The sequence below is a fragment of the Megalops cyprinoides genome, chromosome 1 (genome assembly GCF_013368585.1).
Source record: "Megalops cyprinoides isolate fMegCyp1 chromosome 1, fMegCyp1.pri, whole genome shotgun sequence".
Taxonomy (NCBI): Eukaryota; Metazoa; Chordata; class Actinopteri; order Elopiformes; family Megalopidae; genus Megalops; species Megalops cyprinoides.
The window spans coordinates 31,455,089-31,597,182 of NC_050583.1; the positions used below are offsets into that span (position 1 = coordinate 31,455,089).

Below are 142,094 nucleotides of genomic sequence, written 5' to 3' on the forward strand. Positions count from 1 at the left end.
AAAACCTGTGACGTACCATACAGTTCCTTGCACAACAAATCATATGGTCATTTAAATTGCAGTGCGATGTCATACACTGATTTATCAATAGTCTACAGATGTGTACATTTTACAAATCCACACATCAAAACAGAAAGTTGGTTAATGAACATAATCTACAAATCCACACATCAAAACAGAAAGGTGGTTAATGAACATAATCATGGAACGTCGGAACTGGAGAAATCGAGACAATCAAACACGACTGCAGGATTGAATGCGCAATCATCAGTTTCGAAAGTTTGGTAGATACTAACCAGCAAGTTCAAACTCCACCCATGTAGGCTACGTCAGATAGAAACCTTTTCAGGTGTCATTTCAGTTTCAGTGCGTTTGATGATTGCTTTCCCTGCCACTAGCCTACAGTGCCTTGTCCTCCGTTTGCTGTCGCCTTTTGTTTTATGCGTCTGGAGCTGTTTTGGTTGTTGTTAGACGCCACTGTCGGACCTCACAAATTGGATGTCCGCGACGCTCCTCAACTTTGAAAACTTGTTTTTTCGTTCGCTTTGTCGCCGGTAAACACCTCTCCTGGAAAGGATGGCTGCGGTGAAAGCACTGCAGCAGTGGTGTAAAATTCAGTGTGATGGATATCGAGATGTGGCTATCACCAATATGACAACGTCCTTCAGAGACGGACTGGCTTTCTGTGCGCTTATCCACAAGCACAGACCGGACCTCATGTAAGGGATTCGCCTCTACAGTGTCTAGCCCACAGATGCATGCCGTTGGAAGGTGTTAACGTAGCTAGCGAGCTAACTGGTTTTAGTAGCACAATGTTTCAAATTTATATACCACCAGTTATGCGTCAAACTCGTATAGCATTGGTTAATGTCGGGAAAAAAAGAACAACAAATATGGTGTTCCACGGCATTTTATATGGGTGAATGCTGCCGCACGGTTGCTTGAAGTTATGTGTTATACAGCTGGCGTAGCTATCTGGTTAGCTACATACTAACGGACAGCTAATTGGTTAACTAGCTGCTTGCGGCCAAAAGAACAAGCTAGCTGCCAATTTAAAACTTGTCGATACATGTAGTTGCAGTAGACCACTGCTTGGAACCAACGTGATTACTTTTCTTAAAAAAAAAAAAAGAAAAAGAAAAAGAATTGCTCCAGTTAATGTGCAGCAGTGAACTTGTGCTTTAGTTAAGCATTCGTGTGGTGTTGTAGCCTTGTGTTTCATACAGTTTGAAAGGGATCGTGTGGGGGCAGTGGTTTGTTGGGACAGTAGTCTCTGGAGTTGTGTTGTGCAGTTGTTGGGGAACCGGTTTGCTCATTATTATTGGCATAACACTAGTGAAGATGAAATTAGATTTCCGATTAGAAAAATTTGGATTAGAAATGTCTGCTGTTCGTTTACTAATTTGAGTTTAGGTGCCAAGTTGCACTGCCAGAACAAAGTTCATTATTTGGGCAAGTATTCGAAGTATAAATCCCTCAAGCTGTTACACATTAAGTGCAGTGGAACAACTTCGCTTCTATTCAGTAAACAGTTTGCTCTTTAGATTGGCAGAAAGAACTATCCAAAAGATTTTTTTCTGTATCCAAAAGAATATGGTGACCTTAAAAGAATGGAAATTTGGTTGGATGAAGGATAAATTTGGTTTCAACAGTGGCCCTGTAAAAGGCATGTAAACACATTGACTTAATTTGAGAACAGGTCACTATTTATGTGATTGTTTAGTCTGATAGCTTTTGTGACGTCTTGCATTTTAGTCAGAATTTACAGTAAATGTACAGTGTACTTTAATTTCGGGAAATTCTGAAGGAGTGCAGTTTAAGACCTTTCCCAAAAGTGGTTATATTGACTCAGACCTGTGTGTAATTGGTTCTAATTGGCAACAGATGTGTGTTGTAGGCGTTACAGCTGTCAGCCCCTGAGATGCCAAGTCATTCAGATAGGCCCTCATTAAGACGAGTGTCTAAAGGAATCTCGCGTCCATGACAATGTAGTGTAGTATCGCAGCGGTCCCCGCTAAAGCTTCAAGGGGCGTGATGTTTTGTTTCCATATTTTAGGCTAATTGCTTGGATTCGGTGGGAACCTCAACATCTTATTGTCAACAGCAGGAAAGCGCTCAGCATTGATTAGGAAAGGTGATGATGAGAGGTGAAGTCCACAGTTGGAGCATTTGGGTTACATTCACATAGTTTTGGATTTCCAATCATCACGTTAATTAGGCGCATACAATATATGACGTAAAATGTGATTGTACCGATAAAACATTGCGGGTTTGCTCAGGGGGTTTCCTGGAGAAGGCCAAGGATGATTTACTGTTTTCTTCGTCATTCCATTCACTTCCTGCTTGATTTAACTTGAAACGGTCCAGCTGCTTGGATACACAATAAATGATTTACTTCTAAGCACACAGCATTCCCACTGACATACTTTGTCTATGGAAAGGAAGTAGAAAATAGTCAAAATAGAATTAGAATATTGTCAGAACACAATGTATAATAATTTGATTGTTCAGAATTCTTTGTTGTCTAAAGCAGAAAAGCAAGATGGGGATTCAGAGCTAGGTGATTTGGTCCACTGAAAAACTGTTCTATATTTCACGTAAGTTTATCAGTTTGACAGTTTGATAAGGTGAGTTGGTATGACTGAAATTCTGGTATAAATCACACTAGATAATACAAGGTGTTGATAGTTATGGGCCTTCTTTTTGGTTGTATTTTGTCATTCTTTGTGATTGTTAACTGAGTGTTACATATCTTACAGCTGTACAATTATGGCCGCAAATGGCTCATTGGTTCTCTACTTGTTGCTGAGAGAAATTTGAAGAAAGTATACTAATTTCTCACAATTTAGCAGATATCATAAGTTTGAGTTGTTTAGGTCACAGTATAGGCCTGTTTGTGAAAAGCCTGATAGCTCTTCCTTTAATGATGTGTCAGTTACAGTCATGTATACAGACAAAAAATGCCAAAATGTTCCTTGATGCACATGGCGCTCACTGGTTAGGCTTAGGCTTGGACTATTACCATTTCACAAAAAGAACCCTGACCATGGTGATGAGGGATGGAATGAGGGACCTCAACATTACCACAAGCCAAGGTATAGATGGCATAACTTAAAATCTTTCAACCTGATGTTAAATTTCCTTTTTTCTGCTTTTTCCCCCAGAGACTATGACTCCCTCAGTAAGGAAAATGTCTACCATAACAACGAGTTGGTAAGAAAGATACACTGTTTTGAAATCTTACAAAATGAAGTGACAGTAACAACTCAAGTTATTTTATAACCATTTTCCTTAACGGGATGTGTATGTATTTATTTTGCTCCATTTTGGTTTCTTTCTAACTTTGAGCAGCACAGACATCACACATTATTGTTACATATCAGAACTTTCAAAGGTCACAGTAGGTCACAGTATGTCACAGTATCAGTGGTCCCACAGCAGTAGCAGTCCCACAACAATGGCATTGTTTTAAATTACGAAATAGTATGCTGTACACTACAAAATCATCTATATATTTTTACACAGTTTACAAGGTGAATACATGGAAAAAACTGGTATTTCCAAATACAAACTAGAGGTGCTTCCTTAAATATAGCTGTGTGGGTGGCATTTAGACATGATTTGTCATATTGAACACCAGGAAGCTGTTGACGTATTTGAAGACAAACCAAATGGTTGAGTTTATTTATAGATTCTATAAGCAGTATTGCATTCTGGGTAGGTTTTTACACAGAGTTTAAGCCAGTGGAAGTTAAATTCCTCATAGGCAAATGACTTGTCCATTGAAAAGTAGTTGACATAGGCCTATTCCTGTTGTTGATGGAAATGGGTAAAATAGTATAAACCCTATTGCCATTTCTATATCCTGTCTAAAATTTAATCTATTTTTGCGTGTACAGTTTAGGGAAATTTTGACCTTCATCAGTAATCCTATAAATTGAAGTTTCTTGTTCAGAATAGAAAATAACATAATGTTAAGTTGCCTTGGTTTGATTAAGCAATAGGCCTAGATAATCCATAAAATACAGTTTGCTTGATAGCCTTGTTTTGTTGCTGGAAAGGCCCAATACTTTCTGTCGCTATTTTTAAGTATGGTATGTGTCATCATATTTCATTATATTATTCTATAATTTTAAACATGAACAATGTCACTTCTGATAGTGATGAAATCCTCTTTTGTGGTACTTTCTGTTTTTGGGTGCATGAAAGAAGCCTAATCCTGGTGTTCAGCTATACGGCATCATTTGGTATCCCTCTGAACAAAGTTTTTAGCTGAAAATGCACACTGTTCCTTATACTGCCAGGCTGTTGCTGGCATTGTTGAAATAAATATGTAATTTATTATATTTAAAGCTGCTCAGCTATGTGATTTAACATTTTTTAAATCATTTATAGTTTTTAGCATTAATTTTTCACCCAGCTCATCAATCACCCAGCTCATACTCCCTTCTTTGAGCTTTGATTACACAGTGTGAGAACTTGCCCTTGGTATGTAGCTTTTGGCATGTGGCCTTATGGAAATATCTAACTTTTTAGGTAGGGTTTTGTACATATGTATATACTCTACTCTCAGATCAGCTTTGTGTGCTCAGCGTTTTGCACTCATAAGTGACATTTCCACAACACTCATTGTGTGGAACCAACAAGTGTCTGATCAGTTGGATACAACCTGATACAACTCAACAGCGCACAAATCGCACCAGAAATGACCAAATCTCATTATCCTGAACAACACCCATGCTTGTGTACAGGGTCCCTTTTTCACTGTCAGGAAATAAACATGCATTTTATAATGGTAAATTTTGTTGTTACTAACCCTTACTTTTAGTATCTCAACCTTTATAGCTGAGTACTTCTGTCTGCTTGGTTTTGTTTGAGACTAATTTTCAATGAAACAGTAATGAGGAATGTGAAGACATTTGGAATACTTTGTAAGTTTCATTTTCATAAATTATGTTCTCTGTTAATTGCAAACATATTGGAGAATGTTTTATGTACTGGAGTTTATAATGGGTGGAACTGCTTGGGGGTTTCCCAGATAACACATGGAGCTGAAATGACGAAGCTGGTTGTTGTTTGACCATTTCAAAACCGAAGCACAAGTTGGCCTGACGTCAGTAAACAGTTCTCCTAGGAGTCAGATGAATGTGATAACGGGTTGCAGCATGTGGTGTCTGCGAGTTTTGTAATCCTCAAGATGTGTTTGCTTCTTTGGAAATAACCTATACATGTACTGAACTGGCAGCACTCCTTGTTGCCCTCTATGAAATTAATGTCATGGTTTATTGCCTACCTGTATTTCCTGTTCATGTCAGTACAGGGCAAAGCTGAACTTGAACAGCGTTAAAGCTGTTCCACAGTCCCAGACCTGTGAAGCAGCTTCAGCATGAAGCAGACCTTTAAACTGCAATTGGTCATTGGATACTGCTGAAACAGTAGCAGCTCTCAAATTTTTTTGGCATCATAGCACCATTGGTTCCTGTTGTAGGTTTTACATTCCTTGTCTTTACTGGGGTTATAGAGTTCAAAATGTCAATCGCACACGCAGGAAATAGAGGAAATGCTGCAAGTGGATGTGCATCAGTACCATGAGCAGTTCTGTTTTTTTATTATTTTTTTTTTTTTAAGTAAGGTTTTTCTGTTTTCTACTATTGCTGCATAGGGGAGAGCCAGTTGAAAGAGGAACCCATAGCATGATAATGTTAGAAGTATCATCATAATTGTTATTGTTGTAGACAATCATACACAGACTCACAAGTGCATTCAAAATCACTGAATTAAAATGGAAGAGTAGTCATAATGAGTAGTCATTTAACAGCTGATTTACAAACCTTAATACCTTAACATGCCATTTAAACATTTAATTAGTGTCTTAATTAGGGCTGCATTAATTGTTTAAAACTGGTTTGTTGAGCATTGAGCTCTATGTTGAGCATTGAAAATGATGAAAAACACTTTCTCCGCTGACATTATCCGAGCATTATTAAACATGCAAAACGTAAAATTCTATCTGTCTGTCTATATCCACACACACACACACACACACACACACACACACACACACACACACATACATACACACACATTGACAAAATGTTAACATGGTTCTGAGAATATACGGCAAAATCAAATTACTACTTGACTTGGCTTAAAACTGGCTGGAATGTAATTTACTTTATTCCCCAAAAATATCATATCAGTGATATCACTTGCTTTTGTCATATCACTTGCTTTTGAGAAATAAGTTGCTCATGTAGGAAGCCAGCAACTACTACTACTTTGTAAAGTTATGTCTATGAAATACACTGGCTAGTTAGCAAATCCAACAATTTGATAATTTCAGTCTCTCTTCTTACCTTATGTAGACTCTACCTAAGCAGAGTTAAGCCAATTATGGATCCATTTCATAAAAGCGATATGGTGCTCAAACCTGTGGTACATCATGAATATCAAATCAACTAGATTTGATATCTGAATTAAAATGCCTAAAAATAAATGTATGCGTATATATGTGTATAATATTCACATTGAAAAATACAATATACAAAGAAAGTGAAAACATTTATATATTTTTGGGTTTGACATATGAAAATGGTGTCATGTAAATAGCTGAAAAGTATAACGGAATATTCTATCACACTGTTGTGCCTCACTGCTTATTGGACACAGTTTTCACACAATGGAAGAAAAGCTATGAAATGGTAAAGGAAATGTTGGTATTCATAGTTGTAATATAAAGTCAGTACACATTTTTGGCATCATCTGACTTGCCTAGTAGCAATGAAATTGTGTTTTGGCTGAAGAGTTAATAATCTTCATTGTCCCAGCTCTTTGTTGAAAGTTACAACACACTCTTTGGGTCAACTCTTAGGTATGAATTTAAAGACGTCTGCCCATTGTCAAGAGTTACACTGGGACGTTATATGAGTATTGACCCTAGCCTCTATTCTGTGACATGAACACCATCCACACTTTATGGTCAGTTAGTTTGCTTTGTCATTACGGTTTTTTGTTGGAATGTAAGATTATACATTGAGTGCTGTTACACTATATTTATGTAGGTTTAAAAAGTAATAATCATAGATTTAGACCCATTGTGTAAGCAGTTACACTCAACAGGCTGCCTAGACAAGGGTGCTCCTTTTATTGCATAATAACTGTATAATTTTATACATTTAAAGTGTCTTTTATAGTCCCAACCTCCCGACAAGGATGACTACCACCCACTCTGGTCAGAAACTGCTACTCTGCTAGTGATATCCTTAAACGCATATTTAACCATGAGCTTATAATAATAGGTGTTGGCTGCCTTTAGTTCAGCTGATCAGGTTTTTTTTTTTTCCAGAAGCATTGCTGTGTGAGAGAGGTTGTTTGTTGGCAGGCCTCATAGCCACACACAGTACTTCCACTTCACAGCAGCTTAGTGAATGTAGTCTTTTGCAGATGCCAGACAGGGGTGAGACAACCAGATTGATTGAATGGGCCAAGTTCTACTGTCCCTTCCTCCTTTGAAGACAGGAAATATTTTATTACACGTGGAAACTGACTGACTCAGTTTCCTCTGGCTAGTGTCCTTATTTGCTTCCTAACAGCTTTGCTGTTGCAATGAAGCTGTTGTAATTGACATTTCATGATATGCTAAAGTGCCTTACGAGTAGACACAAAATGGAAGAAGCAGCACAGCCACCAAGTCTGTGGCCAGCAGCCATGCCAACCTGTAGTTTTCCTTTGCTAGATTGCTGAAAGCAAGTGGGGCTTTGGTCAGTACTTGGATGGGAGACCACTGAAGAAAACCATTTTGCTGCTGGAAATGATATTGTTATGACTTACCGAGTAGTCTTATCTCCTGATGAAACGACCAATGGCAGGGACCCTGTGCTGTAGGAGATGACATCTTTTGCATGAGATGTTAACTCAAAGGTTCAGACTCAAAGTGGGCATTCTGGAGACAAACACTGGAGATATTGTTTCTGAGGTTATGAATGTTGTTAAACTACTCTGTACTGTAATTAGGTAACATTGTTTTATTTTTAAGGGTTTTCACAGCAACCAGTACAGCTTGCTTGTAGGGCATGGTGGAATTTCTAAAAGATGGCTTGTATGCTAAGAACCTCGCTTCAGGTGCTCTTGTAGTGCAGGGGCTTAGAGGTGAGAAGCAGTGACAGAAAGGAGTAGCATATCAGGTTGTACTGTTTAGGGCCCATACTCAACTAAACTGGACACTTAAGTTTCCTTTTAAAGAAATCATTGTGCAGTTTTCTTGTCCTGATTTTTAAGGTGCTGACCAAAAATGTTGTATCCTGTTTTCATTTCTGAATTCTCTGATGTTGTCAAAGAATGATTTTGGAAGTCCTCACAGAGTCAATATATGCCAGGTTTCTACTGACCTGCTGTTCCCCTAAACACATTTTAAAAATACATTTTTTATGTACTGTATTTCATTGTGGTACACATTGTAATATACACAAAATTGTCCATTGGTTCATGCAGTAGTTCAGCAGAGCAGTTTAGAGCCAGCATTGGAACTGTAATGTAAATGTAGTGCGCACCATTCATGCTTGCCAGTTTGTTGGTCCCGATTAACATCTGTGATTCTACCCTTCAATGTCACAGTTGTTACCTCTCTGTGTTATTTATAACTACAGGTACCATTATTCCCTTTTTATCTTAAGTATTTATATATTAAGGATGTATACTGTGGGGAAGTATTGTTAAAAACATTTCCTGCTTAGTACTGTGAAAAGAAACAAACTGTCTCTTGTCATTTGGCATAACTTTGGATCAGGACACTTGGCTTACGGATGGGGGAAATGCTACATTGAATTATTAGTCTTTATTTGCTGTACGTGTATTCATAATTTATCATATGAGTATAACTGGGAAAATATGACTTATGATTTATTATCTTATTGTGATTTCTTTTGATTTACTACAAAAGTGATTTTTCCATTAAAATGGATTGTTCCTTGCAGTGAGGACCTGGAATTCTGAATCTGTTTATAGTTTTAATTTATGCATTCATTAGTTTCTTTGTTAGTTTGTTCCATTATAAAGTTATAAAGGCTGGGCTGGCATGTGTAGATAGTTGTTTCACTTGGGTTACACCAATACATACATTCCTGTTCTTTTGCTGCAAAATCCACCTCATCAGCCATCCCTATCAGAAACATATTGGCTAACCACAGCTATTAAATTTGACATAAGTTGGACTGGTGCTAAGGTAAGACAGATAGCTACTTGCTAAAATATCACAGCCAGAAGGTGTCTCTAAGAATTCTAACTCATACCTAGGAGTGTGGTCCTTCTCTTGACTAAGACCTCCCACCCACCGTACGTCAGATCTGTATACAAGAAAGAAGCACCATCCACTGCTGTGTTTTTGTTTTAGTTCCTCGAAATTAGGAACGGAAACGAAATAAGTGTCAGAATTTCCTCCTTGATCTTAAGATGTGAGCACATTCACACAATAGCCAGTGACCTCACTCATATATTTAAAAACATGTGTGGTTGTTGGCAGCACAAAAAAGTTGACAGTGTTCTCAGCTCAACAGGACTTAGAGTTAGACTTGCAAAGCCATAATTGGGCGCATTAGAACATCACACACAACTAAAATAGGTCAGTTGAAATTTCAGCTATACTGTGTAAAAATTTCAAAGGAAGTGCTCCTGCCTCTTTGACATTTTTGTTAGGTTTCAGCCAGTGGTCTCTGGTACCCAGCATTTCCCTTCTGTAACCATAACACTACAGTGCTTGCAAAATTATACAACTCTTGATGTAGTTGAGATCCAGTGTTTTAGTAATATGGACTCCCTCTTCCTCATCCGCCGTCAAAGATTCACACACAACTGCCTGGTTAAATGTAAGCAGCTTTTTCAGGCACATCACAAAACTGTTATCACCTTTCTTTGTCTTCCTCCATGGCCAGTGAAACCAAGGAAATGTGCTGTTCATTACCTAATCACTTGAGATCATTCAGGCTTTCTGAGTGTGAGGCCATTTTCAGTTTGTTTTTCTAATCTATTTCGGGAAACCATTCATTTTGTGATCTGTGGATGCCGTTAATTAGGCAGCTGCTGCTGAACTCCATGGAAAAAGCCAGTAAGTCACAAAAATGTCACGCAAGGCATTCTGACTTTCCTCACTTTTATATGGTTGAAGTCTGATGTTCCGTTTTATTTTTGACAAAATGTTCTGGAAATTACATGCACTAATTTGTCCGTGAGGACAATTTGACATGAAACAACTGGAATATGTAGCCTAAGACCTGTCATTTCAGAACGGGTTTCATTTCTGGAAGGCTTTTGAAACATGGCATCACAAGGGAGAAAAGTCAAGTGTGAATAACATTAAAAATAAATATCCATCCTGCTGAATGGTATTATATGTATGTGGTTGTATATTTTTAAACATGCCTTTTTCTTCCTTGTACATGAAAGAATGTGATAAAGGTCCATCCCTTTGCTCTATGGGGAGTGAGCGAGCTGATATTCACCCCAGCGGCTGGTGTTTGTGTTGCAGGCATTTCGTGTTGCGGAAGAACACCTGGGTATTCCTGCACTCCTGGACGCTGATGACATGGTGGCTCTGAGAGTTCCAGACCGCCTCAGCATCCTCACCTATGTGTCCCAGTATTACAACTACTTCCACGGTCGCTCTCCCAGTAAGCACGCCGCTGTTTACCGTCAGTGTGACCACAGCCATGATGATCTTCATAAGCCACTGACAGAGTCTGTATGTGGGACCCGCGTTTACAGCCGGTTTGGGCTTTAAACACCCTATGTTGTTAATCTCCTTTGGGTTTACCTTATGTGGTTTTGTTCAGTTGTTGATGAATGGGCAGAAACTGTAAACCCAGAGAAATTAAGTGCAGGAATTGAGCCTTGGTTTTTACACTGCATTTGAGGGTGCATAATGGTCCCACTTTCATACACGTTTCACACACTTTTGCCTCCGTTAGGGATTTTAGACTGTGGTCATACTAAACACAAGTGCAAAAGTGCTGCATCCACTCAGCCTAATTGCACTGTTAACGTCAATCATGCTTCGCTTTAAATACCCCAGGGAAAGCTTCTATAGACCTTTACAAGAATCTATTCATTAGGAAAGGACTTGCTGAGCCAGGTCTTCCAGGAGCCTACAGCTGGCCGGCCGAAAGCTTTTAAACTTGATCAATAATTTTGTTTGAAAAGCTTTTCTTCTGAGAAGAAAAGCAACCCAAAGTTGTTTATTAATGAGCACAGACTGTTTTGGATCCCTTTTAATAAAAACAGTTGTCAGAATTTTATGGCCAGCATGTGTTACCCTTTGCTACCAGCCAAGCTGGTAGTTTAAAGCAGCATTTTGGCCTGAGTAATGTTGTGAGGCAGTGCCATGATGCCACACTATGTTAAACTGAACACAGGTGCAAAGGTAAATAGAAGTGATGGGTGGTCTCTGAATAAATAGTACATTTTTTTTTGGGGGGGGGGGGGGTTCCATGTTGACAAGGTCTCTGATGTTCATGTTACCTGAGTCATTGATCAGGAGAGCTCACAGTCTACTCTCTACTACTCTACTCTACTCTCACACTCTACTACTGATGAGCTGAGACTGAATTTTACCAGACAAGTCTCCACAGCGCAGGGCTCAGATGACAAAAAGAGGGATGTCCTTCAGCAGCAAATGACAGTCCATCTGCATTATCAATGACAGGCGAATGCACAATTTCCAATGTTTTATTTGTTTTGTTGTTTGCATGTGCCCTTTCAAACTCAATCTGTTGATTGTTAATGATCAGTTAATGCACACAAGCCTGTCTTGGGTCAAATGGGAGAAAATCTGTGACTATCGGTATGTTTTTTTTTTTTTTTTTTTTTTCCTCAAAACTCCCAATCTAGAAGTGATTTCTCACAGCTATCACTTTCTCAATCAGTTGGGGGCATGGCTGGCATCAAGAGACCAGCAGAGAACTCTACAGAAGAGCCATCTGGGAAGAAGAATCAGCCTGTTATCGCTAAACCATTCCCCTTCAAACCCACCCCTGAGAACCACCCGCCCCCAACTACCTCTGTCACCACCCCCTCAAGACCATCGCCCAAACCAGCCAGAGCTGCCAATCAGGTATGGGCCCTCATCCCTGCCGGTGTTTATGTACACAAACATTGTTCATGTCTGATCTCAAACTCAGCAGGACATGAACTTTAGGCAAATATTACCAAGATTAGGTTTTTTCCATACAAAAAAGTGCAACTTTTCTCACACTGCAGTGTCACCGTGGTAAAGTTGGTGTCAGTAATTTGATCTCTGTACCGCCCTAATTGGGAGTGGAGAGCAAACTCCATTAGCCAAGTTAAATTGGCTGTGCTCTCAGGTTACACATTGTCTTCCTCCTTGAAATGCCCCAGTTCAGCACACCTGTCTGAACAGGCAGTGCCGCAGTGCAATCTGGGTCCCCACCCTCACCCATTCAGCCAGGTATTCCTGTCCAGTCACATTGTGGACATGCCTCCCGTTCATGCAAGAACACCTCTTGCTGTTCTCACAGTGACAACACATTTGAAAATAATTACCCTTTTAAGGGTGTACATGAATTTAAGTACTGCTTATGACATTGGTTGTTCCAACATCACTGGTAGTATTTTGTTTGTTGAAAGTCTTGATTTAAAGTTAATATTTAATCATCTCTCATCAGTGTATTATCAGAATGGTGTTTACACATAAAAGGAAATGGACTACTGTTGTTTACTTAATGTTCACTACCGTATTTTGAACAGTGCTGGTCTGCAATATTGTATTTTTAGAGTTTTTTTTAATGATTTTAACCATTCAGAATTGCATTGAATGGACTGACTACTTGTGTTTAGGAGTTTTAGACGGAGGAGTTATCTGCATCTCCAGCAACAGTTAAACAATAGTCTCATCATGCTTGGGAGTATTTGGGCTCTGTCCATAAATCAAAGAAATGGTTATATGTAAGCTCATCCTTTCTGTTTCACAGCAGTTCCTGTTAGGTTGCTGACTCACTCCAGCACATGATAGCTTGTCACTGACTGGCTTTACTGTATGTCCAGCACATAAGCCTCCAGATGTATCCCCCAGCTGTTCATTTATCCGGGCAGAATCTCTGTATCGTCTGGCAGGATGGACTTTGTATGGAGCTAAGGAGGGTTTTTCACACTTTCCCCCCCAAAGGATAGAAGATAACTGGTCAAACAGCTCTGCTCAGCCAGCACTGAATCGCTCCTTCTGATGCCAGAGGACATACTTTCATTGTTTCCACAGCACTGCTGGGTGTGACACAGGCCTCCATTGTGGCATTGTGTGGAAAAATACAGCTGTATTAAACAATACTAATAGGCAGGCAAATGTCAGGAAGAAATTGTCAGGGTGCAGTTCAGGCAGCACTAAACAATGCACTGCTGTGTTCGGAGTGTGAACTCAAAATGAGAGGGGCATATTAGTTGGAAATGTCTCCTAAATGCCACAATGTTTTATTCACATACCAATATGAAAGAATGTATTTCAGCTGTTGAGCCTGCCCTTGTAGTTTGCAATCAGTCTGTGTAATTTACTGCTTTAATTTTGCAGAGTGTTTAACTGTACTGAGCCTCCGTTCACAGCGACGCTTTGTGCTGGTATTGATTTTTCTCTGCAAACTTGGCAGATAGCCTTTGAGCACCCTCTAGTGTAGAAGGCCTTGATTATTCCAGGGTTTTGAGAATATTCACTTTTGTATTGTTATTTGTCAGTTTATACATTAATATGCTGTTTCACAAATTTTTGAAATTGTGAAGTATATGTTTTTAATGGTTGGCCTTAGTCAAAACTGCTGGAACCATAACTGAGTGATCCCTGTTTTTCTTCCTCAGAAGAAGGGTTTGACTGAGAGCTCTAACAAAACGGGTACACTGAGCAGCACCTGTTCAGTTTGTAGAAATCATGTGCACCTTGTCCAGCGCCACCTGGTGGATGGGAAGCTATATCATAGGAATTGCTTCAAGTAAGACTTTATTTGTGAGATTTTTTTTATTTATAAAGTTGTTTGAAATCACACTGAATATGGATAATATGAATAATAACATATTTTTTCCACATTTCTGATAGGTGTAGTGAATGCTCAAATATCCTCCTCTCTGGAACGTACAAACCTGGGCCGACGCCAGGAACCTTCATCTGCACCACTCACCAGGGCACTCAGATCGGGGGGAAAACCCCATCTAGTGCAAGTGTTCAAAAGAACGGACCGGTCACAGCTAAACTGGGACCCACCTGGCTGGTGACCAAGAATAACAGCAGCTCAACCCCCCGCCCAACCTCTGCACTGTCCTCCCCAGCCGTCACCAACAGGACGCCCAGCAGCCCGACCCCTGCTGCCAAATCTTTGACCCCCTCAGCTCAAAAGAACCAAGCGGCACGCCAGAGGTTCTTCGAGTCAACTCCGTCTGCACAAGACAACCCACCCAACAACAGGTGGTCTGTGGCCACCCCTGAGACCACTGGCAAGGGTAGGGTGCTGCTGAAGGTGGAAGAAGACAAGGACAAAGCTAAGTCTGTGATTACCAAGAAATTGACAGAGGCAAACAGCAACAACAACAACACCGTGTATCATTCAGGACTCAACAGGCCAACAGACAACAGGTGAATTTGCAAAATGAATATTATCCTTGTTATATGAATGAAGTCACATGCCAGGATAACATGCAGTCTTTTGGAGCCCAGTGACACTGTTGGAATAAGTACTGGTGCGTAGGGGGGGCAGTGCAGTAGGGGTTCAGTAAAAGAAGTCTCTACTGCATTGTTACTGGCCAAAAATCCAGCAATCTTGCAATAACAAAGTGGACTAAAATTGCCGTAACACTAATCCACCACAACCACAATACAAAGACACAGTTAAGTGCTCAGCGGTCTATAAAAAATAAATTTGCGTTTATTAGTTACAGAAGTAGAGGGTTTTCCTAATCTAACGATGTAAGTTTATTTTAAACATAAGAATCTCCAAAACGCAGGTCGCAAAGCCTCGCCAGACAGACAGTGTAGCAGTTTGAGTTCACGCTGAAATTGGTCCACTCCTCGAAGTCCAACGACAGGTGTCTCTTGATGTTTCGCCGCACAAAGTTACTAACTACTGAACTGCCAGTTACAGCCTGCGTGTAGACTTTAGCTTAACAGAGTCAGTGAATGTCTTTTCCAAAAGTAAGTGAGCTTATTAAAATTTAACAGAGTCACGTAGTTTTCTGTAATATATAAATCATCAGTCTCTAGGGAATATGTGCCGATGTAGATTATCAGTTTTATAGACTGGCATCTTTTAACTTTTGCTGCTCGGCGACGGTCCATGGCGTCCTCAAATGCTGCATCTTCTAAACACGTTGTCAGGCCATGATTGTAATCCAACTTGTTTTTTCACGACGGTTGTCGGTGCATCCAGCTGTTCTGCATCTTCTAATATGTCTCCTGGCAACGAGATTGGCGTTCTAAATTCCAGCTGCAAAAGAAAACGGAACACACAGCAGCGCCAAAACAGAACGCAGCGGCAGGGAAAATACAAAAGTAAACAGAGGCACGTAACATGCATGAAACCATGGGCTTGAGCTATATCCCCTTCTCAGAAAGATGGGTTTTGCTTTATGTGGTGTAATGAAGTCTATGAAACTCTGCTTTAGTATTCTTTTGGTGGGAAGTAGCAGGACTTGTCGAATCTCAAGTTTTACAAGCTTGCATTTCACTTCATGAAAAATGAACTTCCTCATAGCTCAGTAGAGGTTTACACATAGACTTATACCAGGAATATACAGTACATGCTGACTTGTATTTGCACTGAGGGTAAAGTTCTGGGAGAAAACACAATGTAGAAAGATTTTAAATTACTTCCACTCATGCAGTAATGTACATATTTTCACATTATATACATTACATTATATATCTTAAAGGGACAGTGCTTGGGGTGAGTCCCAGTGTGGGTTTACACTACACAACCCAGGGGGCAGTAGATTACTGCATGTGATAAGCTATCATCATAGCCCTGCAGGTAATGAATATTGCCTCATAGAGGGTCTGATGGAAAAGGAACGTCTCACTGGAAGCAACACTGACCTCATGTGGTAGAAAACAGGGGCTTCTCATTTTGCGCACCTCTGTGAAGCCTTGCAGACAACATTCTGCTGAACTGAATGACAGCTTTTGAGTTTGACTGTAGTCCTAAATGCTGACCTGTCTACTCGTTTGCATGATAATTTTACAAAGTGTAGGGATGAAGGGGCTCGATCTCATTGGTTCTGAAAAAGAGATGGCAAAGGACAATACAGAGGGTCTCATTCCCTTCATGTTGGTTTTGGTTGATACATCAAATAATGTTTGGCCATGCCAGCCTCCATCCTAGAGTAAATATCCTAGCAATGCAAAATGTTGGTTTTGGAACAGTCTTTACCAATTTGGAAAGGCAAAATGATTGTAAATAAGAGACTGCAATGAGCATATATTTGAAGAGGCAAAAGGGTGTGTTGGACAATTGAAACCTTATTTTGTAAATGTATATCGAAATATAAGTATTGCATATGGTACTGCATGTAGATTTGTTGGCATACTTGGTTATAAAAGCCGGAATATTTTTAAAAACTTGTGGTGGTTGTAAGCTGTGGTTTCATACTGAGAGTGAGCTGCCTAAAGATGTGGTTTAGAGAGGGAGAGTGAGATGTGTGAAGATGGAGAGAGATGAAAGGTAGCTGAGGCTTGCTCATTTCTTGCTGCTTGGATGTGAACATAGTCACTGCATAACTTCCTCAGCACTTCAGGGACCCGGGCTGTTTTGAGCTGTAATCTGGTAAGCCCTTTTAATACCAGGCATCACAGACCAGATTTAGGAGGGATTTCTTACCAAATCTTAATTAGTAACTTTGTTTGTGAATGAACAATCAAGGGTTACTCTAAACCTAAGTGCAGTGTTCCTTCTTATCTCTCTCCTTTAATGTGCAAAGCAGCCTGTTGGTAGTGATATTATTGTCCACCCCCACTCTGCATCTGTTCATTGCCTGCTGCTGGGAATGAATGTGCAGGTTGCTCTCTTTTAGGTGTTATATTAGCTTACCTTTATTTCGTTTATTTTTTTTTTTTTTTTAATTAACGGTTTCTGAAATGGCTTGCAGGCTGAAGTTTTATTTCGTCTGGGGGTTTGTGTTTTGGAAATTTGACAAAAGCCGGTGTCATGTCAGCAGTTTTTGCCAAAATACCAATAAACAAATGAAAAAAGGGATTTATTTGTAACTCAGCTTTGAGAGATTCAAGGAAAAGCATTGAAAATCTCTATTTAAAGACTGACAAATTACACAGGAATTCCCGAGGTCTGATGTTGGTTTTTATTAGGTTCATATCTGGGTGTTTGGACACTTGCTGCTTTGGCAGCTTCATTCTAAGCTGTTTGTTGCTGATGTCTGACTTGTGTACGTAATTGGAAAATTTGCTGCAGGTATGGGAATAAACCTGCTGAAGCCCCCAGCTGGGAGAGGGATCAGAAGAGCCCTGGCCTGGGAGGACTGAAGCCGGTCGAACCCTCGCCTCGTGTCAACACAGCAACAGCCACCACAGGGCCACTCTGGATGAAGACCAATAGCAAGGAGGCTCCTAGACCACAGAGTACCTTCTCCTCAAACATCAAAGGTAAGATTTATATTTGCAGATTCCTGAAGGTAATCAGAGCTAAGGTGATGACCAAGATAACTGCAGTAAACTGCAGCAAAGCAACTGAATGGTTAACCTTTACGCAAGTGTAGGGATCATGTTCTTTTGTAATGTGTATAATCATAATTTTCTGGTAAGCAAAAGCCTGTGTTTCCCCCAAATTTACTCTTATATTTTTCTTATGCAACAGATCTCAATAGCTCGGAGTCTCCAGCAGATTGGCGCTCTAAACTGAAGCCTGTTTCTAAGGGACCAAAGTAAGTAGTTTTCATTCATATTTCTGACACTTCTAACTCACTTTAGGGTAAGAGGGCATGGTCACATGGGTGAAAACGAAAAGACGACAGCAACTTCAGGTCTAGAGAGCTCACAGTCAGGCCTTGTGTGCCTTCATCCTCCAGCCGGTTGTGCCCTCCCGCTTCGCCCATCTCTGTAATGATTGACTGGCTGAGAGTTCAGCCACTGTCCCTCTCCCCGATCCATACAAGACCCACGGAGTGCCGCATCTGAGCCTACCCCTAATGCAACACCAAACCAGTACATTGAGTTCCCCCGATGACCTTTGTCCTGTAGCTCCGTTTTGAACCCCCCTAAATTCCAGAGGTGAGAGAGCGGTGTGACGCTGTTGTCCATTCAGGGGTCCTGCTGCAGCTGAAGACGGGCCATTATCTCCTGACGTTGTGCCTCTGTTTTCTCCTGCAGGACCACAGAGTCTAAAGAACCTTCATTCACCATAGAGACAAAGAAGATTTTGGCCCCCTCAAAGCCCACACCCAGCGGCCCTGCCCCCACTCAGCCCCAGAAGCCCACTGGGCTCTCCATCAGCACCCCTCCCACCACACTCGGCAATCAAAGAGCACTGTCTCCCAAGCCCTCGCACAATGGGTCTGAAAGTTGTGGTAAGGCCTCACTCTCCTCGGTGCCTCTATCACCACCACAGTAGTTCTATTGCTCTTTGGTGATAAGGCAGCATGGCATGAAAGCTTTCATATAACCTTTTCTTTCATGCGCTGCACTACAGCTTAGCAGCAAATGAGCTCCAACAGGGTATGTAAATGATGGGCGATGCCAGTGAGCGCTGTTGTTTATTTATTGCCGCCTGTGGCCTGGTAGAAACCTCGCTGCAAGAGCATAAAAGCTCCTCTTAAAGGGAACTGGCTTTTCACAGCTCTGACAGTGTGCACTCAGTAGAAGCTGATTTGGAGGTGTTGTTTCAGTGGAATGTTGGCAAGGCAGTCTCTCTGTCTCTCTGGTGACAGACAGGCAGACAGACAGCTACTAAAGCAAACCAATGTTACATATATAACATTACTGTACTGGCATTTTGGAGACACTCTTATCCTGAGAGAAATAGGTACTTAGGTTACAGTTTTACATGTTACCCATCTAAACAGCTGGATATTTACTGAGGCAATTGTAGGTCAGGTACCTTGCCCAAGGGTACAACAGCAGTGGCCCAGTGGGGAATCGCAGTGGCAACCTTTTGGTTACAAGCCCTGTTCGTTACCACTACACCACACTGCTGCCTACCTGTCTGTATTTCCATACCATTGAAGTGTATGGTCCACACATTGTATGGCATTACCCAACTGAACTTTGCATAAAAGCTTTATCACCCTCTTTCAAAAATCAGTGCCTTAAATTCTGTTCTGAAAGGTAATGATCTATCTTGGTCACCTAGACCAGTTATAGACGCCTTGTATTATCCAGTCTGGTTTCCTGGAAGTGAGACCTTTTTTAATTGAGCCTGAATGTGGAACTTTATGAATGATGCAATAAAGGCAGCGATCGGTTTTTCCATTAGAACTAATTTATTCATCTGTCTTTTTAAGGCTTTAAAAATGGGAAGGGTTCATCATCCACGAATGCCTCCCAGCCTGAAGTGAAGTCACCCAAGGTAAGTTTTTAACATATTAATTATACTGCAGTGTGCTACATGACTAGCTGATGTGTGTGTATATGAGGGGGGTGGGTAAAATTGGCAGGAGCTTATTTAGAGCGGTGTAGATAAAGCAGCCTGGGGACAATATTATCTTTAGATAAAATGCACAGGAGACAAAACCTTGAAAGAATTAATTAAATTGGCGTCAACAAGATGTACAGTTCTCCATGAAGTGTCTTTTTTTCCCCATGACTGGTACTTTACCTTCCTGCAGGGTTTTTACATATTATGGTAATACATCTGAAAAATTAATTTACAGGCCACAAGTTGCAAATTTGTCATCTATGGTTCTGTTGGAAAAAAGCACAAAACTGAGCATATCAAAGGCAAATGTGTAATTCCATCAGAAGGAAAAGCTGGCTTTTCAAAGAAGAGGAAGGATGTTTTCATTATCATTATTATTATTTATTTACTTTGTATTTATACAGTTAAACTGAAATGTGTGTTTGTGGTCAAGTCCAAAAACTCCCAATGAAATGCAGTAGGATAGGCCATTATGTATATATAGTATACCTTAATTAAAATATAATTTTTTTTTTTAGACCAAGCCAGACTACATCCCTAAGGAAGACATCCTGAAAGAACTGAAGGATATTGAGAACAATCTGAATGATTTAGAGAAGAAAGGGATAGAGATGGAGAAACAGCTTCGTCTCTGTGAGCAAGGTAAGAGGTTGGGGAAAAAAAAAACACATGGCCACCCCCTTTCTAACCCCCCCAATGCGCACACACACACACACACACACACACACACACACACACACACACACACACACCCCTTCACTTTCCTCCCCATCTCCACAGCCAGCTCCTTGATTGCTGACTGACTGGAGCTGACAATAAGACAAGGGGCGCCCTTCGTCCAGGGAGAGAGATTTGCATTAGGGGATGCGTTTTACACAGGCGCTGTCACACTTTAATATCGACATATATACACAGCATTCAGCCGGGTGATTACTGTGTTGTGCTTTGGATCTCAAGCAATACATTACCACACGGGCTGGGACACCAGGAAATGAGTTGAGACCTCGGAGGACGGTGGGATGTGGATAGGCTGACCTGATCATCAAGTAAAAATGTCCTCAGCGTTTTGAGTTTTAGAAGCTGACAGACATTAGGGAGACTGTCCTCAGGGTGATATCTGAATAACCTCGACACAAACACAAAACGCAGGAAGAGACCTGAAGGACAGAGTCAATTCTGATTGTGGAATATTCTGTTCCAAAAGACATTTTATGGTTTGTTACTCCAAAGTGGGTTTAAATCAGCGCTAAGTGTGTGCCAAAAGCTCTAGGTCCGGGAGATCAACCAACCTTACAATGTATGCATTTTCAAAATATATGCCACCTGCACTTCCGGGAAGACTACATGTCAAGTTTTTTTTTTATTTTTTTTTTTTTTATCTTTCCCCCATCATTGATTATTCTAATGACTGATTATTCTAATAGATGCATATATCGTGTCATAAACTCACAGTTTGTAAAAGTAAACATTTCTGTATTGTTTACACTGTATTGCTTAGGTATCTGCTTACAGGTATTGCTTACACCATACATTTAGACTTCTGATGAGGAGGGTTGTGGGCTAGGATCCAAGGGTCAAATATGGCAACAGCATCTCAACCAGGATGTCATATTTTGCTTAAACAAGAGAACTCCTACAGCTAACTGCCCTCCACTGCTGTCCTTGGCTCCCTTCTTGAATAATGCTATTATTTTGATGACACTTCAAAATATGTTCAGTTTCTTCACTCCCTGATGATCAATGGTTGAACATCCAACACAGATTTCTCATAGAAGTTGCCACTGAACCTGACAAACTGTCGGTCAGAGGTGCAGTAATGAGTGCTGGACCCGCCCACTCATTGACACTATGCATCTGATAATCTCCCAGCTCTTGTGCATGCCATGTCTCTTGTAATCTCTGCCTGTCTCCAGGAAGAGGAGAATTCACTGGGAGCAGAGAACATCCAGACAAGTTGAAAATTATTAGTGATGAAACTGCTGGTTCGTAAACACAAGGGAATTATTTTTCTGCATTTCATTAAAATTCCCTGTGCATATAATGCAAGATTCTGCGTTAATGCGACCACCGGTTATGAAGACGATCAAGATTAAATTGGCACTGTGGGACTTTGGCAATTGGTGCAGAGCATTTTGGGAATGCTACAGTAGTTTGAGGACAGATGTAATTTGTAGGACATTTGATTCCCCCTGAGATCATTTATTTCCCAGGCTGGTAAAGTTGGTAAAGCTGTACAGTCTATGGTCAGTCCATGGATTTGATGTACTGTATTATTTCAGCCCTTGACAAATTAAATGAGTGGCCCCAGTTTGTATGTGTGTGTGTGCGTATACATATGTATGTGTGCGTGTGTGCGCCTGTCTCGGTGGCCTGGGCGCTGTGCTCCCCTGCCGAACCAAGGGAGACAAGGGGGGCCCCATCTGGGGCTTAGATTGGGGTTCCAGTGTAGCCTGAAGGGGTGTGACCCAAAAACTGTTCAATTTCCAACAGCCAGAGCCAAATGAGCCGAGTGGTGAGCGAGGCACAAAGAGTCGCCCCTGTTCCCTTCCTGATAGCCTCTCCTCTCTGCGGGATTGAGGTAAAGGATGGAAATAGAGTGGCCGGCCGCAGAGCAGGAGGAGGAGGAGGAGGAGGAAGTGTGATTGCCCTGCCTGCTATGACCTTGAAAGGAGCCCGGTGTCGGCATGCAGGCGATATTATCTAGGCGCCCAGACTCGCCGCTCCAGTCACCTGTCCAATTGATAACAGGCGCACAAATTTAATAAAGGCCTCATGGTATTCGCGCCTCAGTCCCAGCCCTGCCTACTCCGTTATTAAAGGCATTGAGTGTGTGCGCTGACCAGGAGAAATGTTCAATTAAAATCTCACTGCTACATTAGTTTGCATGCTTTCCTGGTAGGATTTATATGAAAGTGAAACTATTAAAGAATTGAAGTTTCTCAATTTTCTCCACCATGATAACGTTCGTAATGGCGTTCTTTATATTAAAGAAATGAGGTTATAAAGTTTTTATGTAGTTAATGCCTTCCTGCGGAACAAACCCTTGAAACTTCCTTATCGTCTGTGTTTAAGCGATATGACCTTTTTTTTTTTTTTTTTTTTGGCGGTGACACGCCCCACAGTCTACATTGACTTTGTCTTTGTTTTGCAGAGGGGGCAGAGGACACCTCAGTGGACGAGTTGATGGTGGACTGGTTCAACCTGATCCGACAAAAGCAGGTTTACATGAGGAGGGAGTCTGAGCTGGTCTACATGTAAGATACTGCATTATTTATTAAGTATTTTTTTAATCAAAACAGGAGCGAATCCTCTGTTTGCTTTGTACTCACCAGCAGGCATTGCTGTTCACTCAAGGTTTATACCCGTGACAGAAGATGATTCATGAAAATCAGCACTGCATATGGGTGTAATCGCAGTCTGGATAGTTATATGCAGTTGTGGTTTGTTTCTTCAGTGCAAAGACCCAAGATTTAGAGGAGCAGCAGCCAGGTGTGGAAGAAGAGCTGCGGAGATTGATAGAAAAGCCAGGTGATCCGACAAAGCGCTGTCTCTGACAGAGGATCCTCACCAGCACTTCACTGTTCCACGGCTCACCGGACACTACAGTGCAGCACATCACATCTGTTTGCTTAGCCCACCGCTTGTTACTGTGTGACTTATGTAACATGCATTCATATATAGTTATTAGGCATGACACTTTACATTACATTGTTGTCATTTAGCAGACGTTCTTATCCAGAGAAACTCACAGATTACAATTTTTACATGTTACCCATTTATACAGCTGGATATTTGCTGAGGCAATTGTGGGTTAAGTACCTTGCCCAGGGTAAAGCAGCAGTGCCCTAATGGGGAATCGAACCGGCAGTCATTTTTGTTACAAGCCTTGCTCCTTACCAGTATGCTACCCTGCCGCCTGAAAGATTGAAATATGAGACAAAATATCATTTTTCCAAATTTTGCACATTATAAAATGACAAAGTGTTTCATGGCCATGAAAACATACCTCAAAATGTAATTACCACATGACTTAAGTTAAAACTGGCTGGAATGTAATTTACATCTTTTTTTCCAAAAATACCATATCAATGGAACTTTTACTTGCTTTACTTGTTCTGTCCATCAGTACTCAGCAGTACTATGACCAAAAGTACTTTGGAAAATAATTGCGTTACACTGTTCCTGTTGGTCTGTGTAGGTTCTACTTTGTGATAGTATTCACTGATGTACCACAAGTAAATGGAATTATCATACATTGTTTTAATATCATTGCATAATGACAAACAAATATTGTAAAGGATTCATTCCACATCACTAAGAGGTAAGTTAGCTTAAAGAAGACTGAAACGTTTACCATCTCTTTTGAAAAGCAGATAGTTCTTGTAGTAAGCCAACAGCTGAACTCTGTTTCCTGTGAAATATTAATGTGAAAGAAACAAATGTCCTAAAATCCAGCTTGTTAGCCAGATCTTTCACTGGCTAGCTAGAGCATTCAGCAGCACCAATTACACAATGTTAGGAAAGTATCGTAACAAGCTAGGCACTACTTTCATTGGCAGCTTTGTGTAGTCAAATCAACTTGCTAATATCCTATTGTGCATAGCTGAATAGCTAATTTTGGATCTGTTTTATAAAAGCGATATGGCACTCAAACCTGTGGTACATTGTGAATACGGTTCTAAGGTTGATACCTGAAGAATCATCTCACGCCTAATAGACACATGTGTAACCTGTCTGAACAGCTGGATATTTCCTTAAGTGTTTCAGTCCCCTGTTTAAGGTGCAGTCATGGCCTGCTTTGGATTCAGTACATTGGGATGGTAGTACATTCAGTATATTGGGATGGTGTTTAAACAGTTTTTAAAGCTATCAGCCCAGTCTCAAGTTGTTTTTTTTCCGTTTATCTCAGAGCACCTTAAGACTGCTGCAGACAAGAAACGGGAGGAGGAGCTGATGGAGAAGCTGGTGGAGATCGTCAATGATAGAAACGCCATTGTGGAAGGGCTGGATGAGGACAGACTGAGGTTAGGCTTGGTTGTGTCAGCTTGCTTAACTTTGTCCCTCTGTCTCTGCATTGCTGTCCTCCTGTCTTTGTATACCAGCCTGTGTCTGCCCCTGGGTCCATCTGCATCTGTGAGCACTTCACTGCATTACAGTTGCCATTTTGTTATTCAGAGAAGGAAAAGTGCTACTTTGTGTGGCATTTCCTTGATAAATGCAATATTTACTGCCACGCTTAAGGTAAATGAGAATATATAAATATATCTGTAGTAAGTATCTGTCTGATTTATTCTTATTTGTTGGAAAGGGAATGTCAGTATATCTCAGCTGTTTATTCAGATTGGACTTACATGTGTGTGTTTGTTAGGTGAATGAAAAGGAAAAAAGAATTACATTAAATTACAATGCCAGTAAACATTAAAAACTTGTGGTGTTTATGGAAAGTAAAAAAAAAAATCTATAGAAGCATATATAGATGCTTTATGTTTTGTTTGTCTTGATATGTTCTAGGGAAGAGGAGGAAGACCAGCAGTTGAATCAATTGATGCAGAACTTGGGTGAGTCTATGAATGATCTATTAAGATTACAAAGCACATAGTCTCAGGTATCAGAAAACACAGCAAGAGCTAATTTACATTTGGAACTAAATAATTGCATTTTAACTTTAGCAGAATCTCATTCGGTTACCACTTACATCCATCCGTTAACTCTGATGCTTGCATATAATGAGTATATGTTTATCCAGCTACTTTCCGATGATTCAAAAGAGTAAATGTGTATTACAGAGAAGTTATGAATTCCATTTTGTACTAATGACCCATAATGGACCCTGGATGGAGTAGCCCATATCTAATGATTTACCTTTTTTCTTTTCCTTTTTTTAAATCAAAATGCATATTGGGAAAATGCATGCTTGCCATTATGTATAATTGATCAACTTAAGTTAACCTTTTTTATAATGTAGTCAAATGTTGCACTCATTTGCAATTCATGATTGAAAACGGCAAACTATGAAATGCAAAAATTCTATTAAAATTCATAGTGAAATTCATAGTTTTAGTTAGCACTGCTCTACTGGGAGACCTTTGGTCATTTAAAAAATGTCTGTATTTACTTAGCAAAGGCATAACATGCCGCTCATTTTGATTAGTTTTAGTTGTTTGTTCAGTAGTCAGTGCTGGCCATTTCAGGGCACATATGTAACACATTCTCATAATACATACAGTCTGTCCTTATGCATGAGTGATTGCTGTTGAGAGCTGGGCTTCAACACATTATCAGGGTCGAACATATGATGTGCAACTATGTTTAATAAAAGCTGGTGGAAGCAGTGTCTTTGGTATATTCATCATTTTCCTGGCAAAGCAGTCAATGCATAGCTTCCTTCCTCAGTAGCCAGGGTTATGCATTCCTCAGAGTAGAGGTCATGACATGAGATGTGGCTGTCCTTGCAGGCAAGCAGAACAAGCCCATGCTGCTGTCACAAAAGGTCTTGTGCTTTGGCTATTCCCCCCGCCTCTGCCTTTGTTAGCTGGCTTTGTGTGCTGTAGCTCTAAAGCTCCAGAGCTTTGAGACCTTGCATCCACTGTCCTCTGTGGTCTCTTCTCTAACTCCCCCTGCAGTCCTATGGGAAATGTTTCGCTTTGGTGTACAGTCCCCGGCCTCTGTCCATAATCTAGTGATCTTGCTCTGATTTAGCGCTTCTGAGGATGAAGTGGCATTATTAACCTATCACAGACCAGAATGCTCAACCCCTACTTCAGATAGGTGCTTGTGGTTGCATGTCTGTACATGTGTTCCTATGAAGCATTTATGGCCTTGCTGAATTGTGCTTTAAGGACAAGAAACATTCTTCCTTTGTCATTACATTCGTATATTTGCAATTTTTTTTCTTTCTATTTTTTAAACAGATATAAAGAAAGACAAAAACAAGAAAAAGTCTAACATTAAAAAGTTGTTTGGGTGGAAGAGTAAGAAGGAGGTCGTGGAGGACTGATCATTGAGGGAACTGGATGTACTGGGAATGTCCTGCAGGCCGTCGTCTCTCTCATTTCGTCTCTTTGTTTCAACACTCCGTTGCGGCCCTGAGTGCTCCTTCACACTTCAGAAGCAAAAAGGCAGGACGTAATCGACCAGAGCTTTGCTGATGTTCCAGCAAAGGGGGGGGGCCCCATATTGGTGACATCCATGATGTGCTCTCTGGAACGGCATATGTTGGGTCCCCCTAGCTTGCGACGTGAATCCGCTGCCCAATGCACAAACAAACGAATTACTGGCTAATTACCCACAACAGTGTCACTGTGAGCTGCGATTCCATATGATTCGGGCGTCTGTGGTAATCTCAGCGCTTTAAGATTAAAAGGGATTTTCGAATATCAAACAGACACCGCTTCTAATTCTGTCGCCTCAGTGAGTCGTCGTGCGCTCATTCTGCTCACCGTTTCCGATGATTCATTGCACTCCTCAGTTCTCCAGATTAAACATGTTTACAATCTTAGCAAAATGGAACGCTGGCAGTGGGTCAAACGGCACTTTTTAATGCACATAATCTTGTTTTTGAGTGGTTTTGTATCCGTTTAATTCTTTTCTTATAATTGGCACTTCATGCCAGGGCCTAGTTTTGTGTGGTCTGAGATGAACTCTGAAAATCATAATTTGTCGGCAATAAAAGGTGTCTTTGGTCTTTATTGTTGATTGACACTGGATAGAGTCTTGTGTTGTTGTCAGCTTTGTTTTCTTTTCAATGTGGATCAACAGTAACTGTCTGCAATCCAGCAGCACAGGAGCACACATTGTATGTCACCATATACTTTGTAAAGGAGCTAGGATGTCATAGTATTTTTTCTAGTTTTTATTGCAAAAAGTAGTCCAGATTAAGCAATGACAGTGGAAAAGAAGGAATGTTCCATGTTGTCTTGATTCATATTGGATCTGAAAGAAATAAGCAATTGAATGATAAGGGCCCTCAAACTGGGAAATTTAATGTTTGATGTGAATGGCTGTATTTTAATGAGAATAACTTTCCAGAGCAGAGTAAATCAGTGAAGCTGAATAGAAAAACAGTCCAAATTGCTTTCCCTGTGTGTTGGTTTGACAAGGAAATGGTAGTAGGATTACTAGCGCCATTTAATCAGAAGGTGGCAGTGTGGGGTTAATTGTAGAGGAACCTGACAGCCCAGACTAAATTGGCCACAGTTCTGTCATTTAATTGTTTCACTAGTTTTGTATGTGATGCAAATCCCAGCTCTGTAGATGCAAGACCATTAATCAGTTTGTTAAAGGCGCATTAAATCTAGACTGTAATGATCTATTTATATTGCTCATTTTCATTAAATTTTTTTCTGCTATTATGTTCCAAGTTAGGCGGGAAGTTGTGACATTGTGTGAACTGCAGTGCAGGCATTGTCATTGTAAAGTATCATTTTCAGGATTAGGAGACAACGATAAGAATAAAGGCAACAAAAATAATACTCTGATCTGTGGTGAATGAATCTACTGTTTCTAAGATCGTTTTATGCATAAGGATTTTACACAGGTATTTCACACTTTTAGTCTGAATGTTTTAGAATTGTCATCAGAAAGGAATTCAAAAGGAATGTACATGTATGTGTGTGTTTGTGTTTTACTTGTTTACTGTCAAATAAAACCTTTAATACAAAACTACCTTTTTCGGGGGTGTAAATGTGCAGCTATTTCCCTGACTCAATAAGGTGTGTGTCTCTTATTCCCAAATTATTTGATTTTCATGTTGGCCTCCTTGTAAATTTGAAATGAATAAAGGGAGATGAATGTGAACGCTGGCATATTGTGAGGCTTCGTACTTGTCATGTAAGAACACTTTTTGCTTATCATTCCAAAAACTGCATTGTTTTAAAACCGCTGTTTATATTTGGTTTCTTTTTCAATTGGTTCAACAGAAAATCAGGCGATCACACTTTTTCCAAGGAAACATGTTAATCTCATGGTTCTGCAAGGGTTTTCCTCTCTGCACTGTAGATATTTATTTAAAAGAGGAAATTCTGTAGAAGTTTGACTTTGTGCAGGTGTCAGGGCTGCCTTTTTGTCCACTGATGCATTTCTTTGTTAGAGGCGGATTTGTTAAAGTGAAAAACAGATCTATTCTCCAAGTTGTCTGTGGCCAGCAGGGGGCAGCAGCGGTTGTTTGCGATTCACAAAGTCCAAATGGCTTCTCACCAGGTCTTGGATACGCGCTCAATCACAGCACTGGCACACGTTTAACTGTCTGTGTCAGTTAGTGTTTAACAAATTAATAGGCCTATATCAGGTGAGTTGAAGGTTTGCAGCCCAAAAAAGTCTGTTAACCTTCATTCAGGTCCCATGCAAGTCGGATATTCGACTCGTATGGAAAAATCGGCTCTTTATGTATTGATGGGTTATTCGTTATGCATTGATGGGCCATCATCATTCCCTTTTGGAAGTACTCAGGCTTTCATCAGTCTGATGTCTTAATTCATGTGAGAGCTTGATAGAAAAAAGGATTTTGCTCCCAATTAGTCTGTTTTTTTCTGACTGTCCTGCCTGCCCAAAAACACTTTTCTTCCCAGCGTCTCCTTTGCATTTCTGTTGTCTCGTTTGCTCTGCCATCTTTATAGCTGGTGAGAGGAGCTGGCTGCCAGGTGAAGGTGGGGGGCTGGGTACGCGAGGGCTGAACGTGGCGTGCGGTATGAGTGACAATCAAAGCTGAATATGGGTGATATAAGAGTTAATTAAAGCTTTGCGTTCCATCTTCTGCAAATGCTTGTGCTTCTGCAATTAGGAATCAAAGGCGAGGGTTTAATGTCAGGGGGTGTCTAATACATGGTTTTAACAGGAGTAGGACCTGATTTGTGAAGCTCCTGACGACAAATAGGCATTACAACAGCCTCGACTTAGAGGGGCATTAATATTCATAAGTAAAACAATTCCTCCAGTGAATGTCTGATGCTGGAAATTAAAACCATCGCGGTGAGTGCTTGTGTCCAGGCAGCATTCTTCCTACTAAAGACCATTACTGGGGAAAACATTTTTATTTTTTTTATTTTTTTGAAGGGTAAATGAAGCTATCTGTCACAAAACCTGCATAAATGAATGCACGGAAAACTTGTTTTGGATTAAACACATTTCAAGAGGGAGGGCATAATTGCTGCTGCTGAGGCACAATGGAGCATTTCTCCAATGCTGTGTCTGTTTGTAAAGCAATGAAAATGCCCCAGTCCAGTACGTCAGTGTAGAGCAACAACAAGACACTGAAGTTACCGTCAAAAGTAATCATTTTGCTCATACTTTGCCAACAATACAGCGATTGTGTTACACATGCAGCTTGCCAAATCGCCATAAAACTGACACCATACAAAGACAAAGGAACACCAGCGTAGTATCCTAATATTTTCAGAGGGCTTAAAAATAGTCTGGTAAACATTGGTCTGTGGTCGTCGAAACTCAAAGGCTGGGTGAAAAGGCCCATTTTGAGGGGCTGTTTGTGAGTTTTCCTCTGTCACTTCCCTCACTGTGAGTCTCACACTCAGTGCCATTCTCCTTGTAGTCTCTGCAGCCAGTTACTATAATTATGATCCCAGAGGTAATTTCATCAGGATCATTAGCACTGTCGAGTAAACAAGAGACTTGCTTTTAATTATTGGCCATCCAGGCAGAAGAGCCAGCACTTTCATCATCGAGATCATCATAATATTTGTACAAAAGAAGAGGCGTGCTCTACGCGGGCAGATTCTGGGACAAAGACACTGAGAGGAAGACGCCTTTGTTGCTTTAATTATGCATTTCATCCTAAACGACAGCCACATTTAAAAAGCATATTCTGAGATTGTGTGTGATACCAGTTCAAGGTCACAGGATGCACATTTTGATCTCATCTTTTAGATTTGGGTTGCATCCTTGTCAGTATTACCAGTCTAGCAGATATTTTATTTCATTCAGATGTGGTAAGTGTCAGTAATTCAGTCACACATATTGTGTCTCTGTTTTCTTTGTTTTAGTTTGTAATCTGGGCATGAAATTTGATTCTCATCACTGTGCAGTGGCTTGAATTGTGTTTGAAATATCATTGCTCACTTTCGGTGTTGAATTCATTTTTACAGAAATAATCCACTCTATCTGTTATCATTCACAGTCGCAGAATAGTTCAGAAAGCCACCAGTAAATATGATTTTCATGAAGAAAAATGTGTGTATAAGCTATCAGTAGTCTGTAAAATGGCAAAGTGCATGACTGTGAGTCTTGACAAGTACTGGTTTCATCTGCTTCAGATGCATAATTTCACTTCCCTAAGCAATTCTAATGTTGCTGTGTATTTAGTGTGATGGCAGGATCCAGCCCAAGTTACTGCCCCACCCCATTGTGAGTTCTTTAATTTTATAGGGATACTAGGGTCGATTTGTGTACTACATGTACTGGCCTTGGAAACTCTCTCTGCCCTTATCCCTTTTTCTGGCATTATGGATCAGTAAAAATCCCCCACAATACAAATTACCGAGTTTCAACCACAAATTGCAATTCTAACAAATGCTAATGTCTTATTCTAACCACACCAAGGACTGGCTCAGTGGATTACTTGTGTTACCTCTGATTTGCATTGACACAAAACCCATATAAGATGATATCCATAACAATCCATTAAACATGCAGAATAGTGTGCTCTCTAATACATACCCGCTATTTATGCTCCTCTCTTTAGCAGATATGCTCTATTTTTGTAATTGTGCTTGCGGATGGAAAGGAAGTGGTAGGAAACTGCGGGCTTCCATTGGCAATAACCACTGTTTTGATTTAATCGTAGTGATATTTGAAAGATTTGCTCACCAAGTTGTGCAACACGATAAGAACTCATGCCATCAACGATCTAGTATGGAAGAAGAATTCTATCGACTGTGCCTCCATTCTGTTCCCTCTCTTACCATTGTGGTGTAGACCTCTGTGCACCCAGCACAGAAGAGCTCCTAAACATTTTGAGGCTGCGAAGCAGAAACCTCAGCAATCTCCTGCGCCTCTGAAGGATCTGATGACAGGCCTTTTCATTGCGCCAGTATCAAAATGTGCAACCTGACAACACAGCATTGTCAAAACCTGCAGCGAAAAAGTGCTCAGCACCTATCAGGCCATATTGTTAATGTACAATGGCAGTGGTGACATCTTACTAATGGGGGGGGGGGGGGGGGATTTTTTCTCAGCACCAGAATTTGTGTATTTCCTCTTGCCACTGAACTGGATCTATTTTGGGTGGCACACATGATTTTGATCTTTAATGCCTCTCATTTGTGGTGCCTGAGGCGAAGGTGCCAAAAGACAGATGACATGCCCGTCACATTCATTCTGTTCTTCCATCTGTGATCCATCGTTCATGCTGCAGTTGGAAATTCCATAACCAGATTCTGAATTATGTGTGTTTTTTTCTGGTGAAACTCTCACTAGTTTTAGGTATTAAATCCTCTGTAAAAATGTTCCACACAGCCCATAAATTGAAACTGCAGTGGATCTCTGCGTTTGCACGATGTTTGCATCTCCATAAGTGCATTATATGATGCTGAACAATTAACGAGTTTATCTGTGTTTACAGTAGACCTAAGGCCTTGTGAGACCCGATAATGCACAGAGTCATGCTGAAACGTGTGTTTTCAGAAACCATTGTTGGTTAATATTCACATTCCTCGCACCTTGAAGCTATGATAAGAATATTAACCTCATCAATTTCAGGTAGCTTTTAATGCTTGAACATCTTCTTTAAAAACCCACATATTTGCAAGAGTCTCGGATATGGCATTTATGTGACATTTTAAGCCTTTTAACAGAATCCTGAAAGGGATTCCGAACTTACTGTGGAGGAAAATAATTTTGTCTTTCTTGTCAGAGGGATTAGAGGCACTAAAATCAATAATAAAAACAACAACAAAGTTGTCAGAGTAATAACAAATGGTGAAGATGATGGTGATAATTGCTGGCATTATTACTGTAATAATAAAAGAATGTATGTGAATCAGAAGCAGTAGATTCAGCTTTTCTGTACCTCCATATAGAATGGGTGAAATGGCAGTCTTAAGAGTATGTTCCTGATGGGTTTTAGTGGGAGATGAAGTTCAAGTAGAGGTGCTGTGGAAGAAACAGCCTTGTAGGTAGAATAAACCCCTCTTTGTGACAGTGAAGGAAACTGGAAAAGACATCAAAGTTGCTAACTCCTGAAGTGACCTGGCGATGTGGCCCATATCCACCAAATGCATGTGGTTTCATGAACCCAGAGAACTTTAATAGAATCTGGTCTTGAGCAAAATGCCAGGGATGCAGCGTGTAGTGGCGGACGCCTTTCTCCCTTGTACCAGTGTCAATATTATTTGGGTGGTTGAGACAGGATATTCCTGGTGCTTTTAAGTCTTTGTGTTTCTTTAAGTGTTTGTGGAGTGCAGTTTAAAATGGCAAGAGTGTTGCTTTAGATTCCCTGCCTTTGAGATCAATTGAATATTCCAATTGAATGTTTTAATGGGTTGCTGTACTTTGAGGGGTTTTGCTGCCAGTGGGGCTCATTGTGTCTGTAATCGTCACACGACTGCGGCAGATCCATTCAGGGCTTTCTGGGGCAGGCTGCTTTGATGCACCTTGTTGTCTTATCTTCAGCCCCAAGAGGTTAATGAAGTGGTGGCACTTTATGTAGCATAAAAAAACTGTGCTGATTGACAGACCAGACCGGCGAGTCTTGCAGATGAAAAGAAAAAAAAAATCTGAGCTCCACTTGAGTTGCAATTCTGGCAAATTAGATGGACAGTGAGACAGAGCGGCGTCTCCTCCCGCACCATTGTAGGATGCAAGAGGAGTGTCTAATCACATCTCTGGGCTCGTTTTAAATGGCGGACGCGCTTGACTCTTGCGCAGTTACATTGATATTCAGGTCCTTGTCGTCAGGTGATCTGTCATGTGATCTGTCAGCACCTCTTCAAACAGCCATTGTGGTGGGCTTGCCAAGTACCACTTCACTGGAAACGTAGACATCTTACTGTACCCCCATGCTATGCTTTCAGTGTGTGAGGCGACGTTGTTGCGCCTCCATGGCTACAGGGCATGTGGAGAACGTAGCCTCGCAGACTCCCCTTGCTGGTGGGAGGTGACGCCACAGGCCTATCCGTAGTGATGCGGTGTGCCTAGATGTACCAACCACCTCATCACCTTCACCTTTCTGTTCCCAGTGTAGGATTTCTGCCATTTTACTGTTGATCAGTGTGTTCCTCACACATTATGGAGATCACGGAGGCCATACTGCTGAGACACTGAAAGCATTCCAGGCCAAGATTGTTTACAAGTATGGGTGAAAAAAATGTCCATTAACCGCCAAGACTGGTCATGCATCTCTGTGGTAATTATTTAAGAGGTGCTCAGCAATGCCTAAAACAGTAGTTCTTGCATGCAACTTAAATAAAAGCCAAATTCCAGACCGCAGTAGGTTAGTAATATGGTTATAATATCAGGTAATGCCTGTTAATGCTTCGTAGCCTACAGCACTTGGTTTTTAATATTACAATGTTCCTTTGCATTTATAACAATAAAAATGTTTAATAGGTAAACAGGAATCAGGGAAATAAATCTAGAGGGTATACATCCCTATGAATTAGCATATAAATGAGTTCATATGATACAAATGGTGCTCGATTGCCTATAGCTGTATGTGCAGAGGACTAGATCTCATACTCCTTACAGTGTATGATACCAAAACATGCCAGGAGAAAATGAAAATTAATTTATTGCATCCATATTTTCACTTAATTATTCACCATTTGGACATTTAACCTTTATTTACAGATGTTTATGAAATCTTTGTTTTTGTTGGCGCTTCTGTTTGTTACTTTATCAGTTTAAGCATTTTCTCTGAAACTGACAGTTCATTTTAATTAACCTCAGAAATACAACTTAATTGTTTCAGACAAATTGTAAATCCAGTTTGGGGGAAATATGTGAACGATGTTTTCAAAATGCAATTAAAATGGACTCCAATCTCCAGTTTGTAGTTTGTAGTTAGTTTCCTTTATCTCATAGTCCAAACCCTAGTGAAGGAATGCAGCATCTTTGTTTGAAATACTGACTGTAAAGAGTATAGGAAAGACAAATGCTATATATATATATATATATATATATATATATATATATATATATATATATATAAAATATATATATTGGCAATGAGAGAGACTATTATGAAAATTAACCCTTGATCTATATAATGCATGATTAATCACATTATGGCAGAAAAGGACAGTTTTGGAATCAGACCCACTGCATTTTGTGGCGATACAGTTTACAGGTATGGAATATGGAGGCAATGTTATGCTTGTATGTACTAAACTGTAATGTGTTGCTTTTGTTTTTGTAGGTGTGAGGCCACTGTAATTTATGGTTCCAAGATCAGCAATCAGTCATGATCAAAGCTGCTGTTTATGAGTAACTAAACAAATATTTGCTAATAAGTAACATAAAGACATTTTGATTAAACTTCAACCTATAGAAATTCCTCAGACATTGACCGTCTTTCGCTACATCTCACCCTGATGACTGAAATGCAATAAATACCACGTTTCAGCAGCTGGGGCTATTTGGAACATAGTACTGTGTTAATACGCGACAAGAAGCAGCTTATCGAATTGGGTCAGCTAATTAAGCAATTAGCTTATTTTAGCTCTGTTGTGAGACTGTATTACATTTGGGGCATTGTGAGTATTGATGCCAAAATTCTAAAGCGTAGTTCTCAGCGTATAGTCAGTGCAGCTGAACTCTCTCTTTTTCCTCTTGGGATGATATTTAGAGCCATTCTTCTTCATAAAGTAGGCACTGACATTGTGAACGCGTATCTGCGCTTCCTAACGCTCACATTTCTCATGCAAATCCCTGGGATTGAATAGTTTATTTATTGTGCGTTTTCATATTCAGATTTCCAAAGACGGTGCAGTTGAAGTGTTTGCTTTCTACATTTTTAGCTGTGTTAACACACATGAAATCCTGGGCAGATTAGAGTTTTGATAGTATTAAACTCGTGATGAGCGATCGGGGACCTGAATGCACTTCCTCACTCCGTGTTGTGCTGGTTAAATGGTTGTGACTCCAGTTAAGTCTTCCACTGTAGCTAAGCAACTTACACATCATGCAACACAGCTGACAATGGAGGGGTGGAATTGCTCAAGATGACGGCTGGATGCAGGTCTTCCAGTAATATCTGTCATTCACCAGTTGTGTCAGAGCTTGCTGATCAATATAGGAAAGCCTGCTTAATTCAGTGGCCTCAGTGGAGTCATTGCAAGGGAAATAGAGGGCTGATTTCTGTCCTTCATTATTTAACCTCGGTCTATAATTTGCTGCTTTGTTATAAGTGACTGGTTAGCATGAGACACCACATTCTCCGCAGTCTCTATATTGCTTCAGATTGATTCTAATTGGATATGGTTGGTTGCTAAACATCCCTTTTCTAGATGCCTGACATACCAATGCCTTTAAGTGATGTTGTTTTGGTGGGAAAAAATAATTATGTTGATGACCTATTTGCCTAATGATTTTGATTTATAATACATTTGAATATCCTACAATGAATTTGTGCATTTTTTGTTAGGCAGTTGAAATGGGAGTAACATTTCAAACAAGCTATTGATGCAAAGCACAGAGTGAGTTTATTCGTTTTTCTAAAACATTTAATTTCAGGCTGAAGAATACAACAAACAGCTTATCAAAGGTTTTTGGTTAATTACTATAGTCTCAGAATGATGCGTCTTATTTGTGCTGTGGTAAGAGTGTTATTTTACTGTTTGGATGTAACTGAATTAGGAGTTGTACACAATACAATTCTAACACATATCCAATTCAATTAATGGATAATTGAATTGGTTGCAGGCAAGTGTAAATATTTATGGACTGTGAGTGGAAGTTATGCAATTAAATTAAGAAATGCTCTATTTTTTCTTCTTTTTTGTTAGTTAAGCGAATGTCTTACATTTGGGGGTCTTTAATTATATGGTTAGGGGGAATACATAGGCTGACATAAAGAAATATTTTCTTTAATGAAGAAAGATCCATAGGAAGATGGACGTGAAATGAAACAAGAGATACATGGTGTTTACTTGAGTGGATCCTTGCCTGTAATCTCTTTCTTAATTTGTTTGTGCAAAGAAGTGTATGTACAAAGTGCAGAATGGAGCTGTGGTAATGGTCCATTTTCAAGAACATGGAGATGCCTGATGTTCAAGAACATCCCTGATGGAAATGGCCATTGCATCCTGAGATTGAATCTGATCTGTATGATGGAAATCGTATCACCCAGTGTTAAGTCCGACTCGGCTGTTTACGATTGATCACTTGGGAAGTGTTGTTTACAAAATGTGTTCAACACAAATAGCACACATAGTAAGTACTAGTTGGAATTTCCACACTTTCCCAGAGGTGTGTTCTGGTATTTTGACATTTCTCTTCCACTGTTCAGACTGGCATACCTATTTATTATCAGACTTTACGTTTTGACATGGCAAATCTGGACAAATATTCCATTAAATCTGAATGTCAAAAGGTTCATTATCTATGGTGGTGATGCTCTGGGACTTAGAAAAGAACCAAAATGAGTGATGGAAAGGAAAACGGCAATTTTCCTCTGCACAGATCATTAAAAGCTATACCACGTTACACAACCTGTTAATTATGAAAGGGCTTAACTCTTTATCTGGGGGGATTTGGGCTGCTTTGTCATCGCCTGCCCATCTCCCTATGACTGCTAACCACCGGCTCTTAAAAGGCTCGTTTCCTTTTCATTTGGTGGTTCAAAACAATCCGCATGGTGGGGGGAACAGGAAAAAAGCAAGGTGACCCGAAGTGATTTGATGATATTGCAGGATTCGCTTTAAAATCAGTGTGATTTACATTAATATCAGTTATTTTCAGTACAATAATGTCAGTGATTTACAGTAAGGGTGCCTTGCCTGCCTCTCTCCTGTCCCCAGACTTCCACATTTCCACTGACACTCCGCTTCACCAAGCAAAGGCCCAGTACTCCGTGCTGGGGGGAGCCAATTGCTACTCACGTTGTAACTGTTTTTTCACTCATCTGTTGCTATGAATATTAACAGCTATGATTCCTCACTCTGACATCTGTGCCCATATCCCTGCTCGCAGTATCTCATGCGGAGGGGTGATAACTCAAAATGTGGAAAGGATGCAGCCAAACCCAACATGGCTTTATTATATTTTCAGATCTGTTTATGCCTTTTATGTCAATGGTGCGTTTTACTTTTTAATGCGTTTTAATTGAGCTGTGTGGCTGGAAAACAGGGCTCCTTTCAGGGGACACGTCTAAAACCAGGAGACTGTGACCTAAATTGGACAGAAACGTGTGTAGTTGGCCATTGGCTCATGCTCAGGTGTAATATATTATCCAAGCCATTGCTCTTATGTGACATTTATTGCTCGCTATGTAATAATCTCCTATTTAAATATATGTTGAGGCTTTCGCCACACGAGTATGGTAATGTCCCAAATATGATCCACTTACTCCTAAATGCAGAGCAGAGTTGAATGGGGCTGACTTTCCTTTCCATAAAGCATTGATTTGACATGGTGAAACGCGCTTGACTGATGGACAGATCTCACTTAAATGGACGGCTGGAAAGTATGTCTGCAGCGTAAGAAAATAAGCATGCAGCATTTCTATGTTTATGTATCAGAAGGATAGCTCTCGCATTAGTGCTAGGCCCAGAACCTTTCTTCTCGCTGGCTGTGTGCTGAGGAGAAGCTAACCTGATTTCCTGGCTCCTTTGAAAACACTGATGAAGACAGATAGACTGAGGGCGAGTAGATTAAACAGTTAATAAGGGTATATTACAGTTCTGTGTTGGTCTTGGGAAGAATTGACACCCTTTCAAAGTACATTAGGCCTAATCAGATTTCTCACTGTTCTGTTGCAAATTGAATGATATAATATTCCTCATTTTCAAAATTAAAAACCCCAAACCTTTTAGTTTTGCCTTTCAAATGCCCATGTAAAACTTCATCAGGGGTCCTAATAGAATTATTTTTCAATATCATTCCTTTCCCCCTACAATTATTTACAAGATCCGACTTCCTTGAAGGAAGGGTGATTCAATTTTCAAGAGGATACATCAAGCACTTAAGGATTTTGCACGGATTGATTGATTATTTTTTATCATGTTATCTTGCCTGGAGTAGTTTGATAGGGCTGCTCTCTCCCTACCACTCTATCTCTTATTTCACATAATTTTGTCCCTCTGAGCTTTTATGCAGCCTCGTTCCTCTTAATGTGCGTGTTAGACACAGATAGGGATAGATAGCCTTGTCCATGCACACAGACAAATTAGGGAGCAAGAATTCCAATTAAGAAATTCAGGCCTTTCTGCTCGCTCTCTCTCTGAAACATAGTAACCTTTAATGGTATATATAACTTTTGATATTCTGAAGTGTTTCGGGCTGCTCTGTGGCTCTGCACTCCTGTGTAATCAGTGAATAATCATGAGAGAATCTTATCGAGCAAGGACTCGGACTAAATGACCAGTAGTCATGCAGTCTCCTCTATCTCACTTTACAGGGCTAATCCTCCTTAGGTTTGAGGAAATGCATTGAAGTGGTGAGTTCTCTGTGTATAAATAAAAGGAATACAAAGCAAACTGAATTGAAAATAAATTAAACATGATTGAATTGAGACCAAGCGAGCCTATGGCGCGTACAGCAGTTTGTAAGGAGATTCACAACTCTACCCACTAATTGTAGTGTTCTGCACTGTTCCGATCCTGCAAGGGTTAAAAGGCACCAGCTGCTACATCTTGATCCTGGGTAAATGTCATTTAGACAAGAGGTGAATGCCGGTCAAGATCTCCCTCCAAATATAAATTTAATCACATCGCCCTGGCCTCACATTATCCTCACCCTAATTATTGCTTGGCCAGGACTGAAGTGTGATCTGCCCCACTTCAGCCCCGGCAGCGCCCCCTGGCACCCCGTACACATGTGACACCCTATTCTTCCACCGTGTGTCTATTTTAACAACAAAAAAGCATGCAGTAACAATAGCTACAAGCAGTGAGACAAAGATTATCAACATGCTTTCGGTCTCATCGAGCACCATTATTCCTGAATCAGACTGACAAAGAAGGCTCCTGTGTCCTGGAGCATTTTAATTTTAGAAGTCAGTGGAATCATGAGGCTGAGATGCTAGATTCTGTAATGAGGCTGTTTATGGGTCACTGAACAGACAAACTTTTATGAAGTCCCAGCTCTAGCCTAAATGACTATAGATAAATAAGTTATAACTTTAGGTAAAATTTATCACATGCATTTAATATATAAACTCTGCAGTTTTATTTGTTCATAGTTACTGTAGTATTGACAATAAAAATAATTTAGCCTTTTATTTTCAACAGTCCCTGATCAATCAAGATGGTTAGGTGTGAAACGAGTATGGTTAGAGAGTAGTGCAATGACCATAAATTCACCATATGAAGGAATTTTGTATGATGTGGTCCTTTGAGAGAGGAGAAAAGGTCTTTGAGCATTCATATGTTAAAAGTGTCTTGATCCAGAATTGTTGTGTGGGATATCATACGTTTAGTGTCGTGCCAAAACACATGGACGCACATTTGCCCAGGCAGAGCTTCAGCTATCATGTACCTAAATATATAAGAATGTACTCTAATCTCGAATTGAGGTTGATCTAAATCTAAAATTTCTGAAATATGCCATCACTTTAAGTATTAAAATGTGAATGTTCACTTGTGTTTGCTAGCACATGTGTGAGGCGCCATAATATTTTAAATACTGCACAACAGTTCTCAATGCCAGATGACAGAATGGGGTAAAAGGATAGTTCACATACATGAGCAATTACAAACACCAAACTAGGTTGCAAATGGAGGTTAGGTAAAATTATGGCGAATTAAATACTTGCTTTTGATCATGAGGTTTCCATCCCCTTATCAATAACGTGTTTGTATAAATCACACTTTGTTGTCCTTCTGCGCTGTACACTGTACTGTGATTGTGTTTATAGTTAGACAGCTCATTATCTATATGAAACGATGAAACTATACTAGACATCTCTTGACTGTAACATTGTAGAAAGGTGGACTGGAGGTCAGCCGTTGAGTGAAGACTTCAGAGAACTCACTGAAGTCTTCCCTCACTGAAGGAAGTCATGATCTTGTGCAGCAGCTAAAATAACTGTATGGAGAGAAACTGATGTACATTGGAGAGTTGTATTTGTTTAATTGATTGCTACTGCTTGATATAATGAACAATAAAAAATATTTAATGAAATATTGAAAACAGTACATATAAGCATACAAGTATATATACAGTATATGTGTGTGTGTGTATTTATCTGTCTTCATATCTTTCACTCTTCCTCTACATAGGATGGTGAGCAGCTAAGAAGACTGAGTGTCTAGCCTGGCAAAAATAGTGACATGCTGTGATATCAGGGTGTATAGATTCCCTTCTTTGTTGATACAGATAGTCAGCTATGCCCCCCATATATGCCTCCACCCTAGCTAACCCCCCCCCCCCCACACACACACACACACACACATACACAAGTTGTTTTTTATGCTGTAGTACCGTCAAAATCAAGGATTTTTCTATTTTGTTTGGTCAGAGTGCATCTTGGGGCTAGAAGTAAGAATGGACTGCTGTGTGTGGAACGATTGTCATTATCTCATATTTTAAGAAAATCTATACTGTTTCGATTTAATTGCATTCAAATTACAGAGATCCTTTGAGTACATTTACATTTACACATGCATATATACATATTTTTATATATATATATATATATATATATATATATATACATATATATGGTCAATAGATGGTGCTGTTTAGACTTCCACTCACTGAATAATGCATTGGATTAAGAGGTTATGTATTTGTGCCTTAGATTGCAGTTTTAGATCTTATGAATTCTTATTTTTTTGAGGTAGAGTGTGCCTACACACAGAGTGTGGGTCCAGATGTCATCACGCACGAGCGAGTGTGCCACAGAGGCCTGCACTGGGACACGGTGTGGTGGGGTATTGCCTAAACGAGTCTCTCAGTTCATGCGCTGGTTATTAAGCAGCTCCCTCAGACTGTTCCCCAACACCCAGCTCCCTGGCACTGTGGTCACATGACCTGTCACCTGACAGAGCGTTATGACTCAGCCAGCAGCTGCCAGGCCCCAAAAATAATGACAAAAACAATTAGCAATCCAAGCAGTAGCCTCTCCTTAATTATCTCCTCTGAGTTTAATTAACTAGCTAAATTATCAGCAGTAATGTAGGCATTAATTATGTCAAATTACAGTGTAAAAATCACGAAGTGTAGAAAATGTCAATTCAGCTCTGTTCACCTGCCGGGCTTAGAGGGGTCTGTGACAGATGAGAGTTTATTACAGTAAAATGTATGTATTGTATGAATAAATGGAATGATTTACAAATCAACTGAAATGTAAGACAGACATCAATAATATCCAGAGCTGTGCTGCTTATTGTCAGCGTATTTTAGTGTTTTATTATTCTAGCATTGTTGTTTTTGAAAGCCTTTTGGGAGTTGTGCAGTGAAGTTGTGTGCTTTTTTCCTTCGTTTTTTGGCACCACCACTAAGATGCTAAGGTGCGATGCTCCCAAACCAGATGGACTCAAATGCTGAATTATTAAATTATGAATATTAATACAAATCAGACACGAAAGAGGTAATAATTTTGCTGCCCTACAGAAATAATTAACATAATTTTGATAAATTACATGATAGCAGAATCTCAAAATTGAGGTAGATTTATCTTAATTAATATCTTGGACCTGCTTGGAGAAAGGTAAATGGTTCCGCTGGGGCCGGAGCAGAGCTGTCTCTGTGTTTCAGCCCTTTTTCATGGTTTAGCGCACAGCGGCAGCCTGAGCAAAGTGCAGGCGCTCTCCTGATACGCAATTAACTCACTTCAGACACCTCATCAGCCAGCACACAAAAACCCACACCCGCATCACACGTACTCGCACGCACTCCCGCATCCAAAAAACAGCCCAGTAGAAAAAAAAACCCACACAGTATGAGGTGCTCAGGGACATCTCTGTATATGATGGTAGGAGATGCTTGTGTGACTGCTCTTAATGTCTGCGGTCCATTAGAATCAGTGCACTTGAAGCAGTGCAGCAAGCAGGGGTCAAAGGAGTGAACACACCAAAAACTGTCTAAAGTGTTTTAGTAAATATACAAATTCAGAGTTTCTCTATGGGCAGTTCTCCCTGAAACTGATTTTTTTCATGTTCCATAAAATAGAAAACAATAACTTATTTTTATGGTGTAAGAATTTTAACTTGTTTTATAAAGGTACACAAAGGTAGCTAATACAATAGCAAACATTAATTCATTCTACCTGGAACAAAATCTAATAGTGTTAACCAGTGAAATTAAAACACAGAGACAATAGAGTCCAAATAAATTAATTTATCGGCTTCTTTTAATTAATTCATTTGGAGTCCTGCTGTGTTGCATGATTATGCTAAAGTGTTTAATTACAAATTTAGATGTGATGATGCTCTTTAATTACTCTGGCCTAAGAATATATTAGTAACTTCTCTCCCATGATTCCAGGTTCTGTGCTGAAACAGGAGACATACATTAGTGAATGTACTTTAAAAATATTAGATTATGAGCTGTCAGGGTTCTGGCGGATATCCAGTCCTCAATCCTCAGTAAATCCCTGTTAACCTCGAAGCCGCTCTCCACAGCAAAATTTAATACACAACTAACAAACAACGTGAAATTTACATATTAATTAGTGCAGGGCAATCTGGAGTGAATTCAAATGACTGGTCCCCTCGTTTACTCTGGGCTTTTAGAGTTCCACTCACTTCCTTTCACATTTGTGGCTGCTGTTGTGCAGATTTTAAACTCAACCGAGAGAGGGAAAAAAATGTTTTAACCTTTACCACTGATAGCCTTATCCATTTGCGTTGCTGCCAAGAAGAAACAAACCAATACATTTAGTGTCTTCACCTTGAGTGAATACGTTTGTTTTCTGACCGCGCATTTAATATTCTGACTATCTGAATACAGTGAAATATGGATCATTTGTAACAATAATGGCCATAAAGGCTGCTGGTAGCGTGTGTACATTTTCTTGAGATCTCATAATAGGGCAGACAGTGAGGATTTATAAGCTGTTTTAGAAATATGGCCAAAGTGTGACAATTATACATTGTTGTCTAATTCTAAAATATTGTCGCAGATATAATTAACTGTTTGTGTATTTCATTGCAATTGAAATAAAAAAAAAACGCTGACAGCTTAAAGACCTACATCTCTCTTAAATGTAAATGAAACCTGATCTTTCACATATTTTGGTAGCTAAAAACCTTATTTTGAAAAGAAGCACAATTTAATTACAATCAGTCTGTTGTACAAAATGTTTAATGCGCTAATACTTGTGCTGAGAGTAGTATTTAGGACACTGGCTTCTGGACCCAAAGTTTGTTTTTTGAATGCTTGGTACGGTCCTGCTGACCTGCGCAAGGTGCATTAACTCAGTTGCACTGCTAAAAAGCTCAGCTGTAACTTGGGGGAACTTTTTTGTGCATTAATGCAGACAGATTTTTGAAAGTTGTGAGTGAAGCTGGTGATCCAGCGGATTATCTTTCGCAATAAGGATCAGAGAAGAATGACTGAATGGTGGAGTGCTGAAAGCCGTCAACAACCAATTTTATTTCTGTCTTCTATTTAACAGGATTATAGGACAATGCAGATTTTATACAATTGTTTGAAGAAGACTAGCACTTAGCTGTTTGTTATAGGGGTCTGGCATGGCTGAAATTGCTGCCGTTCCCTTGCTGCGTGGGATACCTGTTGTTGGATACCTCTGTGTAGTTTGTTCTGATTACCTTCCAAGGCCACCTGGCTTGAGTGCTGAAAACAATCATTTTGGAAGAGGCTGAAGGTTATCAATTTCCTTATTTCTGAAAACTGTGCACAAATTATTCTGGAATCCACCCCTATGCAGGAATATGGGGTATTGCCATATGCTATTCTTTCCTTCAGCAGTATTCTTTATTTTCTCAAAACAGAATGTCTTTTTATAGGTACCAGAGGGAAAAGCACAAAGGTTTGCAGTTGAGGATTTTGTCTATTGCTTTGCAGCCAAAAAGTAGGATAAAGTAATTAAGAAGCAATAAACAGCTAACTATTTAGCAAGGGATTTGGTGGGAAAAAATCAGGCTTTTGTTACGTTATATTGGGGATATATTTATAATTTTAAGGGATGAATATGTATTAAATTTGATGATGCTTGCCTCACATTGTTTCCTAAAATTGTCTTTCACGTAAAGCCCATTTACAACAATTGCCTTATTTATCTGAACATTCTCTTTCACGATGGTTTCAAGCTTTGCATGAATCTGTATTGTCCATTGTTATGTTCGTACCTTGAATAAACATCTGTTTTCAGGACCCTTTCTTGTTTTGTGCTAATGACTATGATGCATTCCATAGTTTGAAGTTAAGAATGTATTTTATGCATATTGCATGTAGTTGTCAGACAGGAATGTATAATGTAGCATGCTAGCTCTCATCTGGTAGCTACAAAATGCACACAATTTTACAAAATTATCTCTCATTTGAAAGCAGCATTGTTTTAGACAAAGGCTTATTTTGAAAGACTTAAATGCTTGGCACTCAAGAAGCCCATTTCCAAGCTTCGTGAAATCAGCCTAGTTTTAACTGACGTCATCACCCTCAACAGGGCCCTGAACAGGGCATTTATTTATTTTAAATGGTAAACTGATTCCTAAAACAACACATACACACATATATAAACAGAGAGGGAAAGAATATATATTGAGAGAGAGAGAGTGTGTGTGTGTGTATGTGTTTTACAGCGTGTTTAACATCTATAACCAGAGGTATGAGAAGCTCCATCAATGGTCCAGAAGCAAAAGTCTCTAATTAGAATGCTGCTCAGTTAGTTAGCAGGTAATTTACCTTCAGGGGGAAAAGTTACCTCATTCTAATTAGTGTATTTGAAAACCTAATTTAGTCAAACACTTAAGATGTTTTTTTCTCTTCCTAGCAAAGGAAAAGTGCCGCAGAGTATTTTGAGGGCTGATCTCTCTCTCTCTCCTCTGCCATGTGTCCCACTGACTTTGATGTTCAAAATCCAGGTGAATTCGGAAGCGTGCCACAAGATGGCTTTCCTTACTGGGACATGTAGCCTGCTCTTGTGAAGAGTAACTGTATCTCAACGCAATAGTAGATCTGGGTTGAAAAGTGCGAGGAGATTTGGTGAGGAAGGAGAGTTTGTGGTTCCTCAGTTAAATGTTCCTAGCAGGTAATGCTGTTCCTGACAGATGGTGTTTGTGAGTGATGCTTGTTCCCAGCTGAGTTGTGCCCCGGGAAACACTAACAGAGCCTGTCTCTGCAGAAAATCCCATCCAACTTGATGGCATATGCTCTGCTGTGGCCTACACCTGTCGGAGGATCGGGTTTACACAAGGATCCCCCAGTGCCACCTCTAACAGTGGTGTTAATCACAGCTCACTCAAACACTTTTTTAACTAGTAAATAACTGAATACAAAACAACGGGTGGGCCGCCACCTGGACCCGGTGGCTTGCCTCCCTCCCCCCTCTTCTTGTAAAATTGTGAGTTAGTCTCAGCCTTGGTGGGAGTCATATGTGAGGTACACAAGCCTCACGGAACTCTGTGCAATCATACCATTTCAAAATCACATTCCCTCTCAGGTTTGCTTTTTTTTTTTAAACAATTAGCGGTTGAAAGTGTCAGCTCTTATTACAACCGTCTCACTTGATTAAATATATGGGTCACCTGCCAAATGAGAGGAGTGGAGTAGACTCTTTGAAACCATAACTATACGAGTGGCCTTTTTCCTTTGTTCTCTGAAGGCTAGGCGAGGGCCGCGTGAATCAGAGGCGGGTTTTCAAGATTGCCGAGCATTCAGATGAGCGCAGGCCTGATTAGTTTTTCTGCTGTCTTCAGCCATGCTGCGCCGGTTTATTTGAGGGGGCCGGGGTGTGCTTTTTTTGGCTCTTGGATGGGCCGCGCATATTGTAAAAAAAAAATAATTAGATGTGTTTGTTGCCTGCCTGGCCTTGGCTAAAGGGGAGGTGGAATAACCGCGAGCCCCTCCTGTGAACAGACTCTGCAAATGCCCACTTCTGAGCAGGCGCCAGGCTCACAGTTGGGACAAAGGATTTGCCAGCCTCCCCGGCAGCAGCAGAAGGCGATGGCTGCCCCGGCGCCACAGACGGAGAGACGCGCGGCAGCCTGTGATCAAGATCAGGGAATGAAGCGCAAATCATGGCTGCTCCGGATTAAAGGCCAAATCGGGGAGCTACACATGAATTCACTATCTTCTGCTGCAGAAGGTCAAATTAGCCCCAGAACCAGCACCTCGCTGGAACGCCGGGCAGTTCCTCTCGCGGGGAGCTTAGAAGTCGGTGGCACATCATCAGGTGATTCATGCGTGGCGCCTCGTGGAGCGTCTCACATTATTTAGCGCTAATGAAAGAATAAATAACCGTTTACGCAGCGCTTTGTGTGAATAATGGAAGCTTAATTGCAATGTGTAAAATTGGGAGGAAAAAATAATGAAAGTGTGAATTACATTTCAGAGAGGCACAAAAGATCGCTCTGAAACGGAATCGAAATTTCGCGAGCGTTTACGTCGCACATTTTGCCGCTCTCTCTTTGTGTCTGCCGCAGTGTTTACTGGCCAAGTCTTCCTTTGCTCTACAGCTCTTGCCCTTTCTTTTATTGCTTTTGTCCACTTGATGATGTCCATTTGATTCCATCTCAGAAGCCTTTTTTCCTATTTTCTGCCCTTTAGATATTTTTTTAAAGGCCCAAATTTTAGGCCTTGCTCCCTTAGTGTCCTCTTTTTGTTGTACATGGTGCTGCCCCTATTCTCCTCACTCCAAAGATTCCTCTTTCCCTCCATCTATGGAGCTCCTGGTTGCTAAGGTGGGGTTTGGCATGATGAATGTGTATGCAACAATGCACAATTGTTCAGTGAGTTCTTACCTTAGAGTCCACCATGGGTTGGGAGTGGGGATTAATTAGAGTGTTTTAGTGCAATGAATTACTGAGGTAGCACAAGTAGTGTCCCTGCAGTGGATTGCTTTGACAGGTGCCCGATGCTGCTCTGCCTTTATCTTCCCCTACATATGACTGATTTCAGTTGGGAATATTTTTTTTATTCATTTGAATTTTAAAGAGCTGTTTGTTTTCTTTCCAAAATTATCATGAACTTTCAATATGCTACCATTTCCCCCTTTTTATTCACTCAGACGCTTCTGAATAGTTTTGCAACGGACTATAAACAATAGCTTTTTATAGTTGGGGAGTAATGTGCAAAGCTGAATACTGTCAACAGTCTCTAGTGTGGTCAGGGAACATTGCGGAGGCCGCCAAATGAGATCCTCTGGTGAAATATGAAGGGAAAGCCCAACTGCCCAGAACTGTCTAGAAAAACTGGATGCAGGCAAGGAATAGGGTGGCGACACAGATATGTTGCCTGTGACTCAGTCATCCAAGATGTTGGCAAATCAATTAGCTATGAAACCCTAAGTTAAAACAGTTGGATCTGGCTGCCCTTTGCAAAAATCTCCAAACAGTTTCCAGCTGGACAGATGAAGCCCAGGGAAGAAAAGGCTGGAGCTTTCCTCTGTCTCAGCAGATCTTGGCCCTCCGGTGTCCCTGAAGGCCATTAGGTACAAATGTTTCTTTTTTTCAAAAAAACAGAACGTAGCCTACCTTCATGCTGTAAGAACCATTACTTAATGGTGCAGGATTTTCTGAGCGGAGAGAGCGCCTGTAATTAAGCAGTTAATTGCAATGTAGTTCTTGATTAGCTTTGGGGGATGGGAATGTTCGAGCAGCCTGAGATGTTGTGTACACTTCAGAATCATTTACAGAAATTGAAGCTAATTTCGCTGTCTGTGCCTATTACTGCATTAATTTAATTTGGGTTGCTTTTAGCTCATTAACACATCTAATTAATTCGTTGACATCACTATTAAGATGTCTCTTTGAAATTGGCGTCTCTGGATAATCAGGATGGAAGAGGCTGACAGATCAAGCGAGAAGCTGACTGGAAAAATAAAAACTCAACTAATGAATTTTCCGTCAGTGGCAAAGCGCAGTGTCAATCTGCTGGAGGAAAGCGAGCGGGCTGTTTACTGTCTTTATTTGTAATTTACTGGCAGTGCATCGCTGGGGTTAGCGATAGGGTTTGGGGCCGGGGAGGGAAATTGGAAATTAAAAATATGTGCATTGTTGTAAATTTGATTAAGGCCACATTAGCAGGGGTTTGTCAATCAGGGAACAGGTGCCGCACACAGCTGAAGAGCGCGCCTCGCTCGCTGTGCGCTCGGATTTGTCACATTAATGAGCACAGTTTAGTGACTGCGGGGAAGTGGGCCTCGGCGAGCGGCTGGCACCGTGTCGGCCGCCGTGTCTTCATTCTGCCCGTCGACTGTGTGACTTTGACTGACTTTCACAACCAGCCCCCGTTCTTAACGGTCTGCGGGGCCCAATCTCATACTCTTACCCCCACGTACCCCTCCTGCTTTCTGGAAATCGACTCTGGTGAATTGACGCATTCCAAAACGTCCAACACCCCGAGGATGGGTGTCGATATCAGGTTGCTTAACAGTCTTTTGGACATTTTGAACATTCTTAAAATTCACTTATGACGTTTCCGTCAAAAAGAACACATAACGTCTGCAGGTGGGCCAAAAAAGACTCTATCCTCCAGTTAGGAGATCACAGCTCTTGAAGTCTGACATAATTTGGAAACCAGTAGCTTTCCTGACAGTATCTTTATATCTGCATTTTTCCTCCATGACACAATGCCAAATGCACATTGCATTTACAACCAGTAGGTTATTTACTATACTAATGTATTTTCATGGACCACTAAGAAATTACTAAAAGAATTAATCTGAGCTTTCTCAACAAATGGTTCATTACTGGATGTATAAAATTCAGGATGTTTTGTGACAGTAATAAAGCCAAACTGATCACATACAGCACCATTTTGACCACCTTGGTTTTGGAGAGTTACATTCAATTTTCAGGTTTCAGACAAAAGAAAGCTGAAACATTTCATGTTTGTAAGTAACCAATCTAAAATTATTTAAATGGGTACAAACAAGTAACACAAGATTGTATCTGTAGATGAAAGGGTCACAACCACTGTAATACTGGGCCAGTGGGTGCAAAATTCCAAGAAATCATGCTAGCAATTAGTAAAGAATCCCCTTATTTGCATGAATGACCTTGAATCGTGTAGACGTACATCTATTTTTCGTTACTTGTTTACATTTGCCTTGGCAACCATTCTGACAACCATTGTGAAGATTGCCTGAAAAGCTAGTTAAACACTGATATGTGACCTCTTTAGTGGGATCACATCCAGACTAAAGAGTTCAAGAATCTATGGCATTCTAATACTGTAGATTACGTAATTAAGATGGGTAGAGTTGACAGTATGAAAACTGAACTTGTCCCCCTCCTGACCTGCCATACACAAAGCAATTACAAATTGTATAACTGGAGGTCAGCAAGAAGAAAAATATCCAACAAAATACACAAAACAAGCAGCAGAAAAGACAAAATATCACTAAACATACAATACAATCAGCTACACAGATGCTACAGCTTGAGTTTAACCAGTGCCAACAAATGTGCAAATTGAAAAGTCAGCACCCATAAATGTGATATTTACATTAGGATTCGCAGATTCTGTTTGTCATGCTGCTCTAGGTACATGCAGAGTTATTTTGAATAAATAATGTTTTTCTCCTTTTGCGTTTCTGAACTCTGATCATAGATTTTGATGTTACTGTCTGTTATGAGCTGACTTTCTTTGAATGACAGCGACTTCCTTGCCCATTTTGTTCCAACACTATAACCTAGTTGTTGTGATTTTTTTATCATGTTGTACCCTATTTTATTAACATGTCAGAATGCTCACTGGAGGTAAAACACAGCTGGATTATTTTGAATTAAAATGTATAATATTCAATCAATACCAAGTTTTTTGTTTGCAAAGAATCACAAGACAACACAGAAGAAGAGATAATTCCTACATAATTAGTGTTCAGACAACGACCTTTGATTTCTTTTGATATGTGGGTGCTCAAAGGAACAGAGATATGTGCAAGTATTTAAGTATATTCTGTATTGACTAAGTTTTATTCTTTAGTATAAATGTAAAATGTTTATAGCACCTCTCAATGAATGGGACATAACAGACACTTCTGCCTGTAACTCTGCTTAGTATGCCACTGCGCCTTAGAGCTGGGAAACAACTGCTACTTTGTGTTCATGAACAACTAGAACTGATTTCCTAAACGTGTGAGCTTTTACTCGGTCCTTCCAATAGGCCCAACAGATCAAGACATAAACACCATGGAAAGGAACGGCTTCACTTATTTGACAAATAAATCAATGCTCACATCCATTGTCTTTTTCCATGAGGCATGTTTTGTTTTGGCATCCTCTGGTATGGAAAGCAAAAAAGGCTTCTGTTTAGCACTTCGTTAAACACTTACTTTAATAACAGCCACCAGGGAGACTCGCTCTCTGCATCATGTGTAGAAGCTATCAACAGCTGCATCAATTAACCCCTTTCTCCCCAGGGAGCCATTAGAAGGTAGAACACCCTTTAAAATTGCATATGGCTGCAATTAAGCTTGAAATAGTGAAGAGTCGATATGTGGGTTATTTGCGTTCTTCCTTATAGATTTTGGTATATTTCACTCAATCACTAAGTCAAGATGCAAATGCAGAAACAGACATCATGTTTCATGTATTATGGTTTGTTTAAACCGCTTCCCAATGGTTACGATGTTAAATTAACCCCCATCATACAACTCATTGCTGTGTCTGACTTTGTATTGCAGAGGTGATGTGAATAGGTTTAACCTCAAAGAATATATGTTGTAGTAACTGGCAAATTAATTCACCCTTGAAATATTGGTGGAATTTCTTATCAAGCCGTGTACTAGAAGGGGTAACCATAAATGTTTTTGCAATCAATAGCAGCGAGTATTGCCAGTGAAGCCTGTTCAGCAACTACACACCCTGTATAGTCAAGTGATCGAAAGTGGAACAAGAAGTAAGTGTGGAGGAGCAGCAGATGACCATTTTCTTTTGAGCAGTGCTTGGCCACCCATTAAGTGGAGGGGCAACAGAGAGGGACTTGATTTCATTACTGGTTTTCTTACACCTCTACTCAACAGTTGAAAGTTTTGACCAAAGCTGCAGTTGCCACCTTGGCTTGTCTGTCCCGCCGGAGTGACAGCAGATATCCTCAAGGAAGTGGTTCCCACAGCGACGGCATTACAGTCTCAGTCAAGAAATCGCTTGGCACAGATTCAGAGGAGCACAGACTCCATATCCCTCCTTTCAGTCCAGCTGGACTCAAGTGCATTTTGTGGCGCGCGGGACCCTAATGAGAGCTCTTGTAGGTCTGGGGGTGGCTTTGAGAGCCCTGCTCGCAGAGGCTGTTTTCACACAGTCTGCAGTCCAGAGAACAAAACCTCATGGAGGTCTGGGGGAGGGCTCAATCAGGGAGGAGTGTTGTGTGAGTGTTCGATAACACTGACTCACAACAGCCTTGTGAGTGTACAAGACAAGAGTAACTATCACTGACTATACTCTTCGTCTGAACATTATTGAATTAGTAAATGCTAATCTTACCCCACCTACAAGGCCAGGGCAATAATGTAAACATCACTGTTATACTCCTTTTGCTCCTTGTATTTTCATTTTGAAACATTAACATTTTTGACGCTGTGGGTGTGACTGTAGATGGCTATATTTGTCTCATGTAGTAATCTGACTTCTTAAGTAAAACAAGGTGTCACTGGAAAATGAAATGAAACCAGAGTAAAATTACTTGAGGCACAGCATGAGCAAATGGAAGGCTTTCTGTGTGAGAAACATCTTTATTAATGAGCCCAGCAAAAACAGACCACCTGCATTACAACCTGCAGAAACCCAGGAGAGAGACATCCTGGAAACACCAGTCAAGAAGAATTCAAGGCCACCGTTGCTTGAAAAGGGGAAAGAAAAAAATTGATAAAGCTCTGTAAAAATTTGTGTGAATAACAGTCATTTTCTGACATTTCATGCTATAATTCAATCAGGCTGAGTATTTGAGACATAATGTAATTAACGGGAAGTAATTTTTAATTTAACAGCCTCAGAAGTAATTGTGTAACTTATGAATTAAAACTTATGAAACTAGCTCAGAAGTTTCCTCCAAGACCAAATGCAAAATGTATTGTTAATGCAATGAAGGTTGAGAGATTTGTGGGACACATTTAAGCACAAAAGAGCTGAGACTACAATTAATTTGTCTCTTTTTTTTCCTTGCGTGATAGTGTAGTCCCACAGTTCAGCTTCGGTGAAGGGAAACCTGAAATGCTTCAGAGAAAATTGACTAATTGCTTCCTTTCAGGATGGATTTATACAATACCTTAAACATGAACCACAAAGAACATTTGAAAAGAAAGGCTTCATTTATTAAGATAAGTTCTTCCAGAAAAAACTAAGTACTCCATTTGTAGTCCATGTGCAGTCAAAAATATATGAGATATATATTTTTCCCCTCACATTTCATTTCACAGATCAATGTGGCTACGACGATTAAAAACTATAATAATATATACATTTTGTTAATGATCAGTACATGAAAAGTAATTACATGTGAATACTTCTACTTCTTACTTAAAAATCCCCTAGAACAGGGAGGTGTCAGATTCTAAAGGCATATGATTCTTCTAATTCTCACATCCACAGTGTGAATGTTGCCACCAACTTGCTCAAATCTATGTCTTCTTGTGTCAGAGGACGAATCAGTGTGTTGAATCCAGTTACACATATGCATTAATCTTATATTAATGAGGAAGGGTGAGGAGCATGGCAGACATGCAGAATGTCAGTTCATATTTTAGTTATTTTTATAATTGTCCTATATCTTAAGAAGTTATGTTGCACTTCACGCTGCAGCATTTAGAATCAAGTAGAAAAAATAACACAGCATAGGGATGTTGATTTTGTAGTGACACAAAGTGTAATTCAGTCAGTTAGTTCTATGATATTTTAAATTAATATCCATGCATATTTTTGGTTTTCCATGTTTAAGACCAGTGCTAAGCATTTCCCCACTTTAAAAAATGCAATTAAAATTAAGGACTTTTTTCTTTTGAAAGAAAAATAATTAAAACGAATAACAAACGCAACCAATTGTAAACATCCTCCAGTATGCAATATCACAAAGTATGTCCCACAATGTCCAAATGGTGGGCGGGTGTGTTTAACAAATCCCAAAGAGCAAATAAAAAATAATGATATTATTTTGATTAATGAGGATGAGTTGTAGTGTGAGGGTTGCTATATGGTGTAAAGACAAAATGTGAACTTCCCAGTGAATGGCTGATGTAAGCGTTTTAATAATTAACAAGCATTTTTCCTAATCCCCCACAGGTTAGTCTCCGACTCTCCCCCAAGTTGAACAGTTAATCACCTCATCATTAAAAGGCCAAAACATGCATTTAGAAACTCAAACCTCCTTCCAGTCCAAACTCTTGAAATTAAGTCTTTGTCTTCATTTCAATTAAGCCTAATTGGTTGCTGACATGAGACACGTGCCTGAGACATTTGAGAGAAGACAAGGGGGTTCAGACTTACTTCTTTATTTCACTTTTCATTACAGCATTACTCTTCTTACTTCCTCTGTTTACTTATTAGCACTAATCCAATTAAGTCAATAAGGGCCCTTCGAACTGCTTAAGAACTATGCTACTTTCAAGGGAGGGAGTGGTTATTAATTTCCTGCTTACTTCAGTTCGCTTCTCTCATGCAACTTGTTTTGAGCAAGTTTAATGTCATTCCCCACATTAAGAATGTCATTTGAGTCAGTAAATGAACACTGCAGGGGCCTGGTTTCATACACAGCTCTTGCTCAAATGCACAGAGGGAACCCATGGTTACCGGCTTTATCCAGGTGGGATCATCTTTGCTCTGTGTTGCCTTGGCACCAGCACAAGGGGCATGTTGATGGTGGGTGAAAGTAAAACAAAACAACAACAGGTACACCCTTTTCGTAAAGCAGTATACAAGCAGAGAGTTACTCATCCACCTCCCAAAATGCTGGTCTCTGAATAATTGAATGAAGGCAGTCAGTGATTTGTTAGGAACGTCCGCTTTAATGAGGATGTTGTTGTGACCTCTCGGCCTCACAATCTCCAGAGGCCTGCCCTGGCCCCTGTGACACAAGATGTGAACTTTGACCTCTGAGGCACCCGCTTGAGCTAAGTGTCATAGGAGTTTTGATTACTCTAGTTACCGTGGTTTCAGTGTGTGGTTTATTTCTGTTGTAAGATTTTTAAATAGAATATAGATGAAATTTAAAATTGTGGTGAGAAGAATGTTCTCAGCACTCTACTTTAAAAAATGTCCCATTAGAAAATTGTAGACTGGCCACTTGGGCTGGAATGGGGACAGTGGAATAGCTGAGATTGTTCATTTTCCACTCGGCTCTCTGTGCCACTTAAAACAAGGCCTAAAAGCCCTGCCAAATGCAAATGATGGTGAGACCATAACATACCTCCATCTCATCTCTTCTCTGCTCCAAATCATCTGTCACCAAATTCATCCACCCTGTGGTGTATTGGCTCAACAGAGAGGGCCAGCATATGTGCATTTAGACTGTTTGTCTACCTCTAATTAGTTGCTGATCAATATGGCAATTGATTTTACAATATACACAGAGCTTAGGAGCACTGTCATACTTCAGACGTCATAAAGAGGGCAATCTCATCTGGCCATTAGAAACTCTAGAATATCACTCATTGTTTACCACAGGCTTTGTTTATCCCACATTTCCCCTATGGTGTGATTAAACAGCGTGGCCACTAATTTGAACAATTTCATTGCAAATGCGTGTTTGAAACATAACCCCATGTGCACGTGTGCAATTCTCTTCACTCATCTTTTCCCTTCTTAAAGGAAATCTCATGAGCTTCCCAAGTGACCGGAAAGCAGCTGTGTGGCATGACTTAGGACTCGAAGGACAAGATAAGCTGTACCGTCGCCTCTGATAGTGATTTTTAAATGATTAGTTTCATTTCTGAAGAGCGTGTCTGTGCTCATCGACTCAAATGACCAAAGGGTTTATGTTCCGCTCCCCATGCACTCCAGCTGAATAATAGAGAACGAGACTGGTGAAAATAGTCCCATTTTCTCTCCTCCGCCCTGAAAACTGGACTCTTGGGTCACATGTCTCCATCGTGAGGAGGAAAAGAACACCCATATTTCAGAGGGGCACACCTTGCGACACGTCCCCTTTTTGTCTGTGGTTGTAGCCGAGCAGAGTTTTATCATTAATTATTAGTCACTCTCTTTCCTCAGTGGAGCTCAGCTGATGACAGCTAATTAAGTACTGGCTGATGTCAAGGATCCTGAAAGAGGCTTTCTTTCCAGCGCCCGTGAGCCTCGTTCTCAAACCCAGCCCCCGGAATGCTTTATTGCTGCTATTATTATTATTGCCTTGTAGCATTGCAAACCTTGCCCTAAGGTTACACCAGCACAGCTTTCGAGTGTTCAGGAATATGGGTTTGTCCCCTTGAATAGATAAACCTCTCTGGTTTGTTATTTTAAAAGCCAAGAAAAGGCTGGTGTACAATTGACCTGAGGTGTTTTTACAGAGCAAGGCAGACGTTTTTATTACGTTTTTATTACATATGTCTGAGGAACCAAAGGCAGAGGAAGGAACTATTTTTAAAAATGAATTCAAATGAAAATGGAAAAAATAAAAGGGAGTGTGCCACATTAAAGTGTTGTAAATTAAGCATACATAGGTTTCAAACAGCTGGGAAAATAGCGCAAAGTAAAAACTGGTTCTGGCCTGTTTAGTTTCCTATGAGTAGTGAAATTCCAAGGAAAAAAAAGATAAACACTTCAGGAAAATGGCTTTCCATTCCAACATGAGAAAAAAGATGTCTAAAACCGAACAATGTAAAAACGTAATGAATATTTAATTTTATTTTTATTAAATCCCAAATTGATGACGGCTGGCACTTTATTAGTGTGTCAGAGCGAGTGTTCATACATTCTAATTACTTATTCTAACAAGCAGGAGAATTATTTTTGAGAATGTGGAGGCTTTTGTGTGTGCTAGGGCCACTCTAGTTAAGTAACACCTATTAAAATATCATTTGCACCTTGAGGCAACTCATTAATACAGTGGATAGTGAAATCACACCAATAGAACTTCCCCTGACCTCAGGGCGCAGGCAGAATCAGCGGCTCACTTCACCATTAAATTCACTAATGTGCCTTCTCCACAAATCATTTTCAATGGAAATAACATACTGTAATTTATACTGTCTGTAAATGTGTGTGTGCGTGTATACGCATATTTGCGTGTGTTACTACAATATTCCCATTTATGTGTCATGAAAATGTCATTTTCTGAGTGTGAATCTGATTGTCTGCTCCTAGAAAAAAATGATTACTGAGCAATCAGAAGTATATTAGCTGTTAGAGGTGAGGATATAGTGTTGGATTGAGGAGGGGTGCAATGTTCACCCTCTGACTATTGAAAAATGTATAATAATACATGTACTCTTTGACACAATTCTGCTTCATTTAATTACACTTTTGTGCACTCTTGAACACTACTGCACAATTAACACATTATTTACACATGATGTCTTTGAATTTAATTGCTTGTCATTATTTTCCTGTTTAAATGTGACTGTTAATTCAATCTCTCATTTTGTTGAGACATTCTTCTTTTGACACATTTTTTTCAGCTTCATTTATAAAGTACTATTCCTGCTCTGCAGCTGAACCATATAAATACTCCATGCAAACAATATATAAATGAACACAGATGATGCATCTGTATTTATGTTCTATTGCCACACTTTTTCCGCAATTGTAAATATTTTCCGAAAATACATTAATTTAAATGAATTAATGAATTTAAATGGGCTAAATATGGTGAAGGATAGACCATGTGTCTTTAAAAAAAAAAAAAACTAATATCCATGGAAGAGAATAAGAAATCAGATGGGGTTTGCAAGCCAACCACAACAAGCAAACAAAACACAAAAAAAGTCTTAATTAAAAGCATCACGCAGTAAGGTAATGCCATTAAGGATCCAGACTGTAATTCAGCGAGGAAACACAAGGCTGAGTAAACAAAAGAGACAACCCCCATTCCCGAAGACAGTTGTTTCCCTCCGTCAGGCCGGGCTGCACTTCCGCCTGCCCCCAGCAGATGGCATGTTCCCCCTCTGCCCTGCTTCACCCTGATGGGCTGGTCTGTCAGAGTTCTCAATGAATTTCCTTCTCTTTTCATCACTCTCTGATGTCCAGCTGCTCCTGTCAACACCTTCTTATAGCGTGTAATTCATCGCTACACATTGGCAGCTGAGGCCCCTCTGATGGACTTAAAACTGCCATCCACAGAGGGGACTACACCCTGAGCAAGAGTGCGCCTAATCAAGGGGAACTCCCCTTCAAAAGGGGGACGCGCACAGACAGATTGACTCCAAGTTCCCCCATAATTATCATCCAACAGCCCCTGAGTTGCAAGCTGGTACCTCCAAACGCTGAAGCGAAACAGCACCGCTCTAAATAAAGCTTTCATGTCCGTCCCGCGTTAAACAACAGCTTCGACGTTTCCCCTGCACTTGTTAACAGTTATGGCTGAGAGCCGCCAACGAGCCAGCGTTTGTTTAAAGGGCTCCTGGAAGGTGAGGATTTTCTATGCTTTGTATGATAACGCACTATAAATGTCCCCCCGCTACGGGTTTTGATTATTTCCAAGGTGGTAGAAAACATCTCCTGGAGGAAGTTCCCGGAGCCTTCAGAATTTTATTAAAGGCTTGCCTTAGCTGATTATTTAGTGGAGTGAGGTGCATGGCTGGCGTGCACAGAGTGGAGCCCTCACAGGGTCATGTTTAACATGTCCAGAGGCAATCAATTCACCTTAACCCCTTGCAGTACTTCAGCGCTCTTCGCCTAAGCTGGCCTTAATAACCAGGCAATGGTGAATTACTGATAAGGCATTAGGGTCTCTGACCTTTACATTCTCTCCTCCGTATAATGGAAAAATCCCCACCAGAGAGACATGTGTTTTTTTCCAATGCAGATACACTGCTTAATGAAATAATCCTGATGCTTTTTAAGAAGTGATGTTCTAATACAATAAAATCTTTTCTTAGAAAAGCCTTTTCTGACAGTGTTAGAAAGAGTTTAGCTGTTTTTTATTTCGGTGTCTGAAATCAAATCTTCATTGATTTAATCCAGTGTAAAAAAATAGCAAATTTTATTTTCACTTTTTATGAATTATTCTTTAATGTAGTTGTAGCGGAAGGAAATGGAGTTGCTTTGACATTTACTCTGTGTTTGACATTAAAGCCGTCGTAAAGATTTTTCTCATTTCTTTTGTGCAACTAAACACATACCATTGCTAATTTATGCATATTTTCATCATGTTAAATGCACGTTTATCATTTATGAAAAACGCGATAAAATGAATTAAATTATCCCGCTGTCTGATGTAAATTATTTCTCACTGCTCTCTGCAAAAATATGTCTTGCTTTGTGAACATGATTTTCTTGGAGCAAGTGCTGAAATATGCTTCACAGGAACAAAACAACACAATCCACAGATCTATGGTCCAGATTGTGTCTCATCTTGATTTCTACATGCCAGTCATCAAAAGCCAATATTAACGATTTTTCTTCATATGCCTGGGTATTAGAAATACTGTAGAAGTATCTATGAATGTAGATATTTAGGACAGAGAATTCTAAAAAGAAGATGATTTGAAAATGTTGTAAAATGTCTGAATAAAGAAATTTTTAACCTGCATTTTTGCATTTCTCAAGAAAGGTGACTCGCAACAACGCTCTGGTCCACTATGGTGGGAATGAACTACTTGCACACAGAAAATCACACAAGCCCAATTTAGTAAGGCCCACCATTGACGTGCAGTGTGGTGTGATTGCTGGTGACTTCCAGTTCCACTGGATTCCTGCCTGGGCCTAGAGATGAAAGGCCGCCATCATAACCAATTACATTGTAAGTGGGAACACTAACATAGGAGTTAAGGATGTCATTCTGCTGAAGAAAGCTGCGCTCAATTGGGGTCAGGTGCTAAAATGTAAAAGCTTCCAGGCACTTTGTAGGTAATTGAAAATCTATTTTTCGAAGTGAGGGGACTCGAGTATAATGTGGGTTGGGTTGAGAGGCGGGAAAGTTTTATTTTGTTCTTGAGTGTACGAGTCAGAATGTGCGATTCAACAGAGAAGTGAAAGACAGTCAAAAATGGCGTGATTGACCTAGCAACTTTCTAAGAAGTGTTTTCTGCACTGTGTATATGTATGTAATTTTCTCACTTAAGCATAAGCATGAGCATTGCACCAAGCTAAAGAAAATTTTATTTTTAATAAAATTCTGAACTTCTCTTCCAGTTTCCACGGTAAAGAAGATGAAAACATGAAATACAGTTGTCAAAATCATGGTAAAACATTGTTTTTTGTTACCAGAAATTCAATGACAATGATTTGTTTGAGTTTTTTATGCAAGGTAAAGACACATCTTGCAACTCACACTACATTTTTTTGCATGGTAATAGAATATAGAATAAATAGAATTTAAGAGTAAGATTTTTTTATTATTGCTTTGTTGAAAGGAAATATATTAAAATGTAGTCATAAAGTTCAAATCATAAAACAGGAGAATAACTGGTGTCTGACACAAACGTTTTACGGGGGTGAGAACGATGCTCGTCATATACAGTGCCCCCCCATCCATATATGTGAACAAACCACCCCATATTTGGTTTTGGTTGTGTTCAAAGCCAGCGTGTTATTAACAGCCACATTTTTAGCTCTTGTTTTATAAGCAACCGCATCCTTGCTGAGGAGGATGTTTCTCTTTTTTGTTAAGCTGCTGTTAACTGCCTTTAATTGGAAGTTCTAATTGTATGTCTCTTTCCTCAACACATCTAGCATGTAGGTAGCTAGCTAGCTAGCTAGGTAGGGCCACAGAAACACGTGAAACCACCACAGAAGGGGACATTACCCCTTATAGTGTGACTGGTCCACTTATCTGGGGACCTGGGTCTCTGCAAGCAAACTGTGAGGCCCAGGGTTTGATTTCACGCTCAGACCTGACTACTTACAGTAGCCCTTTTATCACCTTCCATGCACTTACCAAGATCTAACACAGAAGCTAAACTTTTGAAAGACAATAGTTGTGAAATAGTGTACATTGGGTGTATGTTTGGAACCTAGCTGTGCTCTGCTGACAAGGCTCATTTGGCATTCTATTGTAATGACCCAGTTGTAATATGCCATTGAAATAGAAAATAGAAGGAGTTTTGGCAGACAGCAGAAAATTAAATGGAAGTTTTTAGGGTTCCTAAACTAATGAAAATGAATGAAAATAAAAAATGTTAATCATCTAAATTTTAAGACTTGCTAGAGCGGTGTGCTTTATAAGCATACCACTGCAGTAGCTAACTATGCTTTCTGCGATAAATGAAAAGTTAGCTCCTCACTGTAACTATTAATGTGCACACTATCATACACCCGTATTGTTAGAAAGAGTATGAATGAACACTTAACAAAAACAATGTTAATCGGTGACACCATTTTTCTGGGATTGCCAAAAGGACTGAACTCCCACCTGGAACCTGGATCTAGCACTACTGTGGAAATTGTGTAAGTGACCGCAAACAAATTTTATCAAGTAAACAGTGACTGACAGCCTACAACAGTTTGCCAGAGATCAATAAAAAAGTGTTTCTTATCTACTGAAAAGCTATAAAGAAAGCACATGACTCACAAAATACACTTGAGAATGGACTTTCTAATAATAGCAATGGGGTAATGTTTCTGATCTGCTCCATCTCAGGACCATCACCTTGTTAACAGATTCATCCGTAAACACGCCTCAGTATGCCTATTTAAGTATGAGTATTTATACTCTTAGTAAAATTAGTATAATTTTGCACTCCCACATTATACCCTTACAGCCTTTTCTATTGGTGTGTTTTGGCTGTCAGAATTTAGAATGAGTTTTTGTTTGCCTTGTTTTAGTGAATTAAGGATGTGATGTCATGTTAAAATAAATCACTGTTGCGCAGCTTGAGTGTTACACTTTCCACCCAGGTTTTTTTTTTATGTATGTTGTTCAAATTCTAGCTTATTAGCTTCTGATGGATCACCTAGGTGCAAAATGGGTGAGAAATTTGTTTGGTTTGACCCCCTGCCCTCGAGATACGTGATGTAGTCATAGCCTGTGTTGAACTACAGTTCTCAACATGCAAATACATTGCTCAGAATCACACAATTCCTGTAAGCAGTAAGCCTGCCGAAGGCAAATCGCTTATTTTGTTAAAAAACTGGGACAGCCAAAACCCTAGAATAGATGAAGTGTAGCCAAATCATGCTTTTTGCATGCTCTTTGTCATGCCTGTGGGCCAGCTGAGGATGACAAACTAGACTTGTAGTGTTCAGTGTCCCTGTACCTCTTGCTCATTGTTGAATAGTGGAAAAATTGTCTGCTCTTCATTGATTATACCTATTGCCTGTTTTTTTCTGATGGAAAAATTTGTATTGCAACAATAACATCAGTATCAAGTTCTGGATACAAGCATCTGCTAAATGACAATAATGTAATGACGTGTAATGTGGATGTACAGTGGAACTGCATGGGTGTGTTCTGCAGCTCTGTTCTTTTCCCCAGTGGCTTTTGGAGGATCTTGAATTTAACAGCACCGATCATGAGGAGTGTAGACTGCATTTCTGTCCTGAACACGATTGCTACAGATTTCACTTGTCGATCCACTTCTCAATTCAGCTGCATCCGATTCACTTTGGTTTCACATTAGCCTTAGTATTGCGTTCTGAGCCCAAACGAAGGCCCATTCGAATTCTGATGGTATTGATGGAAGGTCTCTCAGAAAAGAGAAGGTGATTTCTCACCCTTCAGAAATTGACTGAATGTTTCCTTTAGTAACCTTCATTTATCCTGGTAAAATAACTGAGTAACATTTTCTTAAGCAACGATGACCCAGAAAAGGACCAATTGTGGAAAAAAAAATAGGAGGCAGAACGTACCGGTACAAAGTACAGTGACTGCATTATTTCAAGGCTGCAAGAATGAGAGGAAAGAAGGTAATGAGGAATGACATTATGTTTAACATTTGCAAAGTTTGATTAAATGAGAAAAGCTTTGGTCTGAAAATGATTTAAGATAAGATAAATGTTGTCAGCTGAATATTTTTCATACTGAAAACCTATTCTGTCCATGGCATTGCATACTTTATGGTGAACCAAATTAGTAAATGAATTAGATCTGAGGTTGTGGGTAGATATGAACCTGGAGGGGTAGTGTTGTGGGACACAGTGAGTGGTTATGGTGAGTGGTTTTGACACATTGAGTGCAGTCTTAGAAGTAGTAATGGAGCCATGTCATGCATGAATGGGTATAACCAATATTTCTTGGTTTGTCTGGGGGTGTACAGCGATCAATTGTGTGAAAGGTGTCAGAACAATGAACATTATAGTGTGCATGAGCTCTTCGTATAGAAAGAGAGTGAAGTCATTGATGACTTTTTACAGGTTGCTACTGTGCAGGAGTAACCCGAGCAAAGCCCAGACTGTGTTGGCGAGAAAATGTTTATGCAACATTGAGTGCTCTTTCCAAGACCTTGGGCAGTCAGAATAGTATGGAAATTGGATGTAAGAATGAGTTCTGTCCTGTTACATCCATCCTGTTGACAGATAGGATACCTTCCATTCAGATGGAATTTTAGCCTTTTCATAAGAAATAGTACATGTGCAGCACAGTGCAAAAAATTGATGTGTGCATTAAGTTGCGAGATGAAAAGAAGTCAGTGCCCTTAGCTCTGGCAGACTTTTTGAGATCTGTGTAACTTTTTGTAATCTCATTTGGCACATATTTCCCTTAAATTGTTGCTTCACGCTAACATTGGGCAAAAGGTTTCACCCAAAGTGAGGACATCCTTGTATTATTGAAGCAGCTCTTGGGTGGCCTGTGCATTTATCCCCATGTATCATAGACACTGGTGTGGCTTTTCTCCTGATGAGCATGTAGGCTTCTCAAAGCGTGAGACCTATTGACAGTGGCTAATTGCTCTAATGATGTAATATGGGTGTAAAGGCCAAGGAATATTTCAGAGTCTTACTATCTCACATCACAAACCATAGTGCATTTATTTGTATTGAAAAACAGGTAAGGTAAAGGTATCTTTATTGATTTAAAATAATAGGTAATTTCATCCAAAGAAGGGAAGCAGCCCTCTCTCACCTTGTACCTCAAGTGAAGGACACGCTGATGGGCCGAGGGGCCCTAGGCGCTTGGTGGAGTTGCTTACTAAACAACTCATTATGTGAGCTGTTGTTTGATATGCTGTCCTAGTTGGGCCTGGACTCAGCTCCCTGCATAGTGTCGCCCTGCCAGACGCTCAACCTGAACACCCAGCTCTACTATCAGGGAACCTGCACAGCTGTCGTCTTGGATTCTGTGGATGGTGTGGTTTGTAAGTGCAGCATTGGGGGCCAGGGGGGTCACGGAATCACAGAGAACATTCATCTGCCCAACCACGTGCTTCTGCTGTTTCCTGTTTTTTTTTCTGTCCAGGGCCGAAACACCAGACCATCTGGGATGTCTCTATCTCCCTTTCCTCCATTTAAAAGCTCACTTGGACAGCACTGATGTTACTGCTGTAAATGGATGATGGTTTGTTTCGAATTTAGTTAGTGATACATTAAGTAAACTAATAAGTATGAATGACAGAGGCTGTATAGAGCAATAACATAGTCAATGGCAGAAATAGCGCAGGAAAAACAAGTATTGTTCATTTTTATCCATGTTTCTTGCCAAGATATTACTTGTGACTGTCAGAATAAAATTAAAGGTTGTTTGCCATATTTCCACATCATAAATGCTTTAAAAGTCAAACAACATACTATAGAGTGTCTTGTATTGCTGTTCTATGTACCTGTTTTTCTGATAGCACTAGATGTAGTTGCATGCCATGAGAACATAGTGTATGCTGGATGGATAATAATGTAAACTGGGCATGTTTTTCCCATTGACACTGGCTTATGGGGTCTAAAAATGTTGGAGATTTGCAGTTGGGCTGCTTTTCTCTTTCAACAAGTACAGCTCCTGTTACCTTACATTACATTTACTTAGCATACACTCTTATCCAAAGTCATAGCTGGATATTCACTGAGGCAGTTCAGGTAGAATACCTTAACCAAGGGTACAACAGCAGTGTTCCACCTGGGAAGCGAGCCAGCGTCTTTTGCACCTGACCGCTGTGTTGGTTCCGCCCTTGTATCTACAGTGGCTGTCCATAGAGGCCTGACTTTTTGAGAAATGATTATAAATACTTTGGAGTAGTATTTGGGCCACCAAATAGTAAGTGTTTTTGCCCTGCCATTGATGCTGCCTGAGGGTTGGTGGAAAGCTGAGTGCAATGTTTTCCCTGAACTTTTGGCAGGAGGGTTTCAGTTAAAAGTAACACTAAATGATGAGGCATGTGGCAATAGCATCTGCTGATGGGCGCCAACATTTAAAAAGGTTGTTCATTTCAATGAGTACTGTAGTTGAAAGGAAATACAGAGATAAAATCTAAACAAAATTCAGTCACCAACCAGACAAAACTAGAGTATACTGAAAAATTAGCTGTCTTGCATGACACAGCTGGTTTGAACCCTTACCTAAGGGCTTAACCTGCATTTGAAACATAGACTTGAACTGTTTGAGCCCCTCAGGAGCCCCAGGATGTGACTGTGCTTCTGTATCATGCCATGGTGATGCCATGTATGAAAACAAAGAATGACATTACTAAGAGTGGATAACAAAGAACTGTAATATTAGCATTGCATGTCAACTTAAGTACTGTTTTCAGTAATAATATAATGTGCTTGACCTCAATGCTATCTTCGATTATTAACATTCTGTATAACACTTTCAGAGCATGTCAACCACCATACAGTTTCTCAAAGTGATGTACCTTTCTTTTTCTAACAGGTTAGAGAATCATGTGAATGAAGAGTGTATAATGTTTCTGTATATTAATTTCCCTTGAAAACAAGGCACTAATTGGTTATGCTTGTAATTTTAAAAAGTGAAAGATACAATAAAGACGTGACAAAAATTGCTCCATTTTTGTGGCTGGCTAAAGCATGGAAACATTCTGAAGACAACTGAAACAAAAAGCTAGTTTCACAAGCACATTAAACAATTGTCACCTCTCTTGGGGATTACAATGTAAGAAGCTGAAGCTGTTGGGGGTCTCTGGGTGGTGTTAATTTTTTTTACGGTTTTCACCATTTATTCATTTCTTTGCATCACCCAGGAGCAGACTATGTGAGCCACAGGATGATATATTATAAATTAACTTTATTTGCTGTCTCACAGCTATTACTTTAGCTAGTCAGGTTCCTCAGCAGAGCCAAGTAGCTATCAGTAGTAATGTGTGTGTAAAAATGTGTATCCTAGTAGACATATTTTTGATTCCTGCTGTCACATATCATTTTAGACATGGAATTTTTATTCTCTTGTTTTTTTTTTGTTTTTTTTTTTTGTTCTGCATTACTATATTGTGGTAACATTCACCATTTCCACAAAACGTGTGTCTTTTCAGATTAATTCGTCTTTCACCATGCCCAAATACAAATTGTAGGGGCCATTCATTTTTTGCAAAAAGTCTGTTTTGTACGGCTGGGATTCCCAGTACAAGTATGCATGTCTGCCACATACAGTTTGTTTTTATATAAACAGATACTGTACCCGAACTGAACATTTCACAACCTTGGAATTCACTGTGAGTCATCTCTGTGTCAACATCCCACTGGACCTAATAAACTCAAAATGTCCTTTGTTATCCAGTATGGCTACCTTGCCTGCTGTGGTTCACCATGGTGTTAATACAAAATGGGTCTTTCTGTATGCAGAATGACCAAAGGAAATCTGATTTTGTATAATTGGCCCCTAAGAATGTATGTATTTCACAATCCATTCACTTTGTCAGTTGAGTGACCTGTTGATATTGTACAGCCTGGTTCCAGTAACATACAGTAGATTCATTCACACAGTTATTCTGTTGGCCAGACAGGATATAGGTGAGCAGAGCTTGGCAGGTGGTTGAATGGATTTGTTAGCAGAGAGATTTAAACACATCGAAAGGGGTCCTCCCTGAGATGTATCTGACAAGCCTTCGCTGACTCCTGGAAAGGCAGAAATCCCAGTCTATCCCTTCTTCCCCTCACCCCATCCCTCCCTTTTCCCCCCGCCCGTCTCTGGACAGGTTTCACCATTTAAATTTGAAATTTATTTGTCCTGCCCTGTTAATAATAGATGAGAGAGCGGAGTTGGTGTCCCTTCAATAAACTCCCTCCTCACTTTAATTAGTGAAAAACAGCCTGCTGAGGACGCCAGCTCCAGCTCAATGTTGGTAATTAAAACTGAAACCACTGAAAGAAGAGGGGGAAAAAAAGCTCTATTTTTATCGGCCTGGCTGTTTGGCGCTGAGTGCCCGTGGAAGGCTCCGCAATAAAGAGTGATAATGAAGGTGTGAAACCTCTGGGGGACGGCTGGGCGGCTGCTACAATGGCTGCTCTCACACCAGACTGAAATTGGGGGAGCAATTAGAGGCAGCCGCACACAGACTGGCCATCGGAGATTAGTTAACACCTCGAGAACGCTGCGCCGGGATGAGCACGGGTGGTTTTTTTTTTCCCTTCATCTCCGTTCTTTTTTAGCAAAAATGTGGCAAACAAACGCTGGGGTGATTGAGTGAGAATCTCTGTTCTATCTCTGTTGTGTTCTGTTCTCTCGTTGGACAAGATCTTATTTTCTCCTTGTTTTTAAGGAGCTTCCACAAGGCACTATCACACATTGAAACAGAGCAAGGATTTAAGTGAAGGTCTTTTTGGCTTTTTTTCGGGGAACGATCAAGATTGAAATAAAAATATTTAACAGGCCCAAATCACTACTTAGTATTTAGTGATTCTGAAATACTAACCAGTGAATTCAATTTAGGACAATACAACAGGTCTAGACTGTTGAATCCCATTAAATATGAATCCACACACAAATACAAAATGTTATCAGTGTTATGTCTTGAGTAAAATATTTATTTTAAAAACATTATTGCATTGTTGACAAAAGCAATTATATGTCAGCAGCTGAGTCTACCCTTTTCAAGTTCAATTCAAGACCAAGGGCAGGCCTGTCTGAGACAAGGCCACGACAGGCAAAAATGGTAAAAATAATCACACAAGGCTGTCTTTTCATACTGAACGTTGCTATTGCAACAGTCGTATATCCCATATATCCTATATATGTCTAATTTGAGTTAATGTTAATTCTGAGGTAGGGGTGTTTTTTCATTGCTAATTAGGGCCAAAGCAAGATTTGAATTAATTGAGAAAGATAATGGATCTCCATGTTAGCTCCTATAGAAAGAAACACATTTTCCAAAATCTAGATTTTGGAAAACATTGTAGCTGTTATTATTTTTATGCAATGTTAGCTAATAATGGACAACATACAACTTTGTTAATATGTCTTTGCATGGTTAACCAGATGCATATTTTAAAGTAGGTTGCCAACCATAATTTTCTGTCTATACTATAGATAAATGGTAAGGGACTTAGCACTAGTAAGTACATAAATAGTTACTGTAGCATGAGAGTGCTTTCATGTATGCCACCAGAATTTGATTGTGTTTGGAGAAACATAATCCATAGACCTCATTGTAGATTTGGAGTTACATTTAGGATCATACATGAATTAACAAATGAATCTGAAAAAAGACACGGCTGTTCCATGACACTGATGTGTTACTCTATCTGAAGGAATTGCTAATTGCTGGAATCTTTGTTAATGTGTGTTGGTTTTTAGGGTATTCAAGGATTAATAAAAGGTAATGGATATTTTTAATCATGTGCTAATTAACTAATTTACAGTTTAAGTATGCTAAAAGATGGCCATGAGGAAGCCTTTGAATTTATAAGTGAAATACATCATGAAAGGTTTTTTTCTAGCAACATTGTAGCTACAGTATGTGCATCAAAACACATCATATGTTACACATTTATGGCTAAAATGACTTTGTTATTGAATAATTGTACAGCATAATTAATGTAACATGCAAAACAATGCTAATAATAGGAATTGTGGTGTCTGTCAAATCATATGAGTTTAAGAGTGATTTAATTCAGACAAGATGGGGCCATCAAAGAAGGTCTCAGGAAGGGTTGTTGTTACTTAGTTTGTCAGACAGCTGTTACAGTTTCTCTGTACTAGCGGCTTGCCATATTTAACTCTTGTATTTATTTTTCACTTCTTGTTTGCTAGAGATTTAAAAATTTGTATGTTGTTATTATTTATTATTTTTTTCTACATATGGTTTTCAAGTCACTCAAGGCAGAGCAACCTCTGAAGTCTCAGATGGAGACTGCTGGTATGGCTACCGTGTTTGCCTTGGTATATGTACATCTCCCTCAGAAAGGTAATATTTTGCTCAGATGCTCTTCATGAATCAGAGAGATTAAATCCAATGTTATTCAATTTGAGCTCTAAAACTTTGGGTAGTCAAAGCCCCTCCCTGCCTTTCAGTCATACACATTTATGTAAATGAAGTGAGGTAACCACAAATACCTGTTCCCTAGAAGGACAAGCCTATCATTGAGGCTGTTTTTGTTGAATAATTTAAATAAAACTGCACTCATTTTTTCCTCACAAGCTTCTGTGAAACCTTGGGTTATTTTTTTAAAGGAATGTAGGTGTACTTATTTTTTGTTTTATCAATGGCGTCTTCATGCAGTAGCTTGTAAGACATTTTATATTGAAATGTCCATTTGTGTCTTTTACCTTTGGGTCTTTTACATTATTTTTTAGCAGTTTGTGTCAACTTATAAACTCTCTCCAAAAACAAAGCACCTCTCTTAGGCGTGTTGCTTTTATTTTTCCATTATACGGCTCCAACTGAAACAACTCTTGCCTCTCAGGAATCTAAGAATGGCTTGTCTGTCTTCATTCCATAAATTCTCGCTATTTTTCAGCTTTTTACGACCAGAGAACATATTCCAACTTACTGGCATCTATATTTTGTTAGTCATTTTCTCCCTACAAATTAAGGGAAATAGTGAATAATTCTGATATATAGAGATACTCTCATGTGACCTCAAAGGCAAGAAACTCCTTTTTCATGCCTTGGGCATCTTAATTTCATCAGAATAGAGGGATTTAGCAAAGAATTTGCTATAAGGAAAATAATAATAATAAAACTCAATATTGAATCTGCCAATTTGAAGCTCTTTAAAATTTAATGCAAGTCAAGTCTGAGGTAGAAATTGTTAGATATGATACTTACAATGAAAATTTAAACCTTTCAGTACCTTTAAGTAATGTATCTATATGAAATAAATTAACTCTAAAGGGTTCATTCGCTCACTGAGTGTCTACCAATCTAAAATCTCATTATTCATATATGATTCTGAACAAGGTGACTGTAATAGGATAACTAATAAAGTGAAGAGAAATCTTACCAGCCAGTTCTTATGCAAATAAGGAAGCTATTGAATATACTACACAGCAGGGGGAATCACAGAAACAAATAAACTGAGGGTTGGTTGTTTTCAGGAAAAAGACAAAACTATGTAACAATAATTTATCCACACATATGAGGTTGGTCACAGTCTATGTTACTGTGTATGAAATGTAACTAGAAGTTGTTTTTTTTTAATTCAAGCAGGCTTTTTTACTATAGATTTAGATTTTATGCATATTCCCACAGTGTCATATATTGGGATTATTTTAGTGACCATGATATTGTATTGACTCAATACTGCTGGAGTTTTGTTGTCAGACTGGTAGACTAGGCTCTTATTGAGGATATGAGTATTTGTCTGCATTCACTTACTAGGTTTGTAACTGGTCATGAATTTCGAGGTGGCAGTATACATTTTTAAATTGACATGATGCTATTGTTGTAAACCATGAATGCCGTATTACATCTTAAATACACAGCACAACAAAAGAGAAAGCAAATTAAATTTGAATGGTCTATTGAAAAGATAAATGCAGTGATTGGAAAGAAAGGCAGGGACTGGATTGATGAGAAGTGGTATCTGACTCGAGGATGTGCATGTCCACTGAAATTGATTGCAGAAAGAAGATTAATAATATAAATAATGTAAACTTTGGCTGTGATTTGTGTTGTGGGTAGACTGAGCACACACTGAATCCAAAAAGTCAAGTGTGTTAATTTATTCCTGACCTGAAGGGTAAACATGAAAGACAAATACAAGCTTTTATTTATTTAATAACATCCTCGGACAAAGCTAGCATAGACAGCAGGGTACTGTAGCTCATAAAGTCACGTGTATCACTGAGGAAAAAAACAACTTAATGTGGTTTTAAGAACCTAAGAGAATACCCTCATATATGGACCTGGCTTTTTATTTTATGGGGTTATTCATTTGTTTTTCTCAGATTTACTGAAGGGCTGAGTGTAATGATCCATCCAACTTTTCTAGCTTTGGTAGAAAATTGAAAAGTTTGTTGTTCTGTCCAACAAAGATGCAGAAAACCTTGCCGTTTATTTGAAATAATTATTTATTTGCTTTTTTCAAGTGAATCCCCTCAAGGACAACAGATGAAATGTTTGAGAAAAAAATAAATCCATCAGTAGTAAATCTGCTTACAGTATTTCTGCATTTAGTGTTTGAGCAGTGAATTAATACTGCACATCATAGAAACTCAAAGTGAAGTGTTTTTGATACTGTGAATGCTAAAATGGATTAGCAAGATTTATTGCAAAGACAGCTGTGTGTCAACTGCTTTCAGCCAGGCACTCGTATTTTAACTCCTTTGAACATTCCTACACTTTATTTTAAGTTGGTGACATGCCGTGTGAATCTATGGATGTGAAATTATACACACTTAACCTTATCTCCTCAGAATTAGAGAGTGGTGATTTGCGAGGAGAAATATATATAACGGTTCAGTTCTCAACTCCATTTGCAAAGAGAGCACGATCACAGTTTATTCCACATCAAGCGCTCTCTTTCAGCTTTGTACAGATAAATTTAGACAACTCTGAAAATATTACTGTACGCTTTCCCTAGACTGCTGAAAGTGTTTGTATGGTAAAAATCCTTTTTTCCTTTCATTGTCCGTTAACTCCATTGTGCTGTAAGAACAGCTGCACCTAAATTGGTCAGTTTTGCTCCACCTGGCAGTAGTAGAGGCTATAGCTGTGGGCCCGCTTATTTAGACTGAATTTTGGGTGAGCAAATAAGAGGCAGTGCAGGCATTCACAAATGCAGAGATTGGAACACACACTGTGGCGGTGAGCCATGTCAGTTACCTGGGGTCATGACGGAGGATCCAGTGCTCTGTGTTTCTGTTCAAACGGGGGGAGGGTTGCGCAAACAGAAGCAGGCACTTTAACACATTTACAACCTTTGGGGTAGCCCTGGAAATGGCAAAAACACATCGCTTCTCACTCATGGCCTCAGCAGGCCTTGGATGCCAGACCGGAGGGCTATTTTCAAAAAATGTAAACACACTAAACCTGCAGCTTGATGTTGAAGTAACAGGGCCAATGAGGGAGATGAACTCAGAACAATGAGACTAAGGGGTCATTTCTCCTCTCTGCCTTACCTCCCCAATGCTGTTCCCCATTTTCAGAAGCCAGCCCCTCTACTCCTTAACCTGTTACCATTTGAAGTGGAGTGAGCATGTGTTTTGAACGGCTGAGAAAATTCAATGTAGTCTGCTATCTCATCTCACTTAAAAAGAATAAAACAAATAAAATAGGCATAGGTCACTGTATTCTTTATGTCTGCCTTGGTCCCCAAACTGGAAGCATATATTAAAAAAGCCTCATGCTATGACTTTACCTGAGGCCATTTTCGCCGTAGATTAAAAAAAATATATATCCCAAATTATGCAGTTTGTGCTAGAGCAGGATATTTCATACTACAAAAATAAAACTGCTGTGTGTCAAGTTAAGAAACTCAAAAAGATTTTATTAAAAATGTTCGCTCTGCCTGAGATATTGTGCTATATTCCCATGTGACTTGATTATCTTGTTTAATTAACAAGGTGTCAATCTAATACAACCTGTTACCAAAAAAGATTGTATCTGTTTAACATTAGCACTTAATTAAAATCAATCATGCAGTGTTTTTGCCATGATGATCTTTATGTAGGTTACTGTATGCAATTAAGAATTGCACATTATAGTTAGTTTAATTACTCTAATTGGAGTAATATTAGGTTAAATGCATTGCAGCATAATTGTTCATTAATTGCTCATCTGCTGAAGTGCTGTTCTCGGATTGTTTGCTATTTGCCATGGCAAAAAAAAAAAAATGAATCAATAAAAACACCACTACAAAACACTTGAGGTGAATGCTTGAATTTTGCATCACTCATGAGCTTATAATATGAAAATCATGACACTCATCAGACACAGATTAAGTGCTGTTTTTGTAAATAGTCACTTTGTGTAAACAAGTTTAATTCTGCTTAAAGTAGAAGAAAGAAACGGAAACTTGCCAAAGTCATCTGCGTCCGTGTAAATCAGTCGTGCTGCTGATATTATTATTGTTGCAGACTATATAACCAGTGTTTATCATGGACTTCTAGGGGGAGGATTCCAGTGCTCCTCTGAATGTTTTCATTTTTGCTTGTCCTCAGACCATGTGCGCGACTCCCAGAAAACTGGAAAAAGTGAAGGAACTGCCCTGCTGGAGTGATAAATGTTCATTGGAGGCTCATTTGGGGAAAAAAAGCCCATAAAGGGGCATTCACAGGCATTTGGCCGAGGCGCACACACGCACGCCGCCTCGGAAAGGATGAGCAGTTCACACTGGTTCTGCCAGTTTGCTTGTTGGGCCACTGCTGTGGTAACAGACCGTCATGGCCCTGACGGAACCAGAGGTGGTAAACATCATCGAGTCTCCCAACCACACTCTGACTCAGAGAACCGGAGGAGAGCAAGCGGCCTGGAAGGAGAGAGGGCCGGGAGGGTTATGAAGTGGGGGAAGGGGGTTAAACTAAGAAAAACCTGTAAGAAGGGAGAGTAAAACTAGGGAGGGAAAGGAAAGCGAAGGTGATTGATTATTCAGAGCTGTCTGAATGTCAGCAGAGTGGAAAAAAATCTCCGGGCGGGAGCAAGTACTAATCCATGAAAAATCACTCCTTCCTCTTCCTGTTCCTGGCAGGGAGGTGAAGCCAGATCAAAGGCCGGTGTCAGCGTTGCCCTGCGCACCCGATTTATGACCTGCCAGGGTGCTAACCCATTAACAACAACAACAACAACACAAAATCTCAGGCTTTTGGCTAGGAAAACACAAGGTGTTAAATTACTCATTGTAAAAACACACTCCATTGCTTTTAAACAGCAGTTATACATTTACCTCTGTGCAGCGGGGCTGCTGAAGCAAGGGCACATGCTAACTATGGGGAGATTTCATTATCATAAGTAGAAAAAAAATACTTAGCTCCTCAAATGGAGCTATAATAAACTCACTGTGTACCCAAGTGGAGAATTTGACTGACCTTTCAGGGGACAGAGTATGTGCCTTACATTTGAAAGTAGCAACACTTTCCATAAATCTTTTTTTTTTTCAATTTATTATACTGATGGAATTGAATGCCTTTCTGTGCTTACAATAGGTCAAAAAATATTCCATTATTAAGTACATAGCTCTGCCTTGGTGTCAGTTCTATTGTCTCAAACTTTTATATGACGACCTTAGATTTGTGGATGTAGTAAAATGCTAAGGTCAATGGGATACCTTCCAGTAACATTTTTAAATCTCCTGTATACAAATGGCACATGAATTCCAGATCCATTTTGAGTGTAGTTTTATGTTCAAAGTATTTATTGCTGCTTATTTTTAGATGAAACTAAGCATTGTATTATTCCTGTTTTTGTTGTAAATTGTTAACTCATCACACAGTGACCCTATTCTAGGAAAGTGTTGTGTTGATGATGTCTATAAATTATATTCCAGTGTTTCAATTGTTAAGTGTTCCCAGCATTTAATCAGGTACTGATTTAGCATCAACGGCAGCGAAGAAGTTAACAGTTTTATGCATAATGATTTTGAGATTGATTTATTTTTCTTTTGATACACATAGAATGCTTTTTTTTTAATCTGAAGGCTGAAACCTGCTGTAGTGTCATGAAGCAGCAGTTTTACTGTGTATGGATAGTTCACAGTTCACAGCACCTTTGTGTTGGGTTTTCAGTGTCATGACTATGTACTACACTGCTCACTTCTGACATGCCATCTTGTTTGATTCTACGCAGTATCAATCACTTTAGTCAATAAAATATCATGGTGAATGCAAATTCACTAGCAAATCATCAATCTTTAACAGTGAACCAATACAAATTAACCTCTAAATATCAGGGGAAAATCCGGCCCCAACTCCAGCATCCCCGGTGGATAGATGGCCCTTAATAAGATCACCATGCAGCTTTCTGATACTGAGGCAGAATGTGTGCTACTGCTGAAACAAAAGCATGTTCCAATTAGAGCTGAATTAAGAGAGGAAAATTCCCACTGTTTGGCTCAGTCAACCCTCTGAAAAGAGGGTGAAAAACTGTTTTCATCTGCTCTCGGATTGTGTTCACTTTTCACTATGGTTTTCTGCAGGACAAAGTGGATGAATAAGTAACTTATACAAGTCATTATCATGTTGTTATTTTAATTACCTATTTATGGACATACCTTTACACAAAATGGAGTTAATATTCAACAGCACACCCTGGAAAACCATTAAGGTAAAACACATTCAAATGCAGATTGATGTTTCTTAACATGCATAATTTTAATGGCATAAAGCCTTTAATTAGGGTCACTTAAGCTTTATGGCACAGCACGTTAGCATTCAGCCTACCAAGTGCACCTAATGAAAATAATAAAAATTCCAGCTCACAATGACAGCAATAACTAGTGCTAAAACTACACCTCAGTAATGATATGACTAAAATATACAGACTCTGACCTTATTTCCATTAACGCTCTGCTTTGTCCCCTGTTTGTTTTCTAGAGTAGTGCTTCAAGTTACTGTACTCTTCAGGTAACAGGAGGTTCACCAACTTAACCCTAGCAGCAGACCTACGCTGGGTTTTCAGCTTAAAATCAACTCCCATCAGCTCCCTCCTCTCTGACTCTGTCCACAAACAATGAGAATGAGTGGGAAAACATCGCTGAAGTTTTATTCGTGAGAAGCATGCACAAAACGGCAGGCACGAGCATGGTGATCGCTTTGCAAGCTGTGAGTGTGCGTGAATTTAAAAAAAAAAAAAAAAAAAAAAAAACAAACCCATGTCGTGAATGTCGTCATCAGCAACAACAGCATCGTTAAAAACAATGGCTTAAGGAAGGCCCTGTCATATAGGAGGGTCCTGCTGTGTGCGTGTAAGCACAACTCTCCCGGTTCCCTGGGCTGGGCTGAGCAGTAAAGCAGACTGCAGTGTTTATTTGTTGTGCTGTTTTGACAGGCTGGGTCTTTCCCCCCGTGTGGACATGTAGGAGAGTCTCTCTCCTGCTGGGAGAGCAGAACACCGGGATGTTTGTCTTTCCAGTTCACCTGTTTTTTTTTTTTTTCGTTTTTTTTGTTTTTTTTTTTAACAGATTTAGCAACCCTCCCCCCTCTGTTTCCCCTCCCCTCACAGAAAGCATATATCCACCACCCAGAAAATTTATTGGACTGTGCTCGCCTCGCCTCTGTGCTCCCTGCTTTTCCGGGAACCCTCTCATGTTGCCTTGTCCAAAAACAATTAGTACCGCAAATGGGCCACGCACACATGTCCCCGGCAGGGCGAGCGGAAGAGAAGGCGCTGCCCGCCCCATTCCCAAACAGACCCCTTCCGCGCTGAGGGCGGCCTTCGCAGGACGGGGGAGGAGCAGGGAGCATGAACTTGGTGCCCTCGGCTGACCTCTGAGGGACTGCCAGGGAAAGGGCAGCAGAAATATCCGGTGGTGGGGAATGAGCCCGATTTGGGATGGGGAGGCAGCGGACGGACGGGATGTTTGGTAGGAAGCGCGTCTGAGCTGTACTGCAGGTATCCAAACACTGGGCCTGGATGTCAGAAAGCGGCTAATCTATAAGACAGATATGAGTCCCTGTTCATTATCTGAGAGCTCCAGTGTTAGGCGCTGCATCATTAGCAACACTGAGCATCCCCCCATTGGCTGTGCGCCATATGGTAATTATGATTGCAAATCAGTGTGTTCACGGTGTTCTTTTTGGGGAGATTTGATTGTTTTCATTTGGAAGGCTTTTTTCATTACAGATCTCCAAATGGTCACAATGAAAAATTGCAGTGAAAGAAACCTCTGTCCCGTTCTCATCGCAGTTAAGTATCACCAAGACACAGGGCACAGAAATTAATGTCCCTTAAAAAAGGTCCTCCTTTGTTGAGACTCAGTTGCAATAAAACCTTGCATTGATGGCGCTGCTCTCATTGTTGTTGGCAAAGTAGACACTCTGACCAGCAAGTCAGATTCCTGTCTTGGCCACTCTGTCCCTTACTGGATGCTGAAACAGTGTAATTAAGGCAAGGTTGCTTTTTCGGCTGTAGGGAGAGTACACTGTGAATTGTGGCTCAGTGGAGGTGGCTGCAGTGAGGCCCTCTTCACTGCTGCCCTCCTCCTGCCTTACAAATAAATCTTGATGGATATTTGAATGGTGGCCAACAGAATTTATTAGTGCAAAGCGAGATAAGAATGCAGTAGTGCTAATCCGTTTAATTGTTTATGATATATTCTCTTTCCCCTCAGAGAAAACTGTTGGAATTGGAGATATCATCTCAAGTACCATTAGATGCTGATGAATAGTGGTTAGAGAGGGAGCACTAGTTCTTTTTTTCCACGCGTCTCTGTGAGCAAACCCTAAATCTGGTGTCACATAGCCAGCGCCGCAGCTATATACTCTTAATCCACAGACCTTTCAAGGACCTTATTACCCAACGAGTGCCACTTAAGGAGCAGCTTTTTGTGGGGTTTAGGTAAGAATACAAAAGGCTTCAGAGCCCAGTCCTGACTTCTGTACAAGATAAATAAATTTAAGAAATAAATTTAAGATCTGGGCTCCAAGCCACCATATTAATTCTCTGCACAGAAAGGAGGTAAGAAAACTATGTCATATCATGTGTTTGAATGTAGGTCCCTGTATATATTGCTGTAAATCATATAGCTGTAAGTTTTATGGTTTTTTTTTATTTCTGTGATGTGAGAAGCAGCAATGTTTTATGCCTGCCTATAGACCTCTTTGCAGAAGTGGAGTATTGTGAGTTACTGCCCAGGGGCTATTCTGCCTTTGCTGCATGCCCACTCGAGGAGTTGCCCTCCATTGTGGGATATCATGGTGGCCACTGGCAGCAGAGTGGAGAGGTAGTCTGAAGGCACAAGGACACCAAGGCACCAGAGTTTCCATAAACTTCCATAGGCACAGTGTATTTGTATCATTATTGTGATTATAATTGTGACAAATCTAGCATCACAATCACCAACATTCTTGAAAATCCCACAGATTAGTAATGCCGCTATTTGTACACCACTTACCCTGTGTTACTTTACTTATATATTTTCTTAATTTAACAGATAGGAATAACACAACTTCTCCTCAGTTTTATGGAAGCTTTTCCTAGGTAACAGTTCCAGAAAATGCTCGAACAGATCATCAACATAATTCTCATCAAATTAAACAGAGAACTCTGCTGGATGTGGTAATTCATTGAAATCGTGCGAGAAGAGCACAAATTTTCAATTAGAAAACATGATTTTAATGATGGTGTTTCCCAAGAATTAAACCTTTTTTAATTACCCCTCCCCCCAACATGCCGTTAATGAATAATGCTACTTTAATTTACATTCCATGTGTGACTAATTGACACGAATTGATTTTAATTATATGTGAGTTTCATAAAAAATGTGCACTTTTTTAATTATCTTTGACATATGCTCATTGGAATTGTATCCCATTTTAAATTGTGCATCGGTTGCTGACGTGATTCCCATCCTGCAGTCAATTTCAGACTGCATTATCTGATTCACTAGGTTGGTGGAATGATGAAGGCCACAGAGAGAAAGGGGTGAAACTCTTTATTTACAATTTACTTCTTTGCATAAGCATGTGATTTAGGGTCTTTTCCAATGAAATGACTGTACGTGTCTTTAGGGGGAAAATTTGATTTGGTAGCAGAGCCTGTTTCAGTCAGTTAATAAATGACGAAAAGCATGAAAATAGGTGTGCATAATGAAAAGCATAACACATATGGAAGAGTTTTATGCTGAGACCATGAGGGCAAAGCTCAGGTCTCATAAGCAGTAAATTAGCAACATGGGAAAAATTCCCTACAGTAAAATTCAAATCCATTAAAAAAATGACTTGACATACATGGTATTATACTTTATTAGAGGTCTATGTTCTATCACATGTTGATGTTTTTAATAAAAACAGTAATGCTTCTTCATTTTTGTTCTGAAATCTGGCATTGTCTTAGGCAGTTTTAGCTCATTCAGGCTTTTGTTATCATTCATTCTTTTTCTCTTTATATATTTTAGCACCGTGTTTCTGTCTAATACTTCCAGCAACAACCTCAGGAATTCAGATTTTGTAAGGTGTTAGATCTTGCAGAAGGTGGAATTAGATAATGCAGATGTTTGAGAGTTTCTAGTATTTAGTAAGTCCCAATACTTTAAAAAAGCTTAAATATACAAATGGAAATCGCAAATTCCATTTGAGTCCAGCCTACATGAAATTAGATTAAAGCCATTAATACCAGCATGTAGACATTGCGGTTGTGTCGCTGTGCAATGTGTGACTGAACATAAGCATTCTCCTTGTTTTACATTCCTCTTGCTGTTTGCAAACGCACTGTATAATAATGCAATGGGATCTGAGCTGACATTTCAGCTATCTATTTGGAATGAACACAACCTATTTAGTTTCCCTGTACCAGCAAGAGGATTAATACAAACCTTTTCCCCTGTTCGGTCCCATGGTGTCTCTCTCTCCATCTTTTTGTTTAGTCACCCATTTTGAACTATATATTTTTTTTTTTGGTGAAAACAATTGATTATCCTCCCCTTTGCCTGACCAGCAGCTGTTTTCTTTTCCTTCCTTCCTACCCCTGGCTTCCTTTACTGTCCTCAACCGTTAATCTCGTTAACCGCGTATGTGGTCCACAGACGAAGTCAAAGTTCAAACAAATAGTTGTACTCTGAGCTTTGAAGTGTTTTTGTGGGGATGTCCCCAGGGGCAGCTTATTGGTGAGAAAGGTTGAGCCAGGGAGTGTATGTGTGTGTGTGAGAGAGAGAGATATGGAGAAGGAACTCAACACCTCAGACAGCACCGAGTTCAGGGGACAAGGTCTTACTCCGTCTCATACTTCTCCTCTGGCAGTCTAATTCTACTTGTTGTTCCACTGAATTACAGTGACAGGATGACACCTAAGCTTTCATTTTAGGATATGACTTATACATTTGTGTATACAGGGTACAAAGGCCTTCCTGTCTTACTGTCCTTGTCTGTGTATATAATGTATATATGTATATATGTTTTCTGTGGTCAGCATTTGGCTTTAGATGCTAAACCTTATTTAAAATAAAATGAGTTTTGGGGTGGTGGAGAGTGTCAATAGTTAAAGTAAACCAGAGAGAAGTTGTTATCATAAACGGGTAAAACGGACTTTTCTGTCTCAAAGCAAAGCATAAATGTAGCATGAAACTCTTTTGTCAGTTCAAGGTGGAAAATATGATTTTTAATTATACACAGATTTGAAGTGAATGCAATCTAAACAGCATCTTTTATTTTTGCTACACTAATCTCACTGTTGGTCACGAAGATCGCACTGAAAACATAAAATAGCAAACACAATGCAGTGCATATGTTAGGTTCAGATTATTGATATGTAAATATGTAAATTGTTTCAAATTGTTTGAAAATTGTGCAATATTTTCCAAGAGAAGAGAATGAAATGAGATCTTAGCCCTCCTCCCTCTCTCTCCTTTTTTTCATAATTCTCCAAATGGTGCCGCAAACGCAGTCGCTACTTGAGTCTCTAATTAATGCTTCAGAACAATTAAACAGCCTGCGTGGAGAGTAGCCCCATTTAAATTATAATCTGGCACAACAAAACAGATTTCCAGTTTAAAGACTGAGGCGCCTGGAGAGGACTCCACAACAAACCGCTGTCGACAAACTTGCATTGCACTAATCAAATTGCTAAAACATTTGTTTACATTTTAAACCTGCACTATCATAAAGGGGGAATACTGGGGAAGGTTGCATTTACATTCCTTTCTGTGCGAAAGTGAGTGCTCAGCAATACCAAATCTGGTATATAAATAGGGTTTTCACCACAACAGCATGAAACCAACTAAACGTTCTTGAATAGATTTTGAATTTTAAAACCTAGATCAAATGAAATGTGCACAAAAGAACTAGCAAGTGAAATTGAAAGTCTGATACAAGAGAGGGGTGAGGATAAAAACAGGATTAGACTCCATAGGCCTGGTTTCCAAAGATTGCGTAAAAAGGAGAATAGACGTTTAAGTAGCAACTGTGAGTTGGCAGATACGTGCTTGCATTTGTACCCAATTTTCAGCGTGTTTTCCACAATTTCGCCTGGCTCAGATCGAAACCTATTTACATGTAATAATAACGACTTTAATACATGTTTAAATCTGTTTAGCCATGTAACAGATATTTGCATGTTTTGGCGATTGGAGTCTTCATTTCCAGTGATGCTGAATGCCCATTATGCAGGAAGCTAATGCTAATGCCGATTCTCTGCTGCAGTCAGTAAACTAATAGCCGAAGAAAAAAGATTGAAAACTATCAAAAGAAGTGGAAAAAAGAATTAAAATTCACATAGCTAATGCATCACTTTATTTTATTCATTTTTCTTCCTCATCAGATGTTAAAAAACATGTGGAGGAGTTCTTGGTGTGTCATGCAGTTTTGCAGATTAAACTTTTTTCAGCATTTAAGGGGATAGAGTGGGACATGTACTTATATCAAATCTAAGGCAAATTGACTATGTGCTTTTCAGTGAAGTTTGCGGACTCCTTTCCCTAGTTGGATTTGTTCCATACTATTAGAGGAAAAGTCAATTACACAGTTTCCTTGCAATTCTCTGGGAAATGTGTTTAGGTTGTGGAAGTGTGGAAATGCTCATCAGGCTATGTAACTACTACTTAGTCAATATTTAATGTACATATACTGGGATGGAGTGGGATTTTATAAATGCACTTAAACACAGATAGTGCCGCTCTAATGCGCCACATGTGGCCACTGCCTTGTCAGTTGCCATTACCAGGGAATTTCAGAGAGCAGAATGAGAAACCTATAAATAGATGTGTTGAAAAAAAAAATGTATAAAAGCAAAATCATGGCTACATAGGCAAAGTGGACATGGCTGCAGATATCCCTGAAAACATAAACATTATTGGAGCTTGGGCTTTCTGAAAATCATAGAAACCCTGAATGAAACTAGTAAGTGTTCTGTAAGGTGGTGCTAATAAGTACATTGCCAATGAATTGGCCAGTGGCCAATAAATATTTGTAATACATTGGATGAGTTTGTACTTTCAGACTTTAAATATCCCATTCCGGTTATCTTTGCTGGAATTGTATCAATGCATATTATAAGCATTATTAATTATTAGGGAATGCACATATGTAAGCATAGTAGTTACTGCAGTCAATTAGAAAAAAATGCGGAATTATTTTATCTGCAGATATCTGTTTAACCACCCTTTTATCCTTTTTTGAATGTGAGAAGACTTACCATCAAACCCGGAGCCCTATGATTCAATGAGAATGCACTGCTGTAATGAATAAGAGCCCACAGCCTATAGGATTAAATAAACCTTTTACACTTTTCTTTCTGTATGATTGATGAGTAATTACCTAGGTATACCTACATATGTGTCCTATCAAAACATGTGGAGTACAAATGGTGTGAAACTGGGATAATCTGGAAAGTTTACATGCCGGCTTTAGTCTCTCACCAGTTGTTATCCATAGATCCAACCCATTTCACCTCCTAATGTGTTTATACTCAGTAGAAAAGAGACACTTCCACATTCTCAATGTATGTGAGTCTGCGCATGTAGATCTGAGTAGTCTTAGAGAGAACTGAATCCCCAGGTGGTCAAAAGTGTAGACAGGGGCTCTATGAATGTTTTCCATTCTGCTTTCAAAATGGCTGAATTCCATATCCTAGATAGTCTTGTAAAACAACTCATTTTACAGGTAAATTTGTATATAAATATATATATATACTGTATATATATATATATATATATATATATATATATATATACATATAAATATATATATATATATATATATATATATATATATATATATATATATCATCTGAGGAACCTGCCACAATTGGATTTACAGATATGTTATGTATATTTCATACTGAGCAAGGTTTTTTAACATATCTTATGAATGTCTGTTTCATACCTCAGTTTTGACAGAAATTTCTCTGGAACCAATGGCACATTAAGCCTGAAGAGTCGAGGCGGAAGTATTATGCTGGGTTTTAACTTCTGGCGCAGATTTGAAATGTTCACGTTAACCCTTTCACACAGTGGTTCTATAAAAAGAAAATGGCTCAGCACGGGTTTAGGAATGAAATTAATTTACCAGAACACCTGATGTGCCTGACAAATTTGGTATAGATAATGAATAATGCTGCATGAGCCATGATGGAGTATAATGGATCTGACATCAAAAAAGGGAACAGCTTCTGGGGAATAGCATAATGAACAAGCCAATCGTGTAGTCACACAATCCAGGGTGTTCCAGCATTTGAGGTGCATAGACTGCCACACCAAAGGGGATACTAGCAAAATAATAGTCTATTTTTGGTAAACAGAGAACTCTGAACCCAAAGCCTTCCTCTTATAGTGTCATAATCATTGAAACATAAATATTTTGTGTGATTAATTGTGGGTTCACAGCACAACGGATGAGTTGCAGAATAATTTAAACGAATAATTCTCCCTTAAGGAGTGCTATTAATAGATTTGCAGATGTTCTCCAAATATTGTTCTGCTGGGTGAAATTCAGCCGTCTTCAATGTTGTTTTTTTTTTCTCAAAAGTGTTCTACCATCTGAGGGCTGCTGTATACGAGGAGGGCCCATTATTTGGTTTCTGGCCACATCCATTAAACGATATTGACATATAAACCAGGAAGGTACACTGCTACCAGAAAGGTGCAAATGGGCATATTGGATGTTCAGCTCCTTGCATTCACACTGGATCCAATTACTTTCTCTCAGTGTGCGGGTGTGGAGGGCTGCAGACAGAGTCCACTGGGCGGGGAGATGTCCTGGGGGCCCGTGATCAGGGAGAGCTGTGTACAAAACGTCTTCAGCAAGAGGGTTGGAATCCATGGTGACAGGGGTAGTCCAATCACAATTACAGTTCACAGCCTGGATAATTTCCTTCATATTCTGCACGATGGTGTAGTTTAGATTTCTCAGATTTCTCTCTAATTGGGCCCGATCCCTACAACTAGCTGCTTCCGAGTATAGTGTTGATAGTGTGTATGATTTGTATTCCAAACTCTCCCTATTATAATGGATATATACACTGTATAGATCTGCTATTAGATCTTTTGGTTTCCCCACAGTTAGGGAGCCAATATGTATTTAGTATGTATGTATAGGGAGCCAATGGGTACTTAGCGTGTGTGTGTGTATATATATATATATATATATATATATATATATGTGTGTGTGAATAAATATTTTTTTTTAAGTGTGCCACTTTTCTGTGCCTTTGAAAACAATTAGACTTTCATTTTTCTTGCTCATAGGTATATACATATACAGTATTACCATACTCAGTACCTATGTCTAGTTTACTACATATTTAAAGCAACAAACTCATTTTTTCTACACAGTGTCTTTTAGACAGGCTGTGAGAGCAGAATTGAAAAATGTAAGTTACTCCTCATCTTGACTCTTGCTCATATTATGCTTTTCAGTGTTGTCAAAATCCCAATAAACGGGTTTATTATACACTGGAATGGCGTTAAAGTGTACAGATTATGGTAAATGATGGATGGGCAAAGCTGTGCTGTTTAGAATTGCTTTCTGGGTTGTGTCTGTGTCGTTGTCTGTATCCAGGTGATTTGAACACGAAATGGTGATAGTTATTATGGTGGCGCTGTCCCCCATTGGGACTCCAAGTGCCCAGAGACTGTTACATTTCCTCTCCACTTATCAGCTGAATGAAAACACCATTTCAGACTTCATTTAAGATCCATCACAACAACCTGTGACCAGCAAATTAGCTGAACTGTGTGTGGCAAAACAAGAGTTTTTAATCGACCATTAACAACCACACTCAATGATGATCTGAATCAAGGTTTTTATTTAATGGTCTTTGATTGAAGTGCCTCCTATAAACCCAATCCAGAAATGGCAAAACGTGTCTTAAACTGGGAATAATTCACAATAATCCAGTTTAAATGAACATGTTACTATTGTTTAAGGGAATACAATGTTGTATAGCAGTAGGTATTTAAAACCCTGCCTTAAAATGGAGAACAATAAATATCTTAAATAGGAGATATGCTGCACAGCCAGTGCAGTTTATATCCAGGTTAGAGTAGATAAACATGTTTCTATTGTTTTACAAGAATAGAGATTGATACGTGTGGCTGGCCACACCGCCCCCCACCCCAATGGCTAATGGAAGGGTCTGCAGAGCAGAGGTGAGGCATAATGATGCGTTTCTCTGACTCTGCACCACAGGAGTGCACAGTAAGGAGTTTCTCCAAACCTTTACAATTACCATCAGAAAAATGAGCAGGCAATTCCACTATTGTATTTGGCCTTATTATATCTGACCTTGTGAAAAGTGTTCTGGAGATTAAATTAATTTAGTGTGCAAAACCACAGAGGTAAATCTAAGCATACCAATAAATCAATAAAGCATTGACTACAACCTTCCAGTACAAATATTGTGAGATAACGTAAAATGTCAGCATATATTTATAACAGTTACTTTTTTTAAGGAAAATTATCTTTAACAATCACCATGTCTGCCGAATGATTTGTGAAGAGATTAAGCCATTTTTCTGCTTAATTGTTAATTGAGTTTAATAATTTATAGTTTCCATATACACAGCAAAGCTCAGTTTAGGATAATAGGACTTTCAACAGGCAACGTTGTAATGCACAGAATAAATAATACAGATTAATGCCACCAAATCTATTAAGTTTCATGAGGTCTGTATTATAGGCATCTCATTTAGTAGTAGCTATCTTTTGGCATATTTAAATAATCAAAATAATTAGAAACTATGACACTGTTGAATAAGATCTGAGACTTAAAACACTTTGACAACAATATATATTGTTTTGTATAACCAGATACTAGCAATTCAAATGGAAAGTTTAGCTCACAAACAATGTAATGGCAAGATTTAATTGACTCTTGGCCCAGGGTCTAGATTATTCTATGAATATTCTTATTTCCTGTTCTCTTGAGTGTTTGAATCACGGGTCAAAGGTAGCTCCCAACATGAGCAGTAACTTGCATGGAGGAAGCAAGGGGAGCAACAAGGAGAGTGAATGTTAAAAACAAAGAGGATCTCATTTCTCTGCACTGTGCAGTCCTGCGTTGGGGAATTCAAATGATTTCCAAAGCTACACAGGAGAATTAATTAAATGAATTTCATCCTGCCGATTGTTTGTTATTTTTTGCTGACCCCACCTCGCGGATTAATATTTAATTAGCCTTGAGGAGAAGTGGAAAGCACTTATTAACCTTATCTGTCAATCTGTCAGGACCAGGTTCAGCACTGGACACTGAAAGGGAGAGAGATGGGGAGAGGGGGAGGTGGGGGTTGGGGGGGGGTTAATGTTTTAATTTCTTCAACTTCCCAATCCTCATGGTATTTCCTTCACATTTCAGCATTTAAATTCACAATACATCGATTTGATGTTAAGCTCCAACTGTTGTAATCTGACCATTTAAAACTCTCCTCCTCTGAGGTGTTTGAACATTGCAAACAGACAGTGGCTCAGGCGATATCCCAGTGTAGAGATGAGTTGATATGTTAATTGGATAGGTGCGATGTTGTGCTGTCAAGGTGCATATTGTTATAGCCGGCAGAGATGTAGCTCATTTAGTCTTACCAAAGGAGTTGTCTTGTAATTTGCAGATTGCTTTTTAGTACTAATAAGAGGCACGTTTATGAAGCAATACGTTATATCATTAAACAAGTCGTGCTTCCCGTGAAGCTGAATACGGTTGTTTCCTTTCAGCCGACTCTGAATATTGCTTGAGCATACATCTATTTTGCATACACAGAATCTTCAGTGGTGTGATCTGCATTGTTTCTTCCACATTTTAACTGAATGATGGAATAAAGAAATGGGGGAATAGATCCAAATCAATGAAAAACTGAGGCCCACTCACATGTGTGGTTTTGCCGCTGCCACTCCCAAATACAGTAGCGTGACACCTCCCACACACAGTTGTGCAGTTTGAGTGTTTTCACATTTTGTGTAAATTGATTCAGCATTCAGAACCTATACATGCAATAAAACACATTTTATTTCTGTCAAAAGAGATGCTTATCTCCCATTGCTGTGGAATGCATTATTTATCTCACAGATAACAATTTTTTTTCCCCACATCTGCTTAATCATATAAGATGGAGGTCTCCACAATGACACCTTTACAGGCGTACACAACAGGGGGAATGACATTATCCACTGTCTGTCAATCACTCTGTGGAGGAAGCAGTTTTATCACAAACTTGTCTGAATAGTCAGGCGCTAACTGACAGTCAGGATTTACTTCCACTCCTTGAGTCAGGTGTTAGTTTTTAGCATGACTGTTTAAGACTGAATGAATCAAACAGCTGGATAACTAAACTTGTAAGTGGAATTTGACTTTTTTTTTCTTGAATTTAGATGTTTCCCATTTTGAGACATCATAATCTATACATGTTTACACTCATATGATACTCTTGGCAAAACTGTGTACTGGATGTAAGATTGTATTTCCCTGTCTACAGTCAGTGCATTACCATACTTTATAGTATTACGTTTAGCTGTAGGAAGCTCTTCGACCCCCTTAAAAATCAAGAAGATCTGTTTGAATGGATCTATTTGAGTTTTTCTTCATGTTTTGGTAATACTATTCAACTCTTACTGTTCAGTAGAATGTATAGATGTTGCATTTACAGACCTAGCAGTTTAACGATTTATTAGTATATTTTATGCAACATATCAAACCAATGCAGTATAGACTGCATGTTGACAAATATTGCCTTGCTTTTAATAAAAAAAAGCAATAACAGAGCATGTTCTCTTTTGTCCTCTACAGCAAATATATAGGCCACTAGGGACACGTTTTCCACTGTGTTGTGGGTGTTGGTGGTTTTTTGTCATTTTTTGCATTTTTTTCCTAGATAAAGTTGGCTGATGTACTAATTTATGTCTTTTTAATTTACCGACTTATGCAGGAGAGGGTCTCTCTGGAGAGAGGAAGACAAAGCGTTTTCCATCTTGAAATTGAAAAGCAAGGTTGGACGCTGTACCCAGCTCATTTATCCATTAGGAAATTTAATTAAGTCTTCGGCACAACAAGGGACTTTAAAAATACTTGTCAGTTTATATACATGTTCATTTTGGTTATTGTTTTCTACCATGGGGAGAGCAAAAATACCCTGAAAGGGCAGTTGGAAAGCAAGACTAATCTTTCTCTATCATTTCATGTAATTGCTTATCGCTGGAATACAGGTTAGGTGGGACATCTTGAGTGTGTTCATTTGTAATACTGTGAGAATACATGAAATAGATGTTGAATGTGTATGAAGTAAATAGCTTTGATAACAAATGGCAGATTTAATTATGAAAAATTACATATCTACATAGATAATTCCACAATAGTTGTGGTTCAAAAAAAGTATACAGCATTGGCATTGAGCAGGATTAAATAAATGAATTTGTTTCCTTGTCAAGTGGACATCACACAACACGATGGTTTATAAATGTTTTAAACATATTTTATGTACCTAGGAATGGACAGTTTTATATTACAAGAATACCAAAATAAGAGTTACAATTTGTGTTTTGAAAATAAAATGCCTCACATGTTAGCAAAACATAACCTCTGTATAATTTATCAGAACATTGTTTGATTGGGCTCAAATTAAGCACGTTTTATTGTTCATGAATTTGTGCAGAGTACTTTTCATTACATCTAAGCCATAACCTACGTTGGTTATGGCTACCAGAGATGTTTTTCCTACATCAGAATTTTTGAGATGAATATCACTTATTCAGCTCACATTTCACAGTCTCTGTCATACACTCTGTCTCATATCACTCATGTTTGCCAGATCTGTGATGACTTGCTGTCAAAACTCTTGGTCCCTGGCCACAGCCCAACCACACCCAGTAAGACAGTAAAAAGTAATTGTTTCATTAGTTCTCACTCATTACCTGATTATGTCCAAATTGATGCACTCTTTCATCACATTACATAGATGGGAATAACACTCACAAAGGGAAAACTGAATTTTAACCCAGATAGCAATGGATTAACTTGAACAATAATATCACAGAGAGAAATGTTCATTTAAATAGTTTCAAATACACAGTAAATGTGTCATCTTTCCAATAAAAAATATTTTTCCCAATTTATTGCTACAATTGTTATAACATGAAAAAGAGAAGGATAAACACAAATACCATTTTCACCTTGTTCAACAGCATATTGTTTTGCCCTTAATGGTAGGGTATTGTTATGTGATGCAACAACACATGTTTAATAAAATTCAAAATATAGAGAGTTGTGTTCACTGATAGGAGAGGAGAACAAGAGACATTAGGTACATTTCACACATACATTTCAATTACATGCATTTGAAATAATGCAAAGCACGGATTCACTTTTGTGCAACTTTTCAGTGGGTTTAACTCAGCATTTTGTGTGGAAAGTTGAGTTCATAATCAATCTTGGCCAAAGAATCTATTCAGAGTACAATTTTAAAAACATCTGATCACATTTACTATTTGCATATGACAATAAGAAATATAAGGCATTGGAAAAATTCTCTCTGCTGTAAAAGTATTCCCTTTGTATTACAGTGCCAGTAAAATGAGGAAATAACCATTTAAAATATAGGACCCCTGGATGATTGAAATATCATTTGGAAATGGAATTTTACTGATGGTCCGTTGGATTAGAATGAGCTGTGTGAATTCTTTGTGTGTAATTCTACTGTCTCAGCAACTCCTCCTACTCCCATCTTGGCTTTTGGACTATTTCTTCTTCTCTGTGAGGTGATTCCAGTTTCACATACTGAGATAGTTATTTCAGCGTCCAGGCTCTGTTTTCAGAACCGGTTGTTAAAGTTATAAAAGCGCTTCTGAGTTTCCCCTGATATTTCCCAGGCTCTGTTATCATTGGATTCCATGGGTAAAGGTTTAAAAGTAATTAAAGATCATTGGTGATGAATTAGACCTGTGAGACTCCACATGGTGGAATCTGTTTCAACTGGAGCTATCCCATCTGATTGCTTTCAAGTTTTTTTTTTTTTTTCAAAATAAAAAAAAAATAGCCTGTGAAGATGCAAGGGGCTCTTTTCCTTATAATGATGCTGGGCACGTTGTTTTTTATCAATGAGGAACCGATGGCTTTTTCTGATGGTAGTAATTGCACAGCCTTGCATGACATACTTGCAAACCCCCTGTGTTGCAGAATAGGAGAAAAGAAAACATTCAGCATGGTGCATGAAAACACACAAGGTAATAATTTTATAATAGGACATGTTGAACTTATGTAAACTCCCAGTGGAGGGACAAAGCTTTGGCCAGCCTCAACTGCTACAGAAGGGTAATGAGTAAAAAGAGTAGAGCTGTGTAAAACAAGGAAAAAGCCTGACCTCCCCTTCCTTGTTCACATTGTTTAAGTTGTGAAAAAAGGGGGGAAGAGAGACATAAGGGCAATCATGATCATTTTTTATGACAGCCCAGCCTATAAGAGAAATGCTAACTTATTTTGAGTAGATGATGAGTTTAGGGCATGGAGAATGCATGGGGATGCTTTTGGTGAAGAGGTCAGCGTGTGTGGTACCGTCCCAGTGGAGACACGCCGTCATGCTTTCGCCATGAACCGCGCGGGTGCCTGCTTCAGAGGGGGAGTAATCACATCTGATTTGTGGCTCTCGAGGGCGGGGGGTGTGGGGTTGGCGGGGTTGGCGGGTTTCAGTCATTCAGAGGTCCCCTGTATGGGTTTCAGGGTGGCTTTCAGCTCCTGCTGGGCTTGACCAAGGTCTTGTTCCAGCCTCTTGAGGTGTGACGGCAGGGTGAAAGAAGGGAAAGTCTGTGCTCGGCCTCCCAGCCCCAGTCGCTTGTGCTGGGAGCCGGCGGGATGCGTCCAGACCTCAGCTAATGAGATATACAGAGTAACAGGGCAGCCTGCCCATCCCAGGGAGACAATATTCACATTGATGCACAGCTAATGACTAAAACAGAGCCTTGACCAATACTTGTTACCCAGAAGAAAAAGAGGCACAAAGAAGCCTTCAATGATCGGGCCCTAATTATGCCTCAGAAGAGGAGCTGTATGCAAGCCAGCACAGAAAACTGAAAACATTGACAAATTCCAGAGTGGAAGAGACCATTATCCACTTAGACACACTGTCAATACACCTGCTTATTAAATGTAATTTATGTAACGCCTATTTATGAAGGCATTATCTTTTCCTGCTGCTTTCGACTGCCTCCTCGTGAGTCCATTTCAGCATCACCAGTCAAGAAACTGGGAACTATGCACTGCAATTTCAGTAGTAACATCTTAGGAGATAGACTGTAAAATAGTCTTTTGCTTGTGTAAAATGCTAATACATGAATTAAGAGTGTCTGTGAACACACTCTTGTGATTTTGACATAAAGAGGACAATGTGTGATTCTCCAGTGAAGATCAGGGGAAGTAGCTGTGTTTGTACTTTCTGTTATTATTATATTTGAATATGGACGTTTTATTGATTGTGATTTAGGTTTATGTTGCAACTGGGAAATTAGCATGGTCGCAGACCCACCACAAGTTCTCAGGAATAATAATTTAATGTTAGGCACAAAAATCATGGCTTTAATTAATGTAGCATGGTGATAGATTCTGCATAGGAGGTGCTTGCTTTGGAACTTTTTAACACCAATTTATTACACTGACTCACCTGCCATTGTGCGCCCCCATTTTAAGTGTGAATTGCCCTTATGCCTGCCATTCATTATTAAACACCTCACCTGTAGTTCACAGTAAAACACCATGCCATTTTCAATTAGCTATAAGGAAGGAGAATGTATCATCCTGAAGGCATGGTTTTGCATGTCACTTTTCTTTGTGTGTTTCCACTGTGTGTGCATATTTGTAAGACTCATTACATTGCCATGCATCATCCTCAGTCCTGTATGTGTGCATGCATGCTTGCATGAATATGTGTTCCTGTACATGTGTGTTTATGTGTGTCCATGTGTTTATGTGCGTGTGCATGTGTATGCATGTGTGCGCATGCATGCATGTGTGTGCCTGTACATGTGAATGTGTGTTTGTATACATGTGCATGTGTGTGTTTATGTGCCTGTAGATGAGTGTGCATGCTTACATGTATGTGCCTGTAAGTGTGTGCATAAGCATACGTGTGTGTGTGTGTGTGTGTTTGTTATGCCTGTACATGTATTCGCGGGCTTGCCTGTGTATGCCTGTACGTGTGTGTGCATGCTTGCATGTGTGTGCTTGTACGTGTGTGCGCGTCTGTGTGCACAGAGGAATGAAATCACTGAACGAATGTGAGCTGTGTACAGAGGCAGCTTCAAAGCCAGGGCTTCACCTCAGGAGACTCGGCTGCTTTGATTCTGTGTATGTCAGCTGAGGCGCTGTACTGTCTCACTGCTGCACTCCTCTCCCTGCTCTTTTGTTAAATATGCAGCATGTACCGCTTGCTCTGCACATGATCTGAGCCCACAGTGCTGAGTGTGCCCTTACAAATAATCACTCTGTGCTACTTGGATAAACAAACAGTTCCACTCACTGAGAATCAACCTGCCAGTCCATGGGCTGAGATTGTCAGGTTGTCCGGGTTGTCAGCGCTGCCACATTCTCATGAATAACAGACTGAACAGTGGGTCCTGTGTACTATTTTTACTATTGTACTATTCATATTATTAGTATTATTATGTACAATTTTTTTTTCATATGTGTCCATATGGTGGCTGTTTGTTTAACAGACAATGTTCAGTAATTGCAGGCTTTTTTCTGGTGCATTTTGATGGTGGTGGTGTAATCAGAGTTCCATATCTGTTATTAAAACTTATGGTCAGACGGTTATTCATTTGCTGGGATTCCATACTGCCCCTTTTCACCCTCTGTGCTCATTGGCAGTGCTTTGGGTCCATGTCTTTTCCTTGTTATTTCTGTGATCAGATAGACCCAGGCAACAGTTCAGCCCAGTGAGCCTAAAGCAGCAGAACATCCCACAGTCAACAGCATTAATTACTGATTCTTTGATGTGATAGAACGCAGCCCTGTTGAGATTGATTACTCTTTGAGCTAAGTTGTCTACCAATTACTCAGACAATTAGTCAACTAATTAAATACTTACCCTGCGCTTCAAAAAGAGAGGAGAAACGCTTTGAGAATCTCCCCTGACATATGAGCTGTCAAGGATTTGCAGAGTGTTCAACTGTATGAGGTAAAAGAGAGAGAAGTTGGAGTGTAGAAATGGGACATGATTTGAGCAGGAAGTCTGTGATAAGGATGTAACTGTCATGTCACCTGTGTTCGCAGTGACGACGGTGGGGGATAATCTGGGGGTGACAGGTTGGTGTGCGCACTTTTCGGGAGACGGCCAGCGAGCCCTATTATTAAATCAGGACTGCAGAGAGATGGAGAGGTTAAGTATGAGTAATTATCAATTGACAGCAGCAAGTAATCCTGAAATGGATGCTGTGATTCCATGGCCTTGTCAATCCTCGCATGCGTGCTGGATGTGTTATTATTAACCCAGGACACATTTAAGCATTTAAACATGTGGTAAAGAACTGGGCATGTTTTATTGGCCGTGATGGTTGTTGACGGCTTGTTTCGCATGGTCTGGTGATAGCATTGTCTGAATTTCCAATGACTTTTTGCCAGGCGGGCTGACCCATTATTCTTCTCCCATTGTGATGTTAATGGAATGTTATCGGGGCAAAAGGAACATTAGAAAAAAATGTGGTTAAATGAAGACACAAGAGACAATGGTGCTGGTACATGCTTTCATATTTATTATGTTGCAGCCATGATTGTTGCTCCGATGATGCTGATAATTAAAGACATGACAATGACCTCTCCAAGATTTAATACACTCCATATGACCACAGTACTTCTTTATTGTGAGAATTACAGTTATTAATGGTGGCAGGCTTGCCTTTTCCATAAAAGCAGCTCTGCATTAATATGATGCTTTGTTGCTGTTGCTCTTTCATAGTGGAGATATTATGGGCAAAAGGGTCATTTGTATACACCCAACATCTATCAGTGAATGAAATAAGCTATTTCCTAGACATAGGATTTCTTCATTTTTAATTTACATGTTGTTTTTTCATGTTGCGTCTGCTCTGTATGTATGCAGGGGTGCTGGGCATGCTGTATGGGCACAACCGCCTCGTGACGCAGGTCTTGAAAATAAAGCTTGAAAATCAGTGTGTCTGCTGTCATTAGCATAACCCAGCCTTCAATTAGCATATGTTGACTCCCTCTCCAGAATGGGCCTTTGTGTTTGTTATTAGCTGTATTTTTTAATTATGAGGGAAATATGGGGTGGGGGATATGGGGGAGGTGGCTGTTGAATAAACCAAAAGAAACAAAAACCCTTCAGATTTGGAAATGAAGGGGGCAGGGTCATATGGAAGATGGCGGTATGTCTGTGGGCTTCTTGTTCACTGCAGAAGTGACTGTGGTTGAAGACTGTGTATCCTTCAGCGTTTGATTTGATTAATTCAGTGATTTTTTTCTTACTTCAGATCTGACTCCAAATCGTGGCCTCGTTTTTACTTTTGTGCTGTTGATTCAGCTCTTCTCCATCATACTAGGCAAGCAGGGTCAGACCTCCACTAGCAGTCTCTGTGTAGCATCTCCATGCCCTATTTTAATGTCTCCATAAAACCGAGCTGGACGTCCGTCTGCATGCCTGCTCCGATTGTAAAATCCCACAAGAGCGTGACATCACTTCCTGGCACCGTGTGTTCTCTCCCTCCGCTGCACTCAGAAGAAAGAGATTATCTGAATGAGATGGTAAAACAGGGGCTGTTTTTTCTGGCTCTGTTTCCAAGCCCTAATAATATTCAACGTGACCAGTTGTCTGTTTTATTCGTCCTCTTATTCTATTATTCAAAAAGTACCAGGTATATTTTTGTTAAAATGGAAAGTACACTTTTCATGCCAATTTAATTCCACCTAAGTATATAGAATGACTTCCTCTGGAATTTGGAAAAACACATCAATTTTTAGCCAGTCAAACTATTCGTCCATCTAAAAGACTTTCTTTGTCATTTAAGTAATGACAGGTGTTCCTGTAAGCTCTTTATAAATACTTAACCATTTGAGACTTATGTGCCTTGTCATTATGCAGAAAAACATCTTGGAATGAGATTTTTATTGGACACCTAAGAATATATTAGATTGTTTTAATAATCTAATTTTTCACAATAATCTGTTTGTTACCATTGAAATACACAGGATAAACTCATTCAATGATAAATTATCCTCCACTTTGTGGCTTTATTATTTTATTTCCCTTGACTAATTTTGCATGTGTCTGGGGGAAATTGTAATAGCAGGTTTGATTTAACTTGCCAGTGGAGTCTGGAGAAAGAGGCCCCCATTGATCAAGAGCGGGTACACGCTAGCACACATCAAGCACTTCAAAATCACTCCCCTAATCAGAGGCAATACAAAATAATTTAACCTAAACGCAGGGCTTGTGATGGTTCTGCAAGCCCTGTCTTTGTTAATCAATCGGACCCTAAGTGTCTGGAGACCTGCCATGCAAATGTATGGTAATGCAGAAAGCTGATTTCCCCTTTGTCTAGTTCCCCACCTCCTGAACTCCTCCTTTTTTCATTTTTGATGTAACATTTTTTCTCCCCGTATCACCTATTGTTTCATAATTGGACTGAAAACGGCAAATGGCCTCAATGTGATCAGTGAACCATCGACGCAGCCCTCCCACATGATCTGTTCTCGCCGGTTTGTGTGGGAAGTTGAACCTTTGATAAAGAGAGACATGATGACTTCGGAGTCCGTTGTTTCCATTACATTGGTCAGTGGGAACTCTGGGAGTACCGCTTAGTATATTTGTACTAAGAGTTTTTTTTCCTGTTTTTGTTTTGGGCTGAAATGAGCCGTTGGCCAGCATGGCAGCAGGGAGGTGTGACGGGCAGGCGCTCGGCCCCTCTCGCTGCATCCGGAGTTTACAGACCCTTCCCGGCGATCCGTGCTGTTTAATGGCCATTCCTGCTGTTTGGGGGAGCCGGGGAGCAGTTCCAGGTGACTGCCGGCCCCGGATCGGAGGCAGCGCGGCGTCCCGATGAGGTGGCAGGACGTGAGAGAGAAGCTCCACGTTTCCAGTGTCAGCGCGCGTGATTAATGACGGAGCACACTAGCTCCCTGCCGCGCTGGAACCCCAAAATCTTCACCATGTGCTTTTCCCCTCTCCTCGGAATTCAGCGCAAAGGGCTAGATTGATGTAGTGCTACTATTATCCATTCATTAAAAACCCAAAGAAAAACATCACGCACCAGCCTTCCTACAGTTACCCATCAGCCCACCCCCGCGTACAGAGATATCTTAAGTCTGTAGTTTAGCAGACCGCGCCCCACAAACCTGTGGGACCTGTGAAATTGTCAACGTTTGTGTACCCAGAACCAAATTTTAATTGAATCCCAGAGACAAACGTCATTAATCAGACTGGCTTTTGAAGATGATGCATGCCAATGTAGAGAGTCTTAATACTTCTGACTTAATCCAAAGCTTTTCTGAAGCAAAAGCCCTTCCTGGGCTCACTGTGAAGGAGTGGTGTGTCTGTATCAGAAAGAGAGAGAAGCAGATTCACAGTGGGAGAGAAAGGATGAAGCAGGATTAAAATACTCTAGGATTTTTTTTTTCATTACCTATCATAATTATCATTACGTGTAGATAAAAGAAAATGCTGTTGTGTTAATTATAGAAACTCCACCATCACTAGAGGTATAACAGTGCAGAAGAAAACTATTCACTTTAATATTCCACACTCTTACAATATTATTTCAACAAAACAGCACCAAATTAACTGTAATTATGCTTGCCATAATTAGTTTTTTCTGCATCTACAGTTACATAATATCAATATGGATGTTCTATACTCATAATTATTATTTAAAGAGTGTGGCCATTGTTGGTAGATGCAAGAAAGAAGCTAAATTACATTTGTTTGCAATCTGATTTTGGAAATTTACAGGTTTTAAGTAGTACATTTCTTTATATTCTTTCATTTTTTTCAAGGGTTGTTGTTAGTTAACTTTCTTACATACTCATTGAGGACATCACAGACCTCCTTCAATTCATTATTTCAATTAATGTCTTGTGGTGATGTCTATTTAGGTTTAACCAGTCATTTTATAGCATCTAAGAAGATATTAAAACTGTATAGCCACATGTACAATGCTTAATTTATGCTGTAATTAGCCACCATTGTCATCACAGTAGCAGTGTCTGGTTTTGTCAGACTCGCAGTGGAATCCCACAAACTCACCTGCACAGGGTACTTATAATCGTTTAGGTATATGTATATGTTTATGTACACATGTACTAAATTTTACATTTACATTCATTCATTGGCAGATGCTTTTATCCAAAGTGACTTACAAGTGAGGTACAATCCAAGACAAACGAAAAACCATACAGAGTCAACAATACTAGAAGCACTGCATGACAAAGTTCTGAAGGTTGGCCAGGCAAGGTACAAACTAGCAGGTAAAGCTAACGAGTGGGTTAAACCATTAGATTGTTTTATTATTATTTATTTTATAGTTTAGTAGGAGATAGTTTTAGTCATGAGAAGTTCCTTTCGGGGGGAAGAGTTTTAGGTGCTCAGATGAGAGCGGAAGAGCTGTGTCTTCAAAATGTTTCTTGAAGACAGAGAGGGACTCAGCAGAATAGATGAGATGTATGCTCATACGTGTGTGCGTGTGTGTGTGTGTGTGTGTGTGTGTGCGCGCGCGCATGCATGTGTCCTTGTAGGTGCACTGCCTCTTACAACTCCACAACTACAGGCAGAACGAAAAACATGTTTTAATTATTATCAACACCCATTACAAACCGTGGGCGAATAATGCCAAGCTCATCTATCTACTTACCTACCTACCTGCCTACCTATCCACCGACACACAAATTCAAATTGCAAAGGGAAAAAAATTTTTAGTCTTCATTCACCAAAAGAAAGATCCATTTGACAGAGCCTGTCACGGTGATCAAAAGTAATAAATAAAATCAGCTATTAGATTTCCGCCAGCAGTTTTTTCCACATATTCCCATAATGTGCCATGAAGGCATTTCTGTATCATGTCCCCCTTCAAAGTGTACACAATATAGCTCACCATGTTTGTGGTGGTGCTCTCACTCCGCGAGCAGAATATGGACACAGATGAATGAAGTGTCTGTAGCTGCAGGAGATACCGTCCTGACATGAGCAGGACACCAAATCTCCCTCTCACCCCCCCACACTTTGTGATCAGATGCAGTGCGTGATAAGACGGCACCAAATGCTATCGTTTACGCCAAGAGGGACATTAAATGTTTGCTTTATCTCAGGTAGAGCAAAAGTGTTTCAGATCTCCAGTGTGTCAGTGCTCTCGATCTGCTCAGATGAACCTGTGCAGAATGTGAGGGAGAAGGAAAAAAAACAATGTTTGCTAATTAAATCTAACCTGTCTGGTGCAGCACAAAGGACGATATTGTGCCTTTAAGTGGAAGTTAATGCGAGCCTCACTATTTATTATAGCTGATGTAGGTTATGAAAACAGACATTTTTCCTTTCAACACTCCATAATGTCAGATTTAGAGTTTTCCCTCTCCTGATCTGAATGATTTTGCAGCAGTTGTCAGACTAGGAGGCCATTTATCAGTACAGGGCAGAGGGCTCCTACATGACAGTGAAATACTAGCACTGTGATTTATAGGACCCAGCAAAAAAATGTTTTTTTTTTCTTTACTGCTGTCTCGCTGCTGATTTTCACACACCTGTTACTGCATTTTATCAATGGCCTGGCCCCAGCTCTCAGGCTTTACATGTTTAATGGAATTTAATCCTTAGGAACATGTTTCCAGATACCCTCTCTTTTTCAATAAAATGGCCCAGCATTGCTATCCTGATGCTCTAATGCCATGATCCACTGCAACCTACAGGCGAACTTCACCATTTGTTGAAGCCGCCGACGTGAAAAGCAATTAATATGGAGCGCCCTCGTCAATGTTTCATATATTGTTGTATAACTGAAATTTCAGGAGCCTTCTGTCAGCTGGAGCACCGCGAAACTGGTGGCTGCCGATGTGAAAGACACGCGTTGCTTCCATGCACCTTTCACCTTAGATTGAACTGCTTAGCCTGTGGTCTGAATGCAGGAGCTGATCTTGCAAAGTTAGAGGAAAAATGTCCCTGGGGCCAGCTGGAAGGAAATCCCTGCACACAGTGAAACAACTTCACCAACTCCCCAGTTTGTGCCTGCGAGGTAATATGGGGAACACAGGCGCACCAATGCCAGCAGATTTATGTGCAGCGACACACATTAGCTACCACACTGAGCTAGTTAAGACGAGAGCTAAACAAACTTTTATGAAGATTAGTCTCAGACTCGTTTCGCAAGCTTCCGGTGTTGTGTTTTGAGAGCTGAGTACACTGACGGCTTACTTGTGTACATGTGGAATAAGATTTCTTGGCAGCAGAATGTTTGGGGAAGTTTGTCTCTGTCTTTTTTTTTTTGATGAGGAACAATTTGGGGAGTCTGTCTGTTCTCTGACCTCTACCATTAAAGCCTATTTTTATTTCCTGTTTTCTCTGAGGAGTACTAAAAATCATATACAGTCAGAGCCGGTAGAACTCAAATTATATTATTGGTTGTGTTTGCTATTGTTTCAGGCCTGTCAGAGTAATTTGCTTTGGCTTTTTATGTAATGTCTTGGGCTTCCACAAAGGCCCTGGAGAGACACAAGGAGCCTGTGTGCCCCAGATAGCCTGTTCCTCTAGCGCTCTGTGCTCGGTCATGTGACTCGGTGGGCAGCTCAGATATATAGCTCAAATATACAGCTCCATTCCAGAGATGGACTCTGGAGGAATAACCCCCGCTACCACTGCGAAGGCCTGCTTTAAAAGTGCTGAGTCCAGTGACGCAGTGCTTTACATTTGATTTTGTTTTTCATTGTCAAATGAAAATTTCATGGGGGTCAGTGGTGGGAGTTAAGAAAGCTCCTCATTTTGCGGTCGCAGAAGCGCTCGCCGTTAAAGACAGTCTGTTCTGTGCTGTGATGAATGAGAGGGTCAGAGCTCCCTCAGTAGCCATCTTTTTCCGGTAATGTGGTCCTCCTCTATCTATCAAAATGGCTGGACATCAATCACCATCAAGTTCAGAAAGTGACCGGGCATCTCACTGTTTTCCCGTGTCTCCTCTAATAAAGATACAGACTTACAAGCCTACACCTTTGGAGCCATGCACATTTAAACCAAGGCCAGGTTTACCGCCTCTGGGAACATTTAACTGGTGTAAGAAAAAGTCAGAACTGGTTTTTTTTTGTTTTGTGGTGTAATTGCAAATTAAATACACCATGATTATAATACAGGCTCTTTTCCTGGCTTGCTAAATGAGTTTATTTTGGTGCGCCTGTCCAACTGTCAGCGCAGAGGCTATTTCCTGGTCTCTGGCGGTGGGATTTAACACCCTGCCTGTCCAGGAGAGGTAAGAGATTTCCCCATGCTCCTACAATCAGCTGCATATTTTGAATGCGGTCGGTGGAGAACTCATAAATCACCTTGTGAATTCAGTAATTTTATGCCTCATGGGTTCACTAGTTCTATGAGTAATAGATAGGAGCCACAGCATCAGGATGACTTCTGACAGGTTCTCACGGCTTTCGCAAAACAAACCTCGATTCCTCCCGTTTTTCAGCTGTGGCCGCCTCTGAAACGTGCAAAATTGGTCATCTTTATCTTCGATGTTTACGAAATGTCTATACATCCCCCTCCTTCATCTCAAACGGCTCACTCACAAGTCGTGGGAGTCACGCTTCCTCTATTAATTGCTTACATGTTCCAAATATATCTCTCGACATTATCTTGTCCTGTCTTTTGATGCTGTGCTCTTAATCCTTATCGTAATTGACTGTTTTATGCGCCTGTAGTGTTCCAGTTACGTTTCAGATATTTGGCTTAAAATTGTTTTGCTACGCTTTATATTTTTTGATACAGCTCTCTGTAGCTGCCATTTAAAATTTTGTTTTTGTTCCTTCATTTTATTTTTTACCTACAAATGACCTAATAGTTCTGCTCTAGATTCAGACAAACCAAAATAACTTAATATTTGGAACCTTTATGCTTATAGTGTGTGGTATGCAGTTTCCTCTAGGCACCATTCAAGTGTTTTATTATTAAGCCTTCTCAATACTTATTTAGTTTTGGTGTGACAGCAGTCACAACTCATTAGGGAAATGTCACGAAAGACAACAGAATGGAAGAGGGACATGAATAGAATGTGGACGCACAATGTTGCTTCTGCAGCAAAACTTTCTGATTCCTGAAGAAGGTTCTAGAAAATTCTAGGGATCCCAAAGGAAATAGTTCAGAGTGAAATGATTTAATGTGGCATATTGAAAACCAGCTTTGACTCTCATCACAAATATGTTGTTAAATTACTGTCCTGCTCATTGCACCCCTAATTGTGTGCAGCTTTAGGGTCCTGTCAAAGTGGAGGTGTGTGTGGGGGGCATGTCTGTTTATCTGGTGTTGCTGTTGTAATCAGATCAGGGGTGAGTAGTAATATAATGTTTGCACTGTGGGGGTGTACACAGGGAGCAGAGACGCGGAGCTCCCATCTCTGTAACCAAGGGGAAATCAAATGATTTGGTGTTTGTGTTGCCAAGTCATGTAGTACCTGTGTCGCAAGCCCCTGCTCACCGGAATAGTCTTTACTGGAGAGCAGCCAACGTGCAATCTCCCAATCAATCCCCCCCCCCCCCCCCAACACAGACACACACGCACACATACACCTCCACCGATCGACATCATCCCCAGGGGCTCTCCTCACACAGCAGAAATGATCCATTTATTTGCGAATTTTAGCCATCTGATGGGAATTTAATGCTCTGACTGTACACTGGAAAATCAGTTTCCTCTCTGCAACTTCAAACAGTGAGCTGTTAACAAGTCGGCTAAATTAAACGAAGGAGCTACTCATCTAATGGGAAGCTGTCAGGCCAAGATAGATGTGTCTAATCACCTTAGGGGCGGTGTCTCGCTTAAACACTTTCCAGTGGGATACAAAGGGACTGAATGGGCCGTTGAGTCCAACCCCCCTCCCCCCCGCCCCCCTCAACCTCGCCCCTCCCCCCTCCTTTTTTCAGGCTGAAACCAGGAACATATTGTCAGCTCAGCTGGCATCTGTATTGAAAAATCAACACATCTTTATTTCATAAGCAGGGTGACTGATGACTTCTGTGATAGGGCTAGAGAAATAATGAACGCGCATTTATTGTCTAATTGATCTGCTGTGAATCAGCATTACAGGCCAGATAATACCTACAGTTTAACATTTGTGACACACTTTTAAAATGTATCTCAGGCTGGTGCAAGGTTAATACTATTGTCCTAAACGTCATCTTGGAAATAGCAAGGCAGTAGGAACCCTTGACTAAAATCGCCGCAGCTACATTATAGACAATGTTGATCCAGTTTTCTGTGATTAAGTCAAGAGACTTGTGCTGTGTCACTGGTAGTTCCCTACTTGCCAGTACACTTCCTTTGAAATTTGAACCAAATCTATCAAGCATCTTTCTCTTTGTTTGTCTGAGAATCTATATTATGTATGCTGTGAGTGCCTTTTTCATTACCTCTGTTTTATAGATGGTTGGGATTAATGATACCCTCTATCAGTTCCAGGGAGAACTAATAATAATGCAAGTGCATTTCCCATTATTCTAAAGCAGACCAGATTTGTTCTGAAGTCCCTATGTGATGACGCCAAGAGTGTTACTCTGCATGTTCAGCTTTTTGTCCTCCATCTTGATTAATGCTATATTGACTTGGCTGTGGAGGAAGTTTGGAGTGACTGCTGTACTGCAGGAGGTTGTTTTATTGGAGAACAAACCATGAATGATTGAAGGCATGAAGAGTTATTAAGTATGATATCCTTCTTTATACAGACAGCAGTTGGGGATGTGGGTCAATCAGAAATCTGGCTGGCTTCTAAATGCAAAGGATCATCTTATCGCATTCTATTAAGGTGTAATTTAGTCTTGCTTGAGAAAAATATAAATATATGTACACATCTGAAACAGATATGATTTCATCGGAAAATATGTCCACAAGAACCACAAGAACTCTGAAACAAATATTATTTTATTTTAATATGTGTGAATGAACTAGAGTTTCCCAAGGCCTCTTGGTTTGGTTTAGTAATGTTTTATGAGGTTACTATGCTCCACGTATAATTACAACTTTTAATATAAATTCATAACAGTGTACTTTTTAGAGTGCAGTTTATTCTATGTCTAAAATGGTACTTTCTCTATTCTGTTTAGTCCATTATGCAACAACAATCAGTTAGTGAATGCTACTGTGACATGATAGGTTGTATGAAACATGACAATTTCTTCAATAAACACAGGCCAATCAGTTACTGTATTGTTGTTTCCCATTATCCTCTATGTCTAATCCCCTAATCCTCTATAAAGTATATACTTGTATATACTTGAGAAAAACAGCCACAGATAAATGTCTCAAGAACTTCTCATGAACTTGCCGCCCCTTGCTGTGGCTGGGATTTTTTCTTTGCTTTGGCCCATTGATTGTAAAAGAAAGTGAAAGTTTTCTTTAATCGAGTTGTGTGTAGGTGCTCAGCAGTGTCCCCGGTAAAACTCCCCAGGGGTGGGATAAAGAAGGAGGCAGTGTTTACCCAGAATCCCACCTGCTTCTGGTTAAGGGTAATAAGCACAGCATCGGTGGAAAGGAACAGACTGGCAAGAAATCAATTAGTTACAGAAATAAAGACTTCCCAACTCTTCCGTGAGCAGGGGGATGGTGGGAAAGTCAGGCCGAGTGACGGGTTTGTTTACACTAATGCTTTCTTGCCATCCTGAAGCCACCCAAATTTTAGCCTTTAAAGGGGGAAAAATAGTATTTTTTGTCTTCCCAGGACAGCTCACATGACTTGTCTCTTGAGGGCCCTTTTCATCCAGCTAACAGAAGTGCCAGACCCAATTAAAAAAAATTGAACTTTTAAGTTTCTAGATAGCACAAATTCCTCCCCTTGCCTTTTGTGAGGGAGTATTTCATACTTAAAATGGAATGATTCCTCTATCTTCATAAATTTCTCCAGTCTCATACTTATACAGTAACCTTAGCTTTCTGAAGTTAAAAAATCTTTTTTCAGCAGAGCTACCATATAAACTTCAAAATTTAGCTATTTTAGTGATTGACTAATTGTCAGTGTTTTGTTGTCGGAATATGCTATAGTTTTGAATGAGCAGTGTTGAATAACACAAGTAAAAAAAATAAAAGATTAAAACAGTTTTTGTTTCTATAATAAAACCATGAGCCACCCCTGAAAACATAAACCACACATAATTATTGCATAATCAAGTACAATCTCAGAGAAGATTCAAACTTGAATGGGTATGAATAATGTGTGTTTTTCCAGTATAGCGAGATAACATCAAGCAAAAAAGAAGAAAAATAGATAAGAGTTGTGCCATACACAGGTGGTTGTTTCATTTTAATATATTAAATATATTTGATATTTCATATTTAATGATAAATAATGTACAATATTACACACACACACGCACACGTGCATGCTCATATATGCATGATCCTTCTTCATCTACTCTAGTCCTAACAGAATAAGCTCATTTGCAGAGAATAGCCCACAGAAGCACTGAGCATTGATCCAGTTTGTTAAAGCAGACATAAGTGTGTGGCTCAGTCAGGGCAGACATGGAGTACACAGAGAAGATTAAAGCTGGTGATCATGTTGTGTAATAAATTTGTCATAACACATTGTGTAAATCTGCTGCTGATTGCTTCACAGAGACTCTCTGGGTCAATGTTTTATCCTAGACTTCGGTCCACCAGCCAGATGGCGACTTCAGAGAGAAACTGACACACCGTTTCAAACCAATTTTATGCAAACTCTCTGGAGACAGAGACAGACCATCGGCTCTGCTGGGAACCAGGATTACAAAATAGCCAATTAAAAAGGAAAGGGTTGAAATCTCGGGCTGATAAGGCTGAGATTAAATTGGTTATAGTTTATTAGGCTCAATGAGTTATTAGAGTCCACACCTCACCAAACAGATTTCCATTAACAGGCTTTAACCTTTTATCGCTCGTATTCTGAGGTATTATTTCTCTTTCATTCTTACAAAAATGATTTTTATATAAATAACATAATTCTTATATAAATAGTACAATCAAGCACATCAGTTGGCACACAATCAAAAATTTTACACTTATAATTATTTAGTCTATTTATTTAGTCTATTTAGTTATAATTTAGGGTCAGTCAAGGCGTCCCTCCCTGAAAGTCATCCGTAGGGAAAAAAACGTTCTTAACTTCGAAAGAATCCAGAGATCTCCATTGTTTTATGTTGTAAATAATACCTTTTGAGATTTTAAAAAAGTGTGATTTGAGTGTAGGGAAAAACAAGTGTTCTGTTCATCAAATCTTTCACACGTTCTTAAAATGCAATTATTCGTTTAGCACCAGCAGAAACACTGTTTTTCATCATAGGTTTTTCTTTCTCATGCCTGTTTATAGTCCTAACTGCCTCTACAAAGGGCATCATCTGCTCCTGCCACACAGTAATTGCTCCAAGAGAACTGTGAAACAGATGTGAGGGCTCAGTCAGCAGGGCTGGGGAGTGGCTTGCACAGGGTTGTTTGGGAAGCCTCTGTTTGTAGTGCCAGGGTCCCAGGACAGGCATCTGTCCCACACCTGTGGACAGTACCCCTTCCCCTGCCTGCTCTGGAACATCAGCTGTCACTCCGCGCCGGAGTCTGGGCTCCACTGAACCCCCGTCCCACTATCGCAGGCCGCCCCCCAGGTCAGCCAGGTTCATGGGAAAGCCCTCTCCCGGCCCTTCTCACCTTCTTCATCCAGGAGTCTCGCCAACATTAAAGAGACTCAGCGTCCTCAGCTGGTCCGAGGACGATTTGCTAGCCTGGAACGTTTCCTGACCTCAGTGGAACCCCTGACCAGCACTCCACCTGACCCATCAGCGGACTCACATGAAACACTATCCTCCGAGCTGTAGGCCGAGAGCTAAACTTGCCAACAATTCATTATGTTCCCTCTCTTCCAAAGGGATGCAATCTGTGAGTGTCTGTCTCCAGTCGGCATCCTACCAGACTCTTCATGATCAAAGTTTCCTATCAGAAAAGGGATTCCGGCATATTCATGGTACTATCAGCTGGTACAAGCACTATCGCTGCAACAGAAAGTGGATTTTAGAAACCTTTGTGCTTTGATTGATCCTGAGGATGCTAGCTTACTCTTGTACACAGGGGTTTCCCATACATATAATCTGGCACGTTTTTGTCTCAACAACACATTTTTATAAGTGAACAATGTAAATTGTGCTAATAATGTGAAATTAAGTGTGACTAAAGGCCAATAGGATTCTGACACTGCTACTCTGTTATGCGTTCCAAGTTATTAACCAAATTATATGTATCCTGGAGCATCCATCTTACATTGGTATGTAGAAACCAAAACTAAATAGGAAATATGGGGCAGCAGTTTATTGTTTTTGGAGGAGTGTCTAAAACCAGTAATGCAGTGACTGCTCTAGTCATTGATAAACAGAACTATTGTAACAAGGATACTGCAGTATGCCTATCTTAGGTTAGATGCAGATTTCCGCAGACAGCAGGATGTACAATACGCTAGCATTTATTCTAAAAGATCCAGTAGGTTTTCTGACAAGGTAATGCTTCATAACGGTGAGGGTGGGGTTTGGGAAATCAGGACCTGCCACCTCTTAACACGTTAAGCAAATCACTCATTTCCTATAGTTACTCTGACAACTCCCACCAGTAACCAATTAACGACCTACCATGCAGATGGTTCTAACTTAAAGGTTGAAGCACCACCACATCCCCTCCTCTTTCAATTCACAGGTTTGGACCTTTTAATTTAAGTCTTTCTTATCGTGATAATGTACCAAAATGAGTGGGGACAGCGCACAACAGTCATCTGTTTATGACATATGAGCTGTCATATTTTGGGGTAAGTACATATACACACATATATATATATACATTTACATATATATATATATATATATATATATATCCCACAAAAGGTGACACTGATTCACGCAATCTGAAGCAGCAGCTAAACTGAAGTGAAGATAACAGAATTTAGACAATGGAAAAGGGACAGCGGTGCTCCCTTTTATTTCATTAGTGGGTAGCATTTGATGAAAATTTTGATCTCATAGGATATTAAGCAGTATCTCTGGTCAACTGACAGCCATAATGCTGTGTGATTTGTCACCGGAACAGTCAGATGGCTCACGATGCATTTTCCAACACAGATTGTTTCATATGATTTAACAGCGGAGGGCTCACCAATATTAAACAGTTTTAATGCATAATGCATGGCTATCTCCATATTTACTGCACAGGTTTGATTTCTTTGCTTTGCCAAAAGGAAAATGCACTCATGTTGTTCCATGAATATCAAGGCACTGCCATCGCATGATATCAAGTGAATGCCGTAATCCATTAATGGATTCAGCCAAATTCACCTGACAGGAGTCAACACGAGGACTGTTTTATTCGCAGAATTTCCACAGCGTAATCAGCGCTGCTGGTGAGAAATGACCCGCTTTTAGTGTTTTTCAAAGCGGCCGTGGCTGAATCTTTTTTTCAGGATGTTGAGCGGAGAAATTTAACCACGCGTTAGCACAAAAAAAAAAAACACATGTATACAATCATGCCCTCGCGCGGCACGAGCGAAAATCGCCACCCTTCCCTCAGCGGAGGACGCGCTGCAGTGACAGGGGGATCTTTCCGGTGCGAGCCAATGATAAGGCTCCTCACTGCGCCCGGGATCTGCACCCTGCAGCCTTCCCCCGTGAGCGATATCGTGTCGCCGTGGGCCGTGCGTGCCAGGATCACAGGATAGTGTTTGATGTGACGGCTGGAACTGGCTCTGTGGAGCCAGTGGAGACCGTTTGCTGCTGCCGCAGAATCAGAAGAAAAGACCCACCATAAGCGGGTCTGCCAAAACACGAGCCTCGCATTCAATACGGTTAAAGACTTGCCAATGTTGCGTTCAGCGCAGAAAATGCGGCATACATAATCGCGTCTTCCATTCCCCATGCTTCTCCGTGTCAAAGGCCTAAAGGAGTTTTGGGTCAGGCAGTGAAGACATGGAGTGAATGTTCTCAGACTGGAATGAATGAATGCGGTATTATCCACTGCTGGTATGGTGCTGGTAAAGTCAAACCATTTAACACACTGGACAGGCTTTTGAACATTATAAGTAAAAGATTTTTCCTACTGTGTAATTTTTTTCCATTATTGCATTGTTTGACTAAATTCAAGTCAACTTGTATTCCTCTGTTTCAATGGCTTTTATGCATTTTACTGCATCCATCTTTATTAATTCTGCTCACAATTTGATGAATTGTTAATAGTTTGTTTAGAACAGAAGTACAGACTGAACTCCTTAATTATAATCTATAGTCTATAATCTTTGTTTGATATCAGCCTCGTAGAACTGTCACAGTGCCTTAAAGAGGAGACGCACAATGAAATACGTCTGTTGTGAGTGGTTATTGGTCAGGAGAAGAAAATTAAAATGGGATCTCTTAAATTCCAACGCCCAACAATAGCCATGACAAAGATAAGCACCGAAGCTGAAGGCAAGCCTGCACAAAGGCACTGTGAACAGAGTCAAGGGCTTTGTTTTTGTGTTCATCACTTTCCCAGTTTGAAGCACTTAACATAAATTGCATGTGCACGTGACAAACAATGGCGGTATCAAACAGAGCTACTTCATCCAGAGAGAATGGTTTCATGTTATTCATAGTAATTGCTAATCAGGTTCTGATCTAGACACGAATCCTGCTGGGAGTTAAAGAAGTAAGGAGAGACTCAGAATTCAATAGACTAAAATCTTTTCAGCGGGATTCTGTGTGTTATGATCTCTGATGCTGGAATTTAAAGGGCCACTACTCCACAGTTTCTTATCATAACAAGAAAAAGATGTCGAGAATAATGTATTGATGGCAGTTTTTCCTCTTGGGGTTGTTGCAATGTGGGCCCTAATCTGAATGAAATTGTGGCTGTCCCTTTCTTGCTCTAAATATAAATTTTTAATACACACAACCTTAAGATCTTAAGGCATGTGTGACAGAAAGCAGGTTAGTCTGGTGAGGGAACAGTGAGAGGATGAGATCTCAAAGATGTATGTTTTGCCTCGTGTTATTATATGCATTTAATAAATCCAACTATTTTATCCTTCTTGTAATGCACTAATTCTACAATTGCAAAGGAATCAGCCAGTTTCAATGTAAAGCAATATCAGCTTTTGATAACAACAAAAAATATTCACATGGTCATTATTACTTTTGATAGATCAGTAGTTTGACCCATCAAGTAGTCTGCAAAATGGATGCGGCACTTCACCTGGAGAATGGGAATTGTGACATTGTTGTCATTGTGTGAAAGAGACTAGGAACAAATGATATGCCAGGGTGATGTTCTGCCCACTTCAGATCGCCCTGTGAAGTAAATTAAGTCCAAGTGAATATTTCTTTTTATTTCTGATATCTTTAAAATGACAAAGGGAAATTATTTTAGAGACTAAAAATATGGGGATTTGGTTGTGAGGAAAGGGCCCGAAAATAAATAATCTGCAACATGTACTTGATCTGTCCAGCCCAAAACATTCAACTGCAGCAAAAGTTGTGCAGTGCTGCCTCTGGCTTTCATTGCCAGCAAATATTTAATTTTGAAGATAGACTTTTTTATCAAATGAAATTGCTCTGATTAATAAGATGCCACCAGAGGCAGACAGCTTGCAGTGTTGGATAACATGATGAAAGGAGAAAAAAAATCCAGATTTGAAAAAAGCAGATATGGTCATCTTTTAATCTGTGAGAAAATATGTGGTTTCGATAGCTTTGGAGTCCATCTCTTTGCATTTGAAGTTTTAGTCACAGCATGACACACATTGAAAGTGAGGCATCTTCAAATACATGAACAGATTGCTTTCATTTGTAACAGAGGCATTTGTGCCTAAAGTAAAGCAATCCCTCTCACCTGGTCTGAAGCAGGGGCTTTAGATGTTAAAATGTCTCCTATCTCCAATCACATGTACTTGGGGGAAATAATAATGATAATAAAGAATCAATAAGCAGCCCGTTTTATCGGCCTGAGCAGTGTCGCAATTTCTAAAGTCCTCTGCCCAGATGGAGAAAAGCAAGACAGTTCCGCAGAATAACAGTATACATCCTGTGCTCATTAAGCCCATGATGAAGACAATAGTGCCTCCAAACACAATCCCCCAGTCATGTTTCCTCCTTCAGTGCCCCCTTGCAAATTTGTTTCCACATGGCGTCCCATTCCAACTGGCTGTCAGGTTCTCCTGTGCCCATCCACGACTGACAATCACACTTTATCGAGAATGGAATAGTGACGGCTAATTGATTTTACAGCGATTCCGAAGGACAGACAATGAAAGTACCATCAATTTAATCCACTATTTAATGGTTCCAATTTAGCCTCTGTAAACGCTCACTAAACTAATTTCTCTGGGTTCAGCAATCTGAAAAGCTATCATATCTCTAATCTCCTTCAATATATTCATTGGGAGAAGGGAATTTAGCCAATTCCGATGTGCGGAGATGATCTGTTAGCGCAGTGTAAATGTTTATAACACGGCAATCTAGTTCGTTTATAAGGATATGAAAAGTTTTATTGGGGAGGTCAGTGGAGTGGAACTGTTGGATAATAGGCAGTTACCCAGCAGTCTTTGAAAGCTATGAAGCATAGAGATGTAGGGAATAAAATACCGGGACTTACCTTAATCGGAAGCTAAACTGAAATTCTGAAACTGCACGGCCCTTAGATTCCCACTGATAGCGGGTTCTGTGGTGCAGGCAATTTCTATTCAGCCTTTTTATTTATTTTTTTTTATGTGTAAGCTCTTCAATTTTAGCCCAAAACTAGAAAGCAGCGAGCCACATATGCCAAGGTCAGTGCAATGTAACATGAGATAGAGATGGAGATGCAAAACGCCCGCTTTTTCTGAGTGTCTCATGAATCTAGTGATGATCGGATATGACTTTGACTTCAAGAAGGGAATGAGTTCAAAATGACAACATCACCATGTTCAGAATACAATGAGAGTGGCAATAGCATTTTTTTAAACAAAGCCATTTTAGCTGTGGGTGTGTTTCTTTGTGTATGTGCGTTTTCTTTTGTTTTTGTTTTTTAATCTCCCCTCATCCTTACTGGGCCAGTTTGATTAAGGAAAATAGAAAATATGTTGTTTTCAATGTTCAGCAGCACCCCTCTTCTTGCGGAGGGGTAATGATGAAGTCCTTCGTGAAGTGAACAGCGCACTCATCTGTAGATAAAGAGCTTGTGACTTTAATCCGCAGTGATGCTCGAGTCATAGCTCATATAGAAATCTGAAATTAATACTCGGTCACAGAATGTTGAAATGCATACACACACATATTATTTTTTTGCAGAGATTTTCCCAGGACTGATAGGCTAATATACTCCTTAGGCAGTCCATGCCAAAAAAAAGCAGTTGTGTGCCATTTAGTACTAACTGATGCATGGACAGATACTGTAGCAAATTCAAATATTGCACTGACTACCCGGGGAGTACAGCCCTTTTTGTGGTGTTGCTGTGGCACTTTTGTCATTGTTTGCACTCCCCTCCATCCCGGTAAGCATTACTTCCTCAAGCGGCTTCGTGCATCAGGCACTTTAAAAGCCAAGTTCAAATAACAGCCAATTTGGTCTGAACTCTCAATTGTGCAGGGGCTCCAACGCTTATTTTGTTAACAATTTGCAGCTGTGAAAATTGTTTTTGCATTGTTGCCGTCATGTGTCGCAAAATATCACAACCTGGACGGGTTCCAGCTGAGATATGATATCCCCGGGATCCCTTTCAGCAGCCGAGGAGAGGTCCCCACAGCAACACCCCCGGAGTGGAACACGGAGCAAGCCTGGCCCCTGCTCCACTCCACTGCTGCCCCAGGGAAAGCCCCTCTATATTTAAAAGCCAATGCAGCGGACACATTAAAGCACATATGAGGTGTAAAACCTTATTAATGAATATCAACTACATGGAATTTGTTTTTTTTTTCCTTCTAAGCCTCTAAACAGCAGTGAAGGGTGAAGCCACCCTTTGTTAGAAAATACACTTCTGAGTCATACTTTATGCCTGTATCACTTCAGTATTGACATGAATTTTGTCTAAACAGGAGACATGTGTTTTCATTGCAGTTTTAGTCAGAGTAAATCAGAACAGTAAATCTGGTGCTGCGGACATTTTTGGCATAACAACATTAGGGTGAGCATGAGTGATAAAGGGACATGCGGGGTGTCAGGATCTTTGTGTCCCCCATTCTGCAATGTGTTATCAACGTCCCCTCCATGGAGAGAGCCCCTTGTCATGCTCAGTCCCAGGAGAGAATGTACAGTAAATATACCATCTAAATGTGTCATTACAAATTGTTACCATAGAAACGATTCACTACTGGCTGATTCTTAGTGAGTCTCCAACCCCTTAATAAGCTATCTCACTACGCTAGAGCGTACCACATGTGACGCTCATAGGAAATGGGGCTCTAGCCAACAACCATGGTAGCTGAGTCAAATACCTAAACCATTGTGTTGAAATAACTTATTTGTGAATTATGTTCACATAGGCCATGTTTGAAGCCTGTCATTGTTGCTAGTGTTTTTGTTGACATATCATTGCTTACTTATTTCTCCGCTGTTTCCGGCTCAAGTAAGTCTTTTTAGATATCCCTTCCGTCTTAAACCTGGATTTTCTGAGCAGTCTGCAATGATTGGAAACCACCATTGAAAATATTGGAAAATCAGCTGGTACAGATTTAAGCAACTAGTTTAAGCATCAAGCTTATGCTTTTGCAAAGCAGAACACAGTGGCAAAGTAAATTTAAGTTAAATTTTAAATATATACTACCAAATAATTTCACAAAATAAAAAATGGCTATAAATGTGCATATTTTTCAGTCAGTTAATTTTCAAAGTTTTTCTGTACTGGAATTTTCCTGTTCTTGTACAGCTGTACATGAAGGTTCCACAAAAACACCATATATCCTTCAGAACACCTTATGGAGGCACTGGGTAATGGGTTACTATCATTTAAATGCATCTCTCAGATTAGCAATACATTTCATAAATGCACAGGTTGTACCCTTAACTCTGAATGTTGCAAGGTTAATTTATTTCATAGTAAAATAATTCATCATCACCTTGTGTTCACTGTCTAGGTAATACCAGTGAGGGGTAGGGGCTTATATTGTCATTGTAAGTGAGACATAATTAAAATATCCATTAGAAAATCATATATTTAGTGTTATTCATTTCGACATTGTGGGTTACTTAAATACAAACAGCCTGGTAAAATATGGAGCTAGGCCCACAGTCCAATGAAATAATAATTATTGCAGTTATTGCTTAAAAGTGATTAATTGTTCTCTTCATCTAACAGAGCTATTCAGGACCATGATCTCTTCCGCACTGTTTTGATTGAAGTCTTTCTCCCATAATGTAAATTGCACAGGGCATTTACTTTGACCTCAAATGTTTCCTTTTTTCCCATGTGAGGGATGGAGCCTTGCATGGATATATATACGACTGAGCTTGCGCAGGTTTATGTGTGCTAATTTGGCTGGGTTAATGGCCTGATTTGATTAGGGGGAGGGCGCCACGGCTGAGTTGCGTCGCTGATGTGGGTAAAAAGGTTTAATGAGCAGTGCAACAATGGGGGGAAAAAACCCCAATCCTCCTCTAATGGGAAACTTTGCCTGAAAGGCCGCGTTACGTTTCGAAATGGTGGGAGTGTAGAGCGAGAGTTAAACACAGAGCCAGAGTGGTCAGGGGAGCCCAGTTCAGCACCGATAAGGGCGATCATGCTGAAAATGACTCGCAGGTAAGACCCCTATCTCTGGCAGTCCTGCTAGAACAAGCCTTATCAGTCAGTACTTATTTACAGCCCAGATCTGGATCTTAAAGAGCGAACTGGATGAATTCCCCCAGCAGTGTGATAAAACAATAAGGGAAGCGACCGCATTATTACCTTTGAAATTGTGGGCTTACCCTTACCCTAATCAACTCAGAAATGGGTGGTGAAGGCTATTCCCAGTCAGAATGACATTAGTGTGCTCTGTCTCAGGAAGTCATAAGCAAAGTCTAGACTGTCCAAATCAGAATACATCCTCAGAAAGTGACACATCCATGAAGCGCTGCAGAGGTGCTCTATCATGATCATACGTAATGAACCTTTTGATTTTTAATACTGATATTTCAAAATGGCATTGACTGGTGATATAAAGTTATATCTGAAAGCACTGTTGATTACATTGCAGCAGAACAAGAAAAAAGGATCTTTTAATATCTTAATTGCAGGAAAGACCTTGTAAATTGAAAGCATGAAGTAAGAAATGCAGTATAATGTGTTTTGATGCTTCCAGTATGTGATAAATAAAATTATATTTTTGTGCTGTCCTGCAAGTTGCCATGTGACCCAGTAATACATTTTTATTGATATTTTCCTGAGGATGCAGCAGTTCTTTTTAACTGAACTGAAAATTATATTTTACCAACAAAGAAGTGTGTATGTATAAAACTATTGTATGCAAAATGTAATAGGCATATATGTTCTTGATGTGCCTGTACCCAAAAGCACCAAGGTAAGATATTTTATTGTATTCTTTTTAAATGTACAAACCTCATTCTCAGGTTCGTATCAAAAGCGGGGGGAGAGATAAGGATATTTCCATGAATGTGAAGTGCTTAATTTGAAAATCACATTGCCCAGGTTCCCAGGTGCTAGAGTTTGAAGGAAAGGGATTAGATAAAATAAAGAAAGCGTTTCTCTATTCAATTAAGAATAGGAAGATCTATGCCACATGAAGGGGCGATCTGGGGAGCTGAACTTGCTCATAAAAAGAGATCTGAAACACTCCCCTTTACTGAAAATGTATAGGAGTAGAAGAGACACTAAAGATGAAATTAATTTGAACATAGAATAAATATCTTCATAACAGAAGCAGGATGGTGTGATGCCCCAGCAGTGCAAATTGCTGTTTTGCTGACCGTTGCTCTGTGTGCACTGCCTAAATGCAGATCAATTACAAGGTGGAGAAGTCAGTGTCATATATGATTCACAATGTCAATTTCATGCTTTCAGGAACCGTTTAGAGGAGTGCTCCGTTAGTTTACATCTGGTAACCAATCAGAGGGCGGCGTGTTTGAGAGAGACAATTTAATGGTGTGACAGTTTACCAGAGATTGTCATGTAGAGAGGTGCCCACAGCAGCCCCCGCCTGTCATGGGCTGATATTTATTTATTTGCGGCGCCTTTCCGCACAGCACAAATGAAATGTCACATCTCATTTACACTCTCACTGTGAGATGCAAAGGATCTCTTTAAATTATAACTTGGGAATCAGAGAGGACTGATTAAAGCTCTCTTGAAAGCTGTTCATGCCATAAACATGGCAGACTGCGGCTCTGACGATCACACAGGGAAAATTGAAACTTAATGTAAACAGATATCCCGGTCCCAGCTCCTCTGTGACTTTGGGAAGGTGGGCAGTGGTGTTTCACTGCACAGTGGCCTGCTGTGTCCCTGCCCCATTCTGTGGAGACTCACGTTGCTTCAGTAGCTATGGTCATATGGTTTTGTGCATCTTAAAAACACTGTGAGATTATTCTGTTCTGTGAGTATCCTGAGACATTTCATTCTCCTCAGATAGTATTGGCATAAAGATTTACAATTGCTTGATTATATTTTTGTGGTGTGAATGTGGAGGGGGGGGGGGGGGGGGTCTCTGAGCAGGAAGTTACCCTTCGATGATTTAACAGTGGAGGGGATTCAGCAGCCTTGCATTCAGGGTGAAATGCCACTCACCTCCCTTTCACAAGCATGAGACAAAGGAAGCTGCTGAACTGCATGTAGGGGATGAAGGGAAATAAGGATGGCCTCAAGAAAGGGGACAAGACGCTCCCTCCGTCCTCAGGTGCTCGGGGTTTGGAAATAAACATGTCGCGGTTCCAATGTGTTTGAATGCCCTGAAAGGTACAGTCCGCTAATCTGCGAGATTGTGGATGATGAGCCCAAGAGCCCCAGTGACAAACCGTTATCACTGTGTGGCATAGAGTGTCCAACCTATTCAGTCCCCTCTCACAGGCCATTGCAAAGATTATGTCACCATAATCCCCCCAGCAGTAATATTGTTGACGGGACAGGCAGGTGACTCTGTGTGCAAGTAAAAGCAGCACTGCGAAGGCGGCAGGATTGATCACTGTTTATTCTTGCCTCGGCAGCAGCGTTCTGAGCAGTCTGTGTGCTGTCATATTGTACATTTGTGTTCCTGGGCTGTAAATATCAGGGCGGGTAATGTAATACATTTTGGGCTTCCTTTCAAATAGCTGAAAAGGATTTAGCAGGCCTCCTCTCAGCCTGTTCCTTGTTAACAAAGTAAGGCCTATTTTCACAGCAGCCCTAAATATTGAGTCACCTAACTACAGTATACAGTGAGATGCTGTCTTTTCCCCTGAATGGTCTGTCTTACCACTGGTCTTTGGCACGCTGGCTTAAACAACCAAGTGAAACAGTTGAATAAGAAAAAAATGAGAATGGGATACCTTGGTAAAATGGGGAATCTGTTTCTGCCTTAATCCCAGGAGAGGAAAGAAGTTTCTTTGTGTGGGCCGTTAATTGATTCCAATGGTGTTATTGATTCCTTAAGAGCTTTCCATTTATGTTAATGGAAGCAATGCCTGGTTCTTCACACCTTCATAAACAAATGTGTGCAAATTCCTCAGTTTTATGGTGCCAGTGTAGTGCCTGCTGAGGGTGTTCCTGCACTCAGAAACACATTAACATCTTGGAAGGCCTTTTGGTTGCAATGAATCCTGTGTCCTTGGTTTTGTTTGACTATGGCTGGATGGGGTTTAATTTAAATGTTGATGTAGCTGCGGTTAAGGTCATTCACAGGGCCGTGATTCAATGCAATGTAATTGAAGCACTTTAATTTTTTTTTTAAGATTGGGGAATTAATCACAGAACATTCAAGGACACCAAGCCAAGATGTCCAGAAATTAGACTGGATTAATTGATAACCTTAATTACTTTCTGGGGGCAAAAACATCTCAATATCAATTATAGTGTGTTTTCACCACACTCAGAGGATATGAGGAGCAACAGTAATTAGATGGAGAAACTGACAAGCTTACTCAGTGGTTTCAAAGTAAGCCCACAGATTAAAGTGCTGTAATTCAAGTACATAAAAACATTGGAGCGTTCATACTCATGTGCCGCTTGAGTTTTCACCTGTCTTGTACACATAGTGAACCTTCACAGAGTGAGTTGTTCAAAGTTGAGCAAAGTTAAAGGTTAGATACATAAATCGGTCATGGTCATTATTCACGTTTCTGGTTCCTTCATTTAAACAGTGCACATTTAGTGAAAAAATGTGATTTGGGCTTATAAGAGAATAATATCCTCCAGCAGCATTTGCTTAACTGTGTGGTTGAGTGGGCAGCCGAAGGGCTGCCAGAGAGATGGCACAGTGCTAAGAAATGCTTTGGAGGTGTTACAGTAATTATTATACAACAGAGACCCATCAACCATTGCTGATGGCCAGGCCATGGGGCCTGCCAGTCATCTCAATGAATTTTAATTTTTTTTTTTCAAAAGTACGAACTTGAGAAATTCCAAAACATTTATATGTGCTTTTTCTCCCATAATTTTATACTTGTTTTAACAGGTCCTGCCACAATTTGACAATATGCAGTAATTTCCCACTATTATCTGTGGGACTCTGTTCAGCTGTTGTTTATCACCCATTGTCTTTCCATTCAAAAAGAAGAAAAAATCAGACATAAAAGGGGGTAAAGTGCAGGAGCAGTGAGCCTGTGCCTTTCACTGGATGAGAAGTGTCTCACCAGTCATGAACCATTTAACCAGAGGGAACAGGAAGGCTGGGTCTTTAGACCTGGGTTTCTGGAGTTCTCCCTCTGTGTGCTGACCCATCTGTGCAGTGTATTAGAATTGTAGAGTAATAAATGAACAGTGGAGAGGTTTGTAATGATGATTAGAGTCTGAAATTGGTTCAGATTTACAGTGTCACTCAGAAATGGAGGGAGAGGAAAAAGCGGTCTAAGCGGCCTAATGGATCCATCAACTCGTTTCGGCTGCTCAGTGGGCCGAGCAGGGTCACCAGCCTTCCGCTGGCAGCACAAAAGCACTTCAATTTTGTTAGGAAATGTATCAATTTAACTGACTTGAGCAGCACACTGAAAACCTAATGAATCTGGACTCAATTTTCCGCCACGCTGCTTCTGTGAACTGTCGGAAACAATGTTGGTGGTGAAGGGATGAAGGCAGGCCCTGTGATAGGCCAGCACCGGCTCCGGCAGCCTCTGTGGCGGCCAGTGGAGGAAACAGGGCCGGCCTTCTGTTATCTAGTGACAGCCCCAACACCAACCACTGCCACTAGTCTAACAATGATGTCATTAAAGGTAAATTGGCCTCTATTTCAGCGGGATGATAGTGCTAATTGAGTGGCAAAATATAATATAGGGAGCTGTTGTCTGCAGTTAAGGGGAGGAGGGGGACAGATTAAATGGCCGTACAATAGTGGGTGTCAGGCACGGCAGATGTTGCTTTATGCTGATAACTGCATTGACATATCTCCTGCTTGTCAGGCTGGGGCTTTAGGAGAGACTTACAGCAAATGGGACCAGATGGTTTCATGCTGAATCCGAATAAAGCAGTTAAACAGCCGCTGGTTTAAAAACTCAGCCACTAAAAGCTGTTAGTTTGTAAATAAAAGGAGTTGGAGTGCCTTATCGATCCTGCTGCCACGCGCCGGCCCAAACTACAGGCTAATGAATGGCCCCCAATCAGCAGGCGTCAGGTTTATTTAGGGGCAGGGCTCTGATCACTCCTGATTCCCCCCCCTCAGAGGAGCTGTCGGCCACGCTGTGCGAGAGGGAAGGGAGGCAGGGAAACTGCTGCTAATGGCGGGAGGCTTTCAGCCTCAAATCCCACCACACACGCACTACTGTCTCGCCCAATACCCGTCTGTCTTGGAAAGCAGTCGTTAACAAATTATGCGAGGAAGGCGGAAAAAAAATCACTCCACGTACAAGACACCCAGATCTGTTTTTGAATGAAAATTTAGATTTTTTTTTCAAGTGTTCTTGAGTAATGCAGGATAATGTACATCTTTATTAAATTACTTGCAATAAATTTTGGTCATTACTTAGAGCAGACTTCATACCATTTCCTGTAAATTTACAGTTAAACGTGACTTTTGTAAATAGTGAAGATAGTGAGCCATACGTCCTGTACGTGGACACAGTTCACACACTGTACACCGCTTTCATGATAATATTCTATCATGTGCCAATTAGGACCGGAAATGTTGGAAACAAACTATTTATACTATTCATATTCATGTGGAACATAGATACATTTATTGTGCTTATCATATTATTTAAGGATAGAATGAGTAGTATGTAATAATTCAGTGCTTTCACATATTTTATGCTCACACTTATTATGCTTGATGACAGAAAACTTCATCTGAGGAGATTTTTCAGTTAAAAATGATACACTCATGTGTATGGAATACAACATCAGCTGCACTGCAAAACATTTACACATTCCAAGTATGTGACAATGTTTTAGTGCTGGTCAGTGATGCATATTGACCTATATATGGCCTTTTACGTAAAAGCCAGTTGAAAATGAACACTCAGAGGCCAATAATGGCATTCCTTCTCTTTAATTCTGTATAAGATCTGTGTAATTCTTTTAAAAATATTAGTCCTGCATCTAACAAATCACTTCAATCGATTTTTGAAAGGACGTACTTGACATGAAAAAATGTAGCAATGACACCCTACGTGGACAGCAAATTATTTAAAAACTGAAATAAAGAAATTCACAATCAGTCATGTTTCATTGTAGTGAATGCTGAACCATAATCTAAAAAGACATCTAATGTTATATGTTCACTTGCTCCTTATTGTTAAGATAATTAACCATGTTCTAAGCAATTATTGTTTTTAACACGGAAGCGTGTCTTGATGCCAGGATGACATGTTTGGAGCCATAAGGCAGAGTGATGTTTCAAGTTAATCTAAGATTGTTTGGATAAGAGACTGCGTAATGTCTGCTCTGTGACAGCAGTCAGGCCTATTCTCCACCCCATCAGCTACACAAGATAAAGCATGGTAATTGATAATAGGCACATGGATGTACTGAGATAGATAAAAATTGATCAGTTTAAATAATATTAGACACCCATGGGTTTACCGCAGTGTTTTAATTTGGCACTGTAGACATTGTTGAGGCATTGAGACAATATGTAGGTTATGTGCCCATGTGTTTATCTGACCATGATGTGTGAATTATCTTTACAACTCCACCCCTCTCTGCTGCGTTACTGTGAGTTTATATTTTTGGAGCTAGTTTTATTCAAATTGCATTATCACTGATATAAATATCATACTGCAGCACGTTTGTATATCTGTCTAAGACTGATGCAAAGCATGTATCCCACACTGTGCTTAAAGGAACATGGTGGTTAAATTGCCAGTAAGAATATACACTGAACATTGAGAAAAAGTGATTAATGTGGAGAAGCAGCCTCCTTTCGGAGAGTATTTGAGGGAGGCTCTCTCCCGCTCTGTGGCAGGTATGCAGTGTGATATCGGGGCGTATGTTGCTGCTGCGGGTGACAGATTTCTCCCTGTCCCTCCCACCTGATCCTGGGCCCCAGCAGAGGCCCAGAGTCCCAGCAGGGCAGTATCACTCAACCACGCACCTGCTGTTTGCACACACGCACACATTAACAATGTTATTATTCACCATTCTGAACATTTGAATGAAGCTTGGAGCGGAGTGGCGCCGCAGCACAGCGCCCCGGCACTGTGTCGCACGCACAAAAATGGCCCCGCGCCCACATCTTGCCGCGCACAGAACGCACGGCGAGGATGTCCGTCCACCACCGAGCACTTATCTGTTTGGAGGAGCAATTCACAGGGCGCAAAATCTCCGTCTTCGCTCTGAGAGAAAAAGCAGCCTACAGCAGGAGCGGTGCTGAACGGCTCAGTAGAATTTGGGTCAACGCAAAGTGTGTTATGATGTAACACTGATAAGCTCCTGAGAGGGTCTGTGCCTGGCAGCCCACCTGGCATTCTGACTGTCTGCAGACTGGGCCTCATACCCACACTGGATATTAAAAAGCTCGGGTTTAGCACCAGCCGCGGTTCAACGTGTGGGGGGAGTCGGCTCCCTCACACTGCGAGAGCAAATGTAACATTCACAGAGCCGTCTCGAGGAGGAGCTTTTATTGGCTAAGGTTACGCAGCAGCGGCAGCAATCATTCTCACTGTCTAGGCAGCTAATGTAGCAGACGGGGGTTGAATTGCCATAGCGCTTAGCGCTTAGCAACAAACATGCGAGGCTTTACGTTGGCAGAGTACACAAAAAGCCCCTGCACATTGCATAGTGCTAGGTCTCAAGCTCGAGGAGAGATGTGAGACACTACCTCTCCTCTCTACTTGACCTCATCATTAGTGCTAGGACTGATCTCATTTGGAAAAGCAGGCACCAGCAGTATTTCAAAGTGTCTGACACATTTTTGCAGCAAATCCTCTTCAATTCCGAACTAATTGGGGAATAGAATGAAACTGAATTTTCATAGGGTATCTGAAAGCATCAAAACCGGGGTGCCGTGGTGAAGTTCTTTTTTTATCCTTTGGTACAATAAAGCAGGCTCCTCGCCCGCTGAATAATCTATGGTAATTGTCCCATGGGGCAACGGAAATCTATTCATGTTTATTGTAGCATGGTGTGCCCTACCAGGGCAAGAGACAATGGGACTGAGCGGGTTCCAAGCCCACATGCTACAATTCCCAAGATGCAACATGGCACTTTTGATGAGAGACTGAGTACATGTTTGTCTATTAAGATATGTAAATTTTTAATCCCTCATTCCCCTTTTACACCATCCATTTCTCACAAAAAAGGATATTAACAAAGCTATTATAGTTGTACTAAAATATTTCAGTGTTATATCTGTGTGCTATCCTTAGTAATAATTAGTGTTGGAGGGGAAGAACAATGATCATTTCAGTGTGAAGGAAGCAAAGAGATTGCTTTCATTAGTAAACAAAAACAAAACAACTGCTATGTGATTGTGTGACCCTAATGAAAGGAATACGGTGCTGTCTTGATTTGTTCTGAAAGCCCCCTAATTTCCCTATAGTGTACATATCTTATTTACCATTTGCGCTTTCCTATTGTTAACATTAAGTAAATACCAAACATGCACAGCATATTGTAAGATAGCTACTTGGCTTGGCACAATACCAGAGATTGAGACAGAAACTGCATCCTTGGCAAACACTGAACTTGACTCTTCTCTCCAACCCTCAGCCCAGAGACAAAGAAGTTTCTCCATCTTTGGTGCCTAACTGACTAAGGCAGTCTCTTCTTTCAGATATGTGCCTTTACATTTTTATTAGCTTAGCTCACTTCTTAGTTCAGGAAAGATGACATGATTCCTGCAGTTGTGTCTATATTGTGATCAAAGTATTAAAATGCTGTCTAGAGTAAAATCCTGCAAATTAATTGAATTTTAATCACCAGTATACTATATATATATATATTTTTTTGATGCTGTAATAAATATACACAAATGAGACAACATTCACATTCATCCTGAAAGGACAAAAAAAAATTGACATTTGTGTTTGTGACAAAATATTATCAAACACATTTGAAATCACACGATTAAAATGCTTGCCAGTTTGCTATTCTTCACTTGAGTCTCCTATGATTCTGCCTAGATGTAAATGTATTGATTCAGTAGTGATGACTGAGCTTTAGAACAGTAGAACATCATCTCATGGCAACAGTCACATGTCTCTGTCACCCCCTAGACAATACATCCATATTTTAGACCAGCATGCAGATGGGAGAAGAAAACCAAATCAGCAACAAACACAACACCACAACACTGAAAATGTGTTGGCAGTGTACGCAGTGGATGAAAGGAAGGGGCTGAGGTCCAGTCAGCAAACAGACGTCAGTGTCTACAACACCCACAGCATTAGTGAGGATTGTGCTATTGACCTGGCCTGGCACTGTCTCCAATAAAATATATTAACCTTACTGTGTGCGTTATTGCTGAAACCGTACACACTACCAGTGCATCACACTTATTTGGGATATTACTCTTCTGGGTGTTGTATAGTATTGAAACATATAAGGCTTGAAATGTTTGTAAATTGCAAATTTTTTGTCTTCTTCAGATTATTGATTTGTTTTGTTTTGTGTAGTTGTGTGTAGTTTTCAGTAAATGTACATGTATGAAGTCAATCATATGAAGAATTGTAATGACTTGTCCTAGGAAAGGTGATTTTGAAAAAGTCCAAAAAATGATGTGTATATAGTGAAAACTTCAGAGATGGTAACAACAAAATATTAAGGACTATCTCTGAGTGAAGGAACACTCTTTAAAATGAAATATTGTGGAGACGAATATCTAGAAACCAGGATATGTGTATATGGATATGCCTAGGTTATTGTGTGCCTTCATTCTTTAGGATTAGATCTGGACTGGATTATCTGGACCATATTATTTTAGATCTCAAGATTCTTTGGAAATACTGCACTTTGGATGGTGCTTCTGTTGTGGTTTGACTGCTTACCTGATAAGTGTGTAGAGATGTTGTAACCCTTAATGTGAAAATTGGTCATTTGTTTTGGTACTTGGTATATATATATGGGTAATACTTGGAAGAATTTACCCATATGTATAAGATTTCTGAATGCTAACTCAACACAACAAATCTACTAAAATCATCTCCCAGACACGGACCTTCTGCTGGGCTATCTGTGTGCCCCAATACAGGCTCCTAACTAAAAGTCCAAGTGGATTCTGCCTTCATATTCAAGGCTATTAGCTGGCTATGCTGCCCCAGCATGGCAAGGTTAGGGAAAATACAGAGAATTGGCTAAATCTGATAGATTGTTGAACAGGAGAAGATAGCTCTGTGCTTCTCAATATTTCCTTCTCTTTCGTATTATTTTTGTCCGTGTCTCCCTCAATCCGCCTGTTCCCTCGGCTTTGTTATTTAAACGTGAAGAAAAATAAATAAGCAGACAGGTTTGTGTTGAAAGACTTAAAGCCCGAGGACAGGAAAAGTTAGAGATATTTATTTGACAGGGTCAAGGTTGCTGCTTTCCCTCTCTTTCCCTTGGTCCCCTAGGTGTTAGACTGTGAGACATTTAATCGAGGGAGTAGCGGTTTCATATCTATAACAAAAATCAAATAATGCAAGATGATTTACTCCCCCTAGCAACCAGGGAGCATACCCTTAGCAACCAGCCTAGCCTCGGGCCTCGGTGTAATCAGCTTGAAAATATTTCAATTATTGTGTTGATTTTAGTGGATTTGAGAAGCGGTCGGCGAGCGCCTCGGCATATTCGGCCCACGACCCAGAGAGGAAGATATTGATTTAAACAGGTGTCAGAAAGGAAAAGTGGAGTAAATTTAAATGGAATAGGATAGCAGAATCATTGAGCGCAGTTCAGTGTAGGTGTGACATTTGCCCGCTGCTGCCGAATGAATGCGACTCTACTGAACTAGAAATTTCACCTTGAGAAATGGGCGTCGGTGGATGGATGGAGCTAAAGGAGGGTTATTCTGCACGGCTCCATGTTCCCTCAGCTTGCCTCTGGTATAATTACAGGCTGGGGGAGATGAGCGGAGCCCTCCAGCCTCACCAACGCATCCGGAGCATCTCACTAATGTAGCTGGGCAACTTTCAGAGGTAGAATGTGAAAACACGAGAGAAGAAATTGTTTAATTGAGGCTTCAATACTCGTATCAAAACATGTTGCAGCTGCATACTGCAAATGAACTATGCCAACACAGTCTGCAGCCACTCAAACTGACTCTTTGACCACTAAGCTTTCACCCAATTGTCACCTGTGTCATGTTGAGTGCTGTTGGGTAATACACCCGCCAGCTCCTCTCCGGTTTCATGTTGGAAATATTTCAGTTTGACCCATCAAGGCCAAAGCAGAATGTCACCCCCTTGTTTAACAAACTTCACTTGTGGATCAAGCTGGAGATTCAAGAGGTTCATACTAGAGCAATGACTTCATACTAGAACAACAATGTAAAACAAAAGTATAAGCCAGAATCATCGCTCACAATGACTAACAATGAATAGAAATGACCTATCAAGCAATGCAAACAATGACCATATTTACATGGAAAAAGTAGTAAAATCTGTTAACAAACATATTTTTTTGGAATATTCCAGCAATGGTTACAAGCTGATTGGTGTTGGTGATTAACAGTAATGCTAATATGTGTAGTTTTACTGCCTCTGAGGAAGCAGCTGTACAAAGAGATATAAGGACAGTGGTGCAGTGGATTTATGTTGAAATATCAGTAGCAGATAGCTGCAAAGCATACTAGCATGACATACATCCCAAATTCATATATTAGGTGCCTTCATTTCCAAATATGTTCTTTCACCTGCTCCTACCTTTTGAAAATTATTAGTTTCACTCTTTAGTTTTTTTTAGCTGGTACTTGCTGGCACAGTGAAAACATGTAGTTTCATATCTGTAGTAATTTGCTATGTACGCACATGTACATTTTAAGTTAAATAAGCTTGATGGACTAAGCATTCTCAACATGGTATTACATGACTTGCATGTCATGAGATGCAATTTTCACAGAATATTCTACCCTTCTTGTACTAAATCTTCACTTTCATAATACTGCATTATTCCAAATGCTTTGTATGCAATTAACTGTTTGTATGGTCTCATATTTTCGGAATTGTTTTAAGATTCTAACTAATAACAGAATAATAGGATGCATGTAAACGTGGCTGTTGTGACACAATGTGGCTGGTACTTTGCATTTACTTTACAGTCAAATGAATGTCTTTTTAAAATAATCCTTTTCTTCAGAAGGTTTATTAGGTCTAAATTAACCGCCTTATTTTCCAGTGATGGGCCTTCGTTCAGTTTAATGGGAAAAATAATAACTCTGATCCCCTTCATCAAATTTTCGGTATTATATTTAGCATGCAAATTGATTTCTCTTGCTGTTTCACAAAACAGATCATTTGAGCAAAGCTAATTTGGTGATTGTGAGAATCGGCTGTAATTAACATAAGTCTTTCACCCTAAAGTACACCAAACTCCATCCCTCACCTTCTGAACATTGTTCTCCAGTCTGTTGTTTTGTGACAGTCACATGGCTAAGCCTGTCTTCAGCTACTGCTAGGAATATTTTCCCTCACCAGCCTATCTGTTACTTGTTTGTATAAAAAACTGTCAGAAATACACAGAGTTTTGCCCTGTTTACGCCTACCGATTTGTGCTAGTCATTAAATGTCTCTAAATCAGATATGCAGCAGGGCTACAACCTGAAACATGGGAATATCTGTTTTCCTCAAATTTGTGTTGCTCCAGCCATGCATTGTCACATTCATTGGGCCAAATAAGAAGTAATTAACAAGCCACTTATCATATGTGACTTTAATGTATGGCAACTCAGAATAAAACAAAGCTGCCTTCTACGTGGGTTTCATATTACTGTATTTGCATGTGGCTGGAAAAATCTTGAAAGTGGAGATGGAATGTGTCTACCAAATCATATTCCAGGACAGCTTAGTCACTTTGTGATTGCACTGGAGTATTTAATATTTGTCCCATTAAAGAAACACTAGCTGAACAAGGAACGATTGACATGTGATTGTGGCGAACACTTGATATACACAGCATGTTTGAAATCAAACCACAAAGGTGCCAAATCTGTGTTTGTTTGCAGTGGCGTGCAAAAGCAATTAAACATTTTCCTGTGCCTGGTGATCAGATTGTTTATAGTTTGAATATTGCCTCTGTTGATATTTAAATGTCTTCAGTGCCATGCAGAGTGCAGGGGGAGCTATGTTAAGTGTAGGTGGTGTTTGCGTTTGAAATGTGTGTGGGCGTTCACAAATGTTTGTAAAACATATTCCAGACGAGATACTTCCTCTTGTATAAACTCAGCAAAAGCTGGAGCCTCAGTAGTAAGATACAGGCATTGGGGGTAACACTTGAAATTACATCGTCTATACACCTGTGTAATTAATCATAAATTACACAAGTACGTTCTGCATAACCACTGTGTAACCAGACTTGTAATCAGGGTTTCTCTTTCAAAGACTACAAATGTACAGTTACTATGCTCATGCTCATTGCTGCTAAAAACATTTTGTGTAGGTCTATGTGGAGAGTGCATGATGCAAGATGATGCCATAATTAAAACGCCGGGTTATCAACTGAACCACTGGTGATAAACAGATGAAACTGTGAAGGCTATGACTGGGATGCCATTAAGATTTGTCAGGTAAATGCAGGAATTATTGGGTGAGCAATTAAAAATGTATGTGCCTAAGATAAGTTTAGCTTACTGTCATATTACCTAAAAGGCTTGCCAGTAAGATAACAACATGTAATAGACAAGCTACATTTGAGATTTGGTATGGACTAGCTAGCTACTTTAGGCTTAGGCATGCTTAGTACAATCCCACTATGTAGCCCGAGTGCTTGAGGTATGGTGGTGTAATATTGGTGACTTATGAATGGAAAGAATTATTACTGGCTGTACATCCACATGCTAGGGTTTCAGGTTATAGGGAAATTGAATAGACCTTGCAACACCAGAAATTTCAAAATAAAATAGAAGTTATGGTATCTGGTTCTACAAACTGGCAATTGTTTCTGGCAAGACAGTATTGAAGTTATTTGAAAAGGAAAACTGTGTTCTTTCCGAGTTTGTATAACTGGAAAAATTATTGTATTGATTTTGTAGGGACTTCATTGAAACTTAGAAAAAAATATTCCTTCGAGAGTGAAGCAAACAAACAAATTTTGTGTGAATCAATGCTGAAATCACTGAGTGACACTGATGATGGAGTTTTGCACTTAAGTCTGGTTTATCCTTAACTGTGTGGTGTGTTAGTGTGCACCACCACAGAGTGCTTTCTTCACTGCACTGTTTTCAGGACCTGCAACAGGACAAAAATGGCAGCTCTGCATTAATGCCCCCTGTCAGAGACCCAGAAGCAGCACGATGGTGTCTCGTCTGTCTGTCTTTGCTTTCAGAGCAGTGAAGATGTGTGCCCCTCGTGAGGCCCATTACAGCCTGCAGAGTGATCCCAGGCGCTGTGTCATTACAGCAAGGCCCAGAGTGTTCATACGTCTGACTCAGCACCTTCAGCACAGCTGTGATTTTAACTACTGCTGATCAGAGCTACTGAGTCCTCTAAGTGCCTTCTTTGCACTGATCTCTTCCACATGTCGCTTTAAATGTGTCTGCCTTTTCCAGCACTGATACTGTTGGGTTAGAATTGCTGTGCTTTTTTTCCAAGAGTGTGTTATTTAAATCTTAAAAGCCAGGCTTAAAGTTTCAATGCTAAACATTTTCAGAGAGTAAAACAGTTTTCCACTGGAAGCAATTCTTAGAAAGAGGGAACCCGGGATATCAGTAAATATAAGAAAAAATAAGACAACAGAGAGGGAAAAATTCAGTAATAAAAGACATTGTAGTTTATTTATATTTCCAAGTATTTTCATGTTTCAAGTTATTTTGCATTTTTGTATCAGGCTCACAAAGAACTGATTACCACCCATCCCCCAATAATCTGCCCAGGAGTGCATTTTAAATGCAGATTTAAAATACAATTACTCAATCCACCCATAGAAATATTCAATCTAATTCAGCGTGACTCTTTCTAACCATTTAGCTTGGTAATTTTTCATTGTTTGACCTCACTTTTAATTAGAGTGTAAATTATTCATGCACTTTGATGGGAGACAAACTATCTGAGTGTGGGGTAAATCTATTGGTTAGGCTTTCTGGAAAGGTACAATTGGGTTTTGTAAATTTAAAATCAAATTCAAGTGGGCAAAGGTACAAAAACAAAACTGGAGACAAAGACATTATCACCACTACTAAACCCTCCATCACTGTGAAGTTAAGCTTTTTTAGAGCAATTGGAGATCAGGTGAAATGAAGACAAAGGTTGTTATTTGTGTTTTTTTTTTCTTCATGAGCTACTAGTAGTGTGCATGTGTGTGAGAGAGAGAATTCTCCACAGCCCCCAGGAAAAAGCTGTTTTTCCACATAAACCACTTCTCCCATAAACCACTTCTCCTTAGTGCGTACACAGCTTGTGTGTTTTAATAAAAGCATTCCATCTACATTTCTTCAACATTGATTAATGGGCACTGAACGGAACTCACTGCCCCTCTGTATACAAGTTACAAAATTGAATTAGTCATTGTTACGAATTATGCACACAAGGTGATTCTAATCCACAGTCCCTTCCTCTGTAAGCTTGCATTTGAAGATTAAGGCTATTCATATTTTTACTTGGATGATTCTGTCTAATATGTATGTATGTCTCTTCTCCGAACAAGAATTCCAAAATTTCACGTGCAAGAGGGCACCATTGTAATATTTAATATATGCCTATTTCTGTCGGGTAATAATTTCTATGGATGTGAGCAGAACAACACAAACTTAAAAACAACACAAAATAATTGCTACAAGTCATTAGTAAAATACTGTTATAGTTCACAGCAAAGTACACTCATTACAAAATAATGGTATTGTATCTTTTTTTGTTTTTCATGACTAACCTATTTAACAGGAAATGTTTAGTTTTACATACAGTATATGTTTATATCCGCCAGGCACTAAACACTGATTTGGTTTTTTTTTGTTTGTTTGTTTTTTTTTTTTGACGTTGTCTGGCATCATTTCCCTCACAGCATACCACAACCAAGGTCAAGCAAAGCATGTAGCAGTGTGTCATACTGGTGCCCAATCTTCTTTTGCCTGTAGAAAACCAAGAGGTTGACAGCATATTTTTTATCAATTCCTACCTCATTAGCCAGAATGCAAGAACCTGGGCAGCTAAGGGCAAAGTTAAGAAACAATGTGTAGGTTCCCTTAGGTCTGTCCTGTTCACTGAATCTTCAGACCTGGGAAGGTACTACCCTGATAAGGAGACACTCACAGCAGATGTCAAGCCAAGCAAAACATCAATGTAATGTGTTCTATTGTGTTTCTAAGCAACTTCTAAAATTTTAACCAGCATAAAATCATCTTTGGCTGTGATTTTAGTTTTAAAAAGAGAGGGTGTACCTTATAGCATGAAAATCTTAGCAATTCAGGAGATGTGCATTTTTTTGTTCTCATGTGCCCTCACTGTCAGGACATTAAATATAACGCCTTCCTTTTAGCTAACTGAGCTTTCTGGAGCAACATCTCACATCACACAGGAAACCTTTTTGAGGGTATTTTGGTTGACATGTAGGCCTCTTGGTACTTAGCATTTGAGAGTCATTAGAGAGTGTCATGTGCTGGAGGTGCTAATATGCTAGGCTACACTTTCTAATCATCTTATGTCATGTTTCATTGTTTGGCACAGTCTATTATGACTGTGCCAATGAGACATGAGACATGATTTACGTATCAGGTGTCATGATTACATAGAGACGTTTTCTGTCTGTCTTCAATGGCCAGGGTGCCTGAGTCTGTAGAGCCCATGACAAGGCGACTCTATTTTTCTTACAGAAGCTGATTGACTATTTCTACAAGGAAATAGATACACAATGCATTCACACCACACTTCATAATAATTGAGGCCTTGGATGGCCTACTGCATTCAATCCTAGCAGCTAGAGGAAATATGGAAGAAAGAATATTAGTTGTAATTCAATCTATATTGCTAAGGGTGACTAGAACTCAACAGGGAGAATGGCAGATTAACCAAAAATAAAACAAATGTTTGTGCAGTTGGTTTTGGGATTTTTTAAATGTACAATGTACAGTACAACAAGAAAAAACTGAGTTCTCAGATCAATAGGTTCAGAGATGTGGAGATGGGAGTTCTATTTGTCAGTTACAAACAGGAAAACAGAAAGAAATTGACCATTTACAATGGATTCTCTGAACCAGAGGAATATGAATTCAATCGGCACATATGATGTCTTGAGAAACAAAAAGGGGAAAAAAGCATGCTGGAATATCTTTACACTCCACAAATGGAGGTCCCAGCAGGACTCTAACCCATAACACTGTGGCAAAGCAGCCAAGGAAAAGCAAGACAAATGTGCCCCCACAGTCTGCCCAGTCACATGAACTCAGTCCAGTTGGAAATGTGAAATATCGTGGAAAAAGTTGTGAGCCAGCGCCATGACAATAAAAAACACCAGCTAAAAGACACAATCCTGAATCCAGGTTAAATCTTAAACAATTCATTAAAAAGCATGGTGTGTGTGTGTGTGTGTATGCTTGTGCGTATGCTTATGTGTGTAGTGTGTTTGCTTTGCCAGTTCAAGGCCAAGGTTTACTCTCATCCAACACTGTGAAGCAGTTCAGTAGCCAACTGTGGTGGTCGTTGGATTATGCAGTTTTGTTTGTTGAATAAACATGCTACTGCATTTTCCCAGGGATCACAGAACGGGCTCAAAATTATTACAGTCTAAATTTCCCAATCGGAAGCCATGGCACCGTCAGTGCTCTCGATCAGTACTTTCAAGGATTAACACATGACTTCTGTACAGAGGGCGTCCCAAAGCTGGTAAACAGATGGGATTAGTGTGTCAAGCTGCAGGGTTGCTGAACGGAAATCACTAATGAGGAGGCATCTGATTATGACACAATATTGTGGAGATGTGAAAGGCCGTAACACGGTTCTTTCTCCAGTCTCGCCCTCTGTTTATTTATTCATTATTGTAACCATTACGATTAAGCTTAATTCCTAATGTCTTGACTAGATTTAGAGAGCTATTTGTTGTCTACTCAGAGGCATTGCATGAACACAATAATGCAATAGTAATTAGAATGTAAATATGACTATATGCCTATTTGAGCACCTTGAATTACAATAAGCGGCATATTTATTTATTTATTTAGTTTGTAAAGAGGTTAAAGCTGTACCTGCGCGTCTCTTTTTTATGAGCCACAACTGAAAGTGTATTAAAATTCCACCTGATAGCTGATTTACATATATTACTTTTAATTGAATTCATCTTTTGGAGTTAGCCTGCTAGAAGAGAATCTCAATTTGTTCACGGAAAAATTAATGCGCTATTGCTGCCCATATATCTGGCTTAAAATGCTATAGGTGGCACTTTAATTATTTTCTCTCTGCCTTAATCTTTTATTTTGAAAGGTTGGGCTGTTTATCAATAGCGGGGAAATAAGTGTAATGTCTTAAAATGTTCCTTCCTCAGCTTTTCCTCGAGCTGTCAATAACGTGTTTGGAAAAAGCGATCAGTTGTCTTCCCTGCGCTGACAATAAATACGGTCACACTTCAGAGGGGTAAATAGAATCGACTGAGTCCTGCTATCACCTCTAATTCTCTTCCAGCCTCACCACAATGGTATCCTTTATGACTAATCACACCCACTAACAAGAGTACAACGGGACTTTCTTATTTTAAGTACTGTGCCTGAAGCTCTGAGACGGCGCACGCCGGTATTGAAGTGTTTCTTTCCGTTCCTTCCCTCCCCGCTTCCTTTGCTCTGATGTGATCGATTGATTGGATCCGTGACATGGGCGGAACATGCGCTCCTCCGCTCTTGTGCTTTTATGGGGACATCGGTGGGGCCTGCTTGGGCCCCCTGTTTTCTAGATGCTGTATCAAAAGACTTGACCCAAACAGAATCTTGTTTTGGGGGGTTTATCTTATAGGTTCAAGCATTAATAGCAGCACACCATGCATGTCTGTACCTCCAGTCGGTTCAGAGGATTAAATTCCTCCAAAAAATATGCCGGTAATAGTTTTGATATAAAAGTACAATTTGATTTCTCAGCTTCAATGTGGAAAAAAAGGCTTTTGCAGCACTAGAGGGGGAGAAGGCAGTGGGCTGGCGACTTGCATATTTAGAGGGCATGTGAGGAGCTTCACGCCAACCATTTTAATTGCAAACAGAAGCTGCCTATTAGCTTGCACTAGAGCAAATGAAAGCTAAAATAAGATTTGTGAAATGAAACATTGGACACTATTTAATTTAGGTTATGAGTAATGCCAGCTCAAACCCATTATATCTTATGGACCTGTGCCAGGGTGCCGCCGTCTTTAAAAGATATTTTTGTTTAAATAAACTGCCAGATTAATATTTGCTAAAGTAATGCCGTTTCCAAGAAGCCAAGGATGCAAGCAGTTTTTTTCCTTTCGTAGGGGATAAAAAATAAGGAAATAAAAAACAGAAAAAAGTGGGGAAAGTTTTTTTTCTGGTCTACACTGTTTTTGAGCTGTAGCCCATCCCTTTCCTGATTGTGCCAAATCAAGACTGCTTTGGGAACTGTAATGGATATCAACACCCACGAATACATGTTAGGCAAGGGGGATTATAAAATTATCTTCAGCCATTACTAACCACATTTATATAGCTCCAGATGTGCCAATAAATTATTACCATTAAATGGCGCATGTCAGCTTTATTTATTTAATTAATTAATTTATTTATTTATTTATTTAGTGAAAAAATTGTGCAATTGTGTTCAACATAAAATATGTTCCCCATCCTGCAAATTCAGAAAAAAGTGTGGTACAGCATGGTAACCAAAAAGAAAATCATAAGATGTGCTGTCAGCACAGAGCAAGGGAACCATGCTCGGTTTTTCTTCGCACAGAGTCAGTAAAAGCTATAGCTGCAAAGCCTCCCCTCATAAAAACAAAACTGAAAATTGCTACCTCATGGATACAAATGTTTCCCCTTAAATCTGAGTTTTTGATCTATTTATGTAGTTGCTGTAGCTGTCAAAAACTACTGCAAAAACATCTTAATTAGCAGCATAATACATATAAATTGTGTCTCACCTTCTGATAAAACATGCAACCCTAAAATACTGTTCAATTGAATGAAAATTCTTAACATTCTATTAATAATAATGATAGTATACTGAGGCATTAAAATAATAATAATAATAATAATAATAATAAAGAATAGTTTTTACAGTTCAGATGAATGGCAGCACATTTGCTGAAGATTATGTATTGCTGTCAGTGTGTGTACCCTAGTGAACCAGGGAAATTATATTGAACAATTCCATCTTTACATCATGAAATTTCTATCAATAAAACTGATGAGGCAGCACACAGGGCTGTTATAACTGGATGTGTATGAGATGCCAAAAATGCCACCCTAATACTTGATTATAACAATAGAGGGCAGAGGAAACCTGTATCACTCTGTGAATGCTGCTCTCCCCCCATGAGTGCTGCTTGCCCATTGTTTCATTTTTAAATGGCATCGCTCGCAATTGCATTCCTGATCTTTATTTTTACTTAGAAGATGTTCAGTTTATCGCACCAGATATGTGTCAGGCAGCATACATCTGCCCTCACATTTTCAATGTTCATAAAAGAACAAAATGGATAGCCATGATGGCAATACATGCGGTTTCCATGGTGTATATGATATTATTCTGAGAGGGGTCAGTACAATGGACAAAGGCAGACAACAACAAAAGATATGTGTGGGATCATGTTTTTTTTGTATTGCTTGTAAATGTGTCATGGACAGCACATTCACTGTGGTAAACCTTGTGCCTGCACTTGGATAACTGGACATCTGAAGTGGTGTCTTTTTTCGTCCACTGGAAATATGCATACAGCATTATCTGTGGCAGTGTGTCTTGTTGTTTCCACTGCCACGTTAAACAATTATTGGCTGAGGTAAATTGGGCAGGTGTTATATTTTCTGCTGGAAAGATTTATTGATGCGGGTCTCAAGCATTGAGTTGTCTCTCACCATGCTTCCAACAGCTCAGCAAAGCTCCTGTGTCTCTACTCAATAGTCCATGATAAATTACTCAGGCGAAAAAAGTCAAACAAACCACCAAAAACTCAGCACAGCAAAACTCCACTCCATATGCCTCCACCTTTGTTTTCACTGTTTTTTTTTTCTTTTTGTGGAACCCAAATCAAATAATTTATGTTATTTTCCACCCCTTGCTCTCGAGACATTGTGTTAATATTGGCCAAACAAATCCACTTCAAAGTGTAAGTGATCAATGTTGGAGTTCAACCTGGCAGTCCCTGTTTGTCTCTGGATTGGACTTTATCACCTGCAAGGGAGTGAACGCTGTGTTCACAGTTTAGCCCTTAATGTGACACCCCAAAACCCTGCCTTATCCACACCACAGATCTCCTGCAGGAGCCTTTCTTTTCGCTCTGATTATGTTCACGTCTGATTTTGCATAGCAAAAACATGTCTTCAGCACTGGGTAGCATTTGTAATTTCTCTTCCCAGGCCAAATCAGAGGGAGGCCACCTCGCCTCACCCTGTCTGGCTGGTCCTAACTCTTTAAGAAGATCAGGACGTGAATAAACACAACCCTCCAGACCCTTCAAAATCGCTTTTTTGGTTGGTACCTAGCTGCTATTTACTCGGCTAAATCCAAATATTCCGTGAGAGGCGGTCGTAGGAGCACCTCCGAGACTGTGCGCTATTCATTTTCAAGCATGTTTCTACACAACCATGACATTGTGGTGGCAACTTCCTCTTTCCCAATGTGCTTATATATTTAGCGATTAGAGCAGACGCCCAGAAACGCCAGTCACTAGGTAACTGGCACGTGCTGATATGAGTTATAAGGCTCAGCCATGTGACTCCAGAATAAATAATTAGAGAATTGGCTGGAGAAGGGAGTGTGAAGAGAGATGTTATTATTTACGCCAGATTAGGGGTGCTGAGCAACGGCAGGGATGCCTATTCCACCGGGAACCACTGTAAATTTTATTATTGTCACTTTTATTATAATAATCTCCTAATGAATTACTATTGAACTGTGCAGTTAGTCAATTATTAAATGTAATTAATTACCTTAAAAGTGTTTTTTTTTCCCATTGTTCCTGTGGTATGCAGGCTACTTAAACTTAATGAACAGGTTTCACTGAAGGTATCAATGATAATTACTGTGATCATGCTAACAGTAATGAGGAGGAAGAAGACAATGTTATTGCAGGAGATCATTATTTTCACTGATGCATCTTACTCCTGCCAGAAGATGAAGAGAGCCATGGATTTAAAACAATGCCTTTCAGGTGAGACGATGAAGCAGACCTTCCTTTGTTCTTTAAATACATGAAAGGTATGCAAATCACAGACATGTTTGTAGATACGATGAAATAATAAGATAGTAAGACATGTATCCGTGTCCTCCACATCCCATGCACAGAGCGTGATTATCCCTTAAACAACACAGCAGGACAAAAGCAAGCTCCAGCCAATCTGTTCTTAATGGACACGACAACAAAGTACAGGAGTTCAGCTGGCGGTGAGCTGAATGCACTGAAGCAGGGGTGATAACCAAGAACATTCAGCTAAATAGAGCTGATGTACCTATAAAATAATACCTGCAGAGCCAAATGGCATTAGTCTATATATAGAAAGAGAGAGAGTGTAGAACATCATTTAAGATTTATTGTAAATTAACCATTTTATTTTTATTTATTAACCTTTATCATGAAGTAAGTAATTATTATAATCGATAATAATTTCCACAAGACCTTATTATTAACTATAATATATGATGTGTTATGGAAATTTCTATCACAGGCTATAAAGTAATGTTTAGATTGTAATGTCTCACAACTGATACCCCAAACTAACATGTCAGGAGCTGAGCATATGACTAATGAAATGTGTTTCTTCTTAATTGTGCTGATCTTGTAACAGAATAAAGTTCACAGGTGTCACAAACAGCTTTGTGCATTCACATGACCACAGTGAGCTGGCATGATGTTGCCTGTCCTCAGCTAACAGTGGGCAGCTATAATCTTGGCCCAGGCCCCTGGATGACTGCCTCTGAGGCCAATATCCCAAGTCCTTTCTGTCTCCCTACATTATTGATGTCCATTCACTCACTGAACACTCACTTATACCATTAGGTGTGTGTACCCCTCCTGCCATCTTTTTTTTTCATCTAACAACAAAGTGCACACAATGTGTAAAGGCACACAGTTATGCAGATTCATGCACAGTTCAATCCAAAGCCTTTTTCATTCTGCTCTTGCTATAATGTAGACTGGTGTCTGTTACTCCAATCAGGATTTGAAGAACCTCTTCCTGAATTAAAAGCAGTTAACCAGCCTTTCTCTGCTAGCATTCCCTTTGACACTACATATTAAGTGATATAACTTAATTCAGATACAGCATTACTTAACCTGGATGTCCTCTAACTGTCACCACTTTTGTCTTATGACATAGACCATGGTCTCGATCTGGAGCTAAAATCAGCGTAGACTTTGACTGGAAGAATTGCCCCAGCGTCCCCTCACAGAAACGGCTAAGCACTCATGACATCGCCGTGTTATCTGTACACTAATTAACACTGCAGTTTCCTTGAGTTGGCTTGTTGTGTTGTTCTGCGAGCAGCAGAAGATCAAACATTACACATGCATTTACAGCTTTACCCATCACAATGAAAAGAATGAGAAATATTCCTGTTACTAAACGGAATTTGTCGCTGAATATACAGGAAAAGTAAACATATTGAGTCTGAGGACAGGGTATGATTTTTTTAAAAAGAATCTCAGTGGTGCTAAGGTGCTGTTATAATTGAAAAGGCTTTCGGTGAGGAAAATGCTTCTCTCGCACTTCTCGAGGAGATATTCCCTGTCTTGGAGGGTCTGTTGAAAGAGCCTATTTACACTCTGCACCCTCTGAATGTATGGGCCTGTTAGAGGATGGTCCTTCCTGCCAATGTGACTGGTGGAATCTGTGTGTGATCAGGAGTAATCCCTGTGTAAAATGTAAAAGGTTAATGCAGTTTGAAATTTGAAATAATAGCTAATTATCTTTAGGTTAACTACACCCTTTGGCCATTTCCTCCATGTCCTGCTATGTTGGGCTCGACCCAAATCAATGAAATCATTCCCTCTATTAAATCCCTTAACAAAGCTGAACCTCCAAAACCCCCACCCGTGACCACAGAAGAACAGAGGGAGTAAATTAAGACAGGAAGTATTTCTTGCAAAATAATGCTCCCAGATGTGTGCTGAGCAATATGTTGATTGGCGTAATAATTGGTAGTTAATGGAAAATGCTTTATATATATCGTTTGAAACATAGAGCCATGACTTAATTTGTTGTTGTTGTTTTGTTGTTGTTGTTGTTGTTGTTCTTCTACTACTATTATTATTATTATTATTATTATTGTTATTATTATTATTATTATTTAGTGCATGCTCTGTGAATATTTACAATTTACAATTTGGCCTTTTGCAGACACTTTTTAAATCAAAGTAACTTACAATTATATTTAAATGGTATTCTTACAACCCCACACAGAGATGCCAAGCACAACTCAGAACATGCTCTTGTACAAAAAGGATTTTATATCAATTAAGACAAGAAATGTCTTGTAATCAGTAATCTGTGTTGATTAGTTGTGAATATACTGATATTAATAATGTAAACTTAATTTCCTTCCATTCAGTGATTCAAGAATGAGTTATAATGTGATGTGAAGTGATCATTTTGATGGATATTTACCAACATGTAACAATATTTGTATTGATAAAATCCAAATAGTAGCAGATACTACAACGTACCTACATTTGACATTTTTAATCTGTTTCTTCAAGTCAGGTCTCAGAAAGTTAACATGCACTATAAATTTTCTTCATTCACTGTGGAAAAGGTAAATAAATTGATTAATAAAGGTTGCAGCGGGTGACAACAAGTGCATGAAAAAACACATCCTGGACATGGCTGTGTATAGTGGAAATAAACACTAAATTACTGGTGAAACATCAAAACCATCTTGTTCAAATGTGTTTTTGCTCTTGTGAGTGAGTATTAGCGTGGACTTGGATGTTTCATTTCAGATTACGCGCCTCCGGTAGTGCCTGCTTGGAAAATACTGTACTTAGATTAACTATAGCCATCGTAGGCTCTTGTAGTGAACAAAGCTGGCAAATGGCTTGGGTGGGGCCTGCTCATCTTTAAAATATCTGGGGTAAACCATTTTAAGAGCCGACCGCCTCAGATAGATTTAGACAGTAGCGCCTCACATCTGGAAATACTGTTTAACTCATCCCATCTCAGGAAGTTTTCACACTTCACGATTCATTAACCTGTGAGGCTCACATTCCTTGGGAAGTAGAGATAGGAAAAAGCCGGTTTACACAGTATTTTCTAAATCATTATCAAGTGGTTAGCAGCCACTGTGGCAAATAAACACGGGTGATAAATGTGCCGCACAGTAAGCTACAGAGTCAAATTGACAATTGTCTGTTTTCAGCCCGGAAAAGTAAAGAGGTTATTTTTTAATGCCCTGCTCACTCCCAACAGTGGTCCTACCTAGGCTTCTGCGTAAAATGGGTAAAGAAGCTTTGTTTTCCTAAAGAATGTATTCTGCTACCCTAATCGAATCACCATTTTAGTTGTTTTTACCCTCAACTTTCCTTGAAGCATATGTTCCCACCCCTGACTTCATATATAGCCAACATGTCTGAGCTGGTGGTGGAGTGTAGATGAAAGATACATCTGTGCTGTGTGTGTCAAGTACAGTACCAAATAATGAAAATAACTGGATGGGTCAGAATCCCACACCCACAGACTTTGAGCAAGTACAAAGTGCTGTAATATTGGAGAGGGTCCCTCTCTTCAGTCCAAATCCTCCCAATTTGGTGATAACACGCCACAGGGGCTAATGAAGGCTGTGACTGAAGGTCTTCATGGGGAAGGAAAAGGTTTTAATTGCTAAATGGTGTCTTATCATCTTATCCATTAAAATGAGTGAGTTTGATAGTGAACTAATCCAGCTCCTCTCCCAGATGATCCAGTGACTCTGTTGTTCTGGAGTGTGACGCCTTGCCATGATTATACATTGTCTTTATTTTCATCAACAAGGTCATAGTTTAATTTAGCTATTAATTTACTGTGTATGGACTGGTATCTGTTAGCCTAGATGAAGGCCAACACCATCTGACTGTTTCCAACAAAGCAAATTTGAAGTCAGCTAGCCTGTGATGAAGTGTTTATAGTGAACACTTTAACACATGTGCGGACTTCCAAATAGCCCAAAAGAGGCAGCCCCTGTCTCCAAAAGGCATATTAGTGAAAGTCACGTTTTAATTGATCTACCACATACCAAGCTGTAATACTGTAGTGTAAACTGATACTACCGTATATATTGCAGTCATTCTGCAATATAATACAGTATATGCTAGTGTTATGAGCATTGCTCACACAGGCCCACACTTGAATCAGCTTGTCCCTTAATATATTTTCTAGTGTAATACTGATATAAATAAGTAATGAAAATGAAATGAAAATATCCAGATAAAACAAATAAACATTGATTAACATTGATTGACATGTCCACTTTGACAGAATTCAGAGAAAAGGGCATTATGTTCATGAGTTTAAAATACACAGCGTGTAAAACTGTACCTGTGATTAAAATCTACTAAATTCAAAACCAACAGAAAGGTTTTCCCATGTCTGAATCATGGACCCACATTCAGTTGTAATGGCATATCATTGTTTCCCTAAATGTAGAACAGGATAAATGAAACAGCAGAAAGTGTTTCATTTGAACAACAACAACAATAATAATAATAATAATAATAATAATAATAATAATAATAATAACAATGCTATTATTTTTGTCGCTACTACTACTAGTATTGTGTCAGGATTGATGTGGTGAATATTTAATGGATTTATCGCTTTCTTACGTATCAGTTTTTATTTTTTACATCAAATGGCCTATATATATATTTATTTTCAGCATTAGGTATACATGGTGGGGGGGATTTTTTTTCCTGTGGTCAGCGTTCTGTTAATAATTAATCAATGGGGAAAAGAACTTAATGAAACACTTTTCATAAGGTGATAATTAGCGGGGAATAGGATGGTTGCAGACGCTCGCTGTTAGATATTTAATAACCACAATGAACAAGTTCGGATCGTGGGGGTGGGGAGGAGGGTCAGATATATAGAACATGCTCACGTGGTTGGTTTTAATGCTGGGTGCTGTTTACTATGTCGCTGCATTGAAGTCAAAAGTATGTCCCATAAACCCCTACAATATAAGTAGATATCACGTAGTGCTCAAATATGTTTTATTTACAGCATGAAGGGAGTGGTTTGGCATTTACTTAGGTACTGTATTAATGTAATCGTTGTGGAATATGAAACTGTTATTTAGATTGAAATAGTGAGGGGAAAAATCAGACAGTTTGAAATTACATTAAATTTCAGACCGTTTCTCTCCTTTCATTCCCTCCTGATTTTAATCTAGTTTGCAAACATGAATGACAGGTAATGCTTCAGCATGTTGTCATTGTCATTTGAAATCATATTGAAACGTTGTAAAGTTTGAGATAAAGCCGAGAGGCGGGGGAGGGAGGGGTTTTGCTGATGAGATTATTGATAGTTATTGAAGGTGCCCAAATAGGCTTTAGTCAACAGACTCCTGTGCCCTTAATAGAATTTCAGATAATCTTTTATCACAACAAGACACCCACAGAATTATTTAAACAGATCGGACTATACCGGCAGAACATTTCAATTATTCTAACGCTTTAATAGATGTTTGGTATGTATTATATTCAAACTTGGTAATCCAAATTTTACGATTTAACAGTTTTGATTTTTCCATTAATTCTTGACACACATGGAGCAATTTGCATTCCTGGCGTTTA

General features: G+C 39.8%; 1 protein-coding gene across 2 annotated transcripts; it reads left to right on the top strand.

Annotated features, from left to right (window-relative positions):
- The first annotated feature begins 382 nt into the window (after nucleotides 1–382).
- micall2b (mical-like 2b) lies at nucleotides 383–64,338 on the top strand. Of its 2 annotated transcripts, none has more exons than XM_036543499.1 (16): nucleotides 383–719; nucleotides 3,165–3,213; nucleotides 10,520–10,661; nucleotides 11,913–12,100; nucleotides 13,849–13,979; nucleotides 14,084–14,617; nucleotides 17,442–17,632; nucleotides 17,844–17,910; nucleotides 18,356–18,552; nucleotides 19,486–19,550; nucleotides 20,138–20,261; nucleotides 22,771–22,873; nucleotides 23,074–23,147; nucleotides 24,529–24,643; nucleotides 25,131–25,177; nucleotides 64,116–64,338. In XM_036543499.1, exons 1-16 carry the CDS (start codon nucleotides 577–579, stop codon nucleotides 64,238–64,240), a joined length of 2,295 nt encoding a protein of 764 aa, XP_036399392.1. In that variant the 5' UTR covers nucleotides 383–576; the 3' UTR covers nucleotides 64,241–64,338. The 2 variants fall into 2 exon arrangements, with proteins under 2 accessions (XP_036399392.1, XP_036399400.1); XM_036543507.1 differs by lacking the exon at nucleotides 64,116–64,338 and adding an exon at nucleotides 26,531–28,058.
- Nucleotides 64,339–142,094: the final 77,756 nt, after the last annotated feature.

Coding starts and splice junctions, on each gene's coding strand:
- micall2b (XM_036543499.1), top strand. CDS start 577: ATGGCTGCGGTGAAAGCACTGCAGCAGTGGTGTAAAATTCAGTGTGAT. Junction 720..3,164: donor AAGCACAGACCGGACCTCAT/GTAAGGGATTCG, acceptor TTTTTCCCCCAG/AGACTATGACTCCCTCAGTA. Junction 17,633..17,843: donor CTTCTCCTCAAACATCAAAG/GTAAGATTTATA, acceptor CTTATGCAACAG/ATCTCAATAGCTCGGAGTCT.